Here is a 143,327-nt window from a genome sequence, read left to right as displayed (position 1 = left end):
ATTACAGAGATAATGGAGGTAATATTCAGCTTTGATATTTTAAAATGAGACTTTGCAACAATATCATAGCCTGGCTAATTTCCTTTAACCTGCCCTTTAATACATGGAAGATCAAGTTTTACTTTTTAAAATGGCCTACCAAAAGAGGAATGTGGTAGATGTTGTAGGAGAAGAAAGTCTTTTTCTTTCTGTCCTTAGATAACTGAGAAAAAGAATGGGAACAGATCAATAAGGTGGGGTTTTTTTCTCTAGATTTGCTGTTGTGGATTTGGTAAAATAGGGAGAATGTTAGCTCTGTGTCTTAGATTCTGAGAGGCTGTGGTGCAGAAGTCAATCACTGACATGGGCAGCCTGCCTTATATGAGAATATTTGCTCATGATCTCTGTTCTCCTGAGGCACTCTCAGATCCTGTGTGGCACAGGAGTCCTATGTGTCAAGATGAAGTAACCATACATATACATAATACAGAAGTCAGGAGGAAGGGTCACCAAAGGTCTTCAGCCTTTAAGAGCCAAGGAGAAGCAAAGTAGGGAAGGAAATTGATTGGTGCTCCCTAAGACAATATCCCATGTTGAGTGATGAGTGACATTTTCCCCAGACATAGACACAGCATGAGAGGCTAACTGGGGTTGTGGTCAGGGACTAGCACAATAAAACCAACCAGCTGCCACTCTTGGACAGAGCCATGTAGATATAGACCTAACTTTCACACCCTTCCCTCCACACACAGAATGTTATGGTAGGAAAAGATTGAATCCTATTTGATTCTTAAATCAGTCTGAACATTGCACTTTTGTCTTGCTAATCACTGATGTCGACTCAGGTCATACATGAAAAAGACAAAACTGGGAACATTCTTCCCACATTTGAGTAGTACAAGATCAAATTTGCTGACCAATAGACTCTGCTGAAGAATATTCTTCCTGTCAAGCATATAGACTTTGAGATGTTCCAGAGCTTTCTACAGGAAACTGGGTACTGGAAGATAAGTATTTGCTACAAGACCTATTTTCTTAAAACATTTGCCAGCAAAATGTCTCTGAGATAGCCCAAAAGATGTGCAACTCTTACAGAATCCAGGGTTTATGAAGAAAACATTCCATGTTCCAGAGGGAGTGTTGGCCATTTAATTACTGCCATCTAGTTCCAGCTCCCAATTTGAATTGTAAGTTTTGAGGTTAGGATGGACATTGATGTACTCCTAATGAATCATTGCTACACATGACAACATAGTGAATGTCAGAATAATTACTCCAAATGAAAGAAATCAGAAGAGGCAAGTGAATGCTTGCTCTAGGATTCCAATTTTTATGAAAATTCTAGAAGATGAAAAGTAATCTTTATTGTTCTTATTTTTATTTGAGAGAAGATCTTGACATATATCCCAGGCTGACCTTGAATTTACGATTCTCCTACCTCCGCCTCTCAAGTTTAGACTACAGGAATGTACCTCCCCATGCCTTATTGAAAATTAATCTTTAAGTGTGAAAACAAATTATTTGTTATGAAGATTGAACAAGAGTCAGGAATGGTTGGGAATAAGTGATTGTCAAAGCCATGAGGATAATTTGGAAGTCAGTCCATATTGTTTCATGGGGGTATATACATCAAAACTCATCCAATTGTACCTCTCTCTTTTTCTTTGACAGTTGTAGGGCCTGAATTCAGGACCTCATCCTTGTTAGGCAGCTGCTCTACCAATTGAGTTTTCCTCCCCAACAGCCCTTTTTTTTAACTTTAATTATTTTTTAGCTGTCTTACACTTTTTGCCCTGAGTCAACCTTGAGCTGTGATCTTCCTTTGTAGCTGAGAGTAAAAGTATGCACCACTGCAACCACCTCAATACCCCATTAATTTTTTTATTGTAAAGGTGATATACAGAGGGGTAACATTAATACCCCATTTTTAAATAACTCTTTTTTGGTAACTTTTTTCCAAATGGCTATTATCTGTTATATAGCATTATAGCTAATTTTATATGCACACGTACATTTTTAATCATCTAACATGAATATATAACCATTATGCTGAAAGATACTTATTTAGACATGACCAAATTCAATTTTGATGTTACTTTTTTCTATATAACTAGTTCTATTAAAGAGTAAATTAATCTTCTGTCACCTTTATATTACAAAAGTAAATTCACATCACTTTATCAGAGCAATGTTAGACATATGCTTAGTGTTAAACATCTCTCTATATATATGAAAATCCTCTATGAATGGCATTTGAAACTGAGGTATACTATTGTCCTTTATTTAAAAAATCTTCTTTTTTGCATTTGTAAGCAATACATTTAAAGTTATATTTGGGTGAATGCAGTCATAATATTCAATGTACATATATGAAAATGGAACCAGAGAACTTGAGATAGGTGGAGTTGGGAGAAAGGACAGAGAATTATGAAAGGGATGACACTGATCAAGATGCATTGCACTCACAAGCTGACATGTTGGGTTGAAACCCCTCTGTACAATTACTTAAGGATAATAACATTTTTTAAATAATAAAGAATTAAAATTTAATTGGGCAAAGGGATTTAAATTCAACAATTCCATACTTTATTAGTATAATGCATCTTAATCAGCATCACCCCTTTGTCCATCTTTCCCAACCCCCCATCCCCTCAAATTACCTAGTTCCATTTCACATATGTACAATGAGTATTTATGACTATATTTTCCCACCATTCTTGGCATGCCTCATTTCCCCCAAAAAAATGGGGAAAAAATATTGTCTTCACTGTAAATCCAGCCACCCTCACAGTGGATTATATGAAATTCCATCTTCCTATATATATATGTAAATTCAACCTTCTACATCTACTGAATTTTCTGAGAGCTGCACTAGAATCTAAAAAACTTATATAGTACTGTTCAAATCAGCAAGATTCCTGTCCCAGTCTCTTGTTGCCATCCCTTAGCCTGAGACTCAATATTTGGCTTGTGGGTGCTTGAGTTTCAGCCTGTGCTGAAACTGGTTCAGATCTCAGGTTTCCTTGATCTCTTATTTCTCATTAGGTAGGTTTTGGGAAAGTACTAAAGAACTGAAAGATGCCCATTGACTCTGGCAAGGCCTAAGATCCCAAGTATTCCCCTCTATCCCAGCTCAGCAGCTCCTCTTCTGCCACAAACTCTTTCCCATCTCTTCTTAGTTTGAACAGTGCCTAAGTGTCTGAGCAGTGAGAACTCTGACCACCCCCCTCACTATTGAAACGATGGCTCTGTCAGCTTCTAGCTCCCTAGAACATTCTAGTAGTATTCTCATAACATCAAAGGCAAAAGCTAATTCCACCTGAATGTTTCTCCACTATTCCCACAGTCTATATGTTATGTTTCTTCTAAACCCAGAAATATAAGTATACTTGGCAAGAGGAAAACCAGGGGCCCAAGGACATTTGCTTACCCGGGAATGATGTCAGGGCAGCTCTAAAAGGACAGGCCCCAGCCACAAGCATTCAGCCTAAAAGATGCTTTCCAAAGACTGCCCAAGTCTCAGGTCCAAAGTACAGAGTTTGACGTTTGACTTATTAAGTGTGTGTGTTTGTGTGTGTGTGTGTGTGTGTGTGTGTCTGTCCCTGAGCTCTCTTTGCTCAAGGCTAGAACTCTACCACTTGAGCCACAGCTCTACTTCTAACAAATTGGAGTCTCATAGACTTTCTTGCTGATGGCTTCCAAACAATCCTCAGATCTCAGCCTCCTGAATAATTAGGATTATAGGCATGAGCCACTGATGCCCAGCTACTTAGCTTCCCCCTCTCTTCTTCCTGGTCCTAGGGCTTGAACTCTGGGTCCGGACACTGTCCCTGAGCTGCTTTTTGTTCAAGGCTAGCACCCTACCACTTGAGTCACAGTGCTACTTCTGGTTTTTCCTGTGATTACTTGGAGATAGGAGTCTCAGGAACTTTGCTGCCCAGGCTGGCTTCAAACCATAATCCTCAGATCTAAGCCTTCTGAGAAGCTAAGATTACAAGCACAAGCTTACAGCACCCAGCCTTAGCTTTTATAAAGCTCTCTGAACCAAGGCCCCAAGTGCGGGTGGCATTTTGGTGCTTGTTTTTCGCAGGCCCAGCTCATCACAATCTACATTTGAGATTTTTTGACGTCTGTGTCTTTCTAGTTTCCTTCTCCACTGTGTGCAGAAGGCAGTAACCTCCAACTCTTCTGGATCCAGAGAAGGTGTTCTCAAACCCTGGAGGAGAGAGAGGTAATTAAATACAGTATTGGGGAACATTGTGCTCCTGACCCCATGTCAGGCAATGGGAGCTCACTCTTAATGTATTTCTCCAGAAGTCAGGACTAATTTTCTGATACCACAGCCCTACATTTCAGGATCAAGGAATCATGTCTGAAGAGAGCCTCTCAATTACTTCTAACAAAGTAGCTAGTTCTTTAAAATCATCTTTTTATTCTAAATTCTTGTTCCCTTTGAACCTTGCTATATTCAGTTTGCTTTATGGAACATATCTGCAGGTCTTTAGGTAAGCAGCCTAGACAAAGCCAGGACCTGGTGTACCCTGCAGACACACAGTTCGCTTTCGGGCTCCCCTGGAGATTGAGGGGTGGATGGTGGTCCTACATCAACTCATGCTGCAGGGTGAGTATAAGGGACTGGCCGTAGTCTGGGCTTTCAGGGCTAGAGAAACACTCTGTTATAGGGTAGGCCTTAACTGTTGTTTCAGGTCTTCTATAGGGATCCTGGGACATGCAACTGAACTATACATTTTTCAAGTGCTTTCCACAGTATGTCTAATCTTTGAGCTTAACTGATAAAACATTTCCTTAGGGGCTGGGAAAGTGGCTCAGTGGGTAGAGCGCTTGCCTTGCATGCATGAGGCCCTGAGTTCAATTCCTCAGCACCACATAAGCAAAAAGAAAAAAGCCGGAAGTGGCGCTGTGGCTCAAGTGGTAGAGTGCTAGCCTTGAGCTGAAGAGCTGAGGGACAGCGCCCAGGCCCAGAGTTCAGGCCCCACGACCGGACCCAAAAAAAAAAAAAAAACATTTCCTTAAACTTAAAATGAATATTCTCATTATAGTTTTAGAACTTCTATGCACTAGCAGACTAGACTAGGTCGCTGGCTTCATGTAGTTTACATTCTATCAAGAGGGCAAGACCAGTAAATAAATACAAGGAAACAAGTTATCATTACAAACTGTGATGGGCATTTTCACAGAAGGAATTGAAATCAAAGAAACCTGTTATGATCATCCCTGACTTGCAAAAATTTAACTTTGAATTTTGCTTTTGTTTCTGTGAAAAGTTACATTTAGGTAGAATACTCTCTCAGTAAATACAGCTCCTAGTAACCCAGGCAGTCATAAGAGTAAACAATTAACATTCTACAATGCACTAGATCACTAAATACACAGATGCAACTTGTGGTAGGTTAGTGAGTGCACTTTTTGGGTATTATTAGAATTTGAACTCAGGATTTCTTGTTTACCAAGCAGGAACTCCACCACCTGAGCCATTCCTATAACCCTTTTATGCTTCAGTTATTTTCAGATAGGGAGACAAACATTTTTCCTTAGCCTTAGATTGTGATCTTCCTATCTTGATCTCTTGTGTAGCTGATGTTACTTACAGGTGTACACTATCAAGCTAGACTTTTTGGGGTTTTTTGTTTAGTTTTTGTTTCTTCTTTTTGCTGGACATGGGGCTTGAACTCTGGGCCTGAGCGCTGTCCTTTAGCTCTTCAGCTCAAGGCTAGCACTCTACCACTTGAGCCACAGCTCCACTTCCAGCTTTTTCTGCTTATGTGGTACTGAGGAATTGAACCCAGGGTCTCATGAATGCAAGGCAAGCATTCTACCACTGAGCCATCTTCCCAGCCCCCTAAGCTTGTCTTTTGAGAGGTTCAAGCTAATTTTTTTTTTTTTGCTCAGTCTAGTTCTTTTTTGGGGGGTGGGTCCAGTTGTGGGGCCTTAACTCTGGGCCTGGGTGCTGTCCCTCAGCTCTTTAGCTCAAGGCTAGCACTCTATCACTTGAGCCACAGCGCCACTTCCGGCTTTTTTTTTTCTTTTTGCTTATGTTGTGCTGAGGAATTGAACCCAGGGCCTCAGGCATGCAAGGCAAGCACTCTACCACTGAGCCACCTTCCCAGCCCTCAGTCTAGTTCTTGAACAACAATTTCCATAACTCTGCTTCCTAAGTAGACTTAAATGTATTTTTGACTTAATGATATGTATGTGTGTGTGTGTGTGTGTGTGTGTGTGTGTGTGTGTGTGTGTGCATGTGTGTGCGCACTTGCATCCTAGGTCTTGAACTCAGGGCCTGGATGCTGTCCCTCAGCTGCTTTTGCTCAAGGCTAGTGCTCTACCATTTGAGCCACAGTGACACTTCTGGCTTTTTCTGAGTAGTTTATTGGAGATAAGAGTCTCACAGACTTTTTTGTTGTTGGTCATGGGGCTTGAACTCTGGGCTTGGGCGCTGTCCCTCAGCTCTTCAGCTCAAGGTGAGTGCTCTACCACTTGAGCCACAGCACCACTTTCAGTTTTCTGAGTGGTTTATTGGAGATAAGAGTCTTGCCAGTGACTCTTGCCTGTAATCCTAGCTACTCAGGAGGCTGAGATCTAAGGATCATGGTTCAAAGCCAGCTAGGGCAGGAAAGTCTGTGAGACTCTTATCTCCAATAAACCACTAGAAAACCGGAAGTGGCACTGTGGCTCAAGCGATAGAGCGCTAGCCTTGAGCTGAAGAATGCAGGGACAATGCCCAAGCCCAGAGTTCAAGCCCCATGACCAACCAAAAAAAAAAACAAAAACAAAAAAAGAGTCTCATGGACTTTCCTGCCCCGCTGGCTTTGAACTGTAATCCTCAGATTTCAGCCTCCTGAGTAGCTAGGATTACAGGTGTGAGCCACTGGTGCCCGGCATCTCACGGACTTTTCTTTCTAGGCTGGCTTTCAACCATAATCCTCAGATCTCAACCTCTTGAGTAGCTAGGATTACAGGCATGAGCCACCAATGCCCAGCTCACTTAAAGGTATTTTTTATCTTACTATGTGTTGACAGCTTTAGGGAAGCTGTTCACCATTTCTGAGGAGGTAGAATTTAGAGTCAGGTCCAAAGGGTGAAAAGCCATGCATAAGAATATTTGGTAGATGTGGAGGTGGGGAGGTTGGACTGCACTAAGCAAGGGTATTCTCTTACACATGCAAATAGTGTGTATCTCCAGCTTCCATGTGGGCTATGCAAACCTGTTATGTGTTGCTTTACTCTAACAAGTCAGAACATACACATCACTGCAGCTTTCCTTTAGAGAGCTGACTGTGGAGCTCTCTGGCCTCAAATCTAATAAAAGACAGACATCTCCAAGGAGAGGTGAGGACAGCACTGGTTTATGTAGGGCAGAGCAAAGGAGGAAGATAGAGCTGCCAGATATTTTGGTAAACCTTTTTTTAGTCAACATTTCTAACAAATTGCTCATGTCCAAATATAGATTAGGTATGGTATATAGAACCCATCAAAACCACAACACAAGGGAAAAAATCCACATCTGTTAGTAGACTTTGCACTACAATGTCACCTAGTCCCTATGAGAAAGAGTCTGCTCAACACAGGAAACTTGGGAGTGTGTTTATGTAGTACAGGCTTTGGGGAGGGGATCAGTCACTGCTGTTACAAAGAAGGAATCTCTGTCCAGATGGTCTCCTCCAGCCATGGGGAGGAGAAGGACAATAAACTAAATATAAGGCAATCCTGGCAAACCTGACTCACTGACAGTGATGATAACAACAATTAACTTTTGTGATTTATGCAGGTTTACTCCTGACCATATTGTCTCACCTGCCACACTAAACACGTGGAAGAAATGCACATAATCTTCCCATAATATCAAGTTTCAATGGAAATGCAAGTATGAAGACAGAATAAGGAAACCTGTTGAAATTGTTTTGGGGAAAGGTAGAAGGGAGAAAGACGGAAAAGGAGAGTGATAAAAGGGATGAGTTTGATTGGAACAAATAGTAAATGTGTGAAAATGTAACAAATGAACCTCCCATGTAATTAATATATTCTAATAAAAAAAGTAAAAGCAAAACAAGAGACAAGAGACAACTTAAAAAAAACCTACCAATTTATGAGCTCTATGTTGAAATTATCAGACAAAGAAGTAAAAATAACTATGGTGAATATATTTATGATTTTCATGGAAAACATAGGCAAAATGCAAAAAATCTCCTAACAAAGAGATAAAACTATTAAAATAGAAGAGAAAAACATGGTAAAATATTCAGAATGCTTTGGCAGGTTTATTCAAATATCAAATACAGCAGTCAATGAGACTGAAGGTAGATTGGTGGATATTAGCCAAACAAAAACACGCAGGAAGATTTAAAGAAGAAAGAGAATATCCTTGTGATGTCTGTCACATTCCTACTTCTGTGGTACTCACCTGTAGACTTGCAGCCTCTGCAGCTCTCACAGTCTTGGAAACAGCCTGGAGAAGCTGCTGTGCATTTTCCACCAGGAGCTCTTCAGAGGACTTGCTTCTCTTTAGGGAGGCCTTTACACTTGGGAGTTTACAGAAGGAAAGCAGACCTTATACCAGGTAAGAAAGCAATCTCAAATAAACAAATACCAAGTAGTACTTGGGAGGCTAAGAAAGGGAGGACCATGATTTGAGGCTAGCCTTGGAGGAAAAGTTGGTGTGATGCCTGTTCGACAATCCATAGCTTGGCAAAATGGCTCAAGCCTGTCTTCCCCTGCCACATGGGATGTTGAAATTGGTAGGATTGCAGTGGCAGGTAAGCCCAGGCAGAAAAGTCCTCAAGATTCCATCTCCATGAAGGGAAGCTGGACACAGTGGCATGTACCTGTGATACCAGGGATGATGGGAAGACTATACAGTTAGGGGTTGTGGCTCAGGTGTGCTACTGGGTGGGAAAGGAAATCTTACCCAAAAATGACCAGTGAAAGCCAGGCACTGGTGGCTCACACCTGTAATCCTAGCTACTCAGGAGGCTGAGATCTAAGGATCTCGGTTCAAAGCAATTCTAGGCAGGGACTCTTATCTCCAATAAACTACTCAAAGAAAAAGCCAGAAGTGGTGCTGTGGCTCAAGTGGTAGAGTGCTCTCCTTGAGCTGAAGAGCTTAGGACAGTGCCCAGGCCCAGAGTTCAAGCCCCATGACCAACAAAAAATAAAAATAAAAATCAAAGCCAGGCCCTTTCAGCCATGCCACTCCTCCATGCATGGCAGAGGCAGCAGTTCAGTAAATAAACTTCTTTTTGTGCCTGAATAGCGTGTGCTGTTCTCTTCATTGGCTACCTAATGAAACCTACCTATTTAATATACCTTACATATGGTGCCATGACTCTGATGGGGTGTTTGAGTTGGAAATGTTAAATTTCCTGACCACCCCTTTTCCATGAACCAAACTGCTTTGAAACACCATTGCAAGACTTTTAACCAATGCCATTGCTGGCCTTCACCTCCAGGTCCACACCACTTCTCTACTATGCCCCTCCCTGACCCATGAGACTTATTCTAGACTCCATTCAAGGACTACAACCAAGGATAGCTGCTGCCTTCTCCCAGAGGGGACCACATCTCTGCCTTGCCTTTTACCCTAATTGGATGCCCCTTGTCAGCAGGAAGTAGCCAGAGAGAATCTGCGCCCTTTTTCATAATTATCAAAAGGCTGGAATGTAAGGTCTGCCCTGGGCCATGAAGGCCCTGATCAGACACCTCCCTACCTCTTGGCTAGGTTTCTGCCCAGTATCTGTATTACCTAGGCAACTGGCACACCTGGAAGCAGTCATCTCCTCCTCTTGCTAAGAGACATCCTGGGCTGCCTCTGGTCACACCTCCTATCTGACCAAGGAGGGTCCCAGGCCCTGAAGTCACATGCAGATCCAATGTGGCCACACCTCTTCCTGTCCCTGGCCTACATAAGTCCTGGCCCCTTTCAGCCATGCCTCTCTTCTATGCATGGCGGCACTTCGGTAAATAAACTTCCTTTCCTGCCTGTAAAAAAAATAAAAGCCCGGTGCTGGTGGCTCACACCTGTAATTCTAGCTACTAAGGAAGCTGAGGATCACGGTTCAAAGCCAGACCAGGCAGGAAAGTTCATGAGACTCTTACCTCCAATTAACGGCCAGAAAATCGGAAGTGGCACTGTGGCTCAAGGGGTTGAGTGCTAGCCTTGACCTGAAGAGCTGAGAAATAGCACCCAGGCCCAGAGTTCAAGCCCCATGAGTGACAAAAATAATTAATTAATTAAAATAAATTAAAATAACCAGTGAAAAACAGAGCTGGAGACATGGTTCAATGGTATCAAGCCAGTCTAGTAAGAATAAGGCCTTGAGTTCAAACCTCCAGTATTACTGATCTATTGATTGATTGATCAATAGATAGATACGTAGATGATTATTTACATCATCTATTATAAACCATCATCATGGTTTACAGTGCTACAATCTATCTTTCAGGAGGCTGGGATATAGTAGTGGGACTCTTCAGAGAAAGAATGTTCTTTTTATTTTTGGTTGGTCTTGGGGCTTGAACTCTGGGCTTGGGCGCTGTCCTTGCGCTGTTCAGGCTCTTCAGCTCAAGGCGAGCACTCCACCACTTGCGCCACAGCACCACTTCCGGTTTTCTGGTGGTTTATTGGAGATAAGAGTCTCACAGACTTTCCTGCCCGGGCTGGCTGTGAACCATGATCCTCAGATCTCAGCCTCCTGAGTAGCTAGGATTACAGGCGTGAGCTACTAGTGCCTGGCTAAGTAAGTTCTAAAGACCTAATTAAACACTTTTAAATGCAATTATTGTTTTAATACCAAGAAAACATAACATAGTATCTGTAAATTAACAAATACAAAGTATGTTTTATGGAAATAAGAGAAGTAGCTCTTTAGCTGATTAATAAATTCAATAGTCAATATTTAGTTGATATTTCAATATCAATTGCTATGGATAAAGGAAATGGGAAATCTTGTGTAGAATTATATTTAGCAGTAAAAATTTGAATCAAAGATCAGACTTATACTTCCTAACAGAATTATGTACCTTGATGGTCTTTCTTTTAAACTAAAGGTGTATGAATTTAGACAGGTTGGTTTCTGCCACAGAAAATGTAAATGTTGTAAAACTTAAAAGTTGTAGCTGGCAGAATCCTTTTAAGATCCTTTACAAGACTGACAGCTTGATAATTATACATGTATTAATCAGGTTTTTTGTTGTTCATGGTACTGGGGAGTTGAACTCAGAACCCTACTCTTCTAGAGAAGCACTGAACCACTTGAGGTACTCTGTCAGCCCTTTTAAATAGTGTGTGTTAGTTACTTGCAAGGTAAAGTCTTGCTTTATGCTCAGGCTTCCCTAAACTGTGCTCCTACTATTTATGTTTCCTTTTGTTGCTGAGATGACTGGTGTGAACTACCACACCTAGCCATTGGTTGAGATGCAGGGGTGGGGGTGGGGGAGGTCTCATGAACTTTTATGCCTGTGCTGGCTTCATATTGCAATCCCCTGATCTCTGCCTCCCAAATAACTAGAATTACAGGCTTGAGCCATCACATCTGACAATTGTTCCTTTTTGTTTCTGTGTTTCTGATGTTTTGACACACTTGGATCTTACTGCTATTAGAGGGGCTGCCTCTCCTGGACTTAGCTATAAAAATATCCTCCATATGCAAACACATCCAAATCCTACTCCCCTATCTGCTCTGATAATGCCAGGGTCAGGCACAAGATACCTACTACAGATGATAGCTGTTACACCCCATGATTCCTTGAAATTATTCAAACTAGCCAATCCTAATATGCTTAACCTGCTCATTCTGCTTTATCTATTCCTTCTCATGAGAACCATCATAAGTCACTTTGTAACCCTCTTGCTGCTTCTGTCATCTGAAGGACTCTGTTGTTTCTTTTGTGTGGCCCTGCATGGCTTGTCAGGCCTCCTGTTTTTTAGAGATCTTCCTGTTTATAGATTATAAAAACTACTTTCAGGCCAAGCAGCTATGACTTAAGTCTATTATCCTAGCGACTCTAGAGGCTGAGATCTAAGGATCATGATTCAAATTGAGTCAGGGCAGGGAAGTCTGTGAAATTATTATCTCCAATTAAGCACCAAAAACCCAGATATGGGCTATGGTTCGTTGATTGCTAGCTTTGAGCATCAGAAAGCTCAGGGGCAATGCCCAGACCCTGAGTTCAAAGCCCAGGACCTGCACAAAAACAAATTACTTTCTTAATGATAATCATTTCCAGACTTGTGTTTTAGTTTCTATGTCTACCTGATTAAAACAACCTTGGGCACCCTTACAACAAAGCCCAAAAATAAAATGCTAAAATTAATTGTAATTTACATACACAAACATTCATATATTTTTTTCAGCACTTGGGTTTGAACCCAGAGCTTCCTTTTGCTTGACAAACTCTCTGTCCCCAGCTCTTTCATTTTTAGTTTATTTCATTTTTGTTGTTGTTTTTTAGATAAATTCTTCCTAACTTTACTCAGCTGACCTCAAACTCCTAATCATCCTGTCTCTAACCTCCTGAGTAATTTGGATTACAGTTATACATTACCATGTCCAGTTTAATTCCTATATCTTATCTAGGAAAAAAATGGCAGCTAGTGGAGGTGATTATGTACCTGAGATATTCCTTCCTGGAGAAGAGTAGCCAGGATTCACTTTCAGTTTTAAAACTGTATATTCTGGTTGGGGCAGTATTCTTTTTACTACCTTAAGGCAGTTTTCCATAAGGTAAGCTTTTCCATAAAGTTCAAGAACACTACTAATAGGAGTTCCTTTGTGGTTAAGCCACTGCAGGGCTCAGGGACTCAGGTTGGAATGAAACTGTTCTATAATTCAATTATCAACAGGAAAGTGGTTGAAGAGCTCCAACTAATGAAAACTTCTCAATTACACCATTGATACAGAAAATTATATATGTGTGTGTGTGTGTGTGTGTGTGTGTGTGTGTGTGTGTGTGTGTGTGTGTGTGTGTATATACATACATAGTGGTGTGTGTGTGTGTGTGTGTGTGTGTGTGTGTGTGTGCATGCACATGCACACCAGCCAGTCTTGATTTCTTGAACCCAGTGCCTGGGTATTCTCCCTGAGCATTTTTTTTTTTTTCATTTGCTTTTAATTTTTTTTTTTTAATTTTATTTTATTGTAAAGCTACTATACAGAGGGTTACAGTTACATGAGTGAGGTAATGAGTACACTTCCTCTTGAACATTGTTCCCTGAGCATTTTTGCTCAAGGCTAAGGCTCTACCAATTGAGCCAAATCTCTATTTCTAGCTTTTTGGAGATAAGGGAATTATGGACTTTCCTGCCTGGGCTGGCTTTGAACTTTGATCCTCAGATCTCAACCTCTTTAGTAGCTAGGATTACAAATGTGAGCTACCCACACCTGGAGTAAATGGATTAATCTTAACAGGAGTTGTGGGCTGATAAAGTTTTTCTTGGCAGGGTGAATTCTGAGAATTTTGTCATTAGATAGTTGTGTGTGATCATCATAAAATATGCTTATCCAAACTAACGTGGCTGTGGCATTACTAGGTGAAATAATCTTGTGGGACCATCACAGGATATACATTGTCCAAAATGTGATTATCTGGCACAAAATGTGTGTGTGATTATCTGGCACAAAATGTGTGTGTGTGTGTGTGTGTGTGTGTGTTGATATTGGGACTTGAATGTAGGGCCTCAAGTTCTCTCTTGGCTTTCTTGCTCACAGCTGGAGCTCTACCACTTGAACCATACCTCCAGTTGAACTTTTGCTGACTAATGGAAGTTGTAGTATCCCAGACTTTTCTATCTAGATTGGCTTCCAACTTCAATCCTCCCTGTTTTAGCCCCCTGAGTAGCTAGTATTGCAACTGTTAGCCATGACTACCAGGTATATGACTATTTTTTTTTTTTTTTTTTGGTCAGAAATGGGGCTTGAACTCTGGGACTGGGCACTGTCCCTCAGCTCTTCAGCTCAAGGCTAGTGCTCTACTACTTGAGCCACAGCGCCAAGTCCTGTATTCTGGTGGTTTATGGGAGATAAAAGTCTCACAGACTTTCCTGCCTGGGCTGGCTTTGAACTGTGATCCTCAGATCTCAGCCTCCTTAGTTGCTAGAATTACAGGAGTGAGCCACTGGCACCCAGCTGTATTTTTTAACAGTTCTGCTTTTTCTCTTCTTAGGATTAATATGAATACAGAGATGTTCAGAAGTGTTTCCATGGTAACAAAGAAAGGATATTGTGATTGTAAATTCGTGTTTGTAGATTAACCCTGAAGTAGAGTAAGCACAGCGGATGACTAGAGTAAGTGCCTGATGTTCTGAAGAAAGGCAGGACCAGTAGAAACTCTTGGAGTACTAAAAAAAATTATGCTGGTGACTCATGTCTATAATGTTTGCTACTCAGGAGGGTGAGATCTGAGGATCACAGTTCAAAGCCAGCCTGGGCAGTAAAGTTCATGAGACTCTTTTTTTTTTTTTGGTTGGTCGTGGGGCTTGAACTCTGGGCTTGGGCACTGTCTCTGAGCTCTTCAGCTCAAGGTGAGTGCTCTACTACTTGAGCCACAACACCATTTCCGGTTTTCTGGTGGTTTTTTGGAGATAAGAGACTCACGGATTTTCCTGCCTGGCTGGCTTTGAACTGTGATCCTCAGATCTCGCCCTCCTGATTAGCTAGGATTACAGGCGTTAGCCACCAGTACTCAGCTCCATGAGACTCTTATCTCCAATTAACCACCAGTAAAACAGACGTGGGGCTGTGGCTCAAACTGGTAGAGCTCAAGCCTTGAGTGAAAGGGCTTAGTGAAAGTGCCCAGGCCCTGAATTCAAGCCCCATGGCTGACAAAAAAAATTACAGGAAATATATAAAATGAAACTCCCCTCCCTCTTCCCACAGAATCTCAAGATGGCAGAGCTGTTTCCTACCTGGAGATGATGCGGAGCTGGTTGCTCATTGTTTGGATCTGTTCCACCATGCACAAAAGCTCCTGGGAACATCTTTGATCTATGCAGTTCTTAGCAATGATGCAGATAAGTCTGCTGAAGTTGTACCCAGAAGTTGCAGTTTTCCTAGCAGAAGTAATAAGCTGGTCTTTGGTCTATAAAAAAGAAACAAAAGCATTCATATAGGTAAAACAACTGTCTTTACAACTTGTCTCCAAGAAATTAGTGGTGAATGACAAAGTTTGTCCAAAACTATCCCCAGAACTCCTCCAAAGGATTCTAGCTTCATTAGTAACAATCTAAGAGCAAAAGAGGTCAGGGCAGCTGCCTGCCCATTCCCCATAAGAGCTGTGGGCTGCCCTGGCTCAGAGTTAGCTTTTACTAGTTGCAGAAAGGATTGAAGGCTGCTGGGAAGGGCCAGGGTGGAGAACATCCAGGTTGAAAATGGTTTGCTGGAGCAAAGGTGCAAAAGTCCACAAGTCACATGTAGAGCTTCCTTGCAGTTAACTAGTAATTAATTGTCTTGGGTTCTAATCCCCCTGTTAGCCAATTGAAATTTGACCTTTCTGGGCCTTGCTTGCTTTTAGTCAAGGGGATTTGGACTACATCAACAGTTTTCATTTCTTTTTTTCTTTTATTTTTAATGCAACACACCCCTATTCAAATAAAAATCTGGAACATAATGGTAACAGTTGAGACCACTCACACAAATGATGGGTGTTTCCACTGAGACACGGCCCAAACCAACCCTCTCCTACACCTCTGGAGCATGAGCTCCATGGGCCACAGAGAAGTTGACAATGATCAGAAGAGGAAAACCTAGGAAATGTCACAAATGATCCTATGGCATCACACTTTCCAGAGGCACGCTGCATTTGCCCTCCCAGAATTGAGCTCGGATGGAAAGGTTGATGATGTCCCACACAAACTAAGAAAAGGAATAACTCACATAACAAAATATTCTGGGGAGAGCCAGGCAGATTCCCAACCAGGTCTGGAAGTGGCTTGAGAGAACATAGTGAGAAAGGAGACAGGCTGGTCTTTGATGGTGGTTAAGGGATTGGGCAGGATGTGGATTTCCACATGTGGGCCAGTGGAAACAATCAGACTTCCCATTAGTGCCAAAAGACAGTCTGGGCTTTTTTAAATGTCTTGTCCAGGGCAGGAGAAGAACAAGAATGAGGGGCTTTAAGCTGCCAGAAAGCATCAAAAATAGAATTGGAGATTTGTTGCAGCTTTTACCTGAATGCCACGAGGAATAGACACAAAGCTAATGGGAAGAACTTAGTTTTGCTGTTTCTTGACTCATTCTCCTCCATGTGTCATGCTGACCCAATTTCTCCAGGTGGGGAAAAAATAATTCTAATACTTAGATCAGTTGAGGTAATTACAGTAAGAAGGGAAAGGAAGACAGGCATTTCAGTGCCCAAATCACAGCAGTTCCAAGCTTCTTGGTAGGCCAGTGCAATGGACATTTGGAAATAGGGAATGACATCTGGAAACACAAACTAGCCAGACCTGCATTAGGTTGTTTAATACTGTTTTGTTCCCTTTCGTTTAAAGACTGATGTGGCATCCCCATCCCAGATGCACTACTTCTTTCTGACCTCTGAGGAGACCATGGTCCTTAAACTCCAAAAATTTGTTTTATCCTATATCACCTCTAGTAGTGAGTCCTACAATGTAGATTTTGCTCCTCTGTGGATAAGGCTTGGGTCTGTGCAAGCTCTTTGCATCTGCTATCTTTCTTCACTGACTATTGATTGCCTGATTTCATAATCATTGGTGTCTTCTTGTTTGTTTACTTATTCTGCATATATGGGGGCGGGGGTGATGGTAGGGCTTTTGTTTTGTTTTGTTTTGTTTTTGTCCCAGACCAAGACTCAAACTCAATATATCTGATACTTGTTTTCACTCGTTGGCTGATGTTGGTGAACTATGCCTCTAACCCCAGATGGTGGCTTTTTTTGAGAGAGTATTCACTATGTAGCCCAGGCTGACCTCAAACTCCATCCTTTGAATGCTAGATCTAAAATATACCAGACCATAATAAATTATACAGGTCTCTAGGCGTTTACACACAGTGAGACCAAAGGAAGATACTCTTATGAGAGAACATAAACACACAATGCCTATGTATATCTGAGTATGCAAAATAATCTTTACAAAAATGAACTCCAGGAAATGAAAACAAGACTCTTCTTTTCTTTGTACTGTTTTTTTTCTTTCTTTTTTGTTCTGTATGTTCATTTATATGTCTTTGGGAGTATAAGGTGAGGCACAGAAATGGAGGGACACAGGATGAACAAATGCAGCAGTGATACTCACTAGACACTATGTTGAAAATGAACTATACAACTAGTGGGCGGGATGGGAGGGAAAAACTGGGAGAGAGTGAGCGAAGGAATGACATTGTCCAAGAAGAAATGTACTGTACCTGACTTATGTAACTGTAACCCATTTGTACATCACCTTTATAATAATTTTTAAGTGTAGTCTTGTGCTAACCTCTGTCTAGAAAGGAGTTGAGTAACACTTTTCTGATTCTCCAACCTTTCTCCACTCTTCCCATCACCCCCTTGCTTTCTCCAACTCTACCCTAGCCTCAGAGCTGTGGGGTTACTGGCTTGGCTGCTTATCAGTTCATATCATGGTCTGCCTGTTCTGCTTCAGGAAATCTTGTCTACTATAAGTCTGTGGCAAGTTAGTCCACTAGCCAGCCATTTTTAACAGTTTCACTTGGAGGGTTGGGTGAGGGGGTAGGGCGGGGAATGGGATGGGAAGGGGAAACAAAGGAGGAGGCTACAATGCTTGATAAGAAATGTACTCATTATCTTACCCATGTAATTGTAACCCCTCTGTACAGTATTTTCACAATAAAAAAAAGAGTACCAGGTATTGTGATTACTAAATCGATTGGTATTTAAATCTGAATTTAAAGCATACCTCTAATCCTAGTACTTAGGAGTCTGAAGTAGAAGAATTATAAGTCCAGCCTACTATATAGTGAGTTTGAAGCCAATTTGGGCTACATAATGAAATGTTGTCTCAAAAGAAACAAACAAAAAAAAAAATTCAAGAGCTGAACACCAGTGGCTCATGCCTGTAATCTGAGATATTCAGGAAGCTGAGATCTGGAGGATCTCAGTTCAAAGCCAGCCCAAGAAGAAAAGAATCTTGGAGACGCCAATTAACCAGAAAACTGTCAGGGTGGAGGTATGGCCTTGAGCAAGAAATTTGAGGGAGCATGTAAGGCCCTGAATTCAAACTTTGTCTTACATAGGAAAAAAAATCAGAGCTTAGGCATCAGTGGATCATGCTTGTAATTTAGCTACTCAGGAGGCTGAGATCTTAGGATCTCAGTTGGAAGCCAGTTCAAGCAGGGAAAGTTCATAAGACTCTTACCTCCTATTAAACACACATACACACACATACACACATATAAGATTTTGGATAAAATTCTGCATAGTTCCTTCTTGCCAGGTAATAATTTCACTCCTCCTTACTAGGTAGTAATTTCACTACTAAAATGGTCTTGGTTTTCTTTTGGTTTCTTTGTCACCTCCCTTCACTTGTGTATTTCTCCCGGGAAGTCAGTGAAATGAAGGGTTTGAGTATTTTGGGGTCCTTAGTCACATACCCATTGGACAACATCCAAATCCTATTTGGTATAGGATGTTTGGAGAGAAAAAGAGTCAGCAAGAGGAGATAACCACTGCCACCTCTGCTCTAATGACCTTGGGGTCACCAACCCAGTGAAAAGCTGATCAGCTGTGATGGACAGGGGCTAGGAAAGGAGAAAGGACAATGAAAGGTCTTAGTGTGGTCAGACCTCAGGTTTGACTTCCTTCCCTCTTCTTTCTTCTCTTTCTTTTCCTTCCTCCCTTCTTTTCCTTCTTTCTTTATTTTTGGAAACACTGAGTTTGAAATCAGGGCCTTGTGCTTGCTAGGCAGGTTCTTTATTATTTGAACTATGCCTCTAGTCCTTTTTTTTTTTTTTTTGTCAGTCGTGGGGCCTGAAGTCTGGGCCTGGGTGCTGTCCCTCAGCTAGCCCTCTACCACTTGAGCCACAGCACCACTTCAGGTTTTTTCTGCTTATGTGGTGCTGAGGAATTGAACCCAGGGCCTCATGCATGCAAGGCAAGCACTCTACCACTAAGCCACTTTCCCAGCCTTCATTTTTACTTTCATTATTTTATGAAATAGGTTCTCTTAATCTGGGCAGACTTGGACTTCAGTCTTCTTTATTTATACTTCCCTGTGTAGTTGCTATGACAAACATGCATCATCATGGTGGTTGAAATGGAGTTTTGTGAAAAAAAATTTTTGTCAAGCTGACCTTGAACTGTGAACCTACTGACCTCAGCCTCCTGAGTAGCTAGGACTATAGGCATGAACCACTGTGCCTGTCTATTTGGGAGGAATTTTTTTTAATACTTTTTTATTGTAAAAATGCTGTACAGAGGGGTTACAGTTACATGAGCAAGGTAATGAGTACATTTCCTATCAAGCATTGTTACCTCCTTTGGGAGGAATTTTTAAAGATATAAATAATTCCCTTTGGTTCATTCTTCTGAGATATAAATGAGTCTTAATTTCACCAACTTGAAAGCTCTGGTGGGAATTATTTCTCATGGTAGAATAAGACAAAACCTTAGTAACCAAGGGGGACTTTGTAATATACCTGGATAGAGAACAAAAAGTACACATAGAAGTGCTTGAAAAACCCCTGTGACCTCCTGAGAGCTACGTAGGGCTGTCCTGACTTTTGGAAGACAGAGGTGGAAAGTACCATTTTCAGCTGTAAAGCCCAGTCCTCCCATCACCATGCCCAACAAAGCCCAGGTACCAGGATTTGCCCTCTTTTCTTCAAACTCTTTGCCATCAGGAGCACCTCGTTGGCCATCTCTTGAGTAAGCTGAGTAATTTTGTCCTCACTGTCGGTGCTGCCATCCTCCTGGAGAGGCTGGTCCATCTCAGCACGGGGTCTGTCTGGACAGCCAGGGGAGGGCCAAGTGATGTCATTCTGTTGCCATAAGAGGAAAATAGGTAAAAAATTAATGGAACTCCTGATGCCCAGGCCTTTAAACTACCATGGGGATGTTAACTTCTATCTTATCTTTAAAAGAAAAACAAAAGGTCAAGATGTTGGTGGCTTATACCAGTAAGCCTAGCTACTCAGGAGGCTGAGATCTTAGGATCACAGTTCAATGGCAGCCTGGGCAGGAAAGTATATGAGACTTTTATCTCCAATTTCCTACTACGAAGCTGAAGAAACTGGTAGTAGAGCTGTGGCTCAAGTGAGGGAAAAAATAAAGCTCAGGGACAGTGTCCAGGCCCTAAGTTCAAGCCTCAGGAGCAGTACACATGCATGTATGTGCATACACACACACACACACACACACACACACACACACACGTGAGCACACATGCATAAAAAAAAGATGAGCATTTGAGGGTCCCTGATTCCTCCACATTACCACAGCTCTTGACAATTTTACCAAATAGAAGAGATGTGATGAGTCCCTATTAATCTCTGCTCCATTCAGAATCTATTAATCTCTGCTCCAGAATTTTCAAAAGCAGAAACCTGGTACACTCAGATCTCAATAAATACTATAGGTATCAACATGAGATAGAGTCTGTGGTCTCATGAAGAAATTCAAAGGAAAAGCCTCTGGAAGTGGCGCTGCAGCTCAAGTGGTAGAGCGCTCGCCTTGAGTTGAAGAGCTGAGGGACAACGCCCAGGCCCAGAGTTCAAGCCCCACGACCGACAAAAAAAAAAAAACAAAAAACTATATAGAGCACTCAAAGGAGAAGCCTCTGAAATATTTTAACTGGTGAACCCAAATAGTTTCCTATCAACTGCTCTATACAAAAGGACTTCACAATTTTGCTGTGGATAATTATGGCTTTGCCTCCTGGAAAATGACTTGATTGTTTTATTCAGGAAAACAGCAGCCTCTAGCATCCACAAGTGGGCTAGGTACTCATGATCTAGACCATGACATTTGTCTATTGGACCTTCACTAGTACCACATCCTCTAAGCCTCTTCCAGACCCCAGACCCCAGACAAGTTGTTCCAATCTAGAAGTTAATCCAATAAAGAAGTTTTGATAACGTTTTCAATAATCTCTTTGCCTCACCTCACCAAATGAGGCCCCTCCCCCAATCTTGGGCCAGTTTTGTGTTGGGAGAAGGCCTATAGAATAATTTGGCAGGTTCTGCAGCCAAGTGAAAGGTTATGAAGGGGAGAAACCAGGTTGTACGTCAATGCTGAGCTGAACAAATGTGCTTGGGAACTTCTTGAAGCCTGTAAACCTATACTAGTATAATTAGTCTCACTGGCTTTGATCATAGTCAATATATACAAACTAATTAAATGTTTGGGATCCACAATGCATAAGTGTCCTATCTTGCTTTGGAAGGAAACAAGTGTGTGTCTGTATTTGTGTGTCTATGTGTGTTTCTATGGGTGGGGGGGGGGGGTGTCAGGGAGTGAGGATAACTACCAATCCCATAATCTTGCCAATAAATCCTTTTTTTTTTTTCTATTAGTGATTCCATCTGGATTCTTGACACTTGCCAATGAATGAACCTTGACTGCAACAGGGAGGTAAATCTGCAGAGGTCAAAGTGGCAGGAAGTAGCTTGTGCCACAGGACAAGGGCTGTCAGTTATAGCAAGTGAGTCACTTCCGGTTGGGCTGATCAGGAAGATCTTCATGGACAACAATGGCAAGTGTAGGCACTGTTGGCCCTGTGTCTAGGACACTTACTGGTGCCAAACAACTATAAATATTTTGCATGAATGCTTTTGTTAATTACCAGGCTAGAATACGTAAGTCAAAAAAAATGGCCACAAGGCTTCTCAGCGGTCTCAGCTAGGAAATAGCAGAGGCAGCTGCCAGCCCAGGCAATCTGGGCGGACCCTAAGCTTCAGCTTTCTGAGGCTACACCTGTCTAGTGTGTTACACACAAAATCCTGGGAGAGCCTTTGGCTACTCGAAAAGGGTGGAGGTGGGAGTTGAGGAAATACGCTGAGTACCCTACCATGCCCATGTCTCCTGTGGTAGTCCTAGTGATGCCTGGCTCAGCAGTGCAGGTCCCTGTTGAGCTCCCTGGAGTCCCTCTGGGGACACAACCTGGAGAACCCACAATGCACCCTGCAGTAGCTCCTGCTGAACTCTCCTTATGGTGGGGCTGGGCCTGGACAAGGTCCTGTTTTGAGGCCCTCGCTGGTTCCTTCCTGGGTTTCAAGCACTGGACCAGGAGTCTCCAGGCTTGGGTGTGACCACCCTGCCAGGCCTGGAGCTGAGACACTGCATGGTGGGCTTTGGCTGCCCATTCCAACCTAAGCCAGTCCAGCACGTGCAGTCCCCATTCCTCTGGGTGTCCTTGGAGCCCGGGGAGCTTGAGGGCTACCTCATTGGTGGTGATGAGAAGGTTTTCCAGAGCCATAGTCAGATCTTCCTGGCAGTACCCTGGCTCTTGGCCTTTGGCTATGATCTCCTGTACATCCTGGATACCAGACACCATGCTCTCCAGGAAGCTGTTTGTCCTGGACTGGGGGTTCTTACAGACAGGCAGCATTGGACAGACAGCATCTTGGAAGGCAGACTCATAGTCGGCATTAATGCTGCTGAGGTGGCTGGTCAGGACCATGGCTTGAAGGGTGAGCTCCAAGCAGAGAAGTTCAAAACGCGTGGACAGGCTTGGAGACGGTTTAGGGGAGGAGATCAGGATGTGTGCTACATCTGCCAGAGCATCTGTGAGTACATGCACTTCCCTGCTCAGAAGGCAGACCTCACCCTTTACATGTTCATCCCCACATAGAAGGCTAGACAGCCTGGCAGCCCCTTGTAGCCTTTGAATCACATCCACTGCCTGGTCCAACCCTTCCTGCAACCCTTGCTGTTCCTTCACTGCCTGTCGCAGGGGCAGTAGGAAGAGGCCTCGTCTTCTACTGAGCCTCTTCATGTACTGGATCAAGTCTTGGACAGCCACTGACCACAGAAGACACCCATTCTCAATGCTCTCTTCCCACAATTTGGGGGCATGGAGACCATCAGAGGCCAGAATTTTGTCCAACAGTTGTTTAGCATGGATCTCTGCCTCTTCCAATCTGCCTTGCATTCGTGTGAGTGTTTCTGGATGTCCCAATGAGTCAAGGTCCTTTTTGTCAAAATCCGTGGGCCCACTTTTAGCTGTTAGCTGGACCACTGAGGCTAACTTCTGCTGGAGCTCTATGAACACTGCCATGTTCTCTGATAAGTCAGCTGTTGGGTTAGAACAAAAGAGTTGTTGGCACAGAGGGTACCAGTCACCAGCTATAGTGACCAAACCCTGTTTGCTTTCCCTGGTCCTCTCAGACAGCTGGAAAGCCACTTCTAAGAGACGATTATTTCCAGAAGTTCTACTATGGGCTTTCTCCACTGCTGGGTCAGTAATGGAAGGTGTCTGTGAGGGGATTTCTTGGGGTCCTATCATTCTCATTGTTGTGGGTGGTCCTTCCCCAGCTGCATCCTTCTCTGGCAAACCGTTGCAAACTGAGGCCACCACCTGGTGGTGCTGGCTGTCTACAGCAAGAGGGAGTTTGCTGGTGATAGGGAGAGAAGTACTCATCTTCTGTGGGCTATCAGGAACTGAGCAGCAGGAAGATGGTTCCTTTGGTAGGAAAGAGGTACACAGATCTGTTTCCTCTGAGCCAGGCAACCTCTGGTATTTCCTTTCAGTAGCTGTGGAGACCTGGAGTCTAGGGAAAATAAAATAACACTGTTTCTTAGCAACAGTAGACCTTTGAACTTGACTTCGAAGGGGACTGAGGATATCTGGGTGGTTTGTCCCATCCAGCCCTTCTCGAATTTGCTGAGCTGAATAAATAAGATGTTTGGCCATGGTTAAAACTGTGAGTTTATCCTGAGGGCTGTAGCCTGATTTGTGTCCAGACACTGAACCCAGGACCAGCGAAGATTGCTCCAACTGCTGGATCAAGACTCGAAGACCATTGCGGAAAATGGGGTCGCGATCTTGGTCCACATATCTATTCATTACCTGCACTATGTGTGCGGCTCGACTTTGTAAATATGCCACAAATCCGGAGAACTCTCTGGAATGTTCACCCCTAGGAGCCCACATAAATAGATTCAAGTGCCTGATCATTTCCTGAATAGACACGTTCAGGAATTCGGGAATATTCAGAACATCATCAAAACATGCCAGCAGTCGTTCGGATGCCCAGGCCCAGGCCTGAAGCAGATCTTGCAGAATGGCAGGGCTGCAGTCGAGTCTAGACCCTTGGGGACTTTGTGAGAAAAGCTGCTGCACTCTGCCCACGAGCCCCCAAATCCCTGCTACGGCCACCTCCAGGTCTCTGCCAGTCTGTGGTGTGTGGCAGCAAGCCAAGACCAAGCGAGCTACTTGGAGCATCTGGTTGGCCTGGTCCTGGAAAGCATCGAGGAAAACCTGGAGGCTCTGTGACCAGGCCTGGCCGTCCCCAGGGGAACTGGGTGTGGAAGTGGCCAAGGCAGCCTGGAGCAGCCTTTCGAGAGGACTGTGGGTGTCTGTGAACGTGTCCAGGATCTGGCGCAGGAGCCCGGCGCGGACTCCCCGGGACAGGGCCTCCGTGGCAGCCTGCAGCGCCGCGCCTTCCTCCCCCGGCTCCAGTGTCCCCAGGATTGTTCCCTGTGCCCCGTCAATAGCAGCCAGGCGCCGGTCGCTGGCGCTCCCCAGCTCCAGCGGCTGGCTGCAGCGGGCCACCAGGCTCAGCCTCTCCGGCAGCGCGGAGCAGGCAGCCAGTCGCAAGCCATGTCCCGGCACCCCGGCCGGCAGCGCGTCCAGGAGGCCCCCGCGCAGGCGCTCCGGCGCGGACACCGCCAGCAGCTCCCGCAGCTGCCCCAGGCGCCGGCTGAACGCCCGGTCCTGAGTGCGGAACTCTCGGGTCTCCGTGCCGGGCTCCAGTCCCTCCAGGAGGTCGGCGAGGATTTTCCTGGCCTGAGCGAAGACGTGGCGCCGGGACTCCGCCAGCTGCGGGTCGCGCGGGTGCCGCACGTGGCCCCGGGCGGCCGCGAGCAGGGCCGGGACGCAGCCCCGGAGCCGGCGCCCGGCGCGGCCCAGCTGCTCCTCCCGCCCGCGCCCGCGCGCACTCAGGCGGCCCAGGCGCTGCAGGGCCTCGGCCAGGTCGGTGAGGGAGCTGCGCAGAGAGCTGGCGTCCTCAGCCGCCTCCAGCGCGTCCAGGCAGGCCAGGCACCAACCCGCCGCTCGCACAGTTTTCCTGGCCATCGCCGCGTTTTCCAGGAGCAGGATCTGTTCGGGCAGTAACAAGGGAGAGAGGCTTGATGGCGACTGCACATTTTTAGAGCGATCGAACAGTCAATCACGACTCTGACTCCTAGTTTTTCAAATAAATGTCTCCCACACTTCCCCAAACTGAAAAATATAGAATCCCGGGGTGGGATGGGGGGTGAAGTCCCACAGGAGTGGTGGTGTTTATCTTTGGCTAGACTAGGTGTAACCGAGAATGGAAAGCGTCTTAAATTTGAGCCATAAATAATGTGGAGTCTAACCTAGAGAGAGGTGTGTGTGTGTGTGTGTGTGTGTGTGTGTGTGTGTGTGTGTGTGTGTGTGTGTGTGTGTGTGTGTGTGTGTGTGTTCCTGGGGCTTGAACTCAGGGCCTGGGTGCTGATCCTGAGCTTTTGTGCTCAAGGCTAGTGTTCTACTGGGCCACATCTCTACTTCTGTCTGGCTTTTGGGTGGTTAATTGGAGATGAGTATCATGGACTTTCCTGCCTGGGCTGGCTTTGAACTGTGATCCTCAGATCTCAGCCTCCAGAGTAATACACCTCAGGATTACAGGAAAGAGCCACTGCTGAACAGCATAAGGTAGGGATACATACTATTTGGATAATGATGGAGATGGGATTGCCTCTCCACAAAGCACCCCTAAGATATCTTCTTTAGCATGACCCCACTACTCCCAGACAGCCCTATCCATCCCTTTGCACTGAGCCAGTATCCATACCAAGAGCTTGCCCTTCCACACCCTTCCTCAGGGCATCAGCAGGTGCCCAAGGCCCTCTGGTTTTGTCCCTCCTTTAAAATGGCCCGTTGAAGTACATCTTCCTCCCCAATAACCTAGATCACTAAAATTCAAATGAATAATGTATGATCATATTTAAGCATATTTTAACAATGATCAATGTTCCAATTAAAAGTTAGGCCTGCTGGGAAGCCAGTGGCTTACACCTGTAATTATAGTTACTTAGGAGATTGAGATCTGAGGATCCAGATTAGAATCTACTCCAGCAGACAAACCTGAGACTTTATCTCCAATTAATTAGCAAAAAGCTGGAAGTAGAGGTATGGCTCAAGTGGTAGAGTGCTCGCCTTGAGCACAAGGCCTTGATTCAAATCCCAGTACACACACCCACACCCACACACACACACACGCACACACACACACACATTTTATAAGGGCAGGCTGAGGAATTTCTCCATGCTCCTCAAGACCCCCAAAGCAAAGTTTACATTCAGGATTCTCCTTTGCCAAACAGGCTGACCTGCAGACTTCAGTAGGCTTTTTCCATGATTCTTGGTTACAAACAGGGTGGAAAGTGACCCATTTGGCAACATTTTTATGAGAAGTTGGTGGCTAAGTGTGGGGGATGAGGAGGCCCAGTGTGAGTTTAAGATCATAAATCCTTAGTCAGTATGTCTATCCAGCTCCCTCTGGCAGCTTCCATCTTTATAGCTGATAAAATTGGTAATAAACTCTATGCCTGGAAATTTGGCAGGTTTTGTTTTCTGGGGCAAATATATGCCCAACCATGCCCCCAGCAATGACCAGCCTGCAGCTCTGACAAAACCTCACCTTGGTGGTGCCCACTAGAATTTGCTGGGCTGTGGCCACTAGCTCTTCCCGATGGCACTGACTTTCTGGTTGCAGATGGAGCCTCTGAGCCACCAGTGTGATGTTCCTCCCAGACAGGATCAGAGATTCAGCCACTGGCTTCATTTCCTCTCTGAGCCACTGGTCAGAGTCTCCTGCCAGCCTGGAGAGACACATTGCATTAATAATATTCAATACTGTCAAAAGAAGCATATTTATAAGGAAATCATGACACAAAGGAGTAAAAGAGCTAAACAGTCATTAAAATAGAGATATAGAGCAAGGCATGGTGGCACATACTTGTTATAATTCCAGCACTTGAAGGCTGAAGTGGAGGGCAATGAGCTTGAGGCCAGCCTGAGCTACATAAACAAGACATTGACTCAAAACAAAAACTAGGGCTGGGAAGGTGGCTCAGTGGTAGAGCGCTTGCCTTGAATGCATGAGGCCTTGGGTTGGATTCCTCAGCACCACATAAGCAGAAAAAGCCAGAAGTGGCGCTGTGGCTCAAGTGATAGAGTGCTAGTTTTGAGCTGAAGAGCTCAGGGACAGCACCCAGGCCCAGAGTTCAGGCCCTACAACCAGAAAAAAAAAAAAAACTAAATAATATAGGATTGTGCTTTTGGTCATAAATGTCTCTACCAGGCACATAGTATTGAAAAAAGTCCTCTCTTCTTCATCTGCTTTTATGTTCAGGTGTCTTATATCTGTGATTTGTTAGCATTTCCCCAATATTTTAATTTTTAAATTATTTATTCTTACTGTTATTTTTGTCTGTCGGGCTTGAACTCAGGACCTGGGTACCATCCCTGAACTTTTTCCCTCAAGGCTAGCACTCTATCACTTTGAACCACAACACCTCTTCCAATTTTCTGGTGGTTAACTGGAAATAAGCGTCTCACAGGACTGGGAATGTGGCTTAGTGGTAGAGTGCTTGCCTAGCATGCATGGAGCCCTGGATTTGATTCCTCAGTACCACATAAACAGAAAAAGCCAGAAGTCGTGCTGTGGCTCAAGTGGTAGAGTGCTAGTCTTGAGCAAAAAGAGACAGTGCCCAGGCCCTGAGTTCAAGCCCCAGCACTGACAATAAATAAATAAATTGTCTCATGGACTTTTCTACCCTGGCTGACTTTGAATCATGATCCTCAGATCTCAATCTCCTGAGTGTATGGTAAATTAAAGTAGGTAGCTGATAAATGAGAACACCATGAGGTATTTAAGCAGGAGAGAGAAATTTTATTATTACCAAACTGCTGCCCCCACCATAAATAAATAAATAAATAAGTGCATAGTTGTCCCCATGGACGAAATGGGTGGGCTGACATCCTGCCTGGGTTTAAGTAGGGAGAAGGTGCAGCCAGGTGTGGCATGGTGGGACAAAGGTGTGCCCACACTGGATGCAGATGTGACCTCAGAGCCTGGGACCCTCCCATGGATGATGGGACCAGAGGCAGCCCAAGATGTTACCTTGGAGGAGGGGGAGGTGACTGCTTCCAGGTGTGCCAGCTATCTAGGTGACGCAGGTATTGGGCAGAGACTTAGCCAAGAGGAGGGAGGGGTCTGCCCTGTCTTTCCAGGGCAGACCTTACACTGAGTAGCTAGGATTACAGGCTTGAGCCACCAGTGCTTGTTTACATGTAATTTTTATATATTTGACATGTCAGAGAGGTCAGAAGAGAGAGAGAATGCTGCAGATGTGAGCTTATTGTACCTTTTCAGAGATACACCCAGGCAAGAGCATTTAAGGCTGGGAAGCTGCAGGTCTAATTCCTTACCTAGGGTGGGAAAGGTCTTCCCATGCCAGGGAACTGACAACAGACCAGGGAGTAGGAGAAGACGTGAGACATGTTTCAGAAATAACCAGAGCAAAAAAGGGCCTGATGGATTGGCTCAAGTGGTAGGGTGCCTGCCTACCAAGTGTCAGGTTCTAAGTGGTTGGGAGAGGCTGAAGTTAGAAGTGAAGGGGGAAAGATACATGAAATCCCAGCTTCTTAGTTTTCTCATGCTGGCTGGACTTAGCCCCAGGCCCTGTTCACATTGACCCTAGGGCCCTTCTGGGGCTGGTAGTAAAGTGCAGTGGCCTGTCATATATGTACATATAGCACATCTACACATGCGTGTGTGCACATACCTGGTGATAGATATACCTTGCCAGGACCAGGGCTTGAACTCAGGAGCCTTGCACTTGCTCACTGCTACCTCCAGCCCATCTTTTTGCTGGTTAATTTGAGGGGGAGTCTCATAGACCTTTCTATCCAAGGTGGTTTTGAACCTCAATCCTCCAGATATCAATCACTTGAGTAGCTAGGCTTGCAAGTATGAATCCAACCCCTACAAATGTTTGGCATATGCTTTTGAGAAAGGAGAAATATATGAGGAAGGAAAAATGGGGAAAGGAAGTAAAAAGGAAAATGAGACTAGAAAAATATCTGGAATAAATATAAAGCAAAATGCTCAGGATAGTTATCTCTTGTCTGTAAACTTATCATTTTTCTTCCTTTAGCTCATTCATATTTTCATCAGATTGTATGTTTTTTCACATTTTTACTTGCATCAATTAATTGTATAAGGGGAATTTATCTGGACATATCTAGGAACATCTATATACAAACAATGTACCTTGATTAAACTCACCATTCCATCACTCTCCCTCATCTTCCTGCCCTTCCCAAACCATATGCTTCACAGTTCCGTTTTCACAAACGTACATAAAGAATTTCAGCCATATTCATCCTCCTTCACACTTCTGCTCACCCCTCTCCCACTAGTTCCCACACCTCACAGGAAGTTGGACATTTCTATCATGGTTTTAGTATATGTTCATCGTTCAAAGGGATTTTGTGATAGCATCTCACACATGCATATACAATATTTTAATCGTATTAACTTTCCCCACCCCCACTCCATTCTTCAACAGCTTTCAGCGAGTTTCATTCTGCTATCTTTATTCACAGATGTAATACAGTTTGGAATTATTTATCTTTCAGTTTTCCCATCCCTTCTAACAACCAACAGTCCCATAACTTATATACATATATATGTACCTATATATATGTATATATGTATGTGATGCATGTATATGTGTATTTTATATTATATATTTGTGTATCTATTATATATCATATATGCATTATACATTATATGTGATATATATTTACATATATCACATGATATAAATATATATTTATATATAATATATATGATCCTGCATGCAGTTACATATGCTTGTATTTCAGGTCCAGTATCCACACATAGTTTTAAGCAAAGAAAGACACATGGCTTTTTGTCATCCAGTCCTGCCTAAGCCTCACCCTGCTGGAAAGTTCCAAGATAGCTGATGTGGCAGGTTCTGTGACCTGTAGAGAGCTTACTCACAGACAAGGAGGCCAGAACCTTCAAGCTTGCCCCCACCAGGCTAGCACTGATGGCTTCCTTTAGTCCCTCCTGAGAATAGCTCATGGAGCTGCTCCAAAAGCCAGTGATGCCAAACAAACCTAAGCACCAGCATGAATTATTTGCAGTGTTGCTGTGATGGGGGCTCGCCCATTTCCCATGGCCTGCCCTCAGCTAATGTCTATATAAATAATTTATCTTGCCAGGAAGAGACAATGCAGCCTGGGAAGTTATTGAAATAGGCAAAAGTGATGTTCAACCTCTCTCAAATTTTAATGTGCCAGGTTTTGTACTCACAAAAAACACTGTGAAGCCAGGCTCTAGAGGCTCCTGCCTGTAATTCTAGCTACTCAGGAGGCTCAGATCTAAGGATCACAGTTCAAAGCCAGCACGGGCAGGAAAGTTCATGAGACTCTTACCTCCAATTAACCACAGAAAAAGCCAGAAGTGGTGCTGCGGTTAAAGTAGTACAGTGTTATCCTTGAGCAAAAGGAGCTCAAGGACACCCACCCAGGCCCAGAGTTCAAGCCCCAGGAGCAAGGCACCAATATCTCATGCTTGTAATTCTAGCTACTCAGGAGGCTGAGATCTGAGGACTGAAGTTCAATGCCAGCTTGGGCAGGAAAGTCTGTGAAACTCTTACCTCTAACTAAACACACACACACACACACACACACACACACACAAAACCACTGTATCGGGAAACTTAAAACATAGGAAAAAAGTGCTAAATGAGTACCAACACTTCTAAATAAGTCATAATAAATAGTTTGGAATTTTCCTTTCCATATTTTTTCTTTTTATTTAATTGAGGTCATACCACATACAGTCCTTACCTTGGTTCCATAGCTTTACTTTATTGTGGTAAAACATATATAACCTAAAAATGGCTGATACAAGAGTTTGAACTCAGGGCTTCTCATTCTCATTCAGCTTTCTTGCTCATGGCTACTGCTCTATCACTTGATCCATGCCTCAAATCCAGCATTTTTCTGGTTAATTGGAGATGGAGTCTCTTGGTCTGCTTAGTCTGGCTTTAAGCCACGATCCTCCAGGATCCTCCTTAGTAGCTAAGATTGTAGATGCAATCTCCTGGCAAATGGCTTGCTTGTTATTATTTTTGAGATAGAGTCTTAAGTTTATGTCCAGCTAGTCTGGATCACAATCCAATTTGCACTTCCCATATAGCTGGGGTGATAGGGAGGTGCCACAGTGTCTAATTTTTTTGTTTTTGTTTTTTATTGGTGGAGATGGAGGGGGGATCTCGAGGTTTTATTTAAACTGGCATTGAACCTTGATGTCTCAATCTCTGCCTTTCTAAGTAGCTAGGGTTACAGAAATGAGGCAACTCATGCACAGCTTATCATTTGCTTAAGTTTTAAGCATGAGTATTTTTTTCAGCAATATTTTTGTAATTTTTAAGTGCTTATATGATTTCAAACTTATAAAAGTTGCAAAAATAGTACAGTATACTCAGACACATTCTTTAATCATATTCACCAGTTGTCATTGCTTTGTCGTATTTGCTTTATTATTTCCCTCCTCCTCTCTGTGCAGATAGTTCAATAAAGATGCCTCTTTATCTCAAAAATGATTCATTTGCATACCCACCGAGTCATCCTCAAAATCAGGAAATTAAACAATTATGTAATACTGTTATCCAAAAATCAATATTCAAGTTTTTTTTAATTGCCCCCAGTCTGCAAGTATTACATTCAACAGTCAAATGTTACGCTAGGCAGAATTCTAAAAACAACCCTCTGCTTTATCACTAAGATTCTCGTATCCTAGTTAGGCAAACAAAATTAATCTAGGAACTACTGTGCAGAGACTTGGCAGGTGTGATTAAAGTCACTGAACAGCTGACAGGGAAAATAGCCTAGACTATTCAGAGAGGTCCAGTATAATAGCATGATCCCTTCAGAGTAGCAGAGGAGGGAGGAAGGAGGGGTGAGAGAGATTTGGAAGATGGCAGAGGAACTTGACCTCTCATTTTGGGTTGGGGGTGTCATAGGGATTGGAGTCAGCCTTGAAGAGGAAAGACCAGGTTCAGATGACATCTAGCATGACATCAGGATCTCAGTCCTATGATCACAAAGAATTGGATTCATCCAACCATCTTTATGACTCCTTGGCAGAGCTTCTTGATCAAAGCCCAGCAGGGTGACATTTAGCCTGAGATCTGCAGCTGAGGAACTGGCCAAACCAACCAACTTCTACCCTCTGAAACTTCAAGTAGGAAGTTTGTGTGGTTTAGGTCACTAAACATGTGATGATGATGTGTTCCAGCGGTGATAGGAAATAAATGCAAGTGATTTTATCCCCCAAACTGGAGCAGTTCCAGAGACTCTGTGTCTTTCTTGACCTTGAGTATTTGATGATGGCATACAAGCCAGTCATTTGTAGGACGTCTTTAGATGTGAATTTTGGTGATGTGTTATTAATAGTCTCAGGCTTCACACTTTAGGAAATGATTCTCTACAAATGACATTGTGTCCTTCCTAGTGCAGTATGTCTGCAGACGCCTAATAATAACAATGCTAACTTCGATCTCTTGGGGAAGGCAATATGTGTCAGTTCTCTGCTCTGTAAAAGCACTATTTATAGATATACTACTATTAAAATATATATTATTTAAAGATGTACTATTCTTCATTATGTGGAGGGAGTTGTTTTTGTTGTTTGGGATTTGTTTATTTTTTTACTTTTGTTTTTTGCTGCACTAGTTTTTTTGGGGGGAGGACGGGGGGTCCGGTCATGGGGCCTGAACTCTGGGCCTGGGTGCTGTCCCTCAGCTCTTCAGCTCAAGGCTAGCACTCTACCACTTGAGCCACAGCACCACTTCCAGCTTTTTTCTTTTTTGCTTATGTGGTGCTGAGGAATTGAACCCAGGGCCTCATGCATGCAAGGCAAGTGCTCTACCACTGAGCCACCTTCCCAGCCCCATACTGCACTAGTTTTTGAACTCAGGGCCTTGTGCTTTTTAGGAAGGCATTCTACCACTTGAACCATGTGCCCAACCCTTTTTATGCTGGTCCTCGGGCTTGAACTCAGGGCCTGGGCGCTGTCCTTGTGCTTTTGTACTCAAGGCTAGAGCTCTACTATTTGAGCTTCACAGCTCTGTGTCTGGCTTTTGGTGGTTAATTGGAGATAAGAGTCCCATGGACTTTCCTGCCCAAGCTGGCTTTGAACTTCGGTCCTCAGATCTCCTGAGTAGCTGGGATTACAAACATGAGACACTACAGGCACCTAGCCTCTTCAGCCCTTTTTGTTCTTTTACATTATTTATTTTTCAGGTAAAGTTGCATGGTTTTGCCTGGGGCCAATCTCCAACCATAATCTTCCTATCTATGGCTTCCTACATAGCTATGATTACACCTCTCCCACCTTGTAGACTGAGATCAGCCCTGGCTGATTTGGATTGCAGCTCTCCCAACCTCTACCCCTTAAGTAGCTGAGACTACAGGTCTTCACTAAACTTTTGCCCACTAATTTAGCATCTATTGATGAGTCTTATGTGGAATGGTTATTATGGTAGTTTCCAAATGGTAATCAACTCTATGATTCCTTCTCTACTTCTAGAATTCATTCCTCTCTTGTTTATTATCAGCATGGCCTCCATAGTTCTTATTTTATTCAATGGTTTATGATCTGTTATCATAATCTTCATTTTAATGCTCAAATGATCCCACAGTGAGTCATATTTGTACCAATTTGCCCTACTCAAATTGGCTTCTTTGTTTCACTTGTACCACTGTTTTATCACCTACTTTTTTGTAAACAAACTATTCTTGGTTCATGAGTTTTATATTTTTGTTTTTGTGTCAGTCCTGGGTCTGGAACTTGGCCTCGGCGCTGTCCCTAAGCTTTAATTCTCAAGGCTAGTACTCTGTCACTTGAGCCACAGTTCCACTCGTGGCTCAGTTGGAAATAAGAGTCTCATAGACTTTTCTGCCTGGGCTGGCTTTGAACTTTGATCCTCAGGTATCAGTCTCCCAAGTAGCTAAGATTACAGGTGTAAGCCACTAGCACCTGGCATCCAGGTTCATCTATTATTTATCTAACCACATTCTATAATAAGCCATTTCTTCAAAGAGCCAAGACCCTTTTTAGTGTCAAATGGTACTTAGAGACTAAGACCTGGGTGATAGGTCTGAGCATCTCTATTGAAAGATCATTGTTTTAGGGTCTTTCCATTAGACAGAGCAAGGTATGTGTGCATACCTAAACATTGATATAGGCAAAAAGATATGTAAGCATGAATTTATCTGATAGTTCCTTTTTCTTTGAACTTAGGGCCTAGCACTTGCTAGTCAGGTGCTCTACCACTGGAGTCCCAGTCCCAGATATTTTTCCTTTCATTAGTTTTCAACTAGGGTCTCATTCTTTGCCTCTGATTTAGTTCATGATGTAACTATTTATGCTTTCTGTGTAGCATGGATGAAAGGTGCATACTATCATATCCAGCTCTTTTATTGGTTGAAATAGGGTGTCTTAAATTTTTTTGGCCAAACTGGCCTCAAACTGAGATCCTCCTAATTTCCATCTCCTAAATAACTAGGATTACAGGGGTGAGCTATTGTGCCCAGAGACAGTTCTCTACAGCTATAGCAGACTACACAAGAGACTGACATCACAACAGGGCTGACAGAACTTCCTTTTGTTTCCAAATGAAATCCTGGTAGTCATCACAGCAGCTACCACAGAGCCTGTATAATCTGGATACACTTTGGTTTTTCAAATAACATTGTATTCAGATCAGTTATAAGGCTCTTCTTCATTCTCAATTCCTTTTATTTAAGGGCATTAGGGTTTGAACTCAGAGCCAGACATACTCTCAACCTTATTCACTTCTGTTATTATTTTTCATAGATTTTCATGTTCTTTGCTTAGGAGTGACCTTAAACCACAAACCTCCTACCTACACACACACACACACACACACACACACACACACACACACACACAATGCACTTGTAAGCTGGTTAACCATTTGACATTGTATGTATTACTCTAGGGTTTCTTATTCCACTGGAAGATTTTGTTAAGTTCACCCTGCCTGTTCTACTGGCCATTCTACCTCTACCTCTGTGTGTGTGTGTGTGTGTGTGTGTGTGTGTGTGTGTGTGTGTGTAATTTGGTGTTTGTTTTGTTTTGTTTCAGATAGGCTCTAACATTGCCTGAACTGAAGTTGCAATTCTGGTTTGACTCTTATTACTGTCTCTTCATGTGACACTAACTTCATTATGCAGGGTATATAGGGACTTTTCTATACTACATCTCCAGTCTTTGCAACATTAATTCTGTGTAGCTCAGATAGACTCAGAGTTTGTATGTAGTGTAGGATGGCCTCATACTTCCTCTGCTGGGATGGCAGGTATACCTTACCATGCTTGTCTGAATATTGAGTTTTGATATCTGAAAGCTAGTCCACCTATACTTTTTTTAATCTCAAGGTTTTCCTAGTAATTCTTGAATGTTGGATTTTTTTCATATGAACTTTAGTATCAGTTTTGCAACCTACATTTTAAAAAAGTTCATGTCATACTTATAGTATTGCATTTAATTGATAGAATTTATATTTTTAAGATATTGAGGTCTATAAGAACATTTACTCTGGGTCTTTTATTTTACTTTTATAATATTCTTAGCAGTGTATTGATGAGTTCCTCACATATATTTTGTAGTTCATTCAATTTATCCCTAAGATGTTCTTTTCTTTCTTGCAATTTAACTGTTTTTATACCAGTGAAGATGTTAATTTCTAAAGGTTTTTTTATATCCTGCTACATTGCTGATTCCTCATTATGAGTTAGTATCAACATTAATTCCCTAGAAGCCTAACTATGTTTTTTAATTCCTATTTTATTTACTTTTTTTCTGCCAGTACTGGAGCTTGAACTTGGAACCTTATATTATGGCTAGAGCTCTACCACTTGAGCCATACCTGCAATCTGACTTTTTGTTGGCTAATTGTAAATGGAGTCATGCAGACCTTTCTTCTCAAGCTGGCTTCAAAGGGTGATCCTCAACTCTTAGTCTCCTGAATAGCTAGGATTATTTATTTTAAAATTACATGTTTTCTAATTACATATTTAATGTGTAATGATAAACTTTGAAAAGACCTGAGGATAGGAATAGAAGGGAAGGAAAGAACGTGGTAACTACTGTTAAAATCTGTTGCATGTCTGTCAGCATAATTTCTAGCTCTATATAAGCATTGACGTGTTGGCATTTCATTTGCCCATGTAACACAATACTGTAAACCTATTTCTTAATCAGCAGATGATCACCTATAACCTTTTAAGCATTCACATTCAGTTTTTCATTTCACCACAGGCTTGTGTTGTAGTTTACTAGGAAATTAAGTCATTTTCTACTTTTTTCAGAAGTTTAAAGTGCCATCAAATAAAATTTTATCAATGTATAAAGATGACCCATGTCTGACAACACTTTTTGTTGTTGGTGGTGGTGGTCATGGGTCTTGAACTCTGGGCCTAGGCATTGTCCTGAGCTCTTCAGCTCAAGGTGAATGCTCTACCACTTGACCCATAATGACACTTCCAGTTTTCTGGTGGTTAATTGGAAATAAGAGTCTCATGGACTTTCCTGCCTGGGCGGGCTTTGAACTGCAATCCTCAGATCTTAGCCACCTGAGTAGCTAGGATTACAGGTGTGAGCCACCAGTGCCTGGCGTGACAACACTTTTTTTTTTAAAGTTTTTTTTTTTTTTTTTTTGCTTTGCCAGTCCTGGGGCTTGAACTCAGGGCCTGGGTACTGTCCCTGAGCTTCTTTGCAAAGCTATCACCCTATCACTTGAGCCACAGTGACACTTCTGGCTTTTTCTGTTTATGTGGTACAGAGGAATCGAACCCAAGGCTTGATGCATGCTAGGCAAGCACTCTACCACTAAGCCACATCCCCAACCCAACAACACTTTATATTATCATTCTTCTTCATTTTTGCCAAGATGTTAAGTCAACTATGGTATCCTTTTAATTTTCATTTCTTTGATAAAAGAATTGGCCAGGCAGCTCATACCTGTAATCCCAGCTACTCAGTAGGTTGAGATCTGAGAATTGTTCTTCAAAGCCATCTTAGGCAGCGAGACTCTTGTTTCTAATAATTATTGTGAGTTTCTTATCTCCAATTAAGCACAAAAAAAATCCAGAAATGGCTCAGATGATAGAGTACTAACTAGAGCAAAAAAGCTCAAGAACAGTGCCCAGGCCCTGCATTCAAGCCCCAGAACTGGCACACACACACACACATACACACACACAAAATTGAGTATTAAGAAGATTGAATACATTTTAATAATTTAAGTTTTGTTTCTAAGCAAATGTTTCCAGTAAGAACTATTTCTTAAATTGTACTTTAAGTCATTTAAATGATTTGTTTTATATTTTATCAATTTGGGTTTTCCCATGTGACTTCTTTCCAAAGGCATTTAAGACAACCATGAAACTTGAGTTACATGTTCCTTCTGTTGCCAATTTTTCAGAAAGTGGGCTTAGGCTCTTTGAAAGAATTACCTGTGGGCAACTTGCACAAACTCTTCACTAGCATTTGTCAGTTCAGCTGCCATCATCTCCAAAGAGGCAAATACATCATTGTGTATAACTTTCCTCTCCATTGAGATGAGCAGGTGGCAAAGTTGAGTGGTCATTGGTGAGATGATTCCCTCCATAGCCTTGTTCTCTATGGTGGAGCCAGTGTCATTGAGGCAGAAAGAATCCATTTCTTCTAGGCTGTGAATAGAAGTTATTACATGGTTGTAGCTCAGGCAGATTGAATATAAAAGTGCTCCTGATTTGATGCTTATTTACTTTTATTTCTACACTGGGAAAAGAAATCTATGAATTGTAAAGTAATAGATTATTTATTTTCTGGCTTAACAGTACATGATTGGTATGGGTTGGCAGAAACATAGCATAGAATAAAGACGAAGTGACAGGCACAGAGGAAGACAGACTCATGATACAGACACATTCAGGAAATGGTTAATCTGTGAAGACACAGATCTTCTATCGTTATAGCACCACAAAATTGTAGAGGAACAGATTTTGCTTTTACTTTATGGAGAGTCTTAGAATAAGGGAAACTATTACAACAGATAGTTTTCTAGATTGAATCCTAGAAAGTATGACAAACTTTACTTGATAGTATTCAAAGCTGAATGATGACTTGAGGATAGTCTATCAACATCTACTTTTTGTTGCTGTTGCTATTTTAAAGACAGGATCTCTTATATAGCCTGGCTAGTTTCATAGTCAACATCCTCCTGCTTCAGTCTCTCAAGTGCTGGGATAACAGATGTGTGCCAAGCCAGCTAGTCTATAGAAATTTTTTGTATCACATCAATGGATGAATAAAACCCCAATACTGAATTTCTGTGATTTGTTCAATATTACTATTTCATTCAAAATCTGCCCCCTACCCTTAATAGAGATTAAAGGAAGAAGTTTTAGATTTGCTCTTCTGGTTAGTATAAAATAGATTATGGTAGGTTAAAGTCTCTAGTATAACACTGGGAGAGTCAAATAAATTATTAAAAATTACATTCTAGGGGCTGGGAAGGTGGCTCAGTGGTAGAGTGCTTGCCTTGCATGCTTGAGCCCCTAGGTTCAATTCCTCAGCACCACATAAGCAGAAAAAACGGAGGTGGGTCTGTGGCTCAAGTGGTAGAGTGCTAGCCTTGAGCTGAAGAGCTGAGGGACAGCGCCCAGGCCCAGAGTTCAGGCCCCATGGCTGACAAAAACAAAACAATACAAAACAAAATTACATTCTACAAGAAATCAGAAAACTGGAGAAAGAAGGGCTGTGAAAAAATTCCAGAAGGAAGCATCTCTTGGAGATGAGAGAATATAAATGATTATATTTTTAGGGACATCTGTTGATCTTGGCACAGACTGAACAAAAAGGCCTAAACCAATCAGAAGTTCATGTTCTTGAGAAAGCAAACAAAAACACAATTTTATTATTAAAAAAATTCACATCTAGATACATTAGTCCAATTGCCAAAAATCAAGCACAAGGAGAAAAATCTTAAAGCATCCACAAAAGAAAACACCCTACATTTAAGGGTCAGTATTAAATCTCCAATGGCTTCTTAATGAAAACGAAAGAATCCAGAAGATAATAGGGTGGTGTCTCTAAAAACACCACAGAAAAAAAGTTACTTAGAACTGTATGTCTAAGAGGGTGATGTGCTAGAGTAATGACATATTCTAAATCTTGATTGTTGTGGTTATATGACTATATACATTTGTCAAAGCATATATAAAAATGAAAGTTAAAATTCCAATACAAAAATAATGGTGAGTTAGGTGCCAGTGGCTTCCACCTGTAATCTTAGCTATTCAGGTGGCTGAGATCTAAGGATTGTGGTTAGAAGCCAGCCTAAGCAGGAAAGTCCAGGAGAGGCTTATCTCCAATTAAGCACTAAAGAAGCTGAAAGTGGCACTGTGGCACTGTGGCTCAAGTGGTAGAGCCTTGAACAAAAAAGCTCAGGGACCATGCCCAGGCCCTGAGTTCAAGCCCCATGACCAGCACAAAAACAATTTTTTAAAAGAAAAGAATGATGAAACAATATCATCTCAAAGAAACAAAAACTGAATGGCTTAATTGCCAGCAGACCAGAGAGAGGAAAAGGGAGAGAGAGAGAGAGAAGAAAGAGAAGGAGAAGAGGGAGAGAGGGAGAGAAAAGGAGAGGGGAAGAAGCACGATTTTCAGGAAGGAAGAAAATTATTCAAAAGGGCAGCAAGTGTAGAAAAAAATTCCAATAAGGGTGAACTATGGATAAATACAAAAACACTGCTTATTCAAAACAACAATGATATATCTTGTAGAGATTTAAATATATATAGGACAAAAATGCAATAGCACAGAAAGCAGAAGAGGGGTAAATGTTGGTGAAGTGTTTTAGGCTTGTAGTATCATGAAGAAATTGGTAAACAAGTAAACAAAAACATCACAAGCATCTGTGTTAGAACTAAGACTTTAATAAGGCAAGGACATATCATCTTTAAGGTAATCTCTAAAAGAATGTATAACTAGGTGCTGGGAAGGTGGCTCAGTGGTAGAGCACTTGCCTTGCATGCCTGAAGCCTTGGGTTCGATTCCTCAGCACCACATAAGCAAAAAGAAAAAGCCGGAAGTGGCGCTGTGGCTCAAGTGGTAGAATGCTAACCTTGAGCTGAAGAGCTGAGGGACAGTGCTCAGGCCCAGAGTTCAGGCCCCACGACCGGACCAAAAAAAAAAAAAGAATATATAACTAATGTTACTCAAAAATAATAGAAAAAATAAAGTTCTGTAATGTTTAAAGGCAAGAAAAGGAGAAAATAGACATAAAATGAGCAGCACAGGTGGGTAAAAAATTCTACTAAGTTAGTATATCTAAAAAAAAAAAAAAAGTACAGCCAAGCACTGGTTGCTCATGACTAGAATCCTTCTTACTCTCTGGAAGCTGAGATCTAAGGGTTGTGGTTCAAAGCCAGCCTGGGGAGGAAAATCACTGACAATTTTTATCTTCAATTGACTACAAAAAAAGCTGGAAATGGCATTGTAGCTCAAAGTGGTAGAGCACTAGCCCTGAATACAAAGCTCAGGGACAGTACCCTAGCCCTGAATTCAAGTCCTAGGACCAGCACAACACACACACACACACACACATACATACACACACACCATTAATTATGCTAAGTGTAAATGACCTGGATTCATCAAGTGAACTACTAAAATTGGCAGTCTAGATTAGCTCCAACCGTACATCCTTCTTTCAGGAGACACTTTTAAGGCACAGGCAGATTCAGAAAACTAGGAAGCATGCTTTTTAATGGAAAGAAAGCTGGTTGTGGCTCTATTATTGCTAAATAGAATAATAGCCTTAGGTCAAGAAGAATTACTAGAGATGAAGATGGTTACTTCATACATACTTCACATACATACATACATGCTTCACATACATACATACATACATACTTCAAATTCAGTTACAAAAGCTACTGTCCTCAGAGCAAAAGTCAACCTAAGAAGGCACAATGAAGTAACTAGTAAAGAGAAAAATGCCAAGTCAATTTTATCAAAATCCCTTTCAAGCTAGAGACATCATCCATCACTATCACTAAATGTTTTATGAAATTCCATTTAGCGCAAGTAGATGAAGAATTTTTTATAAGCCAAACATTAGTACATCTGACTTTATTACACAAATCCCAACACAATGATAGTGGGAAACCTCAATACCCCACTCTCAACTGTTATCTAAATACAAAGCCAACAGAGAAACCTTAGAATTAAATAATGCCAGTTGGACTTAACATGAACCAAAAGTATATACACTGACAGCCTCTTCAACAAACAATGATGTGAAAACTAGTTATCTGCATGCAAGAGACTGAAATTAGAGTAAATGAAGAATTTATACAAGTATTAAAAGAGGTAAGATTGTCCACGATATTTCAGAAAAAATATCATCAGAAGAAACAAGATTGTCCACGATATTTCAAAAAAAATATTATCAGAAGAAACAATCAAGATTGTCCATGAGATTTCAGAAAAAACATCAAAAGAAACAATCAATAGAGTCAGTGGCTGAGATCTTAGGATCACAGTTTGAAGGCAGCTCAGGAAGGAAAGTCCTGAAATCCATATCTCCAATTTAAAAAAAAAAAAGCTGGAAGTGGAACTATGGCTCAAGAGGCAGAGCACCAATCTTGAACAAAAAGCAAAAGGGACAGTGCTGAGGTCCTCAGTTCAAGCCCCAATACTGGCACAGAGAAGGGGGGGAGGGAAGGAGGGAAGGAGGGAGGGAGAGACAGAAAGGGAAAAAAGAGAAAAAAGGAAGAGAACGAAAGAAAGAAAGAGACAGAAAGAAAGAAAGAGAGAGAGGGGCTGGGAAAGTGGTTCAGTGGTAGAGTGCTTGCCTTGCATGCATGAGGCCCTGGGTTCGATTCCTCAGCACCACATAAGCAGAAAAAGCCAGAAGTGGCTCTGTGGCTCAAGTGGTAGAGCGCTAGCCTTGAGCTGAAGAGCTGAGAGACGGCGCCCAGGCCCAGAGTTCAGTCCCCATTACCAACAAAGAGAGAGGGGGGCAGGGAGGGAGGGACAGAAAAAGAAAGAAGAATCAATAGAGTGCAGAAAAATACCTTAAGAAATTTTGGCTAAATTGCTCCTTATATTTTCTCCAATAACAAAAATCAGGAATGAGAATGAACATGATTAGTAACTAAACTTAACAGCACGAATTTAACTTGAGTAAAACCTTACAGAAGGCATAAAAATCAAATAAACTGAGATACAACATGCCTAGATGGGAAGATTTAACATTATAGAAATAAGAAGCCTACCAACATTAATAATGTATACTAGCACTGCAGTTTCATCACCTTGTTTATAGAAGTAGGTAAATTAGTTTGAAGGATTTCTTAGATCTTAGTTCCTAACTAAAATGATTTCAAAAGTTATATGGAAAAAGAAATGAAAATGTATTTTCTAAAATCTAGGACAAAAAGTAGGAAGGGAATAAGGAAAAGCAAGGTATGATGGCACACATCTGGAGTCCCCAGCACCTGAGAGGCTAAAGTGGGAGGATTGAGAATTCCAGGCCAGTCTGGTATATACAAAACCCTGTTTCAAGAAAATAAAAGGACTTGCCTTTAAGATTACTGTGTAGTCTATGTTGAAAATGAACTTTACAACTTCGGGAGCTGGGGGAGGGAGGAGTTGGGGAGGTGGGGAGGGAAGGGATAGTAGGGGAAAAACAAAGGAGAGGGGATCAATGCTGAATGGGAAATGTACTCATTAACTTACTCATGTAACTGTAACCCCAATCTGTACAGTATCTTTACAATAAAAATATTTTTAAAAAGATTACTGTGTAGTGATGATTGCTGATTATAACCTCCATTTGTTATCTGATTCTGTGCAGTTATGCAACCTCCTGTTAAAAACCTCAGAAAAGGAGGGCCCCAGTGGCTCACACCTATAATCCTAGAGATCTGAGAATCATAGTTCAAAGCCAGCCCAGGTAAAAAGTCCATGAGATTCTTATCTCCAATTAATCACCAGAAAACCAGAGGTGGCACTGTGGCTTAAAGTGGTACAGCCTTGAGCAAAAAAAGCTCAGAGAGTGCCCAGGCCCTGAGTTCAAGCCCTATAACCAATGAAAACAAAAATAACAAACAAACAAGCAAACAAAAAAACCAACCTCAGAAAGACAAAAGGACCAGAGGGATATTCACGTACACCTAGATCCATTTAAAAAGATTAAGAGTGTTCCTTTCAGATCCTCTCAACTAACAAATCCTTTAGGAAGCTTAAGAGTGTTTGCCTCCGCTCTCAGGAGCTGAAGATCGTCACAGGCTTATAGCAAAGACTTTTTATCTAGTGGAGTTGACCCCAATAAGATTTTCTCTCTCTGTTTCATACACATACACACACACACACACACACACACACACACACACACACACACACACACACATGCACATACACGTATACATATGTGTATATATATATGTATATAGGTATAACTATATGTATCAAGAGAGGAGATATATATGTAAATGTATATATGTGTGTATGTGTATATATATGTATATATGTATATATATATATACATATATTCTTTTTTAAGGACATCAGTAGCCTCATGAAAGCCTCACTTTCATGACCTAATCAGACCCCACATAAATTCCAAAGGCTACATCTCCAAATACTATCCCATTGGAGATTAGACCATTATCATGCATTTGTTGGCTCTGGCTGTCTCTACATCTCCAGTCCATGCCAGTGGCTCATACCTGTAATCTTAGCTACTCAGGAGGCTGTGATCTGAGGATTGTGGTTTAAAGCCAACCCTGGGCAGAAAATTATCTGATCATTAGTCCCTGCTGTTAAGCCCCACTCCATACTTTCCCTTATGGAGACCAACCAAGTATTTGGTGTTAAGTTGATTATATTGGACCCACTGTAGTCCGGAAAAGACAGTGATTTATCCTGACTAGAATTGATGTAAATTCTGGATCAGAGTTTCCTTTCTCTGAGTACGGGGCCTGAGCCAGCATGACTATTTGAGGATTCATAATAGAATTGATTTAGTGAGATCCCATATAAACTTGCCTCAAATCCAGGGCCCAGGCAGGTCAAAGTAGGTGCTTCAATAACACAGGACTTTTGATTCCTTGTTCCTAACATTCACTGTATCAACCAGAGCCCAAGTGAGCACAGGAAGAGCCTCTGAAAGAGGCAAGTCAGGTACCAATCAGGAAATGACACCTAAGCACAACTGTATATTATGGTATGAATCTAAAAACACCCCTTGAAGGCCTATATGTTAAGTTTGATTAAGCTGATGGGCTTGGGGAATGTGATTAAATCATGAGATTTCTGGCTTTATCAGTAGAGTCATCCATTGATGAATTCATAGCTGAATGGATTATTGTAAGGTAGGACCTGGCTGGAGGAGGTAGTCACTGGGGGCATGAACTGAAGAGGTACATCTTGTCTCCAGACCTCTCCTCTTTTGCTCTCTGCTTCAGGGCCATGAGCGAACAGATCTTTCTTTCGGCTCTACCATGATGTTCTGTTTCCCCACAGGCTCAAAAACACAGAGCTGAGACAAAAGAATGAAACTTCTAAAAGAATGAGCCAAAGTAAGCATTTCTCCCTTAGGTTATTTCTCTTTTGTCTTGTGTCATAGTGAAGAAAATGACTAACACACCAAGCAATTTTGTTTCCTTTTGAGACAGGATTTTGTGTAACTCAATCTCAACTTGAACTTGCTAAAATAGTTCAAGGCTGACCTTGAATTCAGGATGCATGGGCATTAGCCTCTCCAGTGCTAGCAATACAGTGCTAGGATTACAAGCATGAGGAACCATTTTTTTTTAATTGTGAAAATACTGTGCAGACGAGTTACATGGGAGAGGAACCATTCTTGACTTAACAGACTGGATCATTATAATTAACATAAGTTCAACCAGCCTCTAGAATCAATGACTAACTCTGATAAAGGCCTTCTTGCTATGTCTTAACATGGCAAAATACCATCAGAGAGAGTTCAAGCAGAGGCAACCTACCATGAAGGCCTTAGTCCATTCATGAGAGCAGAGTCTTCCAATACATCACAATGGCCACTACATTTCCTCATGAGTTTTGGAGAGGACAAACGTTCAGACAATAGCACCCCTAAATTCAATAGTATAGTCTCCAAATAGTAGTAAATCACTGATATGCTAACCAAATGGTAGGGATAAGGGTGGCATTTCTTCCCCCACTCCTGGGGAATTTGTACTCTCACTCATTGTCACATTGACAAGGTGGGATCAGAAGGCCTGGTTCCTAACGAAGCTGTGCTTCCAGCAGAGAACCCTGGATGAGTCCCTCAAACAAGGTCACAGGTGCCATGGTGCCCACTCTCATCTTTTCACCAATGGTGGCTGCTTTCCAGAGACTTCTCTGAGATGACAAAGCTATTCTCCCTGGGGAGTACTCCTTCCCCCCCCACCCCCCCTCCAGAATATAGTCAATGACTTAGTAATGAAAAGTGGAGTAGGGTCAGATCTCTTGCCTTAGGGGAGGAAAATCTATGAAAGTTTGTGCTCCTTGGCCATATTTCATAGATGTGACCAAAGGAAACTGGACATGAAGGCTGATGTGTTAGGTTTGGTTGCCGGCTGAGGGGTCTTGGAGAGGTGACTGGATCATAAGGGCACTAACTTGTTTGGCTCCATGCCTCCACCTATAGACTTTTCCTGAAGGATACTTCTTCAGTGTATCATGTGCCTCCAAACAGCTGTCTCGGGCTGCTTCTAGGGAAATGCAAGACATTTTGGTCTACATGGATTGATTCTGGGAGGGGAGATAATTTCAGCCTGTCCTATTAGGGCTGCCCTATTTCCCACCAACCTGTGCAGAGTCCTTTGTGTTCCTGCATGTTCTGACAGCCATTTTGTGCCCACATAGCAGTCAGCACTCGGACAAGCATAGCAAGAGACTGAAAGAACATGGTTTAAGCCCTCAGATTCAGGCAAGTTCTCTGCTATTTTGTTTTGCTTCTGCCATTTGGGTTGTTTGTGGGAGGCCTGTGATCTTCATTCCTCTAGGGACCTTTCTTGCTGCACAGCTACAGGGAGTCAGTGTACACTACTCGCAGAGATGGGGAGAGTGCAGGATCCTTGTGCCTGCTTAGCAAGCACAGGCACCTGAGTTGAACCCTTCTTAATTAGAAGTGGAAATGAAGCTCAAGTGATAGAGCTCCAGCACCTGAGTTGAACCCTTCTTAATTAGAAGTGGAAATGAGGCTCAAGTGATAGAGCTCCAGACTTGAGTAAAAAAGTTAAGCGAAGCCAGGTGCTGGTGGCTAATGCCTGTAATCTTAGCTACTCGGGAGGCTGAGATCTGAGGATCATGGTTTGAAACCATCCTGGGCAGAAAAGTCCCTGTGAGACTCTCTATCTCCACTTTAACACTCAAAATCTTCAAGTGGCATTGTGGCTTAAAGGAGTAGAGCTCTAGACTTGAGCTCAGAGCTCAGAGATAGCGCCCAGGCCCTGAGTTCAAGCCCCACAACTGACCAAAAAAAAAAAAAGAACAGTGCCCAGGCCTTGAGTTAAAATCCCAGGACCAGCAAAAATCTTCATAATTACTTAAAGGGAGAGGTAGACCCAGGTACCAGTGGCTCACATCTATAATCCTAGTTACTCAGGAAGCTGAGATCTGAGGATTGTGGTTTGAAGCCAATTCTGATAGGAAAGTTCATGAGACTCTTATCTCCAATTAAGCACCAAAAAACTGGAAGTGGAGCTGGCTTATGTGGTAGAGCACTAGCTTTGAGTAAAAATGCTCAGGGACAGTGCCCAAGTCCTGAGTTCAAGAACCAGGATGAGGAGCTGAAAGGTAGCTCAGTGCTAGAGTACTAGCCTTACATGCATGAGGCCCTGGGTTCGATTCCTCAGCACCATATAAGCAGAAAAGGCCAGAAGTGGCACTGTGGCTCAAATGGTAGAGCGCTAGCCTTGAGTTGAAGAGCTGAAGGACGGCATCCAGGCCCAGAGTTCAGGCCCCACGACCAAAAAAAAAAAAACAAACAAAAAAAACAAAACCTCAGGATGAGCTCAAAAGTAAATACGTAAATAAAAATAATAATAAAGGAGAGGTAGGATCTACTGTTGGGATTTTTTTCCTTTAAGTAGATTTTATATTATTATTTTTAAGTGGAACATACCACACAGTATTCTCAGCCAGAACTCTGTTGATAAAACACTTTAACATGGGGCTGGGAAGTTGGCTCAGTGGTAGAGTGCTTGCCTTGCATACATGAGGCCCTGGGTTCAATTCCTCAGCACCACATAAACAGAAAAAAGCTGGAAGTGGTGCTGTGGCTCAAGTGGTAGAGTGCTAGCCTTGAGCTGAAGAATTGAGGGACAGCGCCCAGACCCAGAGTTCAGACCCTACAACCGGACCCAAAAAAAAACCCAAAAAAACAAAAAACAAAAAACAAAACACTTTAACATGTGGAAATGTACTCTTAGAATAAACAACTCCAGATAACAAAGAATTTAACACATACAGAAAGGAGGATACAAATATATCTAGTGATATGATCTTAGCCAGAGTATAAGTTGTAAAATCCCTATAGTCTATCTTTCATTGACTAAGAATAGAGAGCGAAGAAGGGAGAAAACATGAGCTTTTTACCTTACTGTGATGGCAAAGAGCTCTTCAATTTTCAAGCAAACAGGTGGACCATTGGAATGCAGTTCATGACCATAGCCTCTTCCAGCAACTGTACACTGACTGTGCTTCTGACATCACAGCTGGTATCGCTGACAAACAAACCCCATAACTTATGCATGAGGCTGTGGAAAGTCTGCTGCTTCTGTTGTATTGATTCCTGTGTAGGAATAGCTGGATTAGAATCTGCAAAAGCAACTACAAGCTTTTAACAGGCCAGTCATAAAAATAAAGCTTAAGAATTAGGAAAATAAATAATAAGAAAATAAAGCCCAGGGGGCTGGGAAGGTGGCTCAATGGTAGAGTGCTTGCCTCGCATGCATGAGGCCCTGGGTTCAATTCCTCACATAAACAGAAAAGGCTGGAAGTGGCACTGTGGCTCAAGTGGTAGAGTGCTAGCCTTGAACTGAAGAGCTCAGGGACAGTGCCCAGGCCTAGAGTTCAAGCCCCATGACTGACCAAAAAAAAAAAAAGAGAGAGAGAGAGAATTAGGCACAAGACCACTGAAAACTTGAAGATTAATTGATGAGCATTTTAATTAATATGGTTTTTTATTACTAATTCCCTCACATGCAGATTTTTATAAGAATTTGATTCCTGAGGGCTGGAAGTGTAGCTCAGTCCTCACTTGCCTAGCAAGTATGAGGTCCTAAGTTCAAATCCCTTAACTGATAATTAACTAAAGTAAATTGAGGCTCATGCCTGTAATCCTAGCTACTCAGGAGGCTGAGATCTGAAGATCGTCATTTGAAGCCAGAAAAGTCCCTGTGAGATTGTTATCTCCAATTAACCACTCAAAAATACAGAAGTGGTACAGTGGCTCAAGTGGTAGAGAGCTAGCTTTGAGCATATGAGGCTCAGGGACAGTGTCTAGGCCCTGAGTTCAATCCCCATAACTGACAAAAAAAATAAATAAACTAATTGATTAATTAATTTGATTCCTGAGTGAATAAATCTGGATGTTGTTTCTTTTTTCTTGCATATGTTTATTATCTTTAAGTAGTTGTACAAAGGAGTTGCCATTCACCAAAGCAGTTTATGACTAGAGTGCATCTTGATCAGTGTCACCTCTTTCAACATTCTCACCCACCTCTCCCCCTTCCCTTACTTAATTTTAGGTTATGATTTTTTTTTTACTATTTAATGAAGCAGTTTACGTATATAATTGATCTTTTTTTATGGGGAGGGGGTCTTGAACTCTGGGCTTGGGCACTATCCCTTAGCTCTTCAGCTCAAGGCAAGCATTCTACCAATTGAGCCACAGCTTCAGATCTGGTTTTATGGCAGTTAGTTGGAGATAGGAGGCTCATGGACTTTCCTTACCCAGGCTGGCTTTGAACCCTGATCCTTAGATCTCAGCCTCCTGAGTAACTAGGATTACAGGCATGAGCTACCAGTGCCCAGCATTATAATGCATCTTGATCTGTGTTGCCACTTCAACATCTTCACCCTCCCCATTCCACCCACCCCTTCCCTTATATTTCTCAAAAAAATTAATTGTATATTAATTCTTGCCTGCATTCTCCTCCCTTCCCTTTTCATTTTTCCACCCTTCACTCCTTGGCCCCACCCTCCTATCTTGCAAGTACTGTACCTATTTCCTGGTACTTATTTTGTTGGGCTTTGACTTAGTCTTTTTTTTTTGTCTGTCATGGGCCTAGGGTACTAGTGCTCTACCCCTTTGAGCCACAGCTCCACTTCTGTTTTTCTGGTGGTTAATTGGAGATAAGAGTCTCACAGACTTTCCTGCTGTGGTTGACTTTGGATTGCAATCCTCAAATCTCAGCCTGCTAAGTAGTTAGGATTACAAGCATGAGCCTCCAATGCCTGGCTTGACTTAGCCTTTTTGAAGAATTATACTACTTGTACTCTCCATTGACTCTATTATACTTTCAGGTGTTTACTTGTAGATGTATAGGCACATTCTATCTACCACAAGTGAAGGAAATCAGGAAACCTGTGTTTCTCTGAGTCTGGTTTACTTTGTTTAATGTAATTTTTCCAAGTCTTCCCATTTCCATATGAATGATACAATATCATTCTTTCTGATGGATGAGTAGAATTCTTTGTGGATATATACACTTTCTTGACCCATTCATACACTGAGGGACATCTGAGCTAATTCTATATTTTGTCTATGGTGAATAATGCTGCAATGAACATGATTGCACTGGGAGCTTTAGTGTAGCCTTGTTTGTACTCTATTAGCTAAATGCCTAGGAGTGGAATTGCTGGGTCATAGGGAAACTCTATGTTTAGTTTTTTGAGGAAGCTCCATACTGCTTTCCAGAGTGGTTGAAAGTTGTTGTTTGTTTCTTTCTTTCTTTTTGTCAGTCCTGGGACTTGAACTCAGGGCCTGGGCACTGTCCCTGAAGTTCTTTTTGCTCAAAGCTAGCACTCTACCTCTTGAGCCACAGCACCACTTCTGGCTTTTTGTTTATGTGGTATTGAGGAATCGAACTGAGGGCTTCATGCATGCGAGGCAAGCACTCTACTACTAAGCTACATTCCCAGCCCACTGTTGTTTCTTAAAAACTCTCGAAGTACTGGTTTAGACTTATGAGAAAGATTTGTGTAGTAGGAGTGTAGTGTGTCTTTTTTCCCCCTATAATATCATACTTGAGCAACTTTATTAGGTAAAATTTTGCTCTTTTATCTATTTTGTTTTGTTTTGTTTTTGCTGGTACTAGGGTTTTTTCTATTTTATTTATTTATTTTTAATTTAATTTAATTTTGTTGGTTGTGGCGCTTGAACTCTGGGCCTGGGTGCTGTCCCTGAGCTCTTCAGCTTAAGGCTAGTGCTGTACCTCTTGAGCCACAGTAGCACTTCTGGCTTTTTCTGCTTATGTGGCACTGAGGAATCAAACCCCGGGCCTCATACATGCAGGGAAAGCACTCTACCACTGAGGCATCTTCCCAGCCCTATTTTTTTATTTTTTTGTTGGTCATGAGGCCTAAACTCTGGGCCTGGGAACTGTCCCTCAGCTCTTCAGCTCAAGGGTAGTGCTCTACCACTTGAGCCACAGCACCACTTCCTGCTTTTTCTGCTTATGTAGTGCTAAGGAATCGAACTCAGGGCCTCATGCATGCAAGGCAAGTACTCTACCACTGAGCCACCTTCCCAGCCCCCGTACTAGGGTTTTGAACTCAGAGCCTCATGCTTGCTTCCTCAGATAGTACTTTACCACTTGAGCCACACCTCCATTCTGGATTTTTTTTCATTTTGATAAATATATGATCAGAGAAACATTGGCATTGTGCCTTTGTGTTCCTCCCCTAAGAATATCCTCCTTGGGTCTCACTGTGTGTGAATACCTAGAGTCCTGTATAATTTATCATGTCCTAGTATATTTTAGACCTAGCTTCTGCATATGAGAGAAAATATGCACCACTTCTCTCTCTGAATTTGGCTTGCCTCACTTAACATGATTTGTTCTATGTCCATCAATTTCCCTGCAAATAGCATATTATTCTTTGTAATAGCTGTGTAAAATTCCATTGTGTGTAGGTACCACATCTTTTTTTTATCCATTCATCTATTGTAGGGCAGCTGGGCTGTTTTCATACAGTTTGGCTTTTTTTCTGGTTTTTTTTTTTTTGGTAGGTCGTGGGGCTTGAACTCTGGGCCTGGGTGCTGTCCCTCAGCTCTTCAGCTCAAGGCGAATGCTCTACCACTTGAGCTACAGCGCCACTTCCGGTTTTCCGGTGGTTTATTGGAGATAGGAGTCTCACGGTCTCTCCTGCCCTGGCTGGCTTTGAACCGCGATCCTCAGATCTCAGCCTCCTGAGTAGCTAGGATTACAGGCGTGAGCCACCAGCGCCCAGCTTGGTTTTTTGAAGATGGTGTCTTATGGTCTTTTCTCTCCAGGCTGGCAATGAACTCTGTTCCTCTTTTTTTGTTTTGTTTTGTTTTGAGAGAGGGTCTTGGTATACAGCTCAGGCTGGCCTTGAACTTGCAATTCTTTTGCCTCAGCCTCCTATTAAGATTATAGATGTATACTACCATACCCATCTTATTTTTTGTAGGACTGACAAAATATCTATCTATAAATATATAATATATATTTATAGTATATGACATGAGACTTTGATGTATGTATGCATTAAAAAATGGCTCAATCATGTTATTTGACACATCCGTATTGATAGTAATAGCTTCACAGATGAGAAGACTGTGGTCACAGAGGCTCAACATCTTGGCCACAATCTCAGAACTGATGAGTGAACAAAAGCTGTGTTCAACCCTTCCCCTGGCTGGGTCGGAGCTGGCTCTTTTTATGTATATGTGTAAGTATGAGGATAGAGACAAAAGGGTCAGGTGAATGGTGCTAAATCTTTGAGGACTATTTCCCACTCAAAGTGGAATCCATTTACTGACTTGCAGTCAGGTCCCAGATACTACAGCATTATAGTTGTGCCTAGTTAAGAAAGAAGAAGCCATTCCAAAGTATTTCAAATAATCCTAGCACTTAGGAAGTTGAGGAAAGATGAGTGAGAGTTTCTTGGCCACACTGCCAACAGCGAGACCCTGTCTTTAAAACAACAATTAAAGCAAAAAGAACAGAGGGACAGGATGACCCATTGCAACAAAGATACCCACAAGACACTATATTGGAAATGAACTTTACAACTTTGGGTTGGGGAGGATTGAGGGAGGTGGGGGAGGAAAGGGATAGTGGGAGAACAATAAAGGAGTGTGTAACAGTGCTGGACAAGAAACGTATTCATTACCTTACTCATGTAACTGTAACCCCTCTGTACAACAATAAAATAAAAAATTTTTAAAAGAACAGAGGGAAATTGACTGTATAAATTAATTATTAAAGTGTTTGGAGAGGAGTCTGGCACTGGTGGCTCATGCCTTTAATCCTAGCTAATCAGGAGGCTGAGATTTGAAGGTTCAAAGCCAGTTTAGCCAGGAAAGTCTTTGAGACTCCATCTCCAATTAACCAGCAAACAAAACAGGCTGGAGGCATGGTTTAAGTGGTAGAATGCCAGCTATGAGGAAAAAAGCCAAGCAACTGTGAAGCCCTGAGTTCAAGCCCTAGTAATGACAACACACAGATATATATACACACACATACACTTACATGTACACACATATGCACACATGCATTATATGCTGGAAGAGAGCAGGATGATTCAGGAGGAACTTATGACTTTAATTGAATGAGGAAGTCATCAAATCATCTTCCCTAAAACCGTAAAGATGGATGAAAAGAAAAGAAACAAACCCAACTATTTCAGTAGTCTAGAGTCTTAGAGTCCACCATCTGAGCAGGATTTATGCTTCAGAACTTACAGTCTTTGTGGGAACTGTGAGCTGTGCTCAGGCTGATTCTATCCATACTTCTCTCTGTCCCCAGCTGGATGAACACAGAGTTTCTGGCAGGCAGGGCAGCCCATAGAGGGTCCACCAGCTTCTTCAACTGCCATAAAGATGACTAGCTCCTTTAGAAGCAATAGATGGTTTTCTCACCAGGGATAGTTGTTAGTGAAAGTGATTTCTCAGAGAGAAAAGAATAGAACAGGGCCAAGGTCTTATTTCTATGGGTATGAATCATGATGCTGTGCTCATATGTAGCAGAGATTGAATATTCCAAGCTAGTCACACTCTGGGTAACCCCAAGGTAGTGTACCACTAAAAAGGATACACTAAAAATGGCCCATCAGAAAGTAAACCCCAGGGAAGTTCTGAGAGCAGCTAAGACTTTGAATGTGATCTCTGATTTTTATTCAGATGAGTCAGCAGAAGACACAAGCCTGACTGGCTACAGGACCATTAGCACAGATTCTATTTGGTCACTTGCAGAATTACAAGGGCAATGAAGCCAATGCATTTTAGACCGTGTGTGTGTGTGTGTGTGTGTGTGTGTGTGTGTGTGTGTGTGTGTGTGTGTGTGTTAGTACTGAGCTATGAACTCAATGCTTTACACTCTTACTTGGATTTTTTCAGTTGAAGGCTGGCCTCTACCACTTGGACCACACCTCTAATTTTGGCTTTTTGCTAATTGGACTTCTCTTTCCCTGCTGGCTTTGAACTGAGAGCCTCATATCTCAGCCTCCCGAGTAGCTAGGATTATAAGTGGGAGCCACCAGTGCCTAGCTTTAGACCAATTCTTATCCTCCATGGATAGAAGGTACAGAGAAGGAACATAAATACCCAGTATTTCTGGGTTGGCTGTATGTGTGCCCTGAGCAAGCACTCTATTTTCTACTTCATTATCAGAATGAGTGTGGAAAACGAGTCAAAGTCTGCTCCCACTGGAAATGAGCAGAGATGAGAGGGGAGAGGGTGCTTTTACAATGTGCTCTGTGTATATTATGCGCACAGGGAGAAAACCAGGATGGCAAGAGATACTGGGTGGTACTTCTCCAGAGACAAGTAAAGGAAGTGAAGCTCAAGGTTGATGTAGGTATTTTTTTTTAACATTTTTGTTACACAATAAAGAATACAACAATACGTGAATCATGCTTTAAAGAGTCACAGGTTGACAGACCATACATGACAGTCCAACTAAGGAAAAGAGTATAAAAAAAACCCCACAGTTCAGACCTAGTACACTTAAAAACTCAAGAATATGCTGACAAAAGCCTAGACTCCACCCCCAGTGTTAGTCTACCATGAACTTGTACATATCTGAATTAAGTATTGTACAACAACTGTGATTTTTCACAACAATGCCACAGAACCTAAAATAATACTTCAAAAAATTACTTCAGGGCTAGGAAGGTGGCTCAGTGGTAGAGTGCTTGCCCTGCATACATGAGGCCCTGAGTTCAATTCTTCAGCACCACATAAGCAGAAAAAGTGGGAAGTGGTGCTGTGGCTCAAGTGGTAGAACGCTATTCTTTAGCTGAAGGACAGTGCCCAGGCCTAGAGTTCAGGCCCCATGACTGACACTAGCATTAAGTAAGAGAGCTCAAGGACAGCACCCAGACCCTGAGTTCAAGCCCTATCACCACCACCACCAACAAAAAAGTGTAATACCTACAAATTATGCTCTCACGTAACCTTCTATAAGTGACAAGCAAAAAGGAAAGCAGAAAAACTTTTCTATCTCTTCTTTAGGTTTATGAGGTCTGCATTGTTACCAGTGATGTAGTTTACAGCTTAACTTTGGATATTCTGGTTCTTTGGTGCCCATTTTGTTTGACTAGACCTGTTTTTGTTAGCTACTGGTGCTGTCAGAGGTAGACTGAAACTTTTTGCCACTGAGGAGAATATAGCAAACCAGGAGGAGAGAAGATTAAGAGGGAAGAGAAAGCCGAATCAGAAATAGTGCTCAGTTATGAATTTTAAAATAATGGGATGTACTGTACTAATCGTTATTTTCCACACTAGTGTGACGAATAATAATGCTGTGTCTCACACATCACAGCCTCTAAAGATGTGTGAGGATGCCATACCTCAGTTTGGGGAGGATTATTTATGATGTAAGTACTTTTTGAGTGAATATGGGAATGTATGTGGGAAATTTGATAATCAGTGAACCTTTCTTTCTCTCTGTGTGCCAAGTTCAGCTTCCTAAACGGGAGTTAGGCAGCCTATCAGGATCATGACCCCTCAGAAGGGAAAGAAAGACAGGACATGAGTGGAGTTGAAGGCCGGTGCGGGGCTCCTGCCACCAAGGGAGTCTCAAGTCACCACCTCCCGGGGCCTAGCAAGCCCCAGAAGGTCTCAGCAGATGTAAGGAGCAGTCCCTGCCAAGCCTGGCTTCTCCGTTGACGGGAAGCAGAGCAAAGGGGAGGCGCATCTTCACTTAAACGCGGGTGGGGCCTTCGGACTTTTTGCTTTCACCCAGGAAAACAGCCTTCTGAATGTCGGGAAATCTAGAGGAACTCTGGAGGAAGGGTCTTCTGCTGGCACCGCCCCCGACTGCGACCCCAGGGTGATTCCAGAGCGGGCTCCCGCTCTCTCTCTCCAGTGCTCAGCGCCCCCCTCCACGGACCACTAGTACCGTGGCGGGGCCCTGCGGGTAGGGCGTGGGTGCGGGGGGGCGCTGGGCTCCCGCAAGCCGGCTCCCGCCTGCGTCCCGCTGGGCCGCGAGGAATCACGGGGTGGAGGCGGAGCCACTGGGGCGGACACGCGAGCGCCCGGGGGCGGCGCCGCCGGGATCGCGGAGGCGCGGCCGGAGCGCGCGGCGGGGCCGGGCCGAGCCGGGCCGGGCCGAGCCGGGCCGGGCGGGGATCCGCTGCGCCCTCGCTGCGCCGCCACCGCGGCGAGCTGGGTGCTGAGGCGGCCGCCGGGCGGCCCGGGCGCGCGGCCCTTCGCCATGTACACCTTCGTGGTGCGCGATGAGAACAGCAGCGTCTACGCCGAGGTCTCCAGGCTGCTCCTCGCCACCGGCCACTGGAAGCGGCTGAGGCGAGACAACCCCAGGTTTAACCTGATGCTGGGCGAGAGGAACCGGCTACCGTTCGGGAGACTCGGTGAGCCCTTCCCCGTTCCCGCGCCTCCGTCCGGGCGAGGGGGTCGGGCCCGGGAGGGCGGGCGCTTTTGTTTTTCGGGTCATAAATCTTCCTCTCCTCACGTGAGGTTTGCTCGGGCCGATCTACATGCGGCCCCTGAATGGGCCGGGACCGGGGTCCGGGCAGCTCCTGACAGTGCCCCGCCCCGCCGGCCGCCGGCCCCCGGCCTCCCGGGCGCGATGCCCGCAGTCGCGCAGGTGGTGGAGCCGGGCGCGGCCGGGCTCCACCGAGCCGGGGGCTGGCGTGGCTGGAGCCGCCGTGCAGCTTTCCTCCACTAAGGCTTGCGCCCTCCTCAGCAGTGGGCGCGGGAGGGGGTCGTAGGCGTTGAGCCCGGGCCCCCAGGGTTCTGCTACCCGCAGGCTCAGAGGTACGGGCGGGGTTTTGTGTGCGTGCGGGGAGCGGGAACTTCCAAGGGACCCTAACCCGGGCAAGGGGACGGGCGTCTGATTGGAGAGCTGGCCTCAGCGTCGCCGGAGAGCGCGCTTTCACCTTTGTCCCTGTTCTACCCTCTGGAGGGACTGTCCCGCGTCCACGTGCGGGCGCTGGGCCTGGCCCCAGGTATCCGCACGCCTGCCCACGGAGAGGGGCGGGGCCGAGCCGAGGCCCGCGGCTGCTTCTACATGACGTCATCCTGAAGTTTTCCAGATCTCTTCCACTCGTGTCCCCGGGAGTGGCGCCTGGTCTCCTGGTGACCTGACTGCAGTCACACGAACAGACAGCCCTCCTCCGGGTAGCCGTGTTCCGTGCCCAAACTCACCCGCTGGGGAGACCTGATGGGGGGGGCTGGAATCATGTCTGCCTTGGAAGACCGCCCAGAAAGAGTGGTGGTCTATGTCTGGGAGAGGATAGGGTTTTCAGAAACAGGTGTAGCCAAAGATCGAGGGGGTGCAGACTGGAAAAGGCCCGTGTGGACTTGACTGGATTTGTTGAGAGAGGATCTGGGCCACCTTGCAGCTATGTCAAACTGTCATGTTTGAGGGAGGAAGCATGCAGAGGCATAACTGGTATAGTACTGCAGACAGATTTTCATTGTTATTCAAGTTGATGGTGTAGAATGGTGACTGTGCAAAGGCTGACTGGAACTCTCAGAGATCTAAGAAGACAAGGGATGAGCATGGAGATCCTCCCTTTTGTTTAATACCTCCTCAGGAAGCCCCTAGCAGGAAAATAATAATAAATTTTCCTTCCTGGAGGATTAGAAGAACTACTTGTAGTTAAGAAGTTAAGTCCTTCTTGCTTCGTCATTGTCTTTCTTGACTTACTGACTTTCTCAGGATTTGGCAGTTTCTGGCTGTTAAAAAACTTAGGGGGAATCCTAACATTGAACACACACACACACACACCAGAAATAGACACACACACACACACACACACACACACACCCCAGAAATAGAAAAAAGAAACCCACAGAAGCTGGGTCCTAAACAGATTCAGCAGATGATTGGCAAGGATTTTACTTTCCTTTTTTTTGGGGGGGGGGGGGAGGCTGGTTGGTCATGGGGGCTTGAACTCAGAACTTGGACTCTGCCCTGAGCTCTTTTGCTCAAGGCTAGTGCTTTGAACCACAGCTCTGCTTCTGGCTTTTTCTGTGTAGTTTATTGGTGATAAGAGTCTCAGAGACTTTCCTGCTTGAGCTGGCTTTGAACTGAAATACACAGATCTCAGCCTCCTGAGTAGCTCGGACTACAGGTGTGAGCCACCAGTGCCCATCATAATTTTTTAGTTTTTAAATGGATTTTTATTTGTGTCCTTTCAGCTCTGGCTATGTATATGACAGGAATTGCAGCCAGGGCTTCAATCATGGGAAGCATGTCTGTGTGCTACTGAGCTCTGGCCCCAGCCCCTTGTTCTAATTTTGCGAAGAGGTTGTGTAGTAAGAACTGTTGAAATTGGCCTTTGACATTACAGATAATGACATTTTCTCTACCTTCTTTCACTTTTGGGAAACCCTGCTAGCGTCTGGCAGAGGTAGGCATAGTTGAGGCCAGCAACAATATAGATTTCTGTATTTATTTCTTTGATGTCTATAAAAAGCAAGCTTGGAGGTGGGGAAAGTCTGGCTGTAAAAGTGCCTTGCTGTTCAAAGATGATAAACCTGTGTGTGCCAAGCAAAGAGAGGAATGTGATAAAGATCAAAAATAAGTACGTAGAAAATGACCAATGACATCTTAACAAGAAAAGGCCAAGTTGGTATTATAATAGTAGCCATTATGGAGAAAGAAGGGATAAGAATTACCAGCGGGATACTGAGGCAAAGAGGGACTTCAAGAACAAGGAAACACAATTATTCCATTTCTAACAACTCATCCTGAAATGAGAGGAAGAAAAGGCTGGGTGTGACATAGCTGTTCCCTCTTGGCAGGCTGGTACGGATGTCATGGCATTCCCCACTTGTCCCCTGTCCATTTTGAGCCTTCTCTTTTCTTGTAGGTCATGAGCCTGGGCTGGTGCAGCTGGTAAACTACTACCGCGGGGCTGACAAACTGTGCCGCAAAGCTTCTTTAGTCAAGTAAGTAAGTGTTCCTTAAGGCTTTCATTTTCCATGTTCAAACATGCTTTGAACTTTCTTCCTGAAGCACTTACGAAGAAATGTGTGATTATTGTTTTGGGTTTTTTGTTTTTTGTTTTTTTTTGTTTGTTTGTGAGGTTAGAACTCTGGGCTTGGGCATTAGCTCAAGGCTAGTGCTCTACCACTTGAGCCACAAAGCCCCTTCCAGTTTTCTGGCAGTTAATTGGAGATAAGAGTCTCATGGATGGGCTGGGAAGGTGGCTCTGTGGTAGAGCGCTTGCCTTGCATGCATGAGGCCCTGGGTTCAATTCCTCAGCACCACATAAAGCAAAAGGAAAAAAGCCAGAAGTGGCGCTGTGGCTCAAGTGATAGAGCGCTAGCCTTGAGCTGAAATGCTGAGGGACACTGCCCAGGCCCAAAATTCAGGCCCCCTGACCAGACCTCCCCCCAAAAAACAAAAGTCTCATGGACTTTTCCTGCCTGGGCTGTCTTTGAACTGTGGTCCTCAGATCCCAACCTCCTAAGTAGCTAGGGTTACAGACACGAGCCACTGGCACCTGACAAGACTCTCCCCCCCCCCCCCTCTCTCTCTCCCCCTTCCTTCCTTCCTTCCTTCCTTCTTTCCTTCCTTCCTTCCTTCCTTTCTTTCTTTCTTTCCTTCTTTCCTTCTTTCTTATGTCTGTTGTGGGGCTTGAACTCTGGGCCTGGGTGCTATCCCTGAGCTCTTGAGCTATAGGCAAGCGCTGTACCACTTGAGCCACAGTGCCACTTCCAAAATGTGTGATTATTTAAAGGGAAAAAATACTTTTGCTATTTTAATAGCCAACAGACATTCATGCTGAAAGCTTTCTTCAGGTTGCTTTGATGGCAGTTGAAAATGTTGCTGTGCAGTGCTTGATAAAGACTATCTGTCTCCTAGGTGAAGCTCTGCAGAGGCAGGGCCTGACTCAAAGCTTCTTGCATAAGGGAAAAAAGGGTTCTTGCACAAACACATCACAAAACCAGTACATCTGGGCAGGGCAAGGCCAAGTAAGAGCCAAGCAAAGAGGTGATTTCAGCTCAAGTGTCACTTCTGGAGCTCCGGAGTGAATGACATTTCAAAGGTGTCACAGCCAGAAGTAAAGTGATGGGACTTCTATGCTCCAGAATCAGCCAGTCATTGGCTATGGGGAAATGTGGAGAACCTAGCTTTCTTAGTGTTTCTGGTTCCTGGGGAAGGCCACGTGTAAGACCTCAATGGCCAACTCTCACTGCAGCTGGAGGTCTGTCAGAGAAGATACTTGAGCAAGGTATAAGAGCTCTATTCTACCATCTATCTCTGAGTAGTTGGCCTATGGCCATATACCATGACAACAGCATACAAGGGTGTGAAGGAGACAGTATCACACAAAGGCTAAGATCAGCAGCTTAGGTTTAACCTCAGCTGTCATCTTAGGGTGGGTTAAATCTCAGACCTCCCTCATAAGACAGTTATGAGTATTAAACAAGGAGCCACAAAGCAGACATAGCACAGATGCCTGATGCATATGCAAGTTTGTAGAAATGAATATAGTGATAGTAACTACTTCAGGTTGTTGAGTTAAGAGAATCTTCTTTTTTTTTTTTTTTTTTGTAGTCATGGGGCTTAAACTCAGGACTTGGGCACTGCCCCTGAGCTCTTTTACTCAAGGCTAGCACTCTACCACTTTGAGCCACAGCTCCACTTTTGGGGGTTTTTGGTGATTAGTTGGAGATCAGAGTCTCGTGAACTTTCCTGTCTTTTTTCTTTTTTTTTTTTTTGGGTCCGGTCGCGGGGCCTAAACTCTGGGCCTGGGCGCTGTCCCTCAGCCCTTCAGCTCAAGGCTAGCGCTCTACCACTTGAGCCACAGCGCCACTTCCGGCTTTTTTCTTTTTGCTTATGTGGTGCTGAGGAATCGAACCCAGGGCCTCAAGCATGCAAGGCAAGCACTCTACCACTGAGCCACCTTCCCAGCCCCTCTTTTTCTTTTTGCTTTGAACTGTGATCCTCAGATCTCAGCTTCCTGCGTAGCTAGGATTATAGATATGAGCCACCAGGGCCTGGCTGAGAATCCTTTAAAGCATGCCTGTCTCATAGTTTGGAATGTATCAGTAAAAATAGTTCTTCCTATAACTACTATGGATGTCACTGCTATTACTGCTAATCATTTCTACTGGGAAACACCAAGTATGAGATCCCAGAGGCCAGGATTGTCATTTGGTCTGTAGTATTCTTTGCATATAACTGATAAATATTTATAGCCAAGCAGATTGTTTAGCAAGGAGACAATGAGAGATGTTCTTTCCCTGGTAACACTCCATTCTGCACTAAAAGTATTTATAAAACCCAGTACACACAGGAACATTTCCATTTTTGCTTTGGTGTATGTGTATTTGTCATGGGGCTTAAGCTCAAGGCCTTGCGCTGTCACTTAGTTTTTTCATTAACAGCAGGCACTCGACCACTTGCTACATCTCCTTGTCTAGCCTTGTTGTGGTTGGTTAAAGATAAGGGTCCAAAGCCTATCTAGGCTGGCTTTGAAGCATGCTCCCCAAATCTCAGCCTCCTGAGTAGCTAGGATTACAGGTGTGAGCCACCAGTATCATTTCTTTTTGTTCTGCCTTTTTGGCCCTAGTAACTTTCCCACTTCTCTCTATGATGGGTATTCATGATTCAGCAGAAGTTCTCCTTTAGGAGAGTGAAGCTTTCTGAAGTTTTCTAATTACCTCTTTGCATATTTAGAATCTAAAAGACCGTTTGAGTAACATCAGGAGTAGGAAGTGGGACAGGATTACTCATTGAAATATTTATATAAAATTCTGTTTCTTCTCTGGATTTTTTGTTTAAAGACAAAAGTAGAACTTCACTTTTATAAATAAAAAGCAGAGGATGCTGTTAAAAATAATGCTGAACAAGCCAGGCATCAGTGGCTCACGCCTGTGCTCCTCACTTCTCAGGAGGCTGAGATCTGAGGATCGCAGTTCAAAGCCAGCCCAGGAAGGAAAGTCCATGAGACTCTTTTTTTTTGGGGGGGGGGGATGAGGGGGGGGTTAGTCGTGGGGCTTAAACTCTGGACCTGGGCACTGTCCTTCAGCTCTTCAGCTCAAGGCTAGCGTTCTACCACTTGAGCCACAGTGCCACTTCTGATTTTCTGTGGTTTATTGGAGATAAGAGTCTCAAGGACTTAACTGCCCGAGCTGGCTTTGAACTGCAATCCTCAGATCTCAGCCTCCTGAGTAGCTAGGATTACAGGCTTGAGCCACCAAGGCCCGGCTTTCCATGAGCTGCAGAGCTCAGGAACAGTGCCCAGACCCAGAGTTCACCATGAGCTTGGGGGAAATGCATGGTGATAGTGCCCTTTCCTTGGATGGTTGTGATGTGACATGGTCTATGATGATAAATGGTGAAAATGGTGATGTGACTCATGGAACCTGGAGGTTGTCTCCTTCCTCCCTGCTTCCTTTCTTCTCTTAATTCTTCCAAGAAGCTGTTGTATCCCAAGAGAAAATGATCAACTTTATCAGTTTGTTACCCTCTCATGGTTTTGTATGGCTAAAAAAAGGACTCTGGGGAATTAGAAATGTAATCTCCCTTAATTTATAGGACAAAACAGAGATCATAGATCAGCTGTGTTGTCCAAGGCTACAATAATAGTAAGCCAGAGTGCTTCTCAACTCTACAAATAGACCCCATAGGCATTGTAACTAGACAGCCCTCCCAGGGCTTTTCAGCGCCTCACTAGGGTTTTAAATTGGACCCTGTATGCCCTTCTTCCTATCACATCAGGAGGTTCAGAAATTCATCAAGGTCCCAGGGTACTCAAGGGTTTTTCTTCTCTTGGCAGAATTGGGTGCTTTCTTTTCTTGTGAGCATTACTCGCTTGTAGATGTGAATAAAGCCCCATTTGTAATTTGTGATTGCTTCCCAAATGAGCTGGTTGAGGGATTGGAACAAATGCAAAGGACCTTTTGCAGTCTGGTATTGGTTCTATACAGGAAATGCAGCTTCCAGGTGAAGGTCATCTGACAGAACAGTGCTGTCCAACAGAAATTTAATGCTAGCCACAAATGTAACTTTAACTTCTTAGTAGCCACATAAAAGTAAGTGCAGCAAGATTGATGCAATTAAATGTATAATCTAAGCAAAAAAAGCCAAGAAAATCCAGGTACTGATGGCTCATTCCTGTAATCCTAGCTACATAAGAGGCTAAGATCTGAGGATCATGGTTCAAAGCCAGTCAAGGCAGGAAAGTCCTTGAGATTCTGATCTCCAATTAACACCAAAAAGCTGTGGCTTAAGTGGTAGAGTGCTAGCACTGGGCAAAAACCTTAGGGACAACACTCAGTGTCTTAAGTTCAAGCCCTTGGACTGGCATCAAAAAAAAATCATGATCTATTTTGCTTCAGTAAATAAGTCCAATATATTGGAGTAAGAGTGTAGCTCAGGGGTATAGACCATGTCTCCTGAGCGTAAGGCCCTAGATTTCATTCCAGCACTATAAAAATAAAAAAGGCAATAACAAAACCCCCAAATACTGTCCTTTTGACATGTTACTAAAAAAGTAGTACTTTGATATTTTATATATTCTTTTCAGGTCTTCAAAATATGTTTTTTTTTTTTCATTTGTGGCATACTTGAATTCAAACCCTAAATTTTCTCTGGAAACCCTTGGTTTGAATTTACATTTCACAAAAAAATATAGTTTCAAGAGCATATTTCCATACCTGGGCAGCTCTAATATATGTAAAAGTTTTTTAGTAATGGAATCAAGTATCAAAATCATTTTTCTTCATTATTTGTGCATTAACAAATTCATTGTTTTTAGAGAACTTAATTTGACTTTGAAACAAAAGCGTGCCTGCCTGCTGTCTTGAGGCTTGACCTCAGGACCTGGCCACTGTCCCTGAGCTTTTATGCTCAAGGCTAGTGCTTTACTTATGGCTTTTTGGTGGTTAATTGGAGATAAGAGTCTCATAGATTTTTCTGCCCAGGCTGGCTTTGAACTGTAATCTTCAGATCAGCCTCCTGAGTAGCTAGGATTACAGGTGTGAGCTCCTGATTACTCTGCCATTTTTTTATTTTTTGATTATTGAATGAAATAATGGCATTTTGGGAGGAAATAATAATATAGCCAGTATTCCTTCTACCAAGAAATACAAGCTGGAATCAACAGTAGAGTAAACCTTTGTGAACTCTTTCATCTCTCGTCAGTGCGTATTGACAAAGAATATAGTGCCATTAAATTCATTGTCTTCTGTTTCTTTCAACAGTTTCATGAACTGGTGAATAATTGTAGCATCTTCAAGGATGCTCTGAACCATTTCAACAATTCTACCCAGGACACTATGTATTTAGCTTCAAAAAACAGAGGAAACAAATGTTTCCAATATGTGTCCGATAGTAGGATGTAGTTAAGGAAACACTGTTCAAATCCCAGTGAATTTACCTCAATCCAACCTACTTGAAGTCCTGTCCAACATGATAACAAGCAGTTTTTCACATATAGTTTAAATTCTTTGACTGTTATAAAATATCAAAATATGCTCATACCAAGAGTTTGATTTTTTTAGGCTGTAATTTGACAACTTTTCCATGTAAGCATGCCCCAAATATTAATCAGCATTAATTAACACCTCTTATATTTAGCTTACCTAAAACTAAAGAAAAAAAGCTAATATTTTTCTAATTTTGAATGTTGTTTTGTGACAAAGCTCACCTGGAACTTGCTATGTTGCTCAAGCTACCCTCAAACTCACCATCTTCATCTCTCAGCATCCTTAGTGTTGGGATTACAGCAAGCACCACCATACTTCATTTGAATCAATCAGTCTTTGATATTCTTAGGAAGTGTTTTAGTCTATGGCAAGTTGCCACTTAGCTAAAGGTTGCTTTTAATAAAATATCTTTTTAAATCTTTTCTTGCAGTCTTTCACTGTATTTTCATGTTTTTGTATGAAAAATCTGAGCCATTTTATAGTTGGTTGGAATTGCAAGTTTGATTTGCTAATTTTCTATTACTGTAGTATCTTTGTTTTACATTTCAAAATCTGTCCATACTCAGAGAGAGGAATGGTGGGAAAATACAGTCATAATATAGCACAGATAGGAAAAGGGAACTAGGAAACTTGAGGAGATAATGGGATGGTATAGGTGGTGGGTGGGGAGAATGATGAATGATAGAAGGGATGACCAATCAAAATGTTCCATATACATAAACGGACATGTTAAGTTGAACCTGTACAACTCTCTGAAGATAATAAAAAGAAAAATTTTTTAAATTTGTCCATACTGATTTTTTTTGGCCAGTCATGGGGCTTGAACTCTGGGCTTCAATTCTGGGAGTTGTCCTTGAGCTTTCCAGCTCAAGGCTAGTGCTCTACCTCTTGAGCCACAGCACCATTTCCAGTTTTCTGGTAGTTTATTGGAGATAAGAGTCTCATGGACTTTCCTGCCTAGGCTGGCTTTGAACCATGATCCTTAGATCTCAGCATCCTGAGTAGTTAGGACTGTAGGCGGGAGCTATACTGTGCCCAGCTATACTGATTTTTTAACTAGGAAAATAATTATATTCCACCTTAAGGATCACTTAGGATTTGCTAGCACTGTAACTCATGCTTTGCAAACAAATACATCATAATGTTTCAGAAAAGCAGGTTTCTTTGAATTGAATCAATCTATTGTCCCTGAATAGAACACTGATGTGTTTGTGTGTGAGGTTAGAAATTGCCTGACATGTACACAGCAATACATTTATAAAGTAAAATAGCACTCTACTGAGCTAATGAGGTTGTGCTTAATTAAAAACGTGTTTTTATAGTGATCGATATTCAAATTAAAATTAGATATAATTTCCAAGTCAGTTCACACCAGCCACAGTTTAAGTGCTCAGAGGCTGTCAATGACTTGTGGTCACTATATTCCGCAGTACAGAGTTGGAACATTTGGTGAGTTAGAAATTTATTTATTTATTGTTCCCTTGAGTTTAAGTACCTTTCAGATTTTGTTGGCTTGAACTTTAAAATGGCTTTATTGACATCTAAGTTCTAGATACCTGTTCTAGAAGAAGGGGAACAGATTAGGGTTTAGTGTTTAGTAGGCCTCCCTGTTTCTGCTTCCTTGGGGAAAGGGCAGGGCTAGAGTTTGGACTTGTAAGTTCATGGCTTGCATCCTCGTTGATACTGCCCTTGTGATTTGGGGTGTTCACCTACAAGGGACCAGATCCTCATGTGTTTCCTGGAATTCTCAGACCTCCTCCAACTCCAGAGTCTGACTGGAAAGTAATCATAGGGGAAGCCTTTTTTTTTTTTTTTTTTTTGGTGGAGGGGTAGTGGGGGGAGGTCCTGGGGCCTGAACTCGGCCTGGGCGCTGTCCCTCAGCTATTCAGCTCAAGGCTAGCACTCTACCACTTGAGTCACAGTGCCACTTTTGTTTATGTGGTGCTGAGGAATCAAACCCAAGGTCTCATGCATGCAAGGAAAGCACTCTACCACTGAGTCACCTTTCCAGCCCCATGGGAAGCCTTTTTGTTTGAGAGCTTTGCCCAAGGCCTGATTTTCTCTTGGAAGTAGGAGTTCTAATTCTCCATGTCCACTGGTGTTGCATGTTTCATTAGAAAATTTTCTTCAGGGGGGTGTGGGAGGGAGGATAGGAAGGGATGGGAAGGGGAAACAAAGGGGGAGGCTACAATGCTTGATAAGAAATGTACTCATTGTACTCATTATCTTGCCCATGTAATTGTAACCCCTCTGTACAGTATTTTCACAATAAAAAAAAAAGAAAATTTTCTTCAATATTCTGTCACTGAAGCCAGTCTGAGCTAAAAGCAAGAAATGATGGACTTAAATGATGGTATTTAGTCAGGCACTGGTGGATCACGCCTGTAATCCTAGCAATTTAGGAAGCTGAGATCTGAAGATTGCCTTTTTGGAAGCCAGCCCAGGAGAAAAGTCCTGTGAACTCTTATTTCCAATTAACCACGCAAAAACTGGAAGTGGAGCTGTGGCTCAAAGTGTTTAGAGTATTAGGCTTGAGCAAAAGAGTTCAGGGACAGTGCCCAAACCCTGAGTTCAAACCCCATGACTGACAAAAGAAAAAAGGAAAAAAAAATAGTCTTTAGATAATTCAGATTCCTAACCAGCTTTTTCTCCCCTGGAAAGATGGGCCAAGATAGTACTTCTTTTCTAGTTATTTGAACATTTTCCTCTATTCCCCACCTCTTTTTCTTTTCTTATCTGTCTGTCTTATCTGTCTTTTTTTAAATCTGTCTTTCTTATCTGTCTGTCTTTCTTGTCTGCCTTTCTTTCTTTCTTTCTTTTTTCCTTCCTTCCTTCCTTCCTTCCTTTCTTCTTTTCTTCCTTTCTTTCTCTCTTTCTCTCTTTCTTCTTTGTGCCAGTCCTGGGGCTTAAACTCAGGTCTGAAGCACTGTCCCTGAGCTTTTTTGTTCACAGCTAGTACTTGGGCCACAGCTCTACTTCCAGTTTTTTTTGCTGGCTAATTGGAGATAAGAGTCTCCCAGACTTTCCTGCCTGGGCTGGCTTTGAACCACAACCCTCTCAGACTTCAACTTCCTAAATAGTTAGGATTACAGGCATGAGCCACTGTTGCCAAGCCTCACTTCATTTTTTAATATGAATCTGGTTCATGTATATTGTTTTCAACAATCTATTTTGTTGAAAAGGTATTGGCTCAAAATTAAACTGAGTTTCTACAGAGGTATATTTTAAAAGAGCCAAAGTTTTCATCATTAAGTCTTTTGAAGTAACAGGTATTTCTTCAGCATTGTACCTAAGGGAGACCAAGAACAAGTAGAAGAGTAAGGAAGAGAACAGGCCTCTTTGAAAAGCTTTTGAGGAAAGCAGTAGCCTTTCTGAATAGAGTTTCAGAGCATAGTAAGAAATAGACTGACTTTTTTTTTTTTTTTTTTATCTACAGGCTAATCAAGACAAGCCCAGAACTCTCCGAGTCATGCGCATGGTTCCCTGAATCCTATGTGATTTATCCAACGAATGTTAAGACCCCAGTTGCTTCAGCACAGAATGGGATCCAGCCACCCATCAATAACTCAAGGACAGATGAAAGAGAATTTTTCCTGGCTTCTTATAACAGAAAGAAAGAAGATGGAGAAGGCAGTGTTTGGATTGCAAAGTCATCAGCTGGAGCCAAAGGTGAGTAGCATTGCCAAACTCTTCTCTTTGTCCCTGTGAGTTTTGTCAAGCTTTGTTCTTTGGCACATTAGAATTCAATTCTGTATTTAGATGACTGATTCTAACTGAATCACTGGAGGTAGAAATCACAGCTAGTTGTGAATAGCATCTGTAGCACCCTGATGGTTTCTTTTTAACCTAGACCTTCCCTTGAAGCTCTAGATCCAAGAGGACCTTTGCTATATCTAAAAGATATTTCAAAATTAATGTATCTGATCAGAGCTCTTCATTTCCTTTCCAATTTTGCTTGCCCCAACCTTTCCACTTTCACTATTCCTACTTAGCTTGTGATTCTACTATTCCTTCAGTCTCTGAATAATTCCTCTTTGACAGCTCTTTTCCTTATTCACTACTGTCTTGCTGGTGCTACCTTTAAAACATACTCTGAAATAGACTTTTCTTCATATTTCCACTGCTCACACTCAAAAATCAAAACCATCATTCTCTTTGTTCTGTGACTGCAGTGCCAATTCTCAGCCAGCTCTCCTCCACCCAGACAGTGGTGTTTCAGAAACATAAATCTGATCATGTTTCTTCCTGCTTAAGACTTACCAGCTGGCTCTTAATGTAGTTAGAATAACTTTAGCTTCCTGATGGTAGCCTACTACTGGACATTTCTTCATATTTCTGATCTTATCTCTTTCTATTCTTGTCCTTGCTTACTGTTCTGTAGACACAAAGTCTGCCTTGGGTCCCTCATATACTCTAAAATTGTCAGTGTGTCTGGAATGTGCTTACATAGAATTGTTTCTATTTCAACTCGAAGCTTGCTATGTCAGAAAGACATTTCTAGTCTAAAATCGCATGTACAGCTGTTGCTTCCTTTTTTACTTCTGGCACTAACTACTTCCCAGGACTATATTGCATATGTGTCCATCTCCTCATCGTGTTCAAAATTCCATGTAAACACAGACTGTCTATCTTGTGTCCATATGCTCCTCCCAGGCACTCAATAAATGTGTGTGAATGAATGCATGAATGACATGAAGTTTATAAGAACAACTCAGGCTTAAATAAAGGCACCTCTCAGTATAATAAGCACATGAACAGTTTCTCCTCCTACCCTCATACGGTCTTCTTTTACAACCATTCCACTTTGAACTTGCTTCTCTTTTTATTTACTTGGAAGACCACCTGGCCATTATTTCTCATTTCTGTCCTTGGTCAAGTAGACACACTTTTTTTCTACCAACTATCTTGGCATTACCAGGAATCTTCTACAAGTGGAAGAATGGGACTCTTGCCACAAGCCAGGTACTTCACCTATTTTTCTTTCCCCCTTGCAATTTCTTCTCAAGTTAAGGCCTCTGGTTCTGATGATACATGGAGGAATTGGAGGAGGAAATAGACATCCACAGTATTCCAGGTTCCTTCTGTAGGTTTGAACTTGGAGCCAGGTGGGACTCTCTAAGGACCCTCGCACAGTCTCTGGACACTCACAAGGCAAGACAGAGGACACTAAGTGGTAGGGTTCAGTAAAGAGAAAATAAAATGTTGAACTGAATTTTTGCTGTAAGAGTTGAGAAAAGGAAGTGGAAATGTGGCTCAAGTGGTACATCACCAGCTTTGAGCAAAAATGCTAAGGGAGCTAGCCATTGGTTGCCCATGCCTATAATCCTAGCTGCCCAGGAGGCTGAGATCTAAGAATTATGGTTCAAAGCCCTGAAATTCTTTTTTTTTTTTTGGGTCCGGTTGTGGGGCCTGAACTCTGGGCCTGGGCGCTGTCGCTGTCCCTCAGCTCTTCAGCTCAAGGCTAGTGCTCTACCACTTGAGCCACAGTGCCACTTCCGGCTTTTTTTCTTTTTTGCTTATGTGGTGCTGAGGAATCGAACCCAGGGCCTCATGCATGCAAGGCAAGCGCTCTACCACTGAGCCACCTTCCCAGCCCCGGAAAGCCCTGAAATTCTTATCTCTAATTAATCACCAAAAAAGCCATAAGTAGAACTGTAGCTCAAGTGGTAGAGCTCTAGCTTTGAGCACAAAAGCTCAGGGACAGGTCCCAGACTGCACCGAAAAAAGGGGGAAAAAAAGCTAAGAGGGAGCATGAGGCCCTGTGTTCAAGCCCTAGTCCCAACACACACATCCCCCTCCCCCCCCACACACACTTGAGGAAATAAGTGGTATATAATATATATTTACATATTTGGGGACTACAAAATGAAACCAATGAACTACTTTTTCTCTAGTTAAACAATGTTTATTCATTCCTTCTATGTGCTTAGTATAGCTGGCTCAGTCTTCAGACTATACTCACTGTCATACCACTGTCCACCTTTACCACTTCTGTCTCTGATCTGCGACCACCTTCTTCTCCCCTGCAGTATTGCTTCCTATCTCCTGCTCTGGACCATTTGCCAGAGGTTACATACAACTCGGTACTTAGAGATGCTGTTCCAGCACAGTGACACCGTGTCACCTCTGTGCCTAGCACTACTTCCCATGCCAGGATAGCAGTTGGCAACCAGCAGAGACTTGGTGTATGGACACAGTGAAAGAATGGATGGATACTGGGAGATAAAAGAATAAAAGAGACAGACATGATCTTATGCCCCCAGGGACCTACAGTTTTGACAGCAAGAAGGGCTAATGATGCACCTATTTCCAGAAAAGCTGAAGTGGGAAGCAAAAGCGGGTAAATAATAACCTTCTTAAAGACCCCTCAAAAGATCCTTTGCAATTTTTCTGTTTAGTAAGTGATAGAAGATATATAGTTAAAAATCCATGGAAAAGCCAGGTGCCAGTGGCTCACGCCTGTAATCCTAGCTACTCAGGAAGCTGAGGTTGAGGGTTGCAGTCAAAGCCAGCCTGGGCAGGAAAGGCCATGAGACTCTTATCTCCAAGAAACCACTCAGAAAACCTGAAGTGGCGCTGTTGCTCAAGTGGTAGAGCGCTAGCCTTGAGCTGAAGAGCTGAGGGACAGTGCCCAGGCCCAGAGTTCAAGCCCTATAAACCTTTTCCTCCCCCCCCACAAAAAAAAAATCCATGGAAACAAGCTATACCAAGTATTCAAAAATGACTAAGTAAATATGAATTTTATGTATCATTTACAGCTATAGGATAAGAAAACAAAGAGTGATGATTTTGCTGAAGGTTTGTGGCTAACTTCTCTGGGTAGTGATGATGGGATGACAGACTAGGGGCCATAAAGGACTCCTGATCGCACACTGAAAATGCACTCAAGGAAATATTTATATACTATCCATTTTTTTATGTTGATACTGTGGCTTGAACTCAGGGTCCAAGGACTGTCCTTTACCTTTTTTTCTCATGGGTAGTGCTCTACCACTTGAGCCACAGCTTTATTCCTGGCTTGTGGTGGTTAATTGGAGATAAAAGTCTAAGGAACTTTCTCTGCCTAGTGGGCTAGCTTTGAACTATGATCCTCCTGAGTAGTTAGAATTACAGGCATGAGCCACTAGCACCCAGCTCCCAAGGAGATATTTAAAAAGAAATAAAAGGGTCTACAGCAAAGACATCTGCTATTAAGTTGTCTGTAAAATTAAGATTTAGAAACAATCCCACTATCTAGCCATTAGTAAATAAATGTGTGATTGGGTTTTTTTTACTCCCACAGGATGGGATATTTTCAAAATTATGAAGTGAATATGAATATGTGAATATCTTACAGGTTCACTATAATTGAACCAGGCTTTTCTTCTGTATAAAGAAAGGTCACATGAAAAAAAAATTAAAATACTTAACATGAGGAAATAAAATTGTGGTTAACTTTTCCATTTCACACTATGGCACACCTTAAAAATGGTACTTTTTTTTGGTCGTGGGGCTTGAACTCTGGGCCTGGGCACTATCCCTCAGCTCTTTAGCTCAAGGCTTGTGCTCTACCACTTGAACCACAGCACCACTTCTGGCTTTTTCTGTTTATGTGGTGCTGGGGAATTGAACCCAGGGCCTCATGCATGCTAGGCAAACACTCTACCACTGAGCCACCTTCCCAGCCTGGTACATTTTTTTAAAAGTTATAAAAATGTGTCTATCTCTGCCTTTTCCCCATTTTTTCCCCCAATGACTAGCACTAAGTATATTAATTTTCAGTAAGAGTTCACACAGGAAATATAAGGAAAATAAGGTTGGTGCTCATGGTAGAGAATGAGGTCAGATGGTGTTGAACAAGGAACAGTTGTAGGATGTCAGCAGGAGAGTAGTTGTTCAGGATAATTGTTCTAGAAGTCATATTTGGGATCATACAGAAGAGGGGAGAGTAAAGTCTTAAGAAGTAGCAAGTAGACATAAAGAGGAATCTTAAGATCTGAATGTGGTTTCTGAGGAGGACAAAATAGAATAGGAAAAGAGAAGAGGTAGTTGATTTGCAGTTTCTTTATTGAAAGCCTAATTGGTGGAACCCCCTCCCTCCATGCAGAAGTGGAGTCATGGAGAAGAGGTTGACTTTAAGGAAAGAAGGATTGTTGAGTTAAGAAACTAAGTATAGGGGGACAAAAAAGGAGGGGGTAACAATACTCAATAGGAAATGTAGTCATTACCTTACTCATGTAACTGTAGCCCCTCTGTATAGTATCTTTACAATAAAAATATTTAATTTTTAAAAAGTACATCTCAGAAAAAGAAACAATATCAGTTCATTTATGCTGAAAGTATGAGACCAGTAGAGATAAGCTATAAATCCAAATCAGAGGTGGCAGAGTACTAGCACCAACCTGGGCATTCAACCCTGTTGCATAATATAAGACCAACAGAGAAAAAATTAATTGCTGCTGGGTGACCGTGACTCACACCTCTAACATAGCTAGTTGGGAGGCTGAGAACTGATTCAAAACCAGCCCAAATCAAGGCATGAGACTCTTATCTCCAATTAACCAGCAAAAAGCTGAAAATGGAGCTGTGGCTTAAATAGTTAAGCACTAGCCTTAAATGAAAAGGCCGGAATGGTAGTGTGGCTCAAGTGGTAGAGCGCTCACCTTGAGCTGAAGAGCACAGGGACAGCTCCCACGGCTAGAGTTCAAGCCCCACGACTGACCAAAAAAAAAAGACAGTGTCTTAAATGAAAAGGCTAAGAAATATTGCCTAAGCTCTGAGTTCAAGCTCCAGAATCAGCACACGCTAACACACAAACACACACACACAGTTTCCCTATCTGTAGACTAACAATGACTAACAATGACAACAATCATAACACAGTACCACTTACACTTTACCTCTGTGACAATGAGATCTTAAGTGGAAACCACAAAATATGTACATTTGCTGAAGATTACAAAATGAGTATAGAAGAGGTCAGAGAGCCTTAGAGAACTCCATAAACAGTAAAGATGTCAGTTCACCCAAAACTGGTCCACAGGTTTAATGTACTTCTAATTAAGACCTCAGCAAGGTTTTCATGGAGCTTCTACATAGAAAATCACAGCCCCTTTAATACCTTAAATGATCTTGAAAAACAAGGTTGAAGGCTTGCAGCAGTGGCTCACACCTGCAATCCTAGATACTTCGGAGGAAATCTGGAGGATTAAAGTCCAAGGACAGCTCTGGCAAAAAGTTGTGAGACCCTATCTAAACAGTTTGTCACAGTGAGACACACACACACACACACACATACACACGTCCATCATCCCAAGAACTCGGTCATCCCAAGAATGCAGAAGCCTGAGATTGGGAGGATCTCTGTTCTTGTCAAGTCTAGGCAAACAAGTTCATGATCTCATAGATCCCTGTCTCAACAAAAAAGCTGGGTATGGCACCATATGCCTGTCATCCTCTTATGGCAGGAAGTATAAATAGGAAGATGTGGTCCAAGCTGGCTCAGGCCAAAAACTCAGATTCTGTCTCAGAAACAACCAGGTCTAGCTGGGTACTGGTGGCTCAAATCTGTAAACCTAGTTACTTGTGAGCCTGAAAATGACAGTGTCACAGTTTGAGTCCAGCCCAGGGGCAGATAGTTTATGATACCATTTCTCAACTCATAACCAGGCTCAGTAGCACACACCTAGCTTTCTAATCCTGAGCAGAAAAAGCCACAAGACTCATTTATATGAAAATGAGGGGCTGGGAATATGGCTCAGTGGTAGAGTGTTTGCCTTGCATGCCTCTGAGGCCCTGGGTTCGATTCCTCAGCACCACATAAGCAAAAAGAAAAAAAGCCCAAAGTGGTGCTGTGGCTCAAGTGGTAGAGTGTTAGCCTTGAGCTGAAGAGCTGAGGGACAGTGCCCAGGCCCAGAGTTCAGGCCCCACGTCCGGACCCAAAAAAAAAAAAGAAAATGAGTATATGATTTTTTTTTTTTTTTTTTTTTTTTTGGCCAGTTGTGAGGTTTGAACTCAGGGCCTAGGTGCTGTCCCTGAGCTTTTTTCTTTTTTTTGGTCATTTGTGGGAATTGAACAGGGCCTTGGCACTGTCCCTCAGCTCTTCAGCCCAAGGCGAGCACTCTACTACTTGAGCACAGCACCACTTCCCGTTTTCTAGTGGTTTATCAGAGATAAAAGTCTCACAGACTTTCCTATCTTGGCTGGCTTTGAACCGAAATCCTCACATCTCAGCCTCTAGAGTAGCTAGGATTACAGGCATGAGCCACCAGCGCCAGGCTTGTCCCTGAGCTTTTGCTCAAGGCTAGTACTCTAGTACTTTGAGCCACAGCAACACTTCTGGTTTTTGAATGGTGAATTAGAGATAAGAGTCTTATGGATTTCTCTGCCTGGGCTGGCTTTGAGACAATCCTCAGATTTCAGCCTCCTGAGTAACTGTGATTATAGGCATGAGCCACAAGTGCCTGGATATTCTTTGAAAGTTCTTTGTTTTTTGTTTTTGTTTTACACCACTACCTGGGCTTGAACTTGGGGCCTCACCTTTGGCTTTTTTGCTCATGTAGGGTTGGCACCCTACTAAACCTATACCTCCAGCCTACATTTTTTTTGGTGTGCCAGTCCTGGAGCTTGAACTCAAGACCTGAGCCTCTTTGTGCTCAAGGCTAGCACTCTACCACCTGAGGTACAGCACCACTTCCAGCTTTTTTGAGTAGTTTTATTGGAGTTAAGAGTCACAGAGGGACTTTTCTCCCTGGGCTGGCTTCGAACTGCATTCCCCAGATCTCAGTCTCCTGAGTAGCTAGGATTACAGGCATGAGCCATCGGCACCTGGCCTCTACCCAGTTTTTTTGTTGGTTGATTGGAGATGGACTCTTACAAACTTTTCTGCCTCGGCTAACATCAAACCATGATCCTCTGGATCTCAGCTTCCTGAGTAGCTAGGATTACAAGCATGAGCTACCAGCACTCAGCTGCAGATTTATTTGTAAATGCCCCAAACTGAACACAATCTGTATAGTTATTTAAAGATAAATGATCAGGGGCTGGGAAGGTGGCTCAGTGGTAGAGCACTTGCTTTGCATGCCTGAGGCCCTGGGTTCGATTCCTCAGCACCACATAAGCAAAAAGAAAAAAGCCGGAAGTGGCGCTGTGCTCAAGTGGTAGAGCGCTAGCCTTGAGCTAGAGCTAGAGCTGAGGGACAACACCCAGACCCAGAGTTCAGGCCCCACGACCAGACCAAAAAAAAAAAAAAAAAAAGATAACTGATCAAAGCAACCGGTCAGTTGGCTCATAGAATACTACTTGTAAGTTCTATCTCAACTTATTTAACAAGGATGTGATATTCTTCCTTACTTACTTTTTTTCTTTCTTTCCTTCTTCTTTTACTCTTTCTCTCTTTTTGTTTATCATGGGGCAGGGAACTCAGAGCCCTGTCCCTGAGCTTTTGGACTCAAGGCTAGCACTCTACCACTTTGAGTCACAGTGCCACTTACGTTTTCTGGTGGTCAGGTAGAGAGGGGAGTCTTACTGAGCCGGGCACTGGTGGCTCGCGCCTGTAATCCTAGCTACTCAGGAGGCTGAGATCTGAGGATCACTGTTCAAAGTCAGCCCCGGCAGGAAAGTCCGTGAAACTCTTCAATAAACCACTCAGAAAACTGGAAGTGGCGCTGTGGCTCAAGTGGTAGAGCACTAGCCTTGAGCTGAAGAGCTGAGGGACAGCGCCCAGGCCCATAGTTCAAGCACTATGACTGCCAAAAAAAGAGTCCCACTGGATTTTCCAGGCTAGCTTTGAACGATGATCCTCAGAATTCAGCCTCCTGAATAGCTAGGATTACAGGCATGAGCCACCACTATCCAGCTTCCATTATTTAGTATTAATGGATGTTTTGAATGTACTGAGTTTTTCTTTTCTTTTCTTTTTTTTTTTTTTGGGGGGGGGGGTCCGGTCGTGGGGCCTGAACTCTGGGCCTGGGCGCTGTCCCTCAGCTCTTCAGCTCAAGGCTAGCATTCTACCACTTGAGCCACAGCGCCACTTCCGGCTTTTTTCTTTTTGCTTATGTGGTGCTGAGGAATCGAACCCAGGGCCTCATGCATGCAAGGCAAGCGCTCTACCACTGAGCCACCTTCCCAGCCCAATACATACATACATACATACAGAGAGAGAGAGAGAGAGAGAGAGAGAGAGAGAGAGAGAGAGAGAGAGTTTATTGCAATGCTTCAGGGAGCATACTTGTATATTTGTATTTATATTTTATATTATATATTATAATATTTTATATTATATTACATATATTGTATGTATATTTACATATTGTATGTATATTATATTACATATATTGTATTTATATTTGTATTTGTAGTTATATTCTAACCTCCAGATGATTTCTACAAGACTGAGTGTTAGGCTGTGTATAATCTTTATTGTAGCTAGTGCCCAATAATAGAGTAACATTTTAACAGTACTTAGATTTTTTTAAATATCTATAAAGCTGAAATTTCATGGATAGGGCCTGTCCAGATAGCATCAAGAATCTTCTGTGGAGGAGAGCCTTTAATAGCCCCAGAAGCTCCATGTGGAGCCAGGAGGGAGGAAGATGGGAGTGTACAGGCCACTGAAAGCCTTCTTGGGTTTCTTCTGCTCTCCCTTTCCTTTCTGGCATTGCAGAGGGATTTTCCTGGTGGGAAGAACTGGACTAGTTTCTGTTTTGCTTTTGCTCTGTTAGGTGAAGGCATCCTCATCTCCTCGGAGGCGTCAGAACTTCTGGATTTCATAGACAACCAGGGCCAAGTGCATGTGATCCAGAAATACCTTGAGCGTCCTCTGCTCCTCGAGCCGGGTCACCGCAAGTTTGATATTCGGTAATCCTTCAGTGCCCTGTGCTGAGCTTTTATTCATCTGAAAACAATGCTCAGGGTACGTGGCCAGCAGAGGACCCAGATGTGAGGATCTGGCTGCCTGTGTTTAAGATGTTACCACATCTGAGGACAGCTGAGCAGACCTGAGTTCCTGCACCTTATTTTCTGTTTCCATTTCAGTGTTTCCTCTCTTCTCTCTAGAAGATGTAACCAAGATTATGAATTTTCTTTTATAATATTTATGTGTACGTGTACAGGTCCTGGGGCCTAAATTCAGGGCCTGGATGCTATTCCTGAGCTTTTATTTCTCAAGGCTAGCCACAGCTCCACTTGTGAGTTTTTGGTGATTAATTGAAGGGCCTTTCCTGCCCAGGCTGGCTTCGAACCACAATTCTCAGATCTCAGCCTCCTGAGTAGCTAGGATACAGGTGTGAGCCACCTGCACCTGGCTCTTCTTAATACATTCTTTTGTGAGAAGGTCTTCTACGTTTTTGCCCAGGCAGGCCTCAGGCTGCCATCCTCTGACCTCCCATATGATTGGGATCACAGGCATGAAACCACTATGTCCCACATAATGGTTGAGATGAGATCTTGCTAACTTTCTGTCTGGACTGTCCTCAAATCACATTCTTCTGCCAAGCACTCAAGAGACTAGATACAAAAACTGTGGTTTGAAGCCAGCTTGAAGAAAAGCTGTTAGAATCTTATCTCCAAATAACTACCAAAAAACTGAAAGTGGAGTTGTGGCTTAGGTGGTAGAGTACTAGCCTTGAGCAAAAAAGCTCAAAGACAGTGCCCAGACCCTAAGTTCAAAGCCCAGGACTGATACTCGCACAAAAAGACACACACACACACACACACACACACAGGGCAAAAACCTACAATCTTTCTGATTACCACCTGCTGAGTAGCTGAGATTACAAATGTGAGCAACCATGCTAGACTGGGTTATGTGATGCTTTCCGAAGCAAAGTACTCTCTACTCAGCTTGCCTTGGGCATTGCTGTCACCTCCTCATCAAGATGCTCTCCTTGATGCTCTCATAAAGACATTTTGCTTCTTAAATATCAGTCCTATGTCAGATAAGATTCAGGGTATACATTTTTCCTCTTAAGATCCTGAAAAGCAAACATGACCAATGGAGGCACTGTAAGTTAACCTCAAAACCATATCAAGTTTCTTCAAAATGCTATATTTATTTTAATGGGTTCAGGTCTTATTATTATGTATGGTTTTCACCTCCGTGTGGTGAAAACCCACTTTTACCTGACCGTATATAACTTTAAAATTACCTCCTGAGCCAGGCGCCAGTGGCTCACACCTGTAATCCTAGCTACTCAGGAGGCTGAGACCTGAGGATCACAGTTCAAAGCCAGCCCAGGCAGGAAAGTCCATGAGACTCTGATCTCCAATAAACCACCAGAAAACCGGAAGTGGCGCTGTAGCTCAAGTGGTAGAACACTAGCCTTGAGCTGAAGAGCTGAGGGACAGTGCTCAGGCCCAGAGTTCAAGCCCCATGACCGACCTCCCCCCCCAAAAAAAAAAAATTACCTCCTTCCTCTATTCTCCCTAGTCCCCCCAAAAACTCAGCCTGTGAGGATTGGTATAACACACACACACACACACACACACCCTATACTATATTATAAACCAGTGTGTTTGTTAAATTACAGAAGCTGGGTGTTGGTAGACCATCAGTATAATATCTACCTCTATAGAGAAGGTGTGCTTCGGACGGCTTCAGAACCATATCATGTTGATAATTTCCAAGACAAGACCTGCCACTTGACCAATCACTGCATTCAAAAAGAGTACTCAAAGAACTATGGGAAGTATGAAGAAGGGAATGAAATGTTCTTCGAGGAGTTCAATCAGTACCTCACAAGTGCTTTGAACATTACCTTGGAAAATAGTATCTTGCTACAAATCAAACATATCATAAGGTAAACTTACTTGTAACCTTTCTTTTGGCTTCTTAAAGTTTATGACTTTCAAGGAATTGTTCCACTTATGTTGTCTAATTTATGGGCAAAAGTATTTGGAATATTTTGTTATTCTCAATGTAATATCTAGAAGGATCTATAATGATGTCACTTCTTGTCAGTTATTGATAATTTATATTTCTTCTCTATTTTATTTGAGTAGATAGACTAGCGTTATTAGTAATTTGTTTTGGTGGCAGTCCTGGGGCTTGAACTTAAGGCCCAGGTACTGTCCCAGAGCTTTTGTGCTCAGGGCTAGCCATGCTTCTGCTTCCAGCTTTTTGATCATTAAACGGAGATAAAAATCTCATGGATTGGGCTGGAAAGGTGGCTCAGTGGTAGAGCACTTGCCTTGCATGCCTGAGGCCCTGGGTTCGATTTCTTAGCACCACATAAGCAAAAAGAAAAAAGCCAGAAGTGGCGCTGTGGCTCAAGTGGTAGAGCGCTAGCCTTGAGCTGAAGAGCTGAGGGACAGTGCCCAAGCCCAGAGTTCAGGCCCCACGAATGGACCCCCCCCAAAAAAAAAAAAAAAAAAATCTCATGGATTTTCCTGCCCCAGCTGCCTTCAAATCCTGATCCTCAGACCTCAGCCTCCTGAGTAGCTAGGATTACAGGTATGAGCCACTGGCACCCGGCAATTATTAATTAATTAATTTATTTTTGTGTTGGTACTAGGGCTTGAATTCAGGGTCTGAGCATTGTCCTTGAGCTGTTTTGCTCAAGGCTAGTACTGTATCACTTAAGCTACAGCTCCACTTTTTACTGATTAATTGGAAATAAGAGATTCTTGGACAGGATGGCTTTTAACCTTGATCCTCAGATCTCAGCTCTCGAGTAGCTAGAATTACAGGCATGAGCCACCAGCACCCAGCTATTTATTTATTTTTGGTGTTGGAATGAGGGGTTTAACATAAGGCCTAATGTTCTTGCTTGACTTTTCTCTGTCTCTGTCTCTGTCTCTCTGTGTCTGTCTCTGTCTCTGTTTGTCTGTCTCTCTGTCTCTGTCTGTCTGTCTCTCTCTCTTTTTTTTTTTTTTTGGGTCCAGTCGCAGGGCCTGAACTCTGGGCCTGGGCACTGTCCCTCAGCTCTTCAGCTCAAGGCTAGCGCTCTACCACTTGAGCCACAGGGCCACTTCTGGCTTTGTTTCTTTTTGCTTATGTGGTGCTGAGGAATCGAACCCAAGGCCTCATGCATGCAAGGCAAGCGCTCTACCACTGAGCCACCTTCCCAGCCCTCTCTCTCTCTTTTTGTGCCAGTTCTAGAGCTTAAATTCAGGGCCTGGGTACTATCCCTCAGCTTTGTGTTCAAGGCTAGCACTCTACCACTTGAGTCACAGCTCCATTTCTGGCTTTTTGGTAATTACATGGAGATGAGTCTCTTGGACTTTCCTCCCTGGGCTTCTAACCATGATCTTCACATCTTAGCCTGCTGAGTAGCTAAGATTATAAGTGTGAGCCAGGTGCCCAGCTTGCTTGACTTTCTTGCTCATGGTTGGCATTCTACCAGTTGAGCCACACCTCCAGTCTGACATTTTTCTGATTAATTGGAACTAGAGTCTTGCAGATTTTCTGCTCAAGCTGGCTTCAGACCATGATCTTCTAGGTCTCAGCCTCTTACATAGCTAAGATTATAGGTATGAGCCACCAAAACCTGACTTTAAATATTTATTTTAAAACCAGATTTTTGGCTTTATTGATTTTCTCTTATCTTTTTTTTTTTTCTCTTGTTTCCAGTTTCGTTGCTTTTTATGATCTTTGATATTTTCTTATGCTCTTCGGGGAGATTTAATTTGTTCTTTTTCTTATTTCTTTTTTCTTTTAAATTTTCTTTTGTCACGCATGGGGTTTGAACTCTGGGCCTTTCTCTCCGCTCTTCAGCTCAAGGCGAGCTCTCTACCACTTTCAGCTGGGTACTGGTTGTTTCACGTCTGTAATCCTAGCAACTCAGGAAGCTAAGAACTAAGGATCCCAGTTCAAAGCCAACCGGGGCAGGAAAGTTTGTGAGATTCTTATTTCCAATTAACCACCAAGAAACTAGAAGTAGAGCTGTGGTTCAAAGTGGCTAGCCTTGAGCACAGAAGCTCAGGAATAGCACTCATGCCCTGAGTTTAAGCCCCACAATCAACAACAATAACAACAACAAAAATTATATGGTCTCAGGGGCTGGGAAGGTGGCTCAGTGGTAGAGCGCTTGCCTTACATGCATGAGGCCCTGGGTTCCATTCCTCAGCACCACATAAGCAAAAAGAAAAAAGCTGGAAGTGGTGCTGTGGCTCAAGTGGTAGAGCACTAGCCTTGAGCTGAAGAGCTGAGGGACAGCGCCCAGGCCCAGAGTTCAGGCCCCATGACTGGACCCCATCCAAAAAAAAAATTAAATGGTCTCATCGCTAAGGGCTTCATTTTTTTTTTTGCTTAATGATCTGATATTTTGGGGTTTCTGAGTAATTTCACTATAGACATACAGACATACTTTATATTATTTCATTTTAAAAAATCATTATAGTGGGCTGGGAAGGTGGCTCAGTGGTAGTGCTTGCCTTGCATGCATGAGGTCCTGGGTTCGATTCCTCAGCACCACATAAGCAGAAGAAAAAAAAAGCGGAAAGTGGCACTGTGGCTCAAGTGGTAGAGTGCTAGTCTTGAGCTGAAGAGCTGAGGGACAGCGCCCAGGCCCAGAGTTCAGGCCCCACGACCGGGCCCCCCCCCAAAAAAAAAAATCATTATAGTTTGTGTCATGGCTCTTAGTGAATATTCCACTTGCACTGGAAACAAGGCCCATCCTGTGATAGATAGTTCAACCGTGTTCTCTGTCAATTAGGTCTACATGGTTGATAATGTTTGAGTCTTTTAGAACCTTGATGGTTTTCTCTTTGACTTGTTTTGTTCATTCCTGCATTGAAAAACTGAAGTCTCCAACTACAATTATGAATTTGTTTCAGTTTCATTAGTTTTTGTTTTATATGTTTTGAGGATTTATTGCTAGGTGAATATATATTTAAGATTATTATCTCTTCTTTGGGGACCAAACATTTTATTAGTATGTACTTTGTTTTTATCTTTAGGAGTATTTATGACTTTTTAGTCTATTTTGTCTGATTTTAATATAGCCACTCGAACTTTTGGTAAGTGTTTCCATGGTATGTCTCTTCACATTCCGTCTTTTTTAGATTTTATTGTAAAGGTGTTGTACAGAGGGGTTACAGTTACATAACTAAAGTAATGAGTACATTTCCTTTTGAACAGTGCCATTGCCTCCCACATTCCTTTATTTTTATTTTTTAATTACTCTCTATATCTGATATGTTATATTATATATTTAAAATAGGTTTCTAGTGGTTGGATATTGTTTTGCTTTTTATATTAGTCCATTAAATTTAATTTTAATTTTCTGTTGAGTGGCTATATCTGGTTTGGGTCTTTTCTTTGTTTTATTTTGGTTTTTTTTTGTTTTTGTTTTTGGGGGGGGCATTTTGTGTGTGTGTGTGTGTGTGCGCGCGCGCATGTGTGTGTGTGTGCGCATGTGTGTGTGTGTGTGTGCATGTGTGTGTGTGTGTGCGCCGGTCCTGGGGCTTGAGCTGGCATTGTACCACTTGAGCCATGACATTTTTTGGGTGCTTAATTAGAGATAAGAATCTCATGGACTTTCCTGCCCAATTTGGCTTTGAACTGCAATCCTCAGATCTGTCTACTGAGTAGCTAGGATTACAGGCATGAGCCACCTGTGCCCTGCTATTCCCTGCTTATTGCTGGTTAATTGGAGATAAGAATCTCAAAGATTTGTCTGAGTGGGCTGGATTTGAATGCAGATTCTCATATCTCAGTCTTCTAAGTAGCTAGTTTTATAGACATGATCCACTAGTCCTGACTCTACTCTTATTTTCTTTCTTTCTTTCTTTTTTCTTTTCTTTTCTTTTTTTTTTGCCTGTCCTGGTGCCTGAACCCAGGGCCTGGGCACTGTCCTTGAGCGTCTTTTGCTCAAAGCTAGCACTGTACCACTTAAGCCGTAGCGCAATTTCCAGCTTTTTCTGTTTATGTGGTACTGAGGAATACAGCCTAGGGCTTCAACTCTATCACTAAGCCACATTCCCAGCCCATCTCCTCTTATTTTCAAAGTGGCTTTCTTATGTCTAGTATATCAGTTAGTCATTTTATTAAATCTAACCTGATAATTGATGATACATATGGAAATATATAACTATTGATAACTAAAAAAGTGGTATAAATTTTAATGCATATAAATGCAACACTGACATCCATAGAGGGGAAGAGTGAGTGAATCTTAAGGATATAAGGTTTTTTTGCATATTGAGTCTGACAGAGTCGGTCTCCTAATAACCAGCAAAAAGTCAGCCTGGAATTCATGGCTCAAATGGTGGAGAGCTAGCCAGTAATAAGCAAGTCAAAGCTTCAGTGCCAGTCAAAAGATAAAATAAAATTAAAAAAAGAAGAAAATATTCTGTTGTATTTACTAAGGTGCCATTTCTGTTTTGCTTTTCTAGAACTCTAGAGTTTTCAGTCCTCCCTCCGTCCCTCCCTCCTTTCTTCCTTTCTTCCTTCTTTCCATCTGTCTGTCTGTCCTTGGATTGGACCTAGGATCTTGCATATGCTAGCAAGTGCTCTACTACTTGACTGCACTTCAGACTTATTTTTGTTATTATGCATATTTAATATTCTTTTGGATTTTCCCCATACACGTTAATCTGTTATTTTGTTCCTGTTTCTTTCTTGTGTTTCTTGTCATTTGTCTAGGAATGATTTCTTTATTGTTATCCCCTTTAATTTCTTTTGTGTGTGTGTGCTGTAACTAAGCAAGTGTACTCATCCCCTTTTTTTTTTATTTTTTTTTTTATTGTAAAGCTACTATACAGAGGGTTACAGTTACATGAGTGAGGTAATGAGTACACTTCCTCTTGAACATTGTTACCCCCTCCATTGTTTTCTCCCTACTATCCCCTCCCTCCCTCCCTTCCCGAGGTTCTTTTTTTTTTTTTTTTTTGATTGTGATTAAATGATTACATAATTTCAAAGTCACAAGTTCATTCTAACTTCCCTGGAGCAAATTGTCTACCACAGTCTGTAATATATAACAGTATTCACATGTTATATACCATATTTGTGATCAGCAGCATGGGGATATTTAGTAGTGGTTCAACCAGATGAGCGGGAGTTCTTTGTTTCTTAAGTCCTGTTAGTTTTGTCGTATCACCTAACCTTTTGGATTTAGCATCCACTTATCAGGGAGACCATGTACCGTTTGTCTCTTCCTTCTTGGCTTACCTCGCTCAACATGATTCCTTCTAGCTCCATCCATTTCCCTGCAAATGCCATTATTTTGTCATTTCTAATGGCTGCATAATATTCCATTGTGTATAGATACCACAATTTTTGGATCCATTCATCTGTGGTGGGGCATCTAGGTTGTTTCCATATCCTAGCTATTGTGAACAGTGCTGCAATAAACATGGAGGTGCATGTGTCCTTGTATATTGGTTCCTGTTGTTCAGGGTAGATGCCTAGAAGTGGTATGACTGGGTCGTAAGGGAGGTCAATCTTTAGCTTTCTAAGGACCCTCCAGACTGCTTTCCAAAGTGGTTGTATAAGTGTACATTCCCACCAGCAGTGTAATAGGGTTCCTCTTTCTCCACATCCCCTCCAGCATTTGTCGTTGGCTGATTTGTGGTTGTGGGACCTTCTGACTGGGGTAAGGTGGTATCTCAGGGTTGTCTTTATTTGCATTTCCTTCACCACCAGGGATGATGAACATTTCCTCATGTGTTTCTTTGCCATTTTTATTTCTTCATTTGAGAAGTCCCTCTTTAGTTCCCTTGCCCATTTAGTAATTGGTTTGTTAGGTTTGGGAGGGATTAGTTTCTTGAGTTCCCTGTATATACAGGATGTTAACCCCTTGTCTGATATATTGCTGGTAAATATTTTTTCCCAATTAGTTGGTTGTCTTTCTAGCTTAGTTGCGATAGATTTAGCTGTGCAGAAGCTTTTTATTTTAAGGTAGTCCCATTTGTCGAGTCTCTCTCCAACTTGTTGTGACCCTGGGACTCTGTTCAGGAAGTTCCTTCCTGTGCCTATTAGTTCAAGTGTCTCTCCTACTCTGTCCTGCAGTAGTTTCAGAGATTCAGGTTTAATGTTAAGGTCTTTAATCCATTTTGAGTTGATGTTGGTGCATGGTGATAGGCTGGGGTCCACTTTTAGTTTTCTGCATGTGGCTGCCCAGTTTTCCCAGCACCAGCGGTTGAAGAGGCTGTGTTTCTTCTATTGTATGTCTTTGGCTCCTTTGTCGAATATCAGCTGGCTGTAGGCCTGTGGATTTATATCTGGATCTTCTATTCTGTTCCATTGGTCTTCGAGTCTGTTTTTGTGCCAGTACCATGCTGTCTTTGTTATTATAGCTCTGTAGTAGAGTTTGAAGTTCGGCATGGATAGCCCTCCCATATTGTCTTTATCCCCTAGAATTGTTTTGGCTATTCTAGGTCTTTTGTTGTTCCATATAAATTTTTGGACTGCTCATCCCCTTTTAATAATGCTCCTCTACACACTTTTGATGCTACTGATGTTTGAATTGAAAACTTGTTTTTGCTTGGAAGCATTCTACCACTTGAACCATAATCCCAGAACTTGATTTTGGCTATACATTTTGTTTTCCAGTTCCAAGGTTTGAATCCAGGGCCTCCTGCGTACTAGGCAAAGACTCTACCATTTGAGCCACATCTACTTCAGTTGTTTCTGAGATAGAGTCTGTGGGCTTTTCCTGAAGTCAACCTCTGACCATAATCCTTCTCCCTGTTCAAGTGTAGCTGAGGCTACAATGAACCACCATATTAATGATTGTTGAGATGGAATCTCCATGGCTTTTCCTGGGGCCAACATTGAACTGAGATTTTCCTGCTTTCTGCCTTCTAAGTAGTTGGAGTAACAGGCAGGAGCTGCTACATCCAGCCTATTACGTTTTTTTTTTGTTGTTCTAAAATTTCCATTTCTTCTTTTTATAGGTTTTAATTTTCTTGAACATATTACTGGTAATTCTTTAATGTCCTTTTGTGACAACTTACTGAATCCAGTAAACTAAGCCTTAGTGGCCAAATCGGCCAAATGTTTCTTTTAACATTTCCCTATCTCCCTCTTCAATCCCCCCCACCCCCCGCACCCTATTTCTTCTCCTGTTCCATTTTTGGCAGTACTGAGATTTGAACTTGCTTGCTAGGTAAGCACTCTATTATTCAGCCACATCCTGAGCCTAGTCTTTTACTATTCTTTTTCCCCCTTTTGTTTTTAATTTCTTTTATGCATGTGTGCTGGTACCAGGGCTTAAACTCAGGACTTTGCATTCTCTCTCTGCTTTCTTGCTCACAGCTAGTATTCTACCACTTGGGCCACACTTCAGTGCTTCCATTTCTTAATAGGCCTAGAAGTAAGTTTGGTGGGGCGGGGTTATACTAGGATTTGAAATTGGCCTCACACTTGTTAGGCAGACACTGTACACAGAGCCCTGCTCATAGTCTTTTTTTTGTGCTGGTTATTTTGAAATAGGGTCTCACTTTCTGCCTGGATCCTAGATTACAGGTATGAGCCATTAGCACCCAAGTTAGAAATAGTTTTTGGTGTTAGGATTCATTTGTTGTAGTCTACTAAATCCAGTTGAGAATTTTTAGAATAAACTATAATGTATACAAAATATACTAAATTGTGAGTGTCTAAGTATACACTCATGTAACTATGATTCTTGTCAAGAAGTAAAACATTAGTAGTATTACCAGCCTCCTTTGAAACCCTCAAAATATGTATTTCATGCTGAAGACAGTCACTTCTGACTTCTCTCTCACACATTTCTTTTTGTGTGTTCTTAAACTGCACATGATGAAATTATACCATCATCCTAATTTTATGTCCAGATTGGTTTTTTTTTTTTTTGGGGGGGGGGGGTGGTCCAGTCATGGGTCTGAACTCTGGGCCTGGGCGCTGTCGCTCAGCTCTTCAGCTCAAGGCTAGTGCTCTACCACTTGAGCCACAGCGCCACTTCCAGCTTTTTTCTTTTTGCTTATGTGGTGCTGAGGAATCGAACCCAGGGCCTCAAGTATGCAAGGCAAGCGCTCTACCACTGAGCCACCTTCCCAGCCCTGTTTTTTTTTTTTTTTTTTTTTTTAAATTTTGTCTAGTCCTGGGACTTGAACTCAGGGCCTGGGCTGTGTCCCTGTGATCCAGGCTAGTGCTCTACCTTTAGCCATAACACCACTTCCAGCTTTTTCTGTTTATTTGGTACTGAGGAATTGAACCCAGGGCTTCCAAACACTTTATCACTAAGCCACATTCCCAGCCCTGTCCAGCTTTTTTCTATGACCAGCTTTTTTTTTTCTGGTGGGGTGGCGGGGGCGGGGGTGGAGATGGGGGTACAGTGGTCATGGGCTTCAACTCTGGCCTGGGTACTGTCCCTGAGCTCTTCAGCTCAAGGTGAGAGCTCTACCACTTAAGCCACAGTACCACTTCTGGTTTTCTGGTGGTTAATTGAAGATAAGAGTCTCATGGACTTTTCTGCTCAGGCTGACTTTGAACTGTGATTCTCAGATCTCAACCTCCTGAGTAGCTAGGATTACAGGTGAGAGCCACCAGTGCCTGGCATGTGACCAGCTTTTTTTATGTCCAGCTTTTGTCGATGACATATATATTGTTGCCCACAGTAGTGATTCCCCCTGTCCTTTTGGTGTCACTTCTGGGGCTTGAACTTGGTCTGGGTGCTGTCTTAGCTTTTTGTTCAGGGATAGCACTCTACCATTTGAGCCCATAGTTCCACCTCTAACTTTTTGGTAGTTAATTGGAGATAAGAGTCTCATGGACTTTCCTGCCCAAGCTGGCTTTGAATCACAATCCTCAGATCCCAATTACTTGTCCTTTTTACTTGCCATATAATCTTCTACTGTGGGACGTTCCAGTTTTCCCCTTCTATAGTCTATAGTTTATTTGTTTTGTGCGTGCACTGGGGCTTGAACTTGCTGGGCTTTTTTGCTCAAGGCTGCCATTGAACCACTTGAGTCATACCTCCACTTCTAGCTTTTTGGTAGTTAATTGGAAATGAGAATGTCATAACTAAGCCAGGCGCCAGTGGCTCACACCTATAATCCTAGCTACTCAGGAGGCTAACATCTGAGGATCTCGGTTCAAAGCCAGCCTGGGCTGGAAAGTCCATGAGACTCTTATCTTCAATTAACCACCAGAAAACTGGAAGTGGCACTGTGGCTCAAGTGGTAGAGTTTTAGCCTTGAGCTGAAGAGCTGAGGGACAGCACTCAGACCCAGAATTTAAGCCCCATGACCAACAACAACAACAAAAAAATGTCATGACTTTTCTGCCTCATTTGGCTTCAAATTCCAATTCTCAGATTTCAGTCCTCTGAGTAGCTAGGATTACAGGCGTGACTCATGGTGCCCAGCTGATTTGATTTCTTACATGTAAGGCCTACAATCTGTCTAGAATTATGTGTCATGTCTATGTTTTTCCACAAGAGTGTCTCAGGACCCAAGACCATCTTTGCCTGAGACTACCCCACCTACTGCTGCTCTGAGCCTTGTGGCTGTGTGTGAGTGGGTCTGACGATCCCTGTGACCCCTGTCTGCTCCATTGGTCATCCTGTCACTAGGACAGGTGCTGGTCCTGGGACTTGAGCTAATGTCTAGGCGCTGCCCCTGAGCTTTTTTTGCTCAAGGATAGCACTCTATCACTTGAGCTTCAGCTCCTCTTTTGGCTCTTTTGATAGTTAATTGAAGATAAGAGTATCATGAACTTTCTTGCTCTGACTGGCTTCTGATTCTCAAATCTCAGCCTTCTGTATAACTAAGATTATACAGGTGAGTCACTGGTGCCCAGCTCCTCAATATTTTTTACATAGAACCTAGCAGAAAACTCAGGGATTATTGCATTCTCACACCAGGTAAACAAAATGTGCTTGTTAATGGATACCCACTATAGGGCAAATACCGTATTGGCTCTGGGACGCCCTCTTCTGGTTGGTATGCAGTGCTGCAGGCAGCGTTGTCTTTTGATAACTAGAAATGCTCCTCACAAGCCCTCCAGTTTGCTTTTCTCAGCCACCATCCCCTTACTCCCTAGTCAAGCCTCCAAAAAGATGTGTTCTGTGAAACTTCTGATGAGGAGAAAGCTCCCACTGTGGATTATCCATCCCAAATGCCCATATTTAGATTGATTTGGTTCTGGTTATGTCGGAGTGTGATGCTGCTTTCACTTTTTATCCTTTTCTCTTGATGTCTTCTCTCTTTTTCCCTTTACCCTCAAGCATTCCTTCATCATGTATTAAACTTTTGTACTTTATTTTGGCAGTAATGGGGTTTGAATTCAGGAGCTTTTGCTTGCTAGACAGCATTCTGCTGAGCCCATCCTTCAGCCTATTTTTTTTTAATAGCTTTAGTTATTTTTCAGGTAGGGTCTTATATTTTTGCCCAGGCTAGCCTCAGACTACAGTTCTCCCACCTGTACCTCTTTTATAGCTGAGACCACAGATGTGTCTCACCACAACCAGCTTAGTAATTGAGATGGGAGTCTCACGAACTTTTTGCCAGAGCTGGCCTTAAACCATGATCCCCTTGGTCTTCACCTCCAGAGTAGCTGGAATTACAAGTGTGAGCCACTCTGCTGGGCTGTATTTTTATTTTTTATTTTTTGGTGTGAGACCAGAACTCAAACTCAGTACCTGACAATTTGGCTAATTGTCTACTGCTTTACCAACTGAGCCATGCCTCTAACCCTCTTTTTCTTTTCTTTTTTGTTGGTCATGGGGCTTAAACTCTGGGCCTGGGCACTGTCCCCCAGCTCTTCAGCTCAAGGCCAGCACTCTGCCACTTTAGCCACAGTGCTACTTCTGGTTTTCTGGTGGTTTTATTGGAGATAACGGAGTTTCCTGCCAGGCCTGGCTTTGAACCACAATCCTCAGATGTCAGCCTTCTGAGTAGCTAGGATTACAGGTGTGAGCCACCAGCACCCGGCCATACTTTTATTAATTATAATATTTAAAGGGTATTTTAATGAAAACATTTAAGGATATTCTTATAAAACAGTGACAAGATTTAAAATTCTTATTAGTGTATCTTTTTTTTCTTTTTATGTTCTTTGTTTATTTGACAGGGTCTTGTGTGTGGCCCAAGTTGGCCATAAACTCATAATTCCCCTGCCTTAGCCTCTTGAGTCCTGAGATTACAGGTAGGCACCAACATGTCCAGTTTATTAGCATTTTGTTGTACAAAGTGATAATTTGTCGTGACTTTCTGTACATGTATATGGCATATTTTGATCATATTCATTCCTTGTCCCCCAGTATCCTTTCTTATCCCTCCTCCAAGATTTTTTTACATGGTATTTCACTGTGTTGTATTTCCCAAGTTGATTTAGTTTTCTGTTAATTAGAGATATAAGTTGTAGTCTTCTGATTACAGAGGATCCCTGTGGTCAGATTGATAACTTCAGTTAGTCACACTAACTGGTTGGTATGTGCTGGAATGCTCAGATGGTAGGATATTTTTTTTAATGTGATGTGTGATATACTAGTATGGGGGAAGTTTTCACTAGATTGGTTCTTATATATTTAATCAATTTGTATTTGTGGTAGTCCCATTAGGGCAAAAGGATTGCAAGTTCAAGACCAGCTTGGGCACAGAATAAGAGCCTGCCAGCCTGGGCTACAGGACAAGACGCTATCTCAAAACTGAACAAAGCACAAATATGTAAAAACTTTTTCCGCTTGGAGGAAAAAAGAAGAGGAGATCAGAATTTGGGGGAAAACGTATAGAGAAGAGTTGGGAATTTGGGAGTAAGTTCAAAAAGGAGACATTTTAGAGTTAGTTACCTAAACAGCTAGGGTGTGGTGGCATACACCTGTCATCCCACCTCCTGTGAGAAATAGAACACAGGAGGATCATGATCCCGGCTGGCCTGGGCAAAAAATGAGACCTTGTCTCAAAAACAATCAGAGCAAAAAAGGATAAAGGTGTGGCTCAAGTGGTATAGTACCTTCCTAGCAAAAAATTAATTGGTTATTTATAAACAAACACATAAATGTGTAATAAAAATATGTAAGTAAAATGAGTGAATGCACAATTTATATATATATATATATATATATATATATATATATATATATAATCCAGAAAAAGCTGAAGGTAGGGCTCAAGTGGTAGAGCACCAGCTATGAACAAGAAAGCCAATTGGTGTATAAAGCTTTTTATTCAAACCCTGGTACTGGCATCATAAATTAAAAAATAAGCCAACATTATTGAATGCTTCCTAGTAACCAGGACTTGTGCTCAGTTTCTTATGCAGTTATCTCAGTAAAAAATCTCAACACTACCAGTAGGTTCTATTTTTACCCCAACTATGTAAGTAAGGAAAATAGAATTTGAATTTGGTTTAGAAAGGTTAAAATGTTGTCCAAGATTCTGACCTAACTTCAAATCTCATGTACTTATTTATAACTTTTTTTTTTTTTGTCAGTGGTGGCGCCTGAACTCTGGGCCTGGGCACTGTCCCTCAGCTCTTCAGCTCAAGGCTAGCGCTCTACCACTTGAACCAAAGCACCACTTTCAGCTTTTTCTGCTTATGTGGTGCTGAGGAATCAAACCTAGGGCCTCATGCATGGAAGGCAAGCACTCTACCACTGAGCCACCTTCCCAGCCCCTTATTTATAACATTTTTGAGATTCACTTTGAGCTGCTTTTTGTGTCACTGAAATCCTTCAATTTTTTCCAAATACAGTAATCAATGTTAATGACAATTCTATGCTATATTTCAATATTTTGTTTTAATCTGTGTGGTTATTGAATGTGTGTGTGGTGTGTGTGTGCAAGCACATGTGGCTTGAACTCAGGGCTTTTTGTTTTCACATGGCTTTTTAATTCAAAGATTGCACTGTACCACTTGAGCTACAGTTCCATTTCTGGCTTTCTGCTGGCTAACTATAGATAAAAGTTTCTCAGATTTGTCTGCTGGGGCTGGCTTCAAACTTTGATCCTTAGGTCTCAGCCTTCTGAGTAGCTAGGATTCCAGGGATGAGCCACCTACCCAGTACATGGCTCTTGAATCTTTTAATTAGCAATAATTTGGTGAAAGAACTAGAGCTCCTGAAAGAAATTAATGATACCAGTATTCTCTGTACAAATTATTCTCTTCACCAGATGGTAGGTAGTCCCATTTTTACCTGGCTGGACTATAGGAAATTGTTTCAATTGTTATAAACCAATGTTGGGAGAATCTACATTTCTAGGGGCCTTGGTGACTCCATGCTATTTGCCCAGGGAGCCTTTGTCTTGTAACCTTGAATGTTTGCGGGCTTCTTGCTTCATAAGTAGCATTCTCGGGCTGGGAAGGTGGCTCAGTGGTAGAATGCTTGACTTGCATGCGTGAGGCCCTGGGTTCAAATCTTCAGCACCACATAAGCAGAAAAAGCTGGAAGTGGCACTGTGGCCTTGAGCTAAAAGAGCTGAGGAGCAGTGTCCAGGCCCAGAGTTCAGGCCCCATGACCGACAAAAATAAATAAGTAGCATTCTCTTGAGTGATCTATTGGTGATAAGATGGTTTTTTTGTTTGTTTTTTTGTACCAATCCTGGGGCTTGAGAGCTAGTCCTGAGAGCTGTCCTTGAGCTTCCTTTGCTCAAGATTAGTGCTCTACCATTTGAGCGATACCTCCAGCAAAAAACTGGTGTGGCTTTTTGGTGGTTAATTGGAGATAAGAGTCTTATGGACTGGATTGGCTTTGAACTACAATCCTCAGATCTCAGTCCCCTGAGTAGCTCGGATTATAGGTGCAAGCACCGCACACAATTGGTAATAACGTTTTAAAAGAGAATTAAGCTGAATCTAACTTTTATGCACCTAATGAAATCTTCTGAACATATCTTGACTGCCTCTACCATCCCACTCTCTGAGCTCTCTCCTTTCTCTCACAGGAGCTGCCTCATGAGCATAGAGCCAGCCATCAGCACCAGACACCTCCCTTACCAGAGTTTCCAACTCTTTGGCTTCGACTTCATGGTAGATGAGGAGCTGAAGGTTTGGCTCATTGAGGTCAATGGCGCCCCTGCTTGTGCTCAGTAAGCCTCAATGTCACTGGGTTGATCAGGTGGGAAGTTGGTTGTACACTTCTGACAGCTGCCCTGCAATGTTCAAGCACAGACCTCTCTATCTATCTTTCTGTCTACTTATTTGCTTTTTTTTTTTTTTTTGAACTGGTACTAGGGCTTGATCTCAAGGCCCGGGTGCTGTCCCTTAGCTTTTCCTTTAAAATCTAGTGCCATTTCTGATTAATTGGAGATAGGAATCCCTTGGATTTGACGCCTGGGCTGACTTTGAACCAGGACCCTCAACCTCTGCAGCAGCTCAAACACAGACCTTTTAACTGATGTCAGGAGGAATTGCACGGAGACGGTCCTCTTACAGGACCGGGAGCAGGGTGCTGGTGGCTCACGCCTGTCATCCTAGCTACTTTGAAGGCTGACATCTGAGGATCGCAGTTCAGAGCCAACCCGGGCAGAAAGTCCGTGAGACTCTTATCTCCAGTGAACCACCAGAAAACTGAAAGTGGCACTGTGGCTCAAGTGGTAGAGTGCTCACTTTGAGCTGAACAGCACCCAGGCCCAGAGTTCAAGCCCCACAACCCCAGCAGGGGGGTTGGGTGGGTGCCAGGCGGGGGGAACAGGACTGTAACTAGCAAGGGGACTTAGTCATTTCTCCATGTGCAAGTATGCTTAGGTGGGTGGCAGATATCATGAGTTCAACACAAAACTAACAAGTGCTGGAGAGATCCTCTAGTTGAATGACAAGTTGAATGATCAGAGTCTGTGGAAAAAGTGAAGTTTATGGGCTCCCTAAGGCAGAGATGATCAGAGAAGCATCCAAGACACAGTAAAGCTGGAACTGGGGTACAAGGAAAGGTTTTCTTAAGTGCACCAGAAAGAATGGCGAGGAGAACCTTGCTCTGTGCTGGGAGATGCTCAGATGAACAAAACGTGCCCTTTTGTGGGCTTCATCTCCATTTTCCTGGCTCTTCATAGTCACTTAGTGTTTGATGGATTCTCTCTGCACACCATCCACATGGGATGGAGTGGTGTAGGTAGCCATTAAGATGTGTGTCCCCAAAGATGAAGGAGACCGACACTGTCCCACTTGTTGAATTATGAATCATATTAGAGTCTAGGACTGCAATAGAAAATAAAACATTCTGTCTTTTAGATAGGATTTTTGTTTTTTGTTTTTTTTTTTTTTATTTTTTGTCGGTTGTGGGGCCTGAACTCGGCCTGGACGCTGTCTCTCAGGTCTTCAGCTCAAGGCTAGCACCTTACCACTTGAGCCACGGCACCATTTCTGGCTTTTTTCTGCTTATGTGGTGCTGAGGCATCAAACCCAGGGTCTCATGCATGCCAGGCAAGCACTCTACCACTGAGCCACCTTCCCAGCCTTTTTTTTTTTTTTGGTCAGTCATGGAGGCTGAACTCTGGGTCTGGGTGCTGTCCCTCAGCTCTTCAGCTTAAGGCTAGTGCCCTACCACTTGAGCACCACTTCAGGCTTAGATGGATTTTGACAGAGAAGCTATCTTGCTTCTACTTCCACAGGCTCCAGCCAGCATTAGGGCCAGGGGCAGGAGAAGAGGTTCGGTGCTAGGAGGGGCATGCCTTGGAGCAGGAAGGATGGGAATGAGACAGGAAGGGATTGGGATACAGTATCTTCTGGAAATTACAGTAGGAAAGGACTTCTGTCCCTGGCTGGCTTGCCTAGTGTGTTGTATGTGTGGGAATGTCTGGCCCAGAGCAACATGTTAGATACGGACTCCTCTTTAGATCATGCATGCCCTTCCCCTACCCCCACCCTCACCCTCACTCTTTTTTTTTGCCAGTTGTGAGGCTTGAACTCTGGGCCTAGATACTACCCCTGAGCTCCTTTTGCTCAAGGCTAGTACTCTATCATTTGAGCCACAGTTCCAATTCTGGCTTTTTCTGTTATTAATTGGAAATAAGGGTACACAGACTTTCCTACCCAGGCTGGCTTTGAACCACGATCCTTAGCTCTCAGCCTCCTGAGTAGCTAGGATTACAAGAGTGAGCTATTGGCATCTGGCTCCCTCTCCCCCCTCTTTGTTTTTCCTGATTTAGAATCAGTCCCCACAGATCTCACTTCAGGGAGCAGGTGCTTTCTCATGAAAGCCTAAGCCTGCAGCAGAAGCTGGAGGTAGAGGGACTCAGAACTCCTTTGGAGAGGCAAGGTGGGAAGTTTTCCTTCTTGGCTTTTCCTCATTTTTTTTTCTGGCCATCCAATTTTCTGTCTGACTTATATATTTTCCCAAGTCCCAACTTAATTGTCAGTCCCATGAAGTCTTCCCCAGTGTCTCCTCAAGCCTAGCAAGGTGGTTATTTCCCTGGGTTACTGTCTGCCCCCTGTGTTCCCTCATAGGCAAGGTGGCTTTTACTTGCTATCAAATCTGTTTCCCTGCCAGTCGGAGCAGGAATTGTCTGTTGTGATCACTTGCAACACCTTCCATAAGTCTTTTTTTTTTTTTTTTTTGTCGGTCGTGGGGCTTGAACTCTAGGCCTGGGCGTTGTCCCTCAGCTCTTCAGCTCAAGGCGAGCGCTCTACCACTTGAGCTACAGCGCCACTTCCGGTTTTCTGGTGGTTTACTGGAGATAGGAGTCTCACGGTCTTTCCTGCTTGGGCTGGCTTTGAACCGAGATCCTCAGATCTCAGCCTCCTGAGTAGCTAGGATTACAGGCGTGAGCCACCAGCGCCCGGCTTCTTCCATAAGTCTTTACTGATGGAATGTCTCATAGTGGTACAATACTTCCTGAGGTACTTGTGTGTGTGGATACCAATTTAAAAAAGCTGCTCTTAAGATAGAATATCTACAGCAGATCTTGATTTAGGGGGGAAAAAAAATTGAGGCCAGGTGCTTCTCAAGAGGCATAGATCTGACGGTTTGAAGCCACCCCAGGCAGGAAAGCCTTTGAGACTCTTATCTCCAATTAACTATGCAAGAAAAGCTGGAAGTGATACTGTGGCTTAAGTGGTAAAGCTCTAGAGCAAAAGTAGCTCAGGGACAGTGCCCAGGCCCTGAATTCAAGCCCCAAGACTGGTCTGTGTGTGTGCGCACACACACACACACACATACACACGCACACAAGGCCAAGAAACCTTTGATTTTTCACTTGTATTTTGATAAACATTCTTAATGACTTTTTAAAAAAACTCATTGCAGGAAGCTCTATGCAGAACTTTGCCAGGGCATCGTGGACATAGCCATAGCCAGTGTCTTCCCACCCCCGGACATGGAGCCACCACCGCAGCCAGCTGCATTCATCAAGCTGTGATAGACTGATGGAGATGCACACAGCTGCCTTGGGAAACACACGGGGTCCTGCTCCAGAAGAAGATGAAATGTCCAGACTGCACCTTATCAAGCCGAGATGAGGAGAGGCAACCCCAAGATGTGTTGGAAGAGCATGGGAAGAAAAGAGGACAGCAGATGGTCCAGAGCCAGTGGCGCTCTCCACAGTGCTGCTGACTTTAGCAAACTAAAGAAAATTTCTCTAGAAGGAGCAGAACATTCTTGTAAGGGGCCAAAGGCAGGGAGTTGATTTTCCTGTGTTCTCATCCTTTGAAAGAGTCTTTTGCTCCTCAGGCAATGCTGGGAACAGAACCCATCTTCCCCAGATGGCAGGCCAGGGACCACTGGTTGGTGTCTTTCCACCTGCTGCAGCCTGTAGTGCCTTAGTTTTGTGCCCAGCTGCAGGCCTGCTGGTCAGGGACATGGGAAGTGAGAGCATTTTTGAGGTTGCCCAGGTGTTTCCCATTCACCTCCTCCACAACACTCTGCCCCTCTAAACTCTGGACAAGCATGCACCAACTGTCCTTAGTTTTGTACTGTGCTCCAGCCTCTCAACAATGGCTGTTTTCTCAGCTACCTTCCTGGTGGGCTGTGGCCCAGCACCTGTCAGGCTTCCTGTGTGTTGGGGACCCAACAATCTGTGCTCTCTGCATGTTTTAGAGAGGGAGCAGCAACTCTGATGAGCCTGTAAGCATCAAATAAGCATGAGAGAGGGAGAAAAAACAAAAACATATCTTGCTTTACTTAATAGGTTGGGGTGGGGTGTCTGAAGTATCATGGTTTTCAATTCTCTTTATTTTAAGCAGAATGCTAAGTGCAGTTTTACAAAATTATTGTTCTTTTTATTTTCACTTAAATCTTTGTAGAAACCTCTCTAGGAAGTCAGGGAAGATAGACTTCCTTTGTTTATCTGCATCCCCAGATGGCCCTGGCCAGATACAGGTGGCTTTCCCCGTTCTGTTCTCCTTGTGCTCCAAGAGCCTTCTGCAGGGGCTAGAGGCCAGCTTCCAGTGTGGGAAGGATTTTATGTCTGTGTGCACCTGTGAATGTCAGGAGAAATGCTCTCTGGATAAGTAAGCTTAGGTCCCACCTAAACAGGAAAGAAGTAGTTCTGAGCTCCATGCTGCATTTTGTAAGTCACAAGGTATGTAGACTATTAGTTATATGTTGTAGACTTCTCAAAAGGCCACATTATTAATATGAGGAGATTTATTTATTTATTTATTTTTGTTTTTGTGTCAATCCTGGGGTCTGGATGCTGACCCTGAGCTTGCTTGCTTGCTTGTTTGTTTTTTTCCTCAAGACTAGTGCTCTACCATTTGAGCCACAGCTCCAGTTCAGTTTTTTTTTTTTTTTTTAGTTTATTGGAGATAAAGAGTCTGATAGACTATCCTGCAAAGACTAGCTTTGAGCCATGATCCTCAGATCTCAGCCTCCTGAGTAGCTAGGATTACAGGTGTGAGTCTACAGTGCCCAGTGGAAATCTCATTTATGTCGAGCATGAACTGAGGCACACAGCTCTTCTTACAGTGTGTCCTGGAAGTCATCACAGCAGACTTTCTTAGTGCATATTTTGATCTACTATTGGTTTTTGTTTTTTGGTTTTTTGCCAGTCCTGGGGCTTGAACTCAGGGCCTGAGCTTCTTTTGCTCAAGGCTAGAGTTCTACCACTTGAGCCACAGCACCACTTCCAGCCTTTTCTGTTTATGTGGTACTGAGGAATTGAACCCAGGGCTTTGTGCATGCTAGGCAAGCACTCTACCACTAAGCCACATTCCCAGGCCCTGTTATTGGTTCTTATTCGACCAGTTCTGCAGTCAATTGAGATTTTTACAAAAGAAGAGGAAAGGCATTGCCTCCTAGAATATTATGAGATATGGAAGCTTAGGATTTAGGAAAGGAATAATGATAAGATGATTGGATAGATGCAGCCATCTGGTAATAGGATGGGAAAGGAAGTCCCAACTGGCTAGACTTGGAATTTGGAATTATAAAATAAAAGTCCTACTGGTTACTGAGAGTTTGCATCCAGAGCACAATAGATCAGGCAATGTTAAGTCAGTCCTGGAGACCCAGGGCAGCTTGTAGGGTAGTGCCTGGGAACTTGTGAGAAATGAAGTGGGATCTGAGTAGGTTGTAGGAAGATGCATGTCCACATGCAGAGTGGAGGGTGCTGGGTCTGTGGCAAGTCTAGGTGGGCTGGTGGGGATAGCATAGAAACCCAAGTTATAGGAATATCTGAGATATTTTATCCAGCTCTTACAGTGACAAAACTAAGAATTTCAGATTATTAGCGCATGTATAAATCCTGGTGCATTTTCTAAGAAACCTGAATTCATGGCATTTATGTAAGAGATGAAAGGCTTTAAAAAAAGAAAAAGCTCCTATTTGTTTCTCACATGGTTTCAACTCAATTTCTGGCTTTTTGCTGGCTGGTTAATTACAGACAAATTTGTCTGCCAGGTCTGGCTTTGAACGTAGATCCTCCTTTCTCAGCCTCCTAAATAGCTAGGATTATAAGTGAGCCACTGTTGCCCAGCTCAACGATATATCTATTTTATGCATTTTTTTTCCCCCATCAGGTAGGAAGAATATTCCCTTACCCTTCCTTGGTCTCCTTGGCACAGATGGCCATGCCCAGCTTCTCAGTCTTCCAGGCTTCACATGTTAGATTGTTAGTGCTTCCAGAGCTGGGGGAAGAGGGTGGAGGTGGGGAGAAGCACTTGTGATTTCTTTGGAGATGTTGATTCCAACCTCAGTGCTGTCATTTGACTGTACCAATGAGTTTGTTAACCTCTCTGTGCCTTAGTTTCTAATCTCATGGAAGAGTTGCTTGCCAGAGCTGGGGACTACCTCCAGGGTCTTTGTGAGAACAAGAGTAGGAAAGACTCAAGAGCCTTTAGTACTAAGGTTCTCAGTGCTAAGAACATGCTGGAATCTCCTGGGAAGCTTTTAAAACATGTTGGTTCCCTTCCCTCACCCCCTGGCCAATTAAATCAGAACCTCAGGCAGCAATGTCTTGAGAAGCCCTGAATCATGCTTGGCAAGAAAAGATAGACACAATATAATTTGGAAGTATCCATAAAGTGCAAGTCTTTTAAAAAAACAAATTCTTTCTGCTCAGTGCTGGTGGCTGGCTACTCAGGACGATGAGATCTGAAGATTGTGCTTTGAAGCCGGCCAAGGAGGAAAGTCTGTGAGACTCCTATCTCCAATTAACTACACAGAGTTGGAAGTGGAGCTGTGACTTAAGTGGTAGAGCACTAACCTTGAGCAAAAAGAAAGCTCAGGGGCAGCACCCAAGCTTAGTTCCATCCTCAGGACTGGCACACATAAATTCTTTCTCAAAGCAAGTGTTTATTTCTTTAAGAGCAACCAGGTGTTACATACAATATTCCTAGTTCAAACAAGCAGTGTCAAAGCAGACTGTCTAGTTGCTTCTTATCATAGTATCTGGCAACTCAAACCTGCTTTTATCTACGTAAACAGTTTATGAAACCTTGGCAACAAATACAGATGAATTTATGAGTATTAAATATGTGCTAAAGTAAATTCATGAGTAATGAGAGAAAAACACCTTCTCACACTTGACTCCTATGGCAATTATAAAATCCATTTTACCAAGAATATTTAAGTGCCTTGGTGTTTGCAGGAGAGACTGGAGCAGATGCTGGTGTGTGGAGCAGCTGGCATGGAACTTCGCTTGCTTCCTGAGAGGCTGGTTGCATGTATTGAATATCTTGGGGTAGCAGAGCCACCAAACCAGCGTCAGGGAAGCTACAAATGTTTTCAATAATTGCGGTTGCATCTGTGGGTGGTTTCTGCCTGTGTGGTTGTGGTGGTGGGACAAGGACAAAGTGCCAAAGTAGGTTGCATGCAGCATGGGGAGCTATAGAGAAAATGCAGTGATGTACATGTCTCTGATCCTGGACACAGAATCTGTACCTGTGAGAAAATTGTTTTTGAAACAAGGCAGTTTTATGAATGTTTCAAATGCCTGGCACATCAAAGTAAAATAATATTTCAAGTGTTTTGCCTCTTCACTTTTTTCTTTTTTTGGTCCAAGACTGGGACTCAAAGTTAGTATATGACAGTTTGCCCATTGGCTGGCACTGTATCGCTGGAGTCACCCTCCAACCCCAGCCTCTTTGCTTCTATTATGTTACTGTGAGTGTTGAGTGTCTTAACATCACTATTCAAATCCATGGTACTAGTACCCATAGGCAGGCAGGGTTTCCCTGCAAACAGCCAGATTGTAAATACGCTAGGCTTTTGCAAACCAAATTGTGTTGCGACAGACAGACAGACAGACAGACAGACAGACAGACAGATAGATAGATAGATAGATTTTAATGTGCCAGTATTATGGTTTGAATTCAGGATCTCGCAGTCTCACTTGGCTTCTTTGCTCATAGCTGGTGCTCTAATACTTGAGCCCCAGATCCACTTCTGGCTTTTTTTTTTAAATAGTTAATTGAAGATAAGAATAGCATAGACTTTTCTGCCTTGGCTGGCACTGAATCTTGATCCTCAGATCTCAGTCTACTAAGTAATTAGAGTTACAGGCGTAAGCCATCAGTACCAAGCTGTATTTTTTCTTTTCCCCCAACTCTCAAAAAGTATAAAAAATGATTCTAACTAAGCTCATAGACTAGCCAGATAGGGCAGATTTTGCTAGCCCCATGGTTTTCACTCATTACATTTGCAACAGATTGTCCTCAAACCTCTGAGCTACTTTATGATGAAACACTCACTAATAAGCTACCAGAATCTGGTCCATCATTTCTTACAAGGTCTGCCAAGTGACTGAACCATGGTGTGTATGGTCAAGTGAGCTCCCTGCTTGTAAGGAGGGGCCATACTGAAGGGGCTTCTGAAATGAAGCTACTTCCATAAACTAGCCCAAAAAAATCAAGAGATCCTGAGTGATTCTTATAAATTCCACATACTTTAGTCACTTAAATCTCAGGACAGGAAGGGATTCATTCATGGGAAACTGCTATTCACTAGTAACATCACTAAACAGACTTCAGGCACAGAAAAGTGCTCTGCCAACCTAGAAACCCTGGTTTAGGCATGCTACATCAAAGAAATTTCAGATTATGATATGACACTCCACTGGAGTCAGCCGAGATTGCTTAGGCAAAGTGTAGGATTAAGCAGATATTTTTCTTTTTTTGTTGGCTATGGGGCTTGAACTCTGGGCCTGGGCACTGCCCCTCAGCTCTTCAGCTCAAGGCTAGTGCTCTACCACTTGAGCCACAGTGCTACTTCCTGTTTTCTGGTGGTTAATTGGCGATAAGAGTCTCACATATTTTCCTGCCTGGGCTGTCTTTGAACCACGATCCTCAGATCTCATGTTCAGATGATCTATTTCTATCTCCCCTTCTCAGCTGCCCAGTAGTCTTGCAAACCAAAAGCCTCAAAGCATGGTCAAGGTGCTGGGAAGGTGGCTCAGTGGTAGAGCGCTTGCCTTGCATGCATGAGGCCCTGGGTTCAATTCCTCAGCACCACATAAGCAAAAAGAAAAAAGCCAGAAGTGGCGCTGTGACTCAAGTGGTAGAGCACTAGCCTTGAGCTGAAGAGCTGAGGGACAGGGCGCAGGCCCAGAGTTCAGGCCCCACAACCGGACCCCCCCCCCCAAAAAAAAAGCATGGTCAAGTTCAGCCTTATAGCAATCATTATAGAAATGCAGAATCGAGCTGAAGCCCTTACAAAGCTCTATTACCAGAGAGCTGTTGTCGTTTGACCTTTCCAGTAATCCCATTGAGAAGCTTCAACATATTCTGAAAGCCACATACATGGGTAGATTGCTGTACATGCTCTGGAGAAATCTGAATTCCCATAGCCTTTACCTTTGACTGAGACACAACAGGAAGAAAAGACTAAAGCAGAGTTGTGAAATGCTTACCTGAGTTTTGCAGGCATGCACACAAAGCCAATTAACAATGGTTGAGAGATACTTGTGCCCAGGCATCTCAGAAAATTTCTGTTCAGTCATAAGCAGAGAATTCAGTAGACAAACATAGACCAAAAACATAGGCTGTACAGCTTTAGCTTAGGAAAGTCACCAAGCAAACCACAACCCTGTAACTAGTTCCCAAATTAGCCTCATATTAAGATTTCCCAGTGTTTTTATTAATTATGGGACATGAAAAGGACAAGTAAGGTACAGCCCATACAGAGAGAAAGGTAGAAAGTAGAAACTGTCCTGAAGAAGCCCAGTTGTTGGACCTATATTACATAAAGACTTTATCCAGCTACCTAAAAATGCTTACTAAACTGAGAGGTGCTGGGAAAGTAGTTCAGTGGTAGAGTGCTTGCCTCATATGTATGAGGCCCAGGGTTTGATTCCTTAGCACCACATAAACAGAAAAAGCCAGAAGTGATGCTGTGGTTCAAGTGGTAGAGCACTAACCTTGAGCTGAAGAGCTGAGGGAGTGTCCAGGTCCAGAGTTCAAACCCCATGACCGATAAAAATAAAGGAAGCCGGGCACTGTTTCCTCAAGCCTCTAATCCTAGCTACTCAGGAGGCTGAGATCTGAGGATCTCTGTTCAAAGTCAGCCCAGGCAGGAAAGTCCTTGAGACTCTTATCTCCAGTAAACCACTTAGAAAACCAGAAGTGGCACTGTGGCTCAAGTGGTAGAGCACTAGCCTTGAGCTGAAGAGCTGAGGGACAGCATCCAGGCTGAGTTCAAGCCCCACGACCAAAAAAAAAGAATCCTTCACAATCATGCCAGGGGACCACGCAGAGGCAAGCAGACACAGGAGACAGATTATTGTAAGGTTTATTAGAGGGGCCATATCTACCTGGGAGAGGGAGTACAAGGCATCTACTCCTATCCAGGTGGCAGGCAGGTCTGGGGGAGGAAGTAAGGGCGGAAGTGAGGTAAGTGCATGCGTGGGAAGGTCTGGGCAGAGAGCTGTATGGCTGGAACTCTAGGGCAGGAAGGAGCTTAGGTCTGGGGGATTATAATACTAACAGGGGGAAAGACTTCAGTTCAAAACTTTTTTTGGAAACTTCATCAAAAACTTGTTTTGATTCAAAGGACACCATGAGAAAAACAGACAACCTATGATATGGGAAAACGTGTAAACTGCATGCTTAAGAATGATGGGAAGACTATATAAAGAACTATTACAAGTCAACAATAAAAAGACAAGTCAAGCGGGGCACTGATGCTTCATGCCTATAATCCTATAGTGCTATCTACTCAAGAGAGGCTGAGATCTGAGGATTGTGGTTCGAAGCCAGCCCAGGCAGGAAGTCTGTGAGACTCTTATCTCCAATAAACTACTTTAAAAAGCTGGAAATGAGAGTACAGCTCGCCTTGAGCAAAAGAAGCTCAGAGACAGCGTCCAGTCCCAGAAGTCAAGCCCCAGGACCAGCACAAAAACACACAATGATCCGAGACTACCATACATGTAATAAGGTGGTTGTAATGAAAAGATAGACACAGCTACTAGTAAGGATAGAAAGAAATTGGAATCCTTACATGTTATTGGGGGATTTGTAAAAAGTCAAGTCAACTTTAAAATGGACAGTGTCTCTATATTTCTTCAAAGGTAAGCAACAGTTGACTCATAAAAAAATACTGACCATCACTGGTCAGTAGGGAAATGAAAATCAAAACTGTGATTCGAAGCTGAGCACTGGTGACTCATGTTTGTAATCCTAGTTACACAGGAGGCTTAGATCTGAGGATCTTGATTTAAAGCCAACCAGGGCAGAAAAATCTGTGAGACTCTAATTAATCATGCACACACAAAAAAAGCCAGAAATGGTGCTTTGGCAAAAGTGGTAGATGTTAGGAGCATTAGTTAGTTAGAAATGTGAACAAACCCTGGACTCAGTATGGTCTGAGGTATGCAAATGAACTGGCACTAACGGTGTTTAGAACTGGAACATACCTTAAAGATGATTGGATGGCCGGGTGCCGGTGGCTCACACCTGTAATCCTAGCTACTCAGGGGGCTGAGATCTGAGGATCGCAGTTCAAAGCCAGCCTGGGCAGGAAAGTCCATGAGACTCCTATTTCCAATAAACCACTAGAAAACCGGAAGTGGCGCTGTGGCTCAAGCGGTAGAGCACTCACCTTGAGCTGAAGAGTGCAGGGACAGTGCCCAAGCCCAGAGCTCAAGCCCCATGACCGACAGAAAAAAAAAAAAAAGATGATTGGATGTCAGGCTACAACTAGCAGCTTAAAAACAGAAAGAATTGAGGCTAAGTCACCACTGGGTGCAGGGTTAGGCTCTCTCTCCAGACATACCACAGAACCACCAAGCAGCCCTGACCCAAGTGTGACCCAACCTCGGACCAAGTGAAGTAGCAGGTGAGGCATCCTGGCACAGACAGGATGAACGTGGGGTAGGATTTGGTTAAGTGTGTGATAATGCAGTGAGTGATGTAATCTTGGAAGTAAGGTTCCAGTAAGTAAATACCTTTATGCATCTCAACCCATCCCTGTAATTATTTTGATACCATAGAGCTCTAGCCTTGAGCAAAAGAAGCTCAGACTCAGACTCAGCCCCCCTGACTCTGAGTTGAAGCCCCAGGACCAGCACAAAAACAATGATTCAAGACTACCATACATGTAATAAGGTGGTTGTAAGGAAAAGGTAAGCAATTTCAGTTACTGGTAAGGATATAAAGAAACTGGAATCCTTATGTGTTATTAGGGGGTTTATAAAATCATACAGCTTATTTGTAAAAGTTTCACTGATCCTCAAAAATTAAATGTAATTTTAGTTTACAACAGAAATTCCATTCTATGATTTCTTTTTTTCTTGCCAGTCCTGGGGCTTGAACGCAGGGTCTGGGCAAAATCCCTGAGCTTCTGTTGCTCAAGGCTAGCACTCTACCCCATTTGAGCCACGGTGCCACTTCTGGCTTTTTCTGTTTATGTGTTACTGAGGAATCTATCCGAGGGCTTCATGCATGTAGGCAAACACTCTACTACTAAGGCACATTCCAAGCCTAAGTCTTTAATTATTATAAAGATGATGTACAGAGGGGTTACAATTACATGTCAGGTAAAGAGTACATTTCTTTTTGGACAATGTCCTCGCCCTCTTCCACATTTTTCCTTCTATCACCACCCACAAGTTATATAGTTCATTCTCAACATATCGTCTAGTGAGTACCACAGCTGCATTTGTTCACCCTTAGTCCCTCTGTTTCTGTGACCCCCTTCCCCTTCCAAAGACAGACAAATGCACAAAAAGACAAAAAAACAAAAACCTCATTTCTATTTCCTGGAGTTCATTTTGATAGCTATTATTTTATATGATCAGATGCAGCTAGGTATTGCACCTTTGTTTTCTTTTCCTAAAAATATCCTCCTTTGCTCTCACTGTGTATAAATGCCCAGAGTCCTAGCTGGGCGCCGGTGGCTCACGCCTGCAATACTGAAGATCTCAGTTCAAAGCCAACCCAGGCAGGAAAGTCTGTGAGATTCTGTGAGATTCTTATCTCCAATAAACCACAAGAAAACCGAAAGTGGCACTGTGGCTCAAGTGGTAGAGTCCTAACCTTGAGCTGAAGAGCTGAGGGACAGACAGTGCCCAGGCCGAGTTCAAGCCCCACGACTGACTCCCCCCCCTGCCCCCCCCCAAAAAAGCGCTAACGTCTCTGAAAGGTTTGCATACATGAAAATTCCCAGCCCAAGTGTTGCAAGGCATTAGAAATAGAGCCACTTAAAAGACCAAATTGTGAGCCTTTATTGGAGAGCTGGAGGACTGCTGACAGACTCCTGTCTCAAAGACCAGCAGCTCTGAAAGCAGTTAGCACAAAGCTTATATAGGCCAAAACCACATAAGGTGTGTGGAATTAAACCCAACAAAAGTGTTATACATAAACAAAGCAAACCAGATGAGGACACTTAAACCTAATAGAAGTGCTAAAGTGCTAAAAGCAAACCATCTAGAGGAAGCATAGACCTGGTCTCCTTACTGTAAGGTATATTAAGTAGGTAGGTTTCATTAGGTAGCCGATGAAGACAACAGCATTCGCTATTCAGGAAGGAAAATAAGTTTGTTTACCGAATTGCTGCCCCGGTGGAGCACAGTGGAGAGGCGTGGCCAAAACTGGAGAACCACCCCCAGGCCAGGACTTATCTAGGCCAGGGGCATGAAGAGATGTGGCCAGGTGGGGGAAAGGTATGGCCACATTGGAGCTGAATGTGACCTCAGGGCCTGGGTCCTTCCTACAGTCAGATGGAAAGCCAGGGGTGGGCCCAGGATGTAAGGGGGTGGGGAGGGGTTGGGGTGGGGAAGGTCACTGCTTCCAGGTGTGCCAGTTACCTAGGTTACAGATACGGGGTGGCACCTTAGCCAAGAGATAGGGAGGTGTCTGAATTGGGGCTGCATGGCCTGTGGCAGAGCTTATACTTACTTTGCTGGTAGTAAAAGTTGAGTTGTTTGGAGGGAGGGATTCCTAAGGAGCTAGGGGACACTTTGAGAAGTGATGGGTTTACTCATTGTCTTAATTTTGGTGTTGGTTTCATCCTGTATCTCCAATTTGCCAGTGTTAACACTTTAAATACACTTTAAATATGTGTAATGTATTATATACCAAATATGTGTATGACACAGCTCTTTAAATACACAAGATCAAGTTAAAAGATAATAGTAAGTGTTAGGAAAATGGAGGAGAAAAGGAATAGGCTGGACTTGATCATCAACAGGTGAGGATTGTTTATTGAGGAACAGCGAGGGGTACAGATCTTCACGCGGGTTTGGAGGTTGTGCCAGAGAGTTGGGACAGAAGCTGGGTTTTTATAAAAGGTCTGAGCAAGGAGGCAGAGGTTAATGAAAAAGCCACTAGGTCAAGGAAGGTGAGGGACTTTCAGTTGGGCCCACAATGGGATGTTTACAGCTGGGTTTAGGTGGATTGCCATGCCTGCACTTCACACACGTTCACACATACCTAGGATTTTGCCTGGCATCTGTATGGGCCTGGGACAATAGGGTAGGGGTCAATCCTTCAGTAAGCATTTCTTGACCAACCATTATTCTGAAGAAATAAATGATTCACAGAAAGACACAATGAGTCTTAATAAGATGGAAATTCACTTGGAACACTGCGCTTCTCCCATCAACTTTACCATTTGAGCCTGACCCTCTTCCCACCCCACAAGAATTTCAGTCCAGATGGTCTTGGTGGCTCAGGTTTATAATCTTAGCTAGTCAGGAGGCTGAGACATGAAAATTGCAGTTCAAAGCCAGCCCAGGCAAGAACATTGGTGAGACTCTTATCTCCAATTAACCACCAAAAAACTGGAGAGCTGCACCTTAAGTGGTAGAGCACTAGCCTTGAGGAAAAAAATGCTTGGGCACAGCATCAGGCCCGGGTTTATTTTATCCAGCAAACCCAGAGAAGCTCACACTGGAAAGTGAGCATGCTCTCCATCTCAGATCCTCAGCCCCTCTCTTCACTTCTCTGAGCAGCTAGTATCTCCAGCGCCCAGCTGCATCAGTGGAATACCCTCCACCCAGATCTGAACTCTACCTTGCCCTTCACAAAGAAAAGAGAACTCTCGCAGGATAGGTCTGCACACTCTCACCAGACCTAGCTGCCTCTAGCCCCGAATAGGGACAGATGCCATTTCTCCCCCTCCCGCAGGGTAGGTTTATCATCCTTGGCTGGCAATAAAATGCTGTTCCTGTACGAGACTGTGTCCACGTGTTCTTCTCAGGGTTACAGGGTTTTTATGGGGTCATGCAGGGGGTCAGGCTACAGGGTTGTGTGGGAAGCTTTTGGCGAGAAACCTATTTACAGAAGCAAAATCAGTTGGCTATCTTTTGTTTAAGCAACAGTCAGTTAGTCTCTAAATAATCTCCTGTTGTCAAGGGCATGCTAAACTGGGGACTGCTTTGAGTAATTTTTCCTGTTCACCAGGACCGGCACCAAAAAAAAAAAAAAAAAAAAAATTCGGCCCAGAAGATGGGGGTAGCAGGCTTGCATGATCTACCCACTTCGTGGCCATCATTGAGCAGCTTCAGCGGTGGAGCTGGATAGAGAGCACAAAGCCTGGAGCTCAAGGTCTGCTTGTCACCGAAGTCAAGACTTCCCCCCGAATGTTCCCTGGGTTTGCCATCAGTATGGGATGGCAAGACAGTTAGGGGAAATAGAAGGGAAACTCTGAAGACAGCGCTCATTCTCCATCTTCATTGAGCGATTGAGGTCACAGAGGCCACACAGAGGTTTGCACCTTTGATGAGCCTTCAATTTGCAGAGAAGGAGTCTGCCTCGGGAGGAGGAACCTGGAGGACCCGCCCCGTTTGGCCCTTCTGTTTCAGCCGGCCCACTTAAGCCACAGTTTCAGTTCCAAGCCGACCGGATTAGATGAAAGCACTGAGGGCGGGCCAAACTAGAGGAAACTACATTTCCCAGCAGGCCGCGGGGCCAGGACTCCAGCCATTGCTCCTCGCGCGTGTCGGGCCATTGCCGGTGTCCCGGGAGCGGGCTGCCATGGATTCTGGAGGCCGGTGGAGGAACTTGCCCAGTGGACCTAGCTTAAAGCACTTGACGGACCCCTCTTACCGGCTCCCGCCAGAGCAGCAGAAGGCGGCGTTGCAGGACCTGACACGTGCTCATGTGGACTCCTTCAACTACGCGGTGCAGGAGGGGCTCAGCCACGCGGTGCAGGTGAGCGCGCGACCTTCGCCACGGCGGCTGCGCGTGCTGCGGGGTACATGAGGGACAGCTGGGGGTGCAGAGAGGTGAGTGCAGGACTGGTGAGGTGAGGCCTGGGCTGGACGGGGCTCAAGGTCCCAGAGAGGTGGCCGGGAGGTCACCAATACTTGGGCTCAGTCCTGGTGCTGGGCGGAGACTGGAGGGAATAGCAGATGTGCAGCTTGGAGGCGAGTAGACTAAGGGAAGATTGAGTGGTAATTTGGATTTTTTTGGTAGGACAGTTTCTGGGTGCCGAGTGACGATGTATTCCATTTGGGATGTGCTCCCAGCTATTCACAACATACACGCCTGTAGATCACTTGAAATCTTACTTTCCAAAACTATCTCAAAAAGTTCTGAATTGATGGACAAATGTCTATCATACTCAGGGCCTTGGGACTGTTCCTGAGATTTTGGTTCAAGACCAACGCTGTACCACTTGAGCACAGCTACACTTCTGGCTTTTGGGGGTGAGAGTCTCATGGACTTTTTTGCCAAGCTTGGCTTTGAACCTGGATCCACAGATCTCAGCCTCTCTTGCGTAGCTAGGACTACTGGCACCTGGGGATGAGGAATTAATTACATAGGCGTTGAGGAAGATAGGGATGAGTCCTAGTGGTCGGTGCCTTCTCAGTAGCCAGGATTACAGGCTTGAGCCTGCTGGACTGAAATTCTTGTGGGGTGGGAAGAAGGTTGGATAGGACCAAATTGAAAATTTGAGGGAGGGGTTTTGAGGGTGGGGAGGCAGTGTTCTAAGTGGATTTCCACCTTAGTAAACCACATGAGTCTTTCTGTGAATCACTTCTATGGAAGAATGATTGGTCAGGAAATGCTTATTGCTATATTTCAACTTCATTTGGTGTATTTAATTTCTAGATTGTACATATATTTGGTAAATAGTATACTACACTAAAGAGTATGCATTGGTATTGTATAAATACAGTGAAACCATTGCCAAGATTAGGTAAGGGTATGGAGTAAGGGTGTTCAATTAGCATCTTCAGTGTCTCTCAGCATTCCCAGCCCCTGTCCCTTTTTCTTTTCTTTCTTTTTTTTTTGTAGGTCATGGGGCTTGAACTCTGTGCCTGGGCGCTGCCCCTCAGCTCTTCAGCTCAAGGCTAGCGCTCTACCACTTGAGCCACAGTGCCACTTCCCGTTTTCTGAGTGGTTTATTGGAGATAAGAGTTTCACGGACTTTGCTGCCTGGGCTGGCTTTGAACTGCGATCCTCAGATCTCAGTCTCCTGAGTAGCTAGGATTACAGGCGTGAGCCACCAGCGCCAGGCAAGGCCAGTACTCTTGAGAATTGCTTTGCCAAGAGTTGTATAGTCTACTGAGGGAGCTCCTGGGAAGAACAGCTAACCTGAGTGTTTAGAAAATGTAAAATTGGACAGGCGTTGGTGGCTCATACCTATAATCCTAGCTACTCAAGAGGCTGGGATTTTAGGATTGCTTTTCAAAAGCTACCTGTGCAAGAAAGTCTGTGAGACTCTTTATTTTTATTTTATTTTTTTTATTATTTATTTATTTTTGTCATTTTTGGGGCTTGAACTCTGAGCCTAGGTACTGTTCCTCAGCCCTTCAGCTCAAGGCTAACGCTCTACCACTTGAGCCACAGCGCCACTGTCTGTGAGACTTATCTCCAGAAAAAGCCAGAAATGGCACTGTGGCTCAAGTAGTAGAGTACTAGCCTTGAGCACAAAGAGGATCAGGGATAGTACCCACGCCCTGAGTTGAAGCCCCAGGACCAGCAAAAAAAAAAAAAGAAAGAAAGAAAGAAAGAAAAGAAAAGAAAATGTAAAATTAGAAGAGTTTAAGAGTGCATTCCTCCCTGTGGCTTAATTGAGTAAACTTTGTGTTATGAGAAATACAGATAATGTGGAGGAATTTCAGTGCTAGTGTAACACCTGCATATATTGGAGTTATTAGGTTTCTTTGAAGATCAATACGGTTTTTGAGAAAGGCAAGAGTTATGGAGGCATGGGCTGGGAATGTGGCTTAGTGATAGAGTGCTTGCCTGGCATGTATGAAGTGCTGAGTTCAATTCCTCAGTACCACATACATAAACAGAAAAAGCCAGAAGTGGCACCGTCACTTAAGAGGTAGAGTGCTAGCATTGAGCAAAAGAAGCTTGGGGACAGTGACCAGGCCTGAATTCAAGCCCTAGGATAGGAAAAAAAAAAGAGTTATGAGGGCTTTCTATATGGTCTCTGGAGTCTTTTGGGATTGTGTCTATAAGAAAAACTATATGCAATTAAAAGTTAGTTAGGGGCTGGGAATGTGGCTTAGTGGTGGAGTGTTTGCCAATGAATTGAATTCCTCAGTACCACATAAACAGAAAAAGCCGGAAATAGTGCTATGGCTCAAGTGATAGAGTGCTAGCCTTGAGCAAAAGAAGCTGAGGGACAGTGTCCAGGCCCTGAGTTTAACCCCAGTACTGGCGGTGTGTGCGCGCGCGCACACACACACACACACACAAAGTTAATTAGTGCTGTGGTTTATCAACATAAGGACAGAAGAATCTAGCTTTGGGAGACGGTCAAAGAAAGATTGCTTTACAATGTACAAAAGAAAATCACTAGGAACTAATAGCTTATGCCTGTAATCCTAGATTTTCAGATTGCTGAGATCTGAGGATCATGGTTTGAAGCCAGCTTGGGCAGGAAAGTCCGTGAGACTCTTACATCCAGTTAACCACCAAAAAAGATGGAAGTAGAGCTTATGGATCAAGTGGTAGAGCATTCGCCTCCAGTACAAAAGCTCAGGGACAGTCGACTGGCACAAAAAAAAAATAAAAAACAAAGAGCACAAAAGGTTGGTAGCATGGTGGCACCTGTCTAGCAAGCTCAAAACTCTGAATTCAAATTCTAGTACTGCCCCTCCTCAAATGTTTTGTTTTATTTTATTTTATTTATTTTATCGGTCGTGGGGCTTAAACTCTGGGCCTGAGCACTGTCCCTCAGTTCTTCAGCTCAAGGCTAGCACTCTACCACTTGAGCTACAGCGCCACTTCTGGTTTTCTGGTGGTTTATTGGAGATAAGAGTTTCACGGACTTTCTTGCCTGGGCTGGCTTTGAACTGCGATCCTCAGATCTCAGCCTCCTGAGTAGCTAGGATTACAGGCGTGAGCCACCGGTGCCCGGCTAAAAAAATGTTTTAAACAAGCCTTGGAGCTGAATGCTAGTTGCTCACACCTAAATCCTAGTTACTCAGGAGGATGAGATCTGGAAATCAAGTTTGGAAGTTAGTCCAAGCAAAGACTCATCACCATTTAACCAGCAACAAGACTAAAGTAGAGGTAGGGTTCAAGTGGTAGAGTACCAGCCATAAGTGAGAAAGCCGAGCAAGAGGACTGGGAATGTGGCTTAGTGGTAGAGTGCTTGCCTAGCATGTATGAAGCCCTGTGTTCAATTCCTCAGTACCTCATAAACAAAAAGCCAGAAGTAGCACTGTGGCTCAAGTGGTAGAGTGCTAGTGTTGAGTGAAAGAACCTTAGGGACAGTGCCCAGGCCTGAGTTCAAGCTCCAGGAGTGGCAAAAAAAAAAAAAGCAACCCCCAACCCCCCCCCCCCCCACATATACACATACACATGTACACGCTCATGTACGTACACAGACAATAGCTTTAGACTGTTACTAAATGAGAAGGATGTTTCCCAATTCTTTCTGTATTAGCAGCAGTCTGTTTGCTTTGCTCTGCAGAGGATCAGTACTTGGTTTAGACATGGCACTTCTTCACAGCTTAACATAGAATCTGACATATAGTGTACAGTTGAATAGTTAACATTATAGTAGTTAAGTGCTTGCTGAAGTTAGGAGGGGATTAGATGTAACCTAAACTGTCCATTTTGGATGCGCATAGCACCAGCATAATGACTAGTGCTGTATAACACATGGGATTTGTAAGAGTCTTAGAGAAAAAGTACCTTGGTCATGCAAGCTGTTAAATAATGTGAATCTTATTTCAGGCTATCCCTCCCTTTGAATTTGCTTTCAAAGATGAACGGATCTCTCTTACTATTGTGGATGCTGTCATCAGTCCACCAACGGTTCCAAAAGGTACCATCTGCAAAGAGCTCAACGTTTATCCAGCAGAATGCCGAGGCCGGAGGAGTACCTACCGTGGGAAGCTGACAGTAAGTACCTGTCACATTACATGGCTGTCTGTACACTTTTGAGATGAGGCCTAATAAGGTATATCTGCGAATTCTGCTTTCTTAATGCTGTCATCTAAGAGATCCCACCTTCTAAATTTTTGCTAGTCCTCACTTTAAAATACTCATTAGCCCTAGCTGTTTGGGAAGCAAGAGATCAAGAGGACTGTGATTTGAGGCCAGCCCAGGTAATATATCCACAGAACCTGTCTAGTCAAATAAGCTGGATGTGGTTGCACATGCCTGTCATTTCAGCTGTACAGAAGGCTTAATGGGGGCATTACTCAAGGGGTAGAGCCACCTGCCTAGCAGCCCTGAGTTCGAGCCCCAGTAATGCCAACAATCACAATTTAAAATAAGTAAAATACTCATTTGTTTTTGCAGGTTCAGATACTTTAAGTAATTTTTTTCTTTTTCCTTTTATGTAGGCTGATATCAGCTGGGCAGTGAATGGAATCACAAAAGGAGTCATTAAACAGTTTCTTGGCTATGTTCCCATTATGGTGAAGTCTAAGGTTTGCAACTTACATGGGCTTTCTCCACAAGCCCTCATTGAGCATCATGAGGAGGCAGAGGTAAGGGCAGAGATTGGGCTGGGAAACAGTAGTGAAGGCTTGGGGTGGGAACAAGAAAGCCAGAAGCTCATCTGGCAGGCTGATTTCGCCATCATTGCTCCTATTTCTGTATAGGTTGTGTGAAGTGTTAACATCTTGTCTGCATACTGCACATGGCTGAGACAGCAAAATGAAAAAAGTGGCTGTAAGTTTCTAGAGAATATTGTTTTAGAGGAAGAACTGGTAGATTTTCTTTTGATTTCCTTTCTCCTCGTAGAGATTGAACTCAGGGCCTTGAAAATGCTAAGTCTGACTCAACCAAGCTCTACTCAAAGCCCTAATTTTCCAGATTATAAAATAAGAAACATACTGCTAAGGGAAACGAAAGTTTTGTATGTGTGTGCGTTTTGGTTTTGTTTTTAACCTTCAAACTATTGTCAGGAGTGCATGTCTTTCAACAGTAGATGTGGTGAGCATCTTCTTTGCCCCTTGTTTCTTTCAGTGCTGGGTACTTTGGAATGTGGAGTTGAAGTAATCAGGATGTCCAGCCCTTGTCAGTCACAGGAAGACTGTGATGCCTTGGGAAGACAGTTTGGTGTCAGAAACAGATGTAACAACTCAGCCCTTCCACTTTCAAGTTGTGTGGCTTTGCAAAGTTTAATCTCCCCAAGCCTGTTTCCCTCTGCTGAAAATAGACCTAACAGGGCTGGGAAGAGTGGTAGATTTCTTGCCTGGAATGCATGAGGCCCTAGGTTTGATTCCTTAGCACACATAAACAGAATAGGCCGGAAGTTGTGCTGTAGCTCAAGAGGTAGAGTGCTACCCTTGAGCTGAAGAGCTGAGGGGCAGCATACGGGCCCAGAGTTCAAGCTCCACGACCGACCAAAAAAAAAAAGGCCTAACGGCTGTCTTCCTCCTTACTCTTTTTTTTTCTTTGTCACTCCTGGGCTTTTTTTTTTTTTTTTTTTTTGTCTTTTTCTTTTTTGATACTGGGGATTGAACCCAGGGTGTTGTATTTGGTAGGTAAATGCTTTGCCACTGAGCTACATCCCAGCCCTGTTATTTGTTTGGGGCTTGAACTCAGCTTAGATATGTCCCTCAGCTTCTTTTGCTCAAGGCTAGCAATCTACCACTTGAGCCCCACTGCCATTTCCAACTTTTTCTGTTTATGTGGTACTGAAGAACTGAACCCAGGACTTCATGCATGCTAGGCAAGCACTCTACCAGAAAGCCACATTCCCAGCCCTTCCTCTTCAATCTTACAAGGATTAAATACTGTAACAGGCAGTTAATAAAGAGAAACTCCATTTTTTTATTTATTTATTTATTTATTTTATTTTTTTGGGTCCGGTCGTGTGGCCTGAACTCTGGGCCTGGGCACTGTCCCTCAGCTCTTCAGCTCAAGGCTAGCGCTCTACCACTTAAGTCACAGCGCCACTTCCGGCTTTTTTCTTAGGTGGTGCTGAGGAATCGAACCCAGGGCCTCGAGCATGCAAGGCAAGTGCTCTACCACTGAGCCACCTTCCCAGTCCAGAAACTCCATTTATTAAAGAAATACAACTGGCCAGAAACTGTTGAAGAGATTTTTCTTTATTTAGTGATTCTAAATTTCTTGTGTGCAAAGCTTTCATACAGTCAGGTTTTTTTAACTTGTTTGAGAAACCATATAGGAACAAAATGGTTATCATTTTCATCTTTAGACTTCTCTTTAGAGGAAGTCTTTTTGTTGTCACTGGAAGATAGAAATCACTTCAGGGGCTCAGGAGACCGGTTAATTTGAACCTTCTGGTAGATGGAAGTACCCTTTAAAGAGTGCTTCCCTCCTATGATGCAAGGGCCTGGCTTTTGTGTTTAAGAAAGCTGCTGATCCATACACCTCTGTACTCTTTTCTAAGAAGGGATCAGTACTCCTTTTCACCCATGTGTACTGTTACTCAGGTGCTTTCGTCTAACACATTATCCATCTCTTTGGCAGGAAATGGGAGGCTATTTTATTATCAATGGCATTGAAAAAGTTATCCGAATGTTGATTATGCCTCGGAGGAATTTTCCCCTTGCACTGGTAAGACCAAAATGGAAAAGCAGAGGCCCTGGTTATACTCACTTTGGTAAGTATCAGTGAACATTTGAGATTCTTTTAGAAAAATTGAGAAGCATTTTTTTTTCTTAAGGAGATGGTATCCATAGAGAATCTTTAATATTTTTCTCTTACATAATTTTTGTGTTTTTTTAAATTAGTATTTTTGTTTATAAGATTGATTGTAGAAGTAGGGGAAGAAATGAAGAGATGTTGGGAAAAGGATCCAAATTTCCAGTTATAGGATGGGTGTATTCTGTGCTACAGTGTACAATGTGGTCACATTGTTAATAAGACTATTGTTTTTTGGAATTTATTAAGAGTAGATTTTTAGTGCCGAGATCTCACATGTGCATTTACACAGGTTTTGCTGTAATAAAACCATAGTGAGTTGAAAGTACCATATGTTGAAGATACTTTAGAAGCTGGGAATATAGCTTAGAGCGCTAAGACACACTGTATCAATTGAAGCAAAAGAATAAATAAGTAGGTATTTTTACATGTTGCCATATCATTTTTCTTTTATTAATTGTTGGTCATGAGGCCTGAACTTTGGTTTTCTGGTGGTTTATTGGAAATAAGAGACTCACAGACTTTCTTGCCTGAGTTGGCTTTGAACCTCGATTCTCAGATCTCAGCCTCCTGAGTAGCTAGGATTATAGGCATGAGCCATAGGTGCCTGGCTGCCATACCATTTTTCTAGGTGTCATGTTTGTCAACAACTAATGGTGAAATTCTTATCTCAATATTAAGAATTGTTTAGCCAGGTGCTGATGGCTTACGTCTGTAATCCTAGCTACTCAGGAGGCTGGGATCTGAGGATCGTGGCTCAAAGACAGCACAGGCAGGAAAGTCCGTGAGACTCTCATCTCCAATAAACCACTAGAAAACCAGAAGTGGCACTGTGCCACTACTCAGGAGGCTGAGATCTGAGAATCGAGGTTCAAAGCCAACTCAGGCAAGAAAGTCTGTGAGACTCTTATTTCCAATAAACCACCAGAAAACCAGAAGTGGTGCTGTGGCTCAAGTGGTTGAGCATTAGCCTTGAGCTGAAGAGCTGAGGGACAGCACCCAGGTCCAGAGTTCAGGCCTCATGACCAACAATTAATAAAAGAAAAATGATATGGCAACATGTAAAAATACCTACTTATTTATTCTTTTGCTTCAATTGATACAGTGTGTCTTAGCAGTCTTTATACCTGAAGTTTTGCCATTCTTCATTGGAATCTCTTGACAGACTCCAAGGGGGTAGGAGTGCAAAGATGCTGGGAATATAAAGGGCTATGAGCCATGGAACTTGGCCTGGAGGAAACTTGGTAGCTTGGTTAAATCGATAGCTTTGGTGGTTTTGTTTTAGTTTTATAACAGGAGAGGGGTATTTGGTATAGTATAGAGACTTTTGGTTGCCATCTTGGCTACATACACTGATTTGACATGAGTTATGTTTAGGAGAGTAAATAATTGTAGTTTCTCTCTTTTTGCCGTTTGTTTCGGTAGGAGTCTCTATGTACTGTGTAAGAGAGGAGCATTCTGCTGTCAATATGAATCTTCACTATGTGGAAAATGGTACTGTTACATTGAACTTTATTTACCGGAAAGAACTGTTTTTTCTTCCTTTGGGATTTGCACTTAAGGTATGACTTTTGATATTTTTTATGTTATGAAGAGATTAATTGGAGACAGTATCATTGCAAATGGACTGGGTTTTCTGTTTAATGCATGCCGGTTGGCCTGTGGTAATAATTCCTGTAACTCCAGCTACTCAGGCTGAGGATGGAGGATAGTGAAATTTGAGGACAGCCTGGGTAATTAATATAGGAAGGACCTGCCGTGAATAAACAAATAATTAAAAGTATCCATTCTAATTGTCTACTGCTTCATAACAAATTGCCTTAAAAGTCATTGGCTTAAAGTATCCATTTGAATCAGTCAGCCAATCAATCACCACAGTTTCTGTTAGTGACTAATTGGGAAGTGACTTGATTTTTTTTTTTTTTTGTCAGTCCTGGGGCTTGAACTCTGGGCCTGGGCACTCTCCCTGAGCTCTTCAGCTCAAGGTGAGTGCTCTACCACTTGAGCCACAGTGCCACATCCAGTTTTCTCATGGTTAAGTGGAGATAAAGGCCTCACAGATTTTCTTGCCCGGCCTGGCTTTGAACCACGATCCTCAGATCTCAGCCTACTGAGTGGCTAGGATTATAAGTGTGAGCCACCGGCACCCAGTATGACTTCATTTTATTTAGACTTATGGCATGGAATTTCAGAAAGTCACAGTGAGATGATGTTGGTGACTGAAGACTTGACCAGACAGAGGTCACCTGACTGGTAACTCATTGCTGGGTTTTGGTAGGAGGTCTTTGTTTCTTTCAGCCATCTCTTGTCAGGAGTTGGCTAACAAACAAGGTGGAAGCCACAGGGCCCTTAATGACATAGACCTGAGAATCTCACATTACCTTTTCCGTTATATTTTTGGGTCTCAGGCCATGTGTAATTTGGTGTGGGAAGAGACTATACAAATTGAATATCAGGGCTGGGAAGGTGGCTTAGTGGTAGAGTACTTGCCTAGCATGCATGAAGCCCTGGGTTCGATTCCTCAGTACCATATACACAGAAAAAGCCACACGTGGCACTGTGACTCAAGTGGTAGCATGTTAGCCTTGAGCAAAAGAAGCTCGGGGACAGTGTCCAGGTCCTGAGTTCAGGCCCCAGGACTGGCAAAAAACAAAACAAACAAAAAAAACCAAATTGAATACCAGGAGGCAAGGATCAGTAGGGTCATCCTAGTGTCTGGCTGTCATATATTTTGGAGAGTTAAATTTGGCAATAATGGAAGCTAATTTTGGTGGGATTTAAAAATCATTAGAGGAGAGAATGGTAACTAAGTGAATAATATATTTAGTGATTATTTACAGACAATTTAAAAGAAAGCTTTTTTTTCTCTCTGTTCTAGGCACTTGTCAGCTTTTCTGATTATCAGATTTTCCAGGAGCTCATCAAAGGAAAAGAGGATGACTCTTTCTTTAGGAATTCTGTTTCTCAGATGTTAAGGATTGTGATGGAAGAGGGTTGTTCCACACAAAAGCAGGTCCTTAACTATCTAGGAGAATGCTTCAGAGTAAAACTCAATCTTCCTGACTGGTACCCTAATGAACAAGCTGCCGAGTTTCTATTTAAGTATGTGTGCCGGGCCTGGGTTTTAGTTAGGGTTTGGGTTGAGGGTTGTCAGTGGTCCTTTGCATGGATTGTAGTTTGTGTTGATGCATCATCTAGAACTCAGCGTATACCTGATCTCTGTCGGCAGGGGCTACTTTTTTCTCTGAGGCCATGTTTACCTTTCTTGTTATGCTAGCTTATTTTATTTTGCTTCTTTTATTTTGAAATAATTTCAGACTTCTAGAACAACATCCAGATAGGTGATTGACCACTTATAGTAACTAATGTTCTCTCTTTTATTACATTTACTTTATTCCTTTGTGTTGTTTGATTCTTTCTGTATTGTTTGAAAGTTGCAGGTATCATGCCACTTCATTTCCCCAAAACAAGGACTTTGTCATGTATAATCACTATATAAAAAAAATTATGAAAGGAACCCTGCTCCAGACTGGTGCTGCCCAACTTGTACTGAGCATTTGAGATAATGGCCAGTGTAGCTAAGAAACTGAGGTCCTAATTTTACATAATTCTAGTAAGAAATGACTGCCATGGCCACTTGCTTACATATTCTAACACAGCTCTAGGCTTTGTGATATTATTTTGTTGTTTTGGCAATGCTGCCTGTAAAAATGAAAAGTAAACATGAATTTGAGACCTTGGTCATTAAGAAAATTATGTAAACCAGGTGCTGGTGCTCATACCTATAATCCTAGCTACTTAAGAAGTTGAGATCTGAGGATTCCGGTTCAAAGCCAGCTCGGGCAGGAAAAGTCCATGAGACTCATCTCCAATAAACCACTCAGAAAAGGGGAAGTGGCTCAAGTGATAGAGGACTTGCCTTGAGCTGAAAAGCTGCGGGACAGTGCCCAGGCCGAGTTCAAGCCCCAGGACCAACAAGGAAAGAAAGAAAGAGAAAAGAAGAGAAAAGCAAAGAAAAAAAAAGAAAAGGAAAGAAAGAAAGAGAAAAAAAGAGAGAAAGAAAAGAAAATTATGTAGGATTGACAGCTTAAGTTGCTTTAAAGGTTTTTCTTCTGTTTTGCAGCCAGTGCATCTGTATCCACTTGAGCACCAATACTGAAAAGTTTTATAAGCTCTGCTTCATGACCCGGAAGCTCTTTGCTTTAGCCAGAGGAGAGTGCATGGAGGACAATCCTGATAGTTTAGTGAATCAAGAAGTCCTTACGCCTGGCCAGCTCTTCCTTAGGTTTCTCAAGGTAACTGTATGCTTCACCCTAGGCCACCCTATCACTCATGCTGTATAGTGTTGTCTGAATGGTAATAATTTCTAGTTTGGGCATTTTTCAGCCTTTTTAGTTTGTTAATGGTGCCATTTGCTAATGTTTATAATCCTAGTTACTTAGGAAGCTGCGTTACTTAGGAAGCTGAACTCTAAGAATCATGGTTTGAAGCCAGTTCAGACGGGAAAGCCCATGAGATTCTTATTTTCAGTTAACTAGCAAAATGCCTGTGGAGCTGTGGCTCAAGTGGTAGAACTCTAGCCTTGAACAAAATGCTCCTGAGTCCAAGCCACAGGACTGGTGTGTGTGTGTGTGAGTGTGTGTTCCTCCCACTCCTCCCTGCCCACCCTTCTCCCCCACATGCCTCGCTAGCTACCAAGGTTCAGAAATGTGTGTGTGTACGCACGCGTGTGCGTGCACACACCATGCGTCTGTTCCTCCCACTCCTCCCTGCCCACACCTCTCCCCCCCCCACACCTAGCTACCAAGTTCAGAATATTTTTCAACAAGGTCTCTTATAGCCCTGGCTGTCCTCCTACCTCAGCCTCCCGTGTGCTGAGTACCACCAATACCAGTTTTGCTTAATATTATGTAATCTAAAGATGACATGCAATCTTGGTCGTTAAAGTATACATAGCTTATTTACGTATGTATAGCCAATTAATCCTCACTGTGTGTTTCAGATTTACTCAGTAAAATTTACTTGTAAGGCCACTCATTATCAATACCCAGTACTTTTTCAGCTATTCACAAACATGGGCAGAGAGGTGAAATTTGAGTCTCTTAAAGCATGTGTTCCCTTGAGGATGAGCACAGCAATGCCCTTGCCTTCCCCCAGCTAACTAAAAGCACAGGTCTGTGTTGAGCTTTACTTAGTGCCATATATTTTGCATCTTTATTCTTTTTATTTTTACTCTTCAAATGGGCCCCTGTTACTGATAGGCTATCTGCTGTTCCTGAATGCAAGAAAGCTGAGTTGTAACTGTGAGTTCAATGTTAATAAAGCAGTTACATATTAAATAAGATGTCTTTCAACAAAAACACACAAAAGGTTTTATGTGTTGATCGATTAAGAATATTATGACAGAGCTGGACACCTATAGTCCTTGCTACTCAGGAGGCTGAGAGCTGAGGATCATGGTTCAAAAACAACCCAGGACAGTCTAAGACTCTTATCTCCAATAAACTATTTAGGGAAAAGCTGTAAATGACACTGGTTCAAATGGCAGAGTGCTAGCCTTGAGCAAAAGAAGCTCAGGGACAGCGCTCAAGCCCTGAACTCAAACCCAAGTGCCTGCAAAAAAAAAAAAGCTGACCCAAGACATGCAAGAACAAGCCTCATGTTTCCCTAGGAACAGTGGTTTGGTATTCACTTACTGGCATTCGCAGTGGTGGCACAGGACAGCTGTGCTGTGAACAGAGTGTAAGTCTGTGTACAGAACTGGAATGGCTCGAACATGATGTCATAGGAAGTTAATTTGATGGCCTTTCACATATCATCCCTTTAAAAGATGAGATTGAAGAGATAAGTTAGCAGGATGGATGACAGAAAAGGTTGAAGAAAAAACTGAGTTCTGGATGGAGAGGTAGCTCAGTGGAAGAATGCTTGCCTTGTACACATGAGGCTCTAGGCTCGATTCCTCCGCACCACATAAGCAGAAAAAGCTGGAAGTGGGGCTATGGCTCAAGTGGTAGAGTGCTCACCTTGAGCTGAAGAGCTGAGGGACAAGGCCAATGCCCAGAGTTCAAGCCCCACGACCGCCCCCCCCCCCCCCAAAATAAAAAAAGGAACTCAGGTTTTTTTTTTGTTTTTTGTTTTTGGGGTCCATCATGGGGCCTGAACTTGGAGCCTAGGTGCTGTCCCTCAGCTCCTTAGCTCAAGGCGAGTATTTTAACACTTGAGCCATAGCCACACTTCCAGTTTTCTGGTGGTTAATTGGAGATAAGAGTCTCATGGACTTTCCTGCCCACATGGTCTTTGAACTGTGACCCTCAGATCTCAGCCTCCTGAGTAGCTAGGATTACAGGTGTGAGCCACTGGCGCCCGGCTCCTAGTGGAAGTTTTTTGTTATCTCTGGCCTTTCAAGTAAAGACATTATGTTTCATAACTATACCCATTTGTCCTGTTCATATAGGGTAGCACAGTGTTCCCTTTGATTCTACCTTTTAGCAATGTGTCATCAGAGACAAGCTGTTACTGAGGTTACCTGTGTCATCAGCGTGGGCAATAAAGTGAAAATTGGGTTATCATTTCAGATAATTTATTGTTTAACAGATCTGATTTCACCAGCTATATTTAACCTTGTAAACCTCTGATTTTGAGACTTGAAGAAAATCTTCAGAAGGTACATGACAGAGAGATATCACATGAATCATCTGTAGCCTATCTAGCATGTAGTCAGTAGACATTCAGTTTTTCCATGTGATTGATGCTGAGGGAAGGCTGGATGGAGCCACCTGTAATCCGTTAGTAGAAGGCAGAGATGGAGAGGATCTTGGTTTAAGGCCAGCTTGGCCAAAAAAATTAGTGACACATGTGGTCTCAGTTTGTGGGAAGCCATTGAGATCAGCTGTGAGCAAAATCAAATTCTCATTTGAAAAGTAAATAAAGCAAAAGGGCTCAAGTGATAGAGTGCTTGCCTAGAAAGCTTAAAGCCCTGAGTTCAAACTCTGGTATTGTCAAGGAAGGGGAAAGGAGAGACAGTGAGAGACATGGATGAGCTACCCCTCTGCCTTTCTCTGACAAGGTAGGTGTGGCTTCTTGTTTCCTGAAGTGTCACTGGCTTTTCTTCAAAGACTGTTGAACACCAAGGGAGGCTTTTTATTTATTTATTTTTGTCGGTCGTGGGGCTTGAACTCTGGGCCTGGGCGCTGTCCCTCAGCTCTTCAGCTCAAGGCGAGCGCTCTACCACTTGAGCTACAGCGCCACTTCCGGTTTTCTAGTGGTTTATTGGAGATAGGAGTCTCACGGTCTTTCCTGCCCGGGCTGGCTTTGAACCGCGATCCTCAGATCTCAGCCTCCTGAGTAGCTAGGATTACAGGCGTGAGCCACCAGCGCCCGGCTAAGGGAGGCTTTTTAATAGACAGTCCTGCTCCTTCTGCTACTTGTAAGGTGTGTAGTCAGCACAAACAAATCCCATTCCATATCTTATTCTGACAACAGAAAATGCTAGAACCAAAAAAGATAGTTGGCAGTAAAACCTGACCTGATCCTACAGGAGGTTGCATATAACTTTCTTACTCTACTTGGCATGAATTTGTGCATTTTACTGTAGAAGTGTATTTGATGACCTGTCAGTTGGTGCCTCAGTGTTAACAAAACCATGGCTGTTGGGTAACACATAGTTTATGCATTCTGTTAACTTTCTAAGGCCTGAAAAATTCTCACACTGAAATATATTCATCCAAGACTGTGGTTCTGTCACACACTGCTTTTTTTTTGGGGGGGGGGTCGGTCATGGGGCTTGGACTTAGGGCCTGGGCGCTGTCCCTCAGCTCTTCAGCTCCAGGCAAGTACTCTACCACGTAAGCCACAGGGCCACTTCCGGTTTTCTGGTGGTTTATTGGAGATAGAGTCTCATGGGCTTTCCTGTCTGGGCTGGCTTTGAACCTCGATCTTCAGATCTCAGTCCCCTGGGTAGCTAGGATTACAAGCATAAGCCTCTGGTGCTTGTACACATTGCTTGTTGACTAGAGGTTTGATGTGAGGTTGAAGGAATATGAAGAGTTCCTGTTTCCTAATGTGTGCTTTGGGAATAGTTTCTTATCTTAGCAAGTTAACTAGAAAGAGAACGATATTTACCTGGATTTGGTCATTGTATAGTGCATATTTGGGTGGAAGCATCACTCTGTGCTCCAGAATTTGTTCACTTTTTATATTATGTATCAACTAAAATAAAGCAGAATAGATTTTTGTTTTTGTTTTTGAGGCATGCTTCTGAAAGAGATTAGCTCCCAGACTCCTATGTTAGTCTCCAGAGCTTTTGGCACACGTATGGACCTTGCCTCTGGCTTTCTTCCTTTTTGTCTTTTTTTCACCTACTATTTATTTTTTCATTATGTTTCAGAGTTTTTCAGCTCTTCAACTCACGGTTAGTGCTCTACTACTTGAGCCACAGTGTCACTTCTGGTTTTCTGAGTGGTTTATTGGAGATAAGAGTATCGTGGACTTTCCTAACTGGCTGGCTTTGAATTGCAATCCTCACATCTCAGCCTCCTGAGTAGCTAGGATTACAGGCGTGAGCCACAATGCTCAGCTTATGTTTCCAATGTTATAAAAGCACATTAGGGGCTAGGAAGGTGGCTCAGTGCTTGCCTTGCATACATGAGGCCCTGGGTTTGATTCCTCAGCACCATATAAACAGAAAAAGTTGGAAGTAGCACTGGCTCAAGTGATAGAGTGAAAGCTTTGAGCTGAAGAGCTGAGGGACAGCACCCAGACCCAGTGTTCAGGCTCCACGACTGACCAAAAAAAAAAAAAAGCATATTAAGTGACTTGGTGTTAGATCTAATTTGGGAAATTGGATAGAAATCTGGAATTCTTGCTTGACTGCTGCCTTGGCCTCAAAGGTTTGTGGTGACTTGTTTTGGGAATTAAAGCTGCTCTGATTACTTGGTAAAAGTGTTTAAGTTAAAATTTTAAATTAAGCCTGGTACTGGTGGTTAATGCCTATAATCCTAGTTACTCAGTAGGCTGAGATCTAAGGATTGTGGTTCAAAGGTAGCCCGGGCAGCAAAGTCAATGAGACTTACCTTGAATTAACCACCAGAAACCCAGAAGTGGCTCTGTGATTCAAAGTAGTAGAGTGCATTCCTTGATATAGAAAGTGCAGGGACAGCTCCCAGGCCCTGCGTTTAAGCCCCAGGACCAAAAATAAATAAATAAATAAATAAATTAAAAAAATTAAAAAATAACTTGGCTCTGATTGAGAATTAAGGCCAAACCAACACATTTGATTGGTTCTGCCCAATCCTTGTCTGGTGCTTTGATCCCGCGTGGACTGAAGATGGTTTTGGCTGTCAGTAGTGTAAAGGCCAAGGATGCTGCTAAACTACTCTTGCAGTACACAGGACAGCTTCACACACACGCACGCATGCACGCACATACACATATGCACACACAGAACTATTTTTTCAGGTTTGTGGTTTAAATGTTTTCCCATCAGATGTATTAGTGGCTTTAATTATGTGTGAGTAAATGAAATTCATAAAAATTAAAACAAGTACTGTTTCAAATTTAATTTTTTTCTTTTAGGAAAAAATGGAAACTTGGTTAGTGTCTATTAAAATAGCTTTAGTAAAAAGGGCTCAGAAAACCAATGTGTCCATAAACAGTGAAAATTTGATGAAGATTTTTAGTATGGGAGCAGACCTTACAAGACCATTTGAATACCTCCTTGCTACTGGGAATCTGCGTTCAAAAACAGGTGAAATTTAATAGATAATTTTACTTTTTTTTCTAATTATTTGTATAATATGTCTGGTTTAATGGTAAAGTTACTTTTGGTAAAGACAAATTTTATGCTAAATATCTGTATCTTTGAAGGGTTTTAGACAGGATTTCTGTTCCCATACCCTTAAATCCAATTCTCATGAAAATACAGTCCATTGTTAGCATGTTAGTTAATGCTTGTGCATAATTGTTTCTCTCAGATGAATTTAATGTTCAAATTTTTACTTTTTGCCAGTACTGAGGCTTGAACTCAAGGCCTGGGCTGACCCTGAGTGTCTTTTGCTCAAGGCTAATGTTCTGCCACTTGAGCCACAGCACCACTTCTGGCTTTTTGCTGCTTTATGTGGTACTGAGGAGTCGAATCCAGGGCTTCATACATGGTAGGCAAGTACTCTACCACTGAGTCACATTCCCAGACATCTGAGATGAATTTAATTGCTATTTATCAACTGTGTAATTTTCTCTTAAAAGAGTGAAAGTTGTGCTAGAGGAGACTGTTAGGGTCAGTGGTACAGTTTGTAAATCTTTTTTTTTTTGCGGGGGCGGGGGGGTCCGGTCATGGGGCCTGGGTGCTCTCCCTCAGCTCTTCAGCTCAAGGCTAGCACTCTACCACTTGAGCCACAGCGCTACTTCCGGCTTTTTTCTGTTTGCTTATGTGGTGCTGAGGAATCGAACCCAGGGCCTCATGCATGCAGGGTAAGCACTCTACCACTCAGCCACCTTCCCAGCCCCCAGTTTGTAAATCTTAAAAATACATTTTTTTCTTTTCACAGTCCTGGGGATTGAACTTAGGGCCTGGGCACTGTCCCTGAGCTTCTTTTGCTCAAGGCTAGTTCTTTTTTTTTTTTGGGGTCCGGTCGTGGGGCCTGATCTCTAGGCCTGGGCGCTGTCCCTCAGCTCTTCGGCTCAAGGCTAGCTCTCTACCACTTGAGCCACAGCGCCACTTCCAGCTTTTTTTTTTTTTTTGCTTATGTGGTGCTGAGGAATCGAACCCAGGGCCTCAGGCATGCAAGGCAAGCTCGCTACCACTGAGTCACCTTCCCAGCCCCTCAAGGCTAGTTCTCTACCACTTGAGCCACAGCACCACTTCTGGCCTTTTCTGTTTATGTGGTTGTGAAGAATTGAACCTAAGGCTTCATGGATGCTAGGCAAGCTCTCTACCACTAAGTCATATTCCTGGCCCTAAAAATGCATTTTTTTATTGTTTATTTGCACTTATCAGAACTAATATAGAGCATATTTCAGTAACCCACTCTTGATCTGTAAAGTGCTCTGGGGTTTTGTCATCTCAAACAGTTTTGTGTTTTTTGTGTTAAGTTTGGCCTGGTTTTGAGTAAGTTTTTATTTTATTAAGGTCTCGGCTTCCTGCAAGATTCAGGACTGTGTGTTGTGGCTGACAAGCTGAACTTCATACGCTATCTCTCCCATTTCCGCTGTGTGCACAGAGGAGCTGCTTTTGCGAAGATGAGGACCACCACAGTCCGCAGACTGCTGCCTGAGTCCTGGGGCTTCCTTTGTCCTGTGCACACCCCAGATGGGGAGCCCTGTGGACTAATGAACCACTTAACTGCCATATGTGAGGTCGTTACACAGTCTGTGTATACAACGTCTATTCCAGCCTTGCTCTGCAGCTTGGGTATGTCATTTACCGCCTCAAGTCTTGAAAGGATTCTTATTCCTCCATGGAGGAGTTAAGCTACTTTCTTAACTTCTTATTTGAAAAATGAGGAAATGTTGTTGGTATTTACTTCTCTACCTTAAAACAAATATGTTAAAACATGAAATAGACTAGCAGTTAGATTGAAGAGAGTAGAGGGTTTTGTGTATTTTTGGGAGTCACTCTCCCTGCATCATTTGTTAGACTCCTGCATCTCTAAGTAGAAAACAGTTTTGGTCTAGAGGAAGAGGTAAGAATGTACTTGTCTACTGTATGTATCCTGTTTTCATCAGATAGGTAAGTAACCTTTGCTGTTGGTGGCCATGCAGCTGCTATCGCTGCTTTGACTGGAAACTCTTCTTTTTTCTCAGGCTTGATATTTGGCTTGATGTCACCTTCCAGTTGAAGATAATCAGCCTTTTCTATTCCTAGGGGTTTCTGGTTGTCACTTAGAAAATACTTGAGATATCAGTGTTTTAGTCCTGGGGGCTTCTAGTTACTTAGAATCCAGGAATCTTGGGGCTGGGAAGGTGGCTCAGTGGTAGAGCGCTTGCCTTGCATGCATGAGGCCCTAGGTTCGATTCCCTAGCACCACATAAGCAAAAAGAAAAAAGCCAGAAGTGGTGCTATGGCTCAAGTGGTAGAGCGCTAGCCTTGAGCTGAAGAGCTGAGGGACAGCGCCCAGGCCCAGAGTTCAGGCCCCACGACTGGACCCAAAAAAAAAGAATCCAGGGGGGCTGGGAAGGTGGCTCAGTGGTAGAGCACTTGCCTTGCATTCCTGAGGCCCTGGGTTCGATTCCCCAGCACCACATAAGCAAAAAGAAAAAAGCCAGAAGTGGCGCTATGGCTCAAGTGGTAGAGTGCTAGCCTTGAACTGAAGCCCAGACCCAGAGTTCAGGCCCCACGACTGGTCCACCCTCCCCCCCCCCAAAAAAAAAAAAAAAAGAATCCAGGAATCTTTGTCTTTTATAGTCTGGGTATGGGGTTTCCAGTGGGATTCATGTTTGTAAAGAAAACTTCCAGCTCATAGGGATCAGCTGGTAGCTATTCTCAAGCAACCAGATGAACTTTGAGTCTGGGGTCAAGAAATTTCTGTGTAAAAAGTATTTCTCCAGTTAGAGTCATCTGTGAGAAGGGGCCCCCCAGACACAATAAGTAAGAGTCAATATAACTTGTCCATTCACTCTATAAGGAAAAGAATAATCTTGTTTTCTACTAGGATTTAAAAATGTCTGTCAGCAAAGGACATGGCCCCAAGTGTTAAAGCACCTGCCTATCAAGGCCAAGGCCCTGAATCCAAATACCAGTACTGACAAAAACAAAAACAAAAAACCCCCAAATATCAGGGACTGGGAATGTGGCTTAGTAGTAGAGTACTTGCATGTGGTAGAGGGCATGCATGAAGCCCTGGGTTTGATTCCTCAGTACCACATACACAGAAAAAGCCGGAAGTGGTGCTGTGGCTCAAAGTGATAGAGTGCTAACCTTGAGTGAAAAAGCTCAAGGTCAGTGCGCAGGCCCAGATTTCAAGCCCCAGGATTGGCAAAATGAATGTACTTATCATGTACTATGTGATTTTTTTGTTTCTTTTGTATGTTCCTCCCCCACGGTATAACTCGTATTCACTGTATTTAATTCCCATGCCATGTATCTTGTATATACACTTTTCTAATTTGGGGAAGGACGGGGGAAAAAACAAAGGGATACAGGTTGACCCATTGTAACAATGAGATGTACATGACACTATGTTGAAAACGAACTTACAACTTCGCTGGGTGAGGGGTAGTTGGGGAGGTGGGGAAGGAAGGGATGGTAGGGGAAAAACAGGAAGAGGCAACAATGCTCGATAGGAAATGTACTCATTACCTTACTCATGTAACTGTAACCCCTCTGTACAGTATTTTTACAGTAAAAACCATATTAAAAAATCAGTCTACGAGAGGGTAAAAGGATAAAACAAAAAAATGCAGTGATAAGAAGCAGATTCTATTACAGAAGAACAGATGGGAAAGGTTATTTGCTCTGACACTAAAGAGGAAGACAGAAAAGACTAACTAGACCTGGCCATATTAGGGTGACAGATGAAACACTGGGTACCCTGTAATACTCAGGAAAACACTTGACTCTCTTCAGAAAGTAGCTATGGTCTGTGAGAAATTGTGCTTTTTATCTTGAGTATAGTCAATTCTTGTTATTTATAGTCCTTGGATTGGTTGTTTTGGTGTTTGTTTTATTTTATTTTATTTACTTATTTTTTTGGTCTGGTCGGGGGCCTGAACTCTGGGCCTGGGCACTGTCCCTCAGCTCTTCAGCTCAAGGCTAGTGCTCTACCACTTGAGCCACAGTGCCACTTTCGACTTTTTTCTTTTTGCTTATGTGGTACTGAGAAATCAACCCAGGGCCTCATGCATGCAAGGCAAGCTCTCTACCACTGAGCCACCTTCCCAGCCCCTATTTTATTTTTTTTAACTCATGGCCTTCCACTTGCTATGCTGACAGTCTACCACTTGCTTCACTCTATCAGCCCAGTGTGCAGTCCTTATATTCTATGAAGTCATCACCAGTGCAGGATTAATGAGTACTGAACGGCTATTCCTAGAGGATCCCCTAGGGCCCAGTGTCTGTGCATCTAACATTGACCTCTTGGCCAACAGTATCTGTAACTGTAAGCTTACCTAGCACACATATTTTCTCTGTAAAATACTTACAACTACCCTATATTTAGGAACACTAGCCACTGCACTTGAGGGCCATTGTAAACATACTTTAAAAAGCAAAAATTGTGGCATTGAACAGATCTCTAAAAAGATCTTTGTTTACTGTGGGAGAGATGAGACCAGAAGGCAGAGTATACGCTCCAGGCAACCCAAGTATTTTCACCTCAGGACCTTAAAGTGCCCATTTGTTAATTTTGTGGTTACAAATATACCTAGTAGGCAAATTTGCAAGTAATGATCAACTGCAATTAGGTTTTTTTTTTTTTAAAGAGGCTAATAATAAGTTCAGGTGGATCAGAAATCAAAATGCAGAAAGGTAGACAATGCAAAGCCTCCCTGTGTCCCCAGCCTGGGTCTTCACCACAGTGATCTGTACTTGGGCAGCAGTGCAAAAGTATGCTTGTGCTGGGTGCCTGTGGCTTACGCCTGTAATCCTAACTACTCAGGAGGCTGAGATCTGAGGACCACGGTTCAAAGCCAGCCCGCGCAGGAAAGTCTGTGAGACTCTTATCTCCAATAAACCACCAGAAAATCGGAAGTGGCACTGTGGTGGCTCAAGTGGTAGAGCGCTAGCCTTGAGCTGAAGAGCTGAGGGACAGCACCCAGGCCCAGAGTTCAAACGCCACAACCAACAAAAAAAAAAAGTATGCTTGTCCTAGGGAATCAATGAAGCAATTGTTAAACTTACCTAGAGGGCATTGGAAATGTTGGATAAAACCTGATGTGATCATTCTGTGTGTTCCCTTTGCTAGGAGTCACTCCAGTTGATGGGACACCACACCAGCCCTATGGCAAGTGCTACCCAGTCCTGCTGGATGGTGTCATGGTGGGCTGGGTGGATAAGGAGCTTGCTCCTGGCATTGAAGATTCTCTCCGGCGTTTTAAGGTGATCTTGAGTCTTTGTGATTTATTGTACCTCTGGCCTTTAGTTTTGAGTTTTTCTAGTTAACCTGGTGGCCACAAGGCCACCTGACATCGTTTAAGGTCTTCTCCTGTGATACATTAAAAGTGAAGTCAGTAATCTGTATTTCATACATCTGAGGATAGATTTGGCTTATTTGTTTTCCAGTCTAACTGCTTGGCTGATAATGGTTGAGCCCCCAAAGTGCCATCTCTTGAATGTGGGGTGGATGGCCTTGGATGTGGGGATGGGAATGTCATGGACAACCATGTTTTTGGAGCACAGGCCTGATTTAATTTCTTAAGATACTGCTTGGCCCCCTGGTTTAACCTGCCTTCTGGTGGCGATAGTGGAAGGGGGTTACAGGGGGGGGGGGGGAGGGGGGGGCAGTGGCATGTGAAGCATACTATTTATTTTTCATTGAATTATTTTTGTTGAAAACAGGTATTGAGAGAGAAAAAGATTTCTCCCTGGATGGAGGTGGTCCTTATCCCTATGACAGGAAAGCCAAGTCTGTACCCTGGGCTGTTTCTCTTCACCACTCCTTGCAGACTGGTACGGCCTGTGCAGAACTTGGAGCTAGGCAAAGAAGAACTGATTGGAACTATGGAACAGGTACCTAGAATGTGTGATGAATGGCTGAGTGCTTGAATCATATACAACGGTCAGGGGTTTAGTTGTGTCTTTTAAAGGGATTAAGGGAAAACTAAACTTTGCTTCCCTACTCTGTGACCAGCACTAAGCATTTTTTATGTCTTGCCTCATTCCATGAAACCTGAGGGAGACTTGGTGGTTTCATTCTACCCAATTCCCAGAACTCCTTTGTTCCTGGCCCTATCCCATCTGGGGACAAACACTGTTAAACTCACTCTATCTCTCCCTCCCACTCCCTCCCAGCCTGTGGGAACTTCCTGTGCTTCACAGTGAGTCTCTTTAGGGTTCATGGTGCTGGGGAAGGAGAGTATCCTTGGAGTCTTCCAGTGCTTACATCTGAGACACTGGAAGAGTTAAGAGAGTGGCAGTCCTGGTTATATCATCCCTTGAACTACTTCAACTTCCTTTCCTGCAGCTCTTCATGAACATTGCTATCTTTGAAGATGAGATTCTTGCGGGAATTACCACTCACCAGGAGCTCTTCCCCCATAGCCTGCTGAGTGTGATCGCCAATTTCATCCCATTCTCTGATCACAACCAGAGTCCCCGCAACATGTACCAGTGCCAGATGGGTAAGGTGGGCCAAAGGAGGTGATGGGAAAGTACATGGACAGAAGAAAAGCACTTGGAATTTATTATGAAGTGTTTTCAAATGGCTGGGAATGTGGCTTAGAGGTAGAGTGCTTGCCTAGCATGCATGAAGCACTGGGTTTGATTCCTCAGTACCACATAAATAGAAAAGGCCAGAAGTGGTTCTGTGGCTCAAGTGGTAGAGGAGCCACAAGACTGGCAAACAAACAAACGAAAATGAAGTGTTTTCAAACCTAGAAAAAAGTGGCAAAGAGTAGGGCTGAGAAACTCCCAGACAGCTGTTTCTCAGTTTACACTGGGGTTTTCCATGAAGATGAGTTACTGGAACAGTGGTCCCCTCCTTGCACAGTTCAGTATTTATCCCCAACAAAGGCCTACACTTGCGTAGCTAAGGGTAATTGTCAAAATCAGAATATTTAACATTGATACTCTTATTTTAGGTCTTACCCAAATTTAGACTAGTCCAGTTTATGACAGTTTTGTTCTGTGCATCAAGCATCCACTGAAGATCATATATTTAATTGTCATAGTCTTTTTAAATGTAGAATATCTATCTTGTTTGGGGCTTTTTAAATGTTGACTTTTTTTTTTTTTCCTGTTCAAGGCTATATCACTCTACCATTTGAAACACAGCTCTACTTCCCACTTTGTGATGGTTAATTGGAACTTAGTGTCTCACAGACTTTTCTGCCCAAGGTGGCTTTGAACTGTGATCCTCAGATCCCAGCCTACATATGAATGTAGGTAGGAATCCAGTGTGAGCCCCTAGCACCTGGCTAATATTGACAGTTTTACAGAAAAGAAAATCATTTACCTTATAGATGGTACATAACTTTTGAGTTCCCCTGAGATCCTGTTGGCTGGGTTTTTAGAGGATACAGTCATTAGAGTCACTCGAATAATTACCATTTTATGTTGCTTATATCTTGTGGAGATTCAGGTTTTTGCGACACACAAATTCCTTTACCCCTGAAAAATTTTCATTTTTGTTTGTTTTTTGTTTGGGGGGTCAGGATCTCACTTTGTAGCTCAGGTTACCCTTGAACTCCTGTCTCAGAGCCTGCCTCTGCCTCCCAAGTGTAGGTGCCACCTCCACACCTGGCACCCCTTGCATTTCTCATGCAGGTTGTTGGCTATATGTTCCTTTGTTTTGCACTTTGCTGAAATTTTCACAGCCTATGCCATTTTGGTTGACATTTCCTTTTTTTTGCACTTGAAAGTTGCTATATTGTCTCTTCTTGATCTGTTATTTCTAATTAGAAAGGAGTAGTTATGTTTTCTTGTGTACAGTGTGCCATTTTCCCTCTGTCCTTAAGATTTTCTGGTTTTTTTTTTGGGAAGATTAACTATGATTATTCCTAAAACTATTGTTTCTGCCTTTTCTTTCTCTTCAAATATTCCATTATGTATCATTTATGGTAAACCATTTGACATTGTCCCAGAAACCATTGAGTATGGCATTTCCTTCCATCCCTCCCTGCCTTCCTCCCTCCCTCCCTCCCTCCTTCCCTCCCCCTCCCTTCCTCCTTTCCTCCCTTCCTTCTTCCTGCCCTCTCCCTCCTTTCTTCCCATTCTTCCCTCCCTCCCTCCCTCCCTCCCATCTCTTCTCATTTTATTTTACTTTATTTCTATTTTTATTTCTGTTTTATGCTTCCTATCACAGATAAAGTGACAAGCACATGACACCATGCCCAACATTCAGTTGAGAACAGGGTCTGATGAACTCTGGTACTTGAGCTGGCCTTGAACTGCAGTCCTCCCAGTCTTAGCCTTCCAAGTAACTATGACTATAGGTATCAGACACTGGTGCCTGGCTGCAATTTTTTTAACTGTTTTGAATTTTTCATTTTAAAATTGTTATTATAAAGGTGATGTATAGAGGGGTTACAGGTTACAGTTATATAAGTCAGGTAATGAGTACATTTCTTTTTAGGCTATGTCCTCCCTCCCCCATCCTCTTCTAGTTTTTCCCTTCTATCACCATCCACAAGTTGTATAGTTCATTTTGAACATAGTGTGTAATGAGTACTATTACTGCATTTGTTCATCCTTTGTTGCAGTTTAAAAAACAATGCGTATCAGGGTTTGAATTCAGGCCTCTAGCTTGCCAGTCAGGCATACTTCCACTTTGAGCTAGGCCTGCAGCCCTTTTTATTTCAGTTATTTTTCAGATAGGAACCCACACTTAGGCCAGTCTAGGCTGGACTTTGATCTTCCTAATTATACTTTCTGTGTAGCTGGGATGGCAGGCACATGCTACCACCTCCAGCATATTGATTGAGATGGTGTCTCAAACTTTTTACCTCGGCTCACCCCAAACCATGGTCCTTTTCATTTTCTCCTTCCTAGTAGTTAGAATTACAAGTATCAACTCCTATACCTGGTTCAGATTTTTTTCTTGCATTTAGATCATGTTTTACTGTTCTGTATGGCCAGTAACAATGTATCAAGGACATTGTAAATAATGTTTTTAGAACCGTAAGCTGCATGATGGTTTTACTGAAGAGGATTAGTTGCTTACTTTTAATGGATTGTTCCCTTGGCTGAACACAGCAGGTGACGCACAGGCTTTTAGTCTTGGGTGGGCTTGTTGGCCATGTCTCATGCACACGTAGTTCAGGAATCCACCAAAAGTTTGGACTCAGTTTATGTGCAGAATTTAAGGCTCTCTATAGTTCTCTTGGTTTTGAAATCTGTAGTTGCTGTTAGTTGCTGTCAGGCTCTGTGAGCAGTAAGGCTGTGAGTTTCTCAGTTACAGTTGTTACACTGCACCAGGAGGCAAAAGAAAAATAAAGTAACCGGAAAATGAAAAACAAGTTCACTTATGACAGTTCTTTTTGCTCAGATATAAATTCCTTTCATTTTCTGGTTAGTCCTCAGTGGTTCAGGTCATGGGGAAATGTATATAAGGTAGTCCTTTATTGCTGAAATCCTGTTTCCTAACTTGTTAAAGCTCCATTATGTGTATATATTTAGTTTTATATATTTTAATTTCTAAAGTCATTTTGTTCTGAAATGATTGTCTATAAAGTAGTACAAAGAAACTTACTTATACTCCTGTATCCTACAAGTAGTACAAAGAAACTTACTTATACTCCTGTATCCTACAACCCAAAATTTACACATTTTTAACATTTTTATTAACTCAAGTATTTTTAGAATAGTTGCTATCCTCTTTTAATTGCCCCTTTTTCTCAGAAATACCCTGTAGCTTGTGGATAGCCTTTATATGTCCCTTTACTGTTTCTGTTCTTGTGCCCGTAAATACAGAATTATTTGGAATGTATCACAAATAGACATAATAGCATTAAAGGTCATTTTGTGTTTCTTTGCAGTGGTATGGTTTTCAGGGTCTGGGCATGATGATTCATGCAGATACTTCACAGTATTAATCTGTAGTAAACATAACCACCTTCAATGGTGAATGGTTAGTTGTTTCTGGTCTAATATGACACCTTTATAACAGAGGACTAAACATCACAAAAATGCACAGATTTTTTTCTTTTAATTTTTTCTGTAGGTAAACAGACTATGGGCTTTCCACTTCTCACTTACCAAGACAGATCTGATAATAAACTCTACCGTCTTCAGACTCCACAAAGTCCTTTAGTAAGACCATTCATGTATGACTATTATGACATGGATAACTATCCGATAGGAACAAATGCTATCGTTGCTGTGATTTCTTATACTGGCTATGATATGGAAGATGCCATGGTAAGTTTTACCAGGTGTAATTCCAGTCCTGTGTATGTGTGTGTGTGTGTGTGATCACTGAAAGAATATTTATCTGTCCCCAAGTATCTAGTATTGGGCATACAACTGTTCCATTGACTAGTTAATTCTTGGTCTAAATGAAAAGTGGTAGACCTTGAGGGAGATTTACTGAACAGTCAGGCATGCATATCTCCTCCGTATTTCAGTACATATTATTAGCAAATATTGAATGAGTATGGTCTTGATTCTATCTTTTACATTTATGTATTATTAGCTATTAATGTGTCTCGGTTTTAATAGTATTGGATAATTTGAAAAATAAAGAGTTTTAAAATTAAGCACCAGTTTACCTAAATCAAATTTTAGTAGAATACCACCTGACTGACTTTTTAAAAAAAAATTTAAATCCTGTTTGTTCTCATTCTTTGATATTCTCTGATCTCATAGATTGTGAACAAGGCTTCTTGGGAGCGAGGCTTTGCGCATGGAACTGTCTACAAGTCTGAGTTCATAGACCTCTCTGAAAAGATCAAACAAGGAGATGATAGTCTTGTGTTTGGGGTCAAACCTGGTGACCCACGGATTGTGCAAAAGTTAGATGATGATGGATTGCCATTCATAGGAGCAAAGCTGCAACACGGAGACCCCTATTACAGCTACCTAAACCTCAACACTGGGGAGAACTTCGTGGTTTACTATAAGTAAGTTTGGGGTTCTATGCTGGGTTTCTTTCTTTTCTTTTTCTTTTTTTGTCGATTGTGGGGCTTGAACTCTGGCCCTGGGCACTGTCCCTGAGGTCTTCAGCTCAAGGCTAGCACTCTACCACATGAGTCACAGCGCCACTTCCAGTTTTCTGGTGGTTTATTGGAGATAAGAGTCTCACGGACTTTCCTGCCTGGGCTGGCTTTGAACCACAATCCTCAGATCTCAGCCTCCTGAGCAGCTAGGATTACAGGTGTGAGCCACCAGCGCCGGCTTGTTTTTTTCTTTTCTATTTTTTTTTTTTGGTCAGTCCTGGGGCCTGAACTCGGCCTGGGTGCTGTCCCTCAGCTCTTCATCTCAAGGCTAGCACTCTACCACTTGAGCCACAGTGCCACTTCTGGCCTTTTCTGCTTATGTGATGCTGAGGAATCGAACCTAGGGCTCCATGCATCAAGGCAAGCACTCTACCACTGAACCACCTTCCCAGCCCTGGGATTTTGTTTTTTGACAGTACTGGAGTTTGAACTAAGTTCCTTTTGATTGCTGAACAGGCACTCTACTACTCGAGCTACTCCACCAGTCCCTTTTTACATTGATTATTTTCAAGATAGGATCTCACTATGCCTGAGTCCAACAGGATTGAGATCTCCCTTAATGGTACTTCCTCATGTTACTGGAATGACATGTGTACCCCATCACACCTAGCCATTGATGGAGATGGAGTTTTGTGAATTTCCATGTCCTGGCTGGCCTCCAACTGTAATTCCCCAATCTCTGTCTCCCAGGTAGGTAGGATTATAGGCTTGAGTCACCTTGCCCAGTTCTGTGCTATTTCAGGTATCGTGTGTGTGTGTGTGTGTGTGTGTGTGTGTGTGTGTGTGTGTGTGTGTGTGTGTGCGTGCGCGCGCGCGCGCGCACATGCGCGCTTAGTTATCTTTTAACTACAGAAGTTTTGAAAAAAATTAATAAGTAGTAATTCAGTTACGGTCTTTTATGCCTATTACCATCACAAAATTAAGACTGAGTAATAGAAAGTAAATTTATTTCTCACAGATCTTGAGGCTGGGAATTGACTGCCTGATGAGGACTTACTCCTCTTGGGGCACTGTCTCACATAGGAGAAGGTAGAAGGACACAGCTGAGTGGATGACTCCTCAGGTCACTGTGTATTCCTGAGAGTCCCATTCTCATGATTTGGTACAGATAAAGGCTTTGACTCTTCGTTGCACCACAGTGGTGATTAGGTTTGAGATGAGCTTTGGAGGGGACACAGACATTCAAACCATGGCAATTAGGGTTTCAGTCAGAGCTAAACTGGCATTGCTTAAATGGTCCAAAGTTCTATCTGCTTTTCTGAACAGTCTGATATGTGAGTTTTCTGTATTTATTTTCAAAACCTATTGGAACTCTGATCTTATAGTGTTAGGGGTTATTTCCTAGAGATAAAATACTAAGTTCATTATGCCTCATTAAAAATTATTTATTTAAGGCAGGCTCTGGTGGTTCACGCCTGTAATCTTAGCTACTCAGGAAGCTGAGATATGAGGATCATGGTTCAAAGCCAGCCTGGGCAGGAAAGTCCGTGAGACTCTTATCTCCAATAAACCACTAGAACAACCGGAAGTGGTGCTGTAGCTCAAGTGGTAGAGTGCTTGCCTTGAACTGAAGAGTGCAAGGACAGCACCCAAGCCCAGAGTTCAAGCCCCACAACGTACAAAAAAAAAAAAATTATTTTTGTGCAGTCCTGGGTGTTGTCTCAGCCTTTTTGCTCAAGATTAGCACTGTGCCACTTAAGCCACAGCTCCACTTCCTGTTTTGTTTTTTTTTAAGTTAATGGGCTTCGAACCAAAATCCTCAGATCTCAGCCTCCTACATAGGTAGGATTACAGGAATGAATCATGAGTGGATGAAAATAAAATTTTATTTTGGCTTTTACAACATAAGATAATGTAAATGATTTTAGTAGGCCTTCATAATAATGTTTCATCTGATTTGCCTCTGGTGATCTTTCAGATAAACAATAGGGTTATTGATTTAGAGGGATATCAACTCTATTCCTGTTGGTGGGCCGAAGTGACAATTAAGTTTTATGAATACCTTTTATGAGTCCTAATTACATTAATGAAACTTAAGACTGTCAGTAATTTTAAGCAAATAGCATAATTGCTACATGTTTGTTTTTATTTTTCCCTAGGAGTAAAGAAAATTGTGTAGTGGATAATATCAAAGTGTGCAGCAACGATTCTGGGAGTGGGAAGTTCAAGTGTATCTGTATCACCATGCGAGTCCCCCGGAACCCAACTATTGGAGATAAATTTGCCAGTCGTCATGGGCAGAAGGGCATTTTGAGCAGATTGTGGCCAGCTGAGGACATGCCTTTCACTGAGAGTGGGATGGTGCCTGACATTCTGTTCAATCCTCACGGTTTTCCATCCCGTATGACCATTGGCATGCTAATCGAAAGTATGGCTGGAAAGTCTGCAGCTCTGCATGGTCTCTGCCATGATGCCACACCCTTCATCTTCTCTGAAGAGAACTCTGCCTTAGAATACTTTGGTGAGATGTTGAAGGCTGCCGGCTATAACTACTATGGCACTGAGAGGTTGTATAGTGGCATCAGTGGGGTGGAACTGGAAGCAGACATTTTCATAGGTGTAGTTTATTATCAACGTTTACGCCACATGGTATCTGACAAATTTCAGGTTAGGACAACTGGAGCTAGGGACAAAGTCACCAACCAGCCTGTTGGGGGAAGAAATGTCCAGGGTGGAATCCGTTTTGGGGAGATGGAACGGGATGCTCTTTTGGCTCATGGGACATCGTTTCTTCTGCATGACCGCCTCTTCAACTGCTCTGACGGCTCGGTAGCTCATGTGTGTGTCAGATGTGGCAGTCTGCTCTCTCCTTTGTTGGAGAAGCCACCCCCTTCTTGGTCTGCCATGCGTAACCGAAAGTACAATTGCACCCTGTGTAATCGCAGTGACACCATTGACACTGTTTCTGTGCCTTACGTTTTCCGGTATTTTGTGGCTGAACTGGCAGCCATGAACATCAAAGTGAAATTGGATGTCGTTTAGCTTGATTAGAAGATCTAAAAAAGCTAGGTGATGGTGGCTCATACCTGTAATCTTGGCTACTCATAGGAAGCCGAGATTTAAGGGTCACAGTTTGAAGCCAACTCAGGCAGCAGAGTTCATGAGACTCTTGTCTCCCATAAGAAAAAGCCAGAAGTGGAAGTGTGGCTCAAGTGGCAAAAGGGCTAATATTGAGCAGAAAAACTCAGGGACAGAACCTAGGTTCTTAGTTCAAGTCCCAGGACCAGGGTGCAAAGCGCACACGTGTGCACGCATGCGCGTGCGCGCACACACACACACACACACACACACGCACATACACAAAATAATAAAATATAATTTTCAATAAGGATACTATTACTTGGTCACTCTTAATTTTTCAAGGGTGTTCATACTTTAAATGAAGACTATATAATCAAGAAATGAACGTTTCTGAGTCTCTGGTGTAGAAAGTGCTAAAGTTTTTTGTTGGTATGTTTGTTAAAAAAAAATTCTGTGTGTACCCTCTTTAAAATGAAATATTGGGAAGCTGGCCACTGGTGGTTCATACCTATAATCCTAACTACTCAGCAGGCTGAAATCTGATGATCGCAGTTCAAAGCCAGTTCAGGAAAATCTGTGAGACTTTTCTCCAACAATCTACCCTTCTAAAAAGCTGGAAATGGAGCTATGGCTCAAGTGGTAGAGCACTTGAGCAAAAATGCTGAGACAGCACCCAGGCCCTGAGTTCAAGCCCCAGGATTAGCATTAAAAAAAAAGTTAGTGGGACTGGGAATGTGGCTTAGTGGTAGAGTGCTTGCCTAGCATGCATGAAACTCTGGATTCGATTCCTCAGTACCACATAAACAGAAAAAGCCAGAAGTAGTGCTGTGGCTCAAGTGGTAGAGTGCTAGCTGTAAGCAAAAGCAGCTCAGGGACAGTGCCCAAGGCCCTGCTTCAAGACTGGCAAAAGAAACAAACAAAAGTCATTGGTAAATAGGAAGTCATACAGGGAAGTCTCCCAGGTTCCCTGTTCCCTTATCTATAGTTGGGAGAGTGTGATAAATTTAAAACACAAGCCATACATGTAATTTTTTTAGCGTTACATAAAATAATAGAAGTATTTTAACAATGTTATTGAAGTATAATTGTATGTGAAAAAACTATATATCTAATATATACAGTTTGATGGCTTTGAGCATGCGCATAATTTATGATGCGATCACCATGATCAAGGTAAATATAAAAATGTCAAATCCAGTTTCATGTCCCTTTGGAGGTTGTGCTTTCTGTGTATGTATTTGTGAATACTTAGTTCAAGATCTATCCTCTTGACCAGTTTTCAAATGTGTAATAGAAGACTGTCAACTGTGGCAACTTATACTCATCTTTGTACCTGTTGAACAACTTTCCATTTTCCTGGCTCCTGGCAACCACCATTCTACTGTCTGTGAGTTGAGACTATTTCAGATAATTTATATAGTGGGATCATGCAGCATGTGTACTGTGACTAGCTTACCTAATTCATTAAGGGTCAATCATGTAGAATTAGAAGGATTTCTCCTTTAAGGCTGCATGTGTCTTTACCCAGAATTTTGCTTCAACATGTAAAGAATATTAAAAAATTGAGAATTTTTTCAGACTGTGCCTCTAAAATTCAGTGAATATTTAATATTTAGTCTGTTACATTATTTATATTGAGCTGACTTCACATCTATTTGTTCACTGTTTCTTTTTTACATCCTTTTTTCTTTTTTTTTTTTCAGTCCTGAGGTTTGAACTTAGGGTTTTGTATTTGCTGAGCAGGTGCTCCATTGATGAAGCCATGGCTCAGGTCCTTTTTGCTGTAGGTATTTTAGGGATAAGAGTCTTGCAGCCCACCCAGGCTAGCCTAGACTGCAGTCTTATTTATACTTACCTTGAAGCTGGAGTGACAGGTGTTTAAAAGATAGGCATGTGTCACCAAGCCCAGTTTTTGACTGAAATAGGGTCTCAAACTTTATGACCTTGTCTAGATTTGACCACAGTCCTGATCTTCACCTCCCAAGTAGCTAGAATTACAGACATAAGCAATGGTACCCAGAGTGTATACTATCTTAGTTCATAGCTGTTCAGTGCCTATTACTGGATATTTGAATTGTTCCCTCCTTGCCATAAAAAAAGTTGCTATATATTGTATCATCTTATATACAATGTAAGAATCTTGGTAGTACACATTCCCCATCTCTTGGCTTTTGATGCCATTTTCTGTCATGGTTGTTATGATCCCAATATGCAATGCTACTGTCTCTGTTAAGTAGTCAGTTACCGTTTGAGAGATTTTATAAAAAGTTATTTAATACTTGGCACTATGGTTGCCATGTCTGGAAGTCTTTATTTTAGACGCCAGATTTCCATCTAGTATCATCCTTCAGTATGAATGGCTTGCGTCAGTGTTTCTTAGCTTTCTTAGGTAAGACCAAAGTAGCCAGTAAGGCAAATTTCCCCCACTAGAGAATATCTGAATACTTGGCACACATGTGTAGTGTGGTTCTCCATTAAGGCTGGTGAGAACATGACAACTGGAAGGCCCAGGGATTGTTCTGCTTCCTTCTTGGGTCTTTCCCTGGCCTCCAGCAGTATGATCACGGGTATGCTGTGAGCTGAAGATGGCAACTCTTGGCAGGTCTGTGCAGCTCTCTACTTTCTTGTATTCTACCCTTTGCATTCTAGGGGCCTTGACCTCCCCAACTGTTCAACTTTGTTTCAACTTAGGGAGATCACTGAGATACACAATATTTTAGTTCTATGTTGTGTGGCCTGGAAATAACAGGCATAAATAAGCTGCGTTTTAGTGTCACCTCATGTGTTTTCTTCACCTTGGGTATCATTGTACTACATGCTTTCCAGTAAAGCATATAAAGTCTGCAATGTAAAAAATAAAATGAAAATTGAATTGGGTTTAGTAGATGGTAAAGAATTTAGTGCTTGGGCTGGGAACGTGGCTTAGTGGTAGGGTGCTTGCCTAGCATGCACGAAGCCCTGGGTTTGTTTTCTTAGTATATAAACTGAAAAAGCCAGAGTGATACTGTGGCTCACGTGGTAAGAGAGCTAGCCTTGAGCTTTTAAAAGACACTCAGGGACAGTGTTCAAGCCTCAGGACTGGCAGGAGGGGGAGGGAAGAAGAGGAGAGGAATTCAGTTTTTTAAAACACAGTTATCAAATTACATTAAGCAAAGTAAGTCAGACCCAAAGAAACAAGAAACTGGTTGCATGTTTTCCCTCATTTGTAATAATTAAAATGTGCCAGTAAGTCTACAAGTAAACCCAATGCATAGTAAAAGACAAAAAAGTTACACTTTGACATGATTAAATAGGACTTTAAACATTCTCACAGTGAGACCAAAGGAGGATCTTAGCAGATCACAAAGGCTCAATCATCATTTTAAAT

At 42.9% G+C, this 143,327-nt stretch overlaps 3 protein-coding genes and 1 long non-coding RNA gene across 6 annotated transcripts; 2 read left to right on the top strand and 2 right to left on the bottom strand.

The window, feature by feature from the left end:
• Positions 1-4,006: 4,006 nt before the first annotated feature.
• LOC122121208 lies at positions 4,007-37,935 on the bottom strand. The gene is made up of 8 exons (XM_042695349.1): positions 37,730-37,935; positions 26,784-26,964; positions 24,617-25,219; positions 21,968-24,574; positions 19,764-19,940; positions 14,897-15,069; positions 8,399-8,516; positions 4,007-4,195 (listed from the first exon to the last, which is right to left on the bottom strand). The coding sequence occupies exons 1-8, from the start codon at positions 37,933-37,935 to the stop codon at positions 4,007-4,009; spliced, it is 4,254 nt and encodes a 1,417-aa protein (XP_042551283.1).
• An 18,242-nt stretch (positions 37,936-56,177) lies between these two features.
• Ttl (tubulin tyrosine ligase) lies at positions 56,178-103,921 on the top strand. 3 transcript variants are annotated; one of them, XR_006149928.1, is made up of 8 exons: positions 56,178-56,366; positions 58,836-58,914; positions 67,844-68,076; positions 77,109-77,244; positions 78,915-79,184; positions 93,178-93,321; positions 96,474-97,031; positions 103,911-103,921. XR_006149928.1 is itself a non-coding variant. In XM_042695544.1 (7 exons), exons 1-7 carry the CDS (start codon positions 56,210-56,212, stop codon positions 96,583-96,585), a joined length of 1,131 nt encoding a protein of 376 aa, XP_042551478.1. In that variant the 5' UTR covers positions 56,178-56,209; the 3' UTR covers positions 96,586-97,869. The 3 variants fall into 3 exon arrangements, 2 of the variants coding, with proteins under 2 accessions (XP_042551478.1, XP_042551479.1); XM_042695544.1 differs by lacking the exon at positions 103,911-103,921 and having other exon boundaries at positions 96,474-97,869; XM_042695545.1 differs by lacking the exons at positions 93,178-93,321; positions 103,911-103,921 and having other exon boundaries at positions 96,474-97,869.
• LOC122121368 lies at positions 86,322-100,626 on the bottom strand. Its single transcript, XR_006149929.1, has 3 exons — positions 99,989-100,626; positions 93,614-93,619; positions 86,322-86,332 (listed from the first exon to the last, which is right to left on the bottom strand). It is a non-coding gene; the product is annotated as an uncharacterized LOC122121368 (long non-coding RNA).
• Positions 103,922-109,065: 5,144 nt separating the features above from the next.
• Polr1b (RNA polymerase I subunit B) lies at positions 109,066-139,923 on the top strand. The gene is made up of 15 exons (XM_042695526.1): positions 109,066-109,252; positions 113,246-113,413; positions 113,860-114,006; positions 115,961-116,093; positions 117,560-117,696; positions 119,013-119,236; positions 120,258-120,429; positions 125,708-125,879; positions 127,260-127,541; positions 131,032-131,165; positions 131,625-131,795; positions 132,250-132,406; positions 135,946-136,142; positions 136,590-136,843; positions 139,039-139,923. The coding sequence occupies exons 1-15, from the start codon at positions 109,076-109,078 to the stop codon at positions 139,919-139,921; spliced, it is 3,408 nt and encodes a 1,135-aa protein (XP_042551460.1). The 5' UTR covers positions 109,066-109,075; the 3' UTR covers positions 139,922-139,923.
• The last annotated feature ends 3,404 nt before the right edge of the window (positions 139,924-143,327 follow it).

This window comes from Dipodomys spectabilis, unplaced genomic scaffold (genome assembly GCF_019054845.1).
Source record: "Dipodomys spectabilis isolate Male_0828 unplaced genomic scaffold, ASM1905484v1 ptg000187l, whole genome shotgun sequence".
Lineage (NCBI taxonomy): Eukaryota > Metazoa > Chordata > Mammalia > Rodentia > Heteromyidae > Dipodomys > Dipodomys spectabilis.
The sequence above is the reverse complement of the archived record's forward strand: the minus strand, read 5'-3'. Positions and strand labels throughout refer to the sequence as shown.

Excerpts from the sequence above, each read along its gene's own strand:
- Polr1b (XM_042695526.1), top strand. The coding sequence starts at position 109,076 with ATGGATTCTGGAGGCCGGTGGAGGAACTTGCCCAGTGGACCTAGCTTA. Across the intron at positions 113,414-113,859 it reads CCTACCGTGGGAAGCTGACA|GCTGATATCAGCTGGGCAGT; the intron begins GTAAGTACCTGT and ends CCTTTTATGTAG. Across the intron at positions 136,143-136,589 it reads ATGATATGGAAGATGCCATG|ATTGTGAACAAGGCTTCTTG; the intron begins GTAAGTTTTACC and ends CTGATCTCATAG.
- LOC122121208 (XM_042695349.1), bottom strand. The coding sequence starts at position 37,935 with ATGGATTCTTTCTGCCTCAATGACACTGGCTCCACCATAGAGAACAAG. Across the intron at positions 24,575-24,616 it reads CCAGCGACCGGCGCCTGGCT|CCGGGGGAGGAAGGCGCGGC; the intron begins GCTATTGACGGG and ends GGGACACTGGAG. Across the intron at positions 19,941-21,967 it reads CCACAGGAGACATGGGCATG|AATGACATCACTTGGCCCTC; the intron begins GTAGGGTACTCA and ends TTATGGCAACAG.
- Ttl (XM_042695544.1), top strand. The coding sequence starts at position 56,210 with ATGTACACCTTCGTGGTGCGCGATGAGAACAGCAGCGTCTACGCCGAG. Across the intron at positions 77,245-78,914 it reads CACCGCAAGTTTGATATTCG|AAGCTGGGTGTTGGTAGACC; the intron begins GTAATCCTTCAG and ends GTTAAATTACAG. Across the intron at positions 93,322-96,473 it reads GGCGCCCCTGCTTGTGCTCA|GAAGCTCTATGCAGAACTTT; the intron begins GTAAGCCTCAAT and ends AACTCATTGCAG.